Source organism: Astatotilapia calliptera, chromosome 1, assembly GCF_900246225.1.
Source record: "Astatotilapia calliptera chromosome 1, fAstCal1.2, whole genome shotgun sequence".
Taxonomy (NCBI): Eukaryota; Metazoa; Chordata; class Actinopteri; order Cichliformes; family Cichlidae; genus Astatotilapia; species Astatotilapia calliptera.
In genome coordinates, this window is record NC_039302.1 from 23,464,218 (window position 1) to 23,586,113 (window position 121,896).

At 38.7% G+C, this 121,896-nt stretch overlaps 5 protein-coding genes across 5 annotated transcripts in view; 3 read left to right on the forward strand and 2 right to left on the reverse strand.

Annotated features, from left to right (window-relative positions):
* Positions 1-12,909, reverse strand: part of LOC113023905 (CUB and sushi domain-containing protein 1) — a 435,654-nt gene extending 422,745 nt beyond the window's left edge. Inside the window, exon 1 of the mRNA XM_026170386.1 lies at positions 12,409-12,909. Within this exon, the coding sequence (XP_026026171.1) occupies positions 12,409-12,544 (136 nt within the window). The 5' untranslated portion in view covers positions 12,545-12,909. The remainder of the gene's footprint in view (positions 1-12,408) is intronic.
* A 46,472-nt stretch (positions 12,910-59,381) lies between these two features.
* Positions 59,382-82,724, forward strand: chs1 (chitin synthase 1). The gene is made up of 35 exons (XM_026168024.1): positions 59,382-59,458; positions 59,617-59,697; positions 65,714-65,849; positions 66,540-66,725; positions 67,182-67,383; positions 68,268-68,428; positions 68,557-68,632; positions 69,415-69,527; positions 70,063-70,243; positions 70,573-70,666; positions 70,913-71,009; positions 71,228-71,349; positions 71,849-71,944; positions 72,609-72,773; positions 72,869-73,016; positions 73,754-73,819; positions 73,910-74,085; positions 74,294-74,352; positions 74,662-74,862; positions 74,970-75,138; positions 75,332-75,447; positions 76,639-76,818; positions 76,913-77,017; positions 77,122-77,239; positions 77,739-77,820; positions 77,895-78,130; positions 78,399-78,499; positions 78,658-78,739; positions 78,910-79,063; positions 79,231-79,335; positions 79,647-79,757; positions 79,927-80,064; positions 80,202-80,281; positions 80,611-80,677; positions 82,208-82,724. Exons 2-35 carry the CDS (start codon positions 59,651-59,653, stop codon positions 82,283-82,285), a joined length of 4,248 nt encoding a protein of 1,415 aa, XP_026023809.1. The 5' UTR covers positions 59,382-59,458; positions 59,617-59,650; the 3' UTR covers positions 82,286-82,724.
* A 2,105-nt stretch (positions 82,725-84,829) lies between these two features.
* ddx21 (DEAD (Asp-Glu-Ala-Asp) box helicase 21) lies at positions 84,830-94,233 on the reverse strand. Its single transcript, XM_026170407.1, has 16 exons — positions 93,992-94,233; positions 92,355-92,591; positions 92,059-92,187; positions 91,884-91,959; positions 91,352-91,530; positions 91,143-91,260; positions 90,459-90,644; positions 90,001-90,146; positions 89,504-89,653; positions 89,236-89,397; positions 88,221-88,340; positions 87,847-87,920; positions 87,427-87,586; positions 87,018-87,152; positions 86,460-86,504; positions 84,830-86,318 (listed from the first exon to the last, which is right to left on the reverse strand). Exons 1-16 carry the CDS (start codon positions 94,199-94,201, stop codon positions 86,052-86,054), a joined length of 2,394 nt encoding a protein of 797 aa, XP_026026192.1. The 5' UTR covers positions 94,202-94,233; the 3' UTR covers positions 84,830-86,051.
* A 10,657-nt stretch (positions 94,234-104,890) lies between these two features.
* On the forward strand, positions 104,891-107,613 carry mpc1 (mitochondrial pyruvate carrier 1). Its single transcript, XM_026168156.1, has 5 exons — positions 104,891-105,097; positions 105,998-106,001; positions 106,518-106,614; positions 106,899-107,031; positions 107,376-107,613. The coding sequence occupies exons 1-5, from the start codon at positions 105,027-105,029 to the stop codon at positions 107,398-107,400; spliced, it is 330 nt and encodes a 109-aa protein (XP_026023941.1). The 5' UTR covers positions 104,891-105,026; the 3' UTR covers positions 107,401-107,613.
* Positions 107,614-109,269: 1,656 nt separating this feature from the next.
* Positions 109,270-118,501, forward strand: kifbp (kinesin family binding protein). Its single transcript, XM_026170419.1, has 13 exons — positions 109,270-109,830; positions 110,129-110,227; positions 110,381-110,460; positions 110,548-110,606; positions 110,745-110,869; positions 113,190-113,283; positions 113,543-113,655; positions 113,916-114,065; positions 114,343-114,417; positions 115,609-115,771; positions 115,879-116,053; positions 116,131-116,316; positions 116,476-118,501. The coding sequence occupies exons 1-13, from the start codon at positions 109,318-109,320 to the stop codon at positions 116,612-116,614; spliced, it is 1,971 nt and encodes a 656-aa protein (XP_026026204.1). The 5' UTR covers positions 109,270-109,317; the 3' UTR covers positions 116,615-118,501.
* The last annotated feature ends 3,395 nt before the right edge of the window (positions 118,502-121,896 follow it).

Sequence of the window (121,896 nt, forward strand, 5' to 3'; positions counted from 1 at the left end):
CCCTGACCTCAGAAACATCACTTCATTCCCCCTTTTTAAGTCCACCCTCAAAACCCACCTCTTCAAGATAGCCTACTCTAGATTACTTCTCCATGCCCTTAAACTTTCTTTTATTATTGTGTTTATTTCCTGCTTTTATGCCTGTCTTATTTGCTCTGTACAGTGTTCTTGGGTGTTTTGAAAGGCGCTTTTAAATAAAATGTATTATTATTATTAGTAGTAGTTAAGTAGTATTTGCAGTCCACAGTACAGTAGCTCCTGTGTCATTACTGAACTTATGTTGCTTAATGTTATTAATGGCTGGTTAAAGCAAGCTGGAACTGTGGAGCTTAAAAACCATTCATGTAAAAAGTAAACTTGAAATGTCTACGACTGAATTTATTTTAATTTCATGAACCAATTTAAAAAATAAGTTCAGTTATGACCCAAACACTTTCCAAATAATGTTCTTAATGTGAGATGTAACAAAGCACTAAAATTCCACAATCCACTAACTATCTAGCTCCTCTATTCCTTGTAGAGCTGATGCACCCTCTTCCAGTGATAACAAGTCCTTATGGCAATTATCCATCTGAATCAGTGTGTTCACTTCATTAAAATATTCCTTTTGTCTGATAGAAAACCCTTAATTAATCTTACTTAATAAACATCTGGACAACCACGCTTAAGCATAACACTGGTTACTTAGCTCGGGTGTTCCATTGCTAACTTAAACTAAATACTCTTCCTCAGCTGTGTAAAGACAGGAAACCACGTCACACATCCAAAACGATCAGATCTAATCACAACACCATCCATCCACCCATCTTTATGTATAAAGCACCTTAAAAGCTGACACAACGTTTATGCATTGGAACTATATGATAAAAATACAAAAGATATAAATAAAAAACACAATTTAAGAAAGTCAAATAATTAAAAGAACAAGTAAAAGAAAAAGTAACACACAAGTGAAACAGGCATCACAGCACTTTATTACAAAACTAAATTTAGGAAATGAACTCACACATTATTGGTCAAATGAGTCTTGAAACTGTTCATAGCATCAGCAAATGTCTCCTGCTACAATACTTTCACCTGCTTGATGACTCAACATTCAAGTGTGACGCAGCTCAAAGAAAGTATGGTATTACATCCTTTTATGCAGTAGCCTACTTTTCCCTTAAAGGCATCAACATTTACAGTATTCGTCTATATTTATCATGAACTGTACATTCAGGGATTCAGTGGTAATGGTTAACGATAAGCTAATGGTTAAGTTGAGGGCCCGGGGTCCCCACAAATACAGGAGTACACGGTGTGTGTGTGCATGTGTCTGTATGTGTGTAGCTGATATTGCTACAGTTGGAGTCTTGGAGCATTTTACAACCTTCCCTTTATTATTTCCTTATCACACTGCTTAAGGCCTTCCCTCCTCCTCCTATTTCCCCTCTCCTCATTCAACCATTTTCTCCTTAACCCCCTCCCTGCTTTCCTCACTCACTCTTTTCCTCCCACTCTTTTCCATTTTTCTGCACTTCCCCACTCCTCTCTTTGCCTTTCCTCTCCAGCTGACAGGGCAATAATACTCAGTTTACACTTTCGGATGTCAGCATAGCATGAAAACCTCAGAACATCAGTCGTAAGCCTTTTTAATCTTTTTCTTAACCTGAACTGAGAAATTGTTTCCAATGTTTCCACAGTGCTACCAGTTTAATTTGATTCAATTTTGTTTTATTTGATTCAACGACATTTTTGGTGGCTGCAATCCTGCAATTTCCTTCAAGGATGGCGCAAGGAAGCATTGGTAATAAAGCACTTTGTGGTGGTTAATTGAAACAAATAAAATCTAAATTTAACAAGCAACAATTAAACAGCCATTATGTGCTAAGAACTTGGTTTGGCCTTTGGACTCTGGAAACTTATTTCAACCCTTGTTTTCTGGTATTTAAGCACAGTTAAGAGGTCTTGCCTTTGCTCTCTCTCTCCACCGGCTTTCTCTTCTCTCCTGCTCTGCTGTTACAAAGATACCTTGTAAAAAGTCTTCAACAAATCAGCAATTGCGCCAGTCAGTCACATAGCCTGCCTGTAACACAACCAATCAACCAGCAAGTCAGTCAGTCAGTTTACAAGCAGTTCATCATTTAGTCAGTAAATCAAACAGTCAGTCAGTAAGCCTTCTGGCCTGTTTCTCACCTCCTCCCTCACTCTTCCTCACCCACCGTCCCTCCTGCAGGGCCGTACTGCGGCATCCCACTGTATCGTGGGACCTTTTCAACAGTACCCCCTGTGATGTTCGTTTCCAGAAGCTAACATCTATTAAAAAAAACCTCCAAGCTTCTCTCCTCTCCTTTCAGAACTAGTTTCCAACCTCCCTTCTTCTACCTCCTCCGTCCTGTTCTCTTCGTGTACCACGGGACCATTTTTTGCTGCGTCCTCATGAAGTAGGTTCAACACTGCTAGCGACCATTACCAATCATTAAAAATGGATAGAATAAGAACGATGCTACTGGAGCAACGATAGCCTGTGGCTAGTGCATTTATTCTCAAATGCGCACACACACACACACACGCTGAGTGGAAAATGTCTAAACACAAGTTCACACACAAAGACGCAGGTTATCGATGCAAGCACACACAGAATTATTCAAAACACCTTCTTATCTACAGCTCCATAGTTTACATTTGCACGCTGTACTATTCCTGCGCTCATCTGCGCACGCAAACTTCCAGACGTAAGTGCATAAACACAAATTCCTTCACATGGGCGCACTCATAGAAGCAAATATAAACACTCGTGCAAGCTAACGTACATGCATAAACAAATTCAGAACTAACACATTCACTTCAACTCACAATACTAAACTAATATGACACACAGCTTGTACTGCTCTCGCATGGTTGCACTCAGAAAAGCTGTATACACCAAATGATGTCTAAACACGGTGGCACATGCATTCTTTTAGCTTACACACGGACATTTACACACAAAAGGGCACTCAAGTAGAAAGTAATCCCCTCACTGATCCCCCTAACACACGCGGCTCTAACCCTAACTAAGCATTTTTCTCTTCAAGGCAAAGACAAACACTTTCGCACACGGACGCTTTATTCTTCAAAACATTTCATCCTCTGCACACTTTTTAAATTTTCACAGAGAATGATACTGCAACACTCAGCGACCCTGTTAATGTGACTGACAGTGGCATTAAAACACTGGACTTTTCAGTAGATGAGTGGGGTACAGATAATTTGAGGAAAAAACAAGGGACGACAGGGAGATGGGAGGTGGTTGTCAGGAAGAGAGGAACACAGAGACAGAGACACTAATAAACAATCTGAACCCTTTGCCAACCTGGAGAGTAATTATCACTGTGGCTCTATGTCGTTCCCCGTGTGGGCCGTGTGTGTGTGTGTGTGTACGTGTGCGTGTGTGTCTCACTGTCTCGCTCTCTCCCTAAAATCACATTAATGGATGAAAGTGGCTTCTGCTGCTGCTGACTCGTCGCTTTGAAATGGAAATGTAACTCATTGGCTCCATATGTAGAATGCACATCCACACACACTCATAAATACCCGACACACGCGCAACCACCCCACACACACGCACATACACACACACGGAGTGTAGGTACGCTCTCCCAGTGTCAAACATGCACACACTTTGCCCTTAAACCATGGAACTAAGTGAGAGAAAAAACTGAAATAACACTAATGTAACATTAACAGACACATTAGCCTGTTTAATGTTAGCCTGCTAGCCAGCTATTAGCCTACAGCTTATAGAAAATGTCATGCTAACAGAGAGGCAAAGCGGAAATAATAAAACAGCAAACGTGCCGCACTGACAGACCCATTAGCCTTTAAATTCATCGTGTGGCTTCACCAGCAGATTCGAAGCTGCAGGGTATACACGATTGACACTCATTCGATATGAGATAGTTATTCAAACTCGTGCCTTTGAGTAAATCACTGAATTCAGACCAGTTCTTACCAGCTCACCCTGCACTGTCATCAAAAAGTGATTCTCCCTACCTGGTTTAGTAATTACCATATTACTTTTATCTGGGTTATTTAAGTTTCATAGCTATGGGGAATCGTGCAGTGAGGAATAGTTTACACAGACCAGCTAAGGAACTAGATGAAAAAACCCTCAGCATCCCAGTTCAAGGAGTGCTGATGCTGTGCCGGAGGATCAGGGCTGCAGAAGGCACAAAAAAAGAACTTCTCAATCTCATTTGGTAACACGCACTTTAACACTTAGAGCACGTCTTTTGTGGGAATGCGTCACTCAACTAAAAACATTTCCTAAATTGCCCTTGCATTTGTGAAAAGAAGTTTGTTCATTTCTAGAAGAAGCATGAAGAATGAAGCAGCCAATGTGGCGGACTGCTATTTGAGCCGCCGCTACCAGCATGCATTGCACGGCCACTAATGGGACAAATGAACGGGAAGCAGTGGAAATTATGAACTTTACTGGAATTGGTTAAAAAATGTACCATAGCTGTTGATGTACTGAATAATCTGTCAAATTAAATTTGGATATTAGTTTTCATGGGTGTCTTGTAGTCACGCCGACAGATCTTTCATTATGAACTCCATTTGAGAGGTTCATTTCATGCTTATTTTTAGAGCTGGCTGGCTGAGTAATCCTGTGTTATGAAATAACCCTCAGCTCCCACCACAGCGAGGCGTCTGCACCACAAGGTGCAGGAAAACAGCAATAAACTGCTGTGCCAAACGTGGCTGCATTAAAAACTCCGCAGCAGCCGAATGCAAAGTTTAAGACATGATGCAAATTGAGGGTGTCATAGTTTGTTGCAGCTGATAGCTATATGATGTATCTGGGGTTTTAATGGCATGCAGCAGAACTTTATTTAGATTTATTTCATTTATTCAGGCAAAACACTATTAAAAAGATGAATTGAGTGGTCTCTGTTACTCAGCATTACCATTAACATGGTGGTTCTGAAGAAGAGCTTAAAAACTACACTAGACATGACATTTATCCTTGCATACAAATGGGTGGTAAAACACAACTGGGCGACCAATGCAACACCACTTTTATAGTACTCATAATTTTGAGGTCTGTCAAGCCATTCCATATGATATACACATGGGCTTTTATTTCCCTTTTTTCATGCTGTCCTCTCAGATTTTAAATGACAGATAGATGTGAGATTCTGCTGTGTGTGATGCAGTATTTACTGCTAGCATGAAATATTTGAGTCCAGTCATTAATATCAACAGATTTCAGAGCCCTGTGTGACCGTGCCTTTAGGTCAGTTTGGCGGATTTCCCTTCGCATCCAAGTTATAAATTCACGGCAGACATGGTTATGATGTCATTACTTAATGCTAGACATTACTAGCCGAGCAGCACAAGATGGAAAAGTCATTCCTGATTAATTGCGTCTGCTGGGGAATACATTTTCATTTTCTCTTTCACTTTGTCTCCCCCTGCATAGCATAGCACCGCCTCCTGTTCCTCTCTGTTCCAATCTCTCACACACTTGTTCTGCTCTCTGCTTTTTCCTTAACTTATCTCTCTCTCTCTCTGTCTTCATATGCATTCTCATTTCCACTCTTAGTCTTTCTCTCACTGCCCTCTCCCCCCTGTATTAGTGTACTGTATGTAGGCCATGGCTCTGTTAAAAGTTCTGTCATTTGAACACTATAAAGACAGATTACTTGCTCGTTTTGCTCAAACCAGGATGGATTGCTAAAAAGGAAAGACTTTTTCTTTCCAACATAACAAGGATAATGGCCCATATATATTTAACATCTATTGTGTATGTTAGCCAATAATTAACTGTTGTGACCCAGTAGCGCCTTCTATTGTTTTTCCCTTTATATGTTCTACACGCACATAAATATGCATATTTAAATTTCAGATTTCAGTATTTGTTACATCTCTCTGTATGCCTCACTCTCTCTCACACACACGCCACCTCGTTCCTCTCCACTGAAGTGTGTACTCAGTAGTTAACTGTATTGAAGCGTGTGTGTGTGTGTGTGTGTGTGTGTGTGTGTGTGTGTGTGTGTGTGTGTGTGTGTGTGTGTGCATTCTCTGGTCTCTCCGGACATCTAGAAGGACTCTTAAGTACCTGAAAATCATCAGCACTCAATGAGTTGTCTCACCCTGTCTGTTGCAGGTGCACCGACACGTAAAGGGTCTCTTCTGCAGTGTCTCAAGCTCAGATTATTTGAAATGTGTGTTAGTGTAACTGAGGGGAATCAATTACAAAACAAACACCAGAGAACACCTGAACACGTGTGTGTGTGTGTGTGTGTGTGTGTGTGTGTGTGTGTGTGTGTGTGTGTGTGTGTGTGTGTGTGTGTGTGTGTAGCTTTTTATTATTTATTACGCAAGCATAGTGGGATGTAATAATTGTTCCAGTACTTCTCTTGCAAATGAAGCAGTAAATTATAAAGATATGCATGCAAATGTACAATACAAACTCCTGTCACGAGCGAAAACAGTGCATCTCATGGAAATTGTTACATTTTTACATAAACAAACCTCTGATCATTTTTGGATAGTGTCTATGAATAAATTCAGTATGTGCAAAGCAGCAGCACGTAAAACTACCATTTTATTTTTATGTTATTACAAATTTCATTTATTTTCATAATTCAGTGACTGGAATCTTCAGCAGGACCAACTGCAACTACAAAGCAATGTGCAACAAACAAATTGCTTCACATGTGGGTGGAGCTTTAAAAATGTCTTAGGTGGTAGCAGGTGGAAGCTGACCTATTCAAACCTCTGACATCCAGGGTCTGGTGTTCTCTTGATGTGCTACTTTAAGGCCTTCAGAAAAGATGGTTCAACATCCAAGGGAAGAAATAAAATAATAAATCCTTTCATTGTGCAAGAAATCACAGGAAACCCCAGTGAGTGGAAAATAAAATTTGAAGTCTCTCGGAAGGGGATGCACAAATTTACCTGAAAGGTGGGTGTGTCAGGAAAAAGCACATGCTGCCCACACGCATCATTAAAGCAAAGCTATAGATTCCTGGCACAGGCAAAGACTAGTGCCCCCACTTATAATAAAGTTTCACATGCACAGAATGGGGCCTGATAGAGATATATGCACCATCCCATCCATAAAGATAAACTTAAAAGAACAATGTGCTCACTTGTGTGACTCATTATCACAAACATTTAGGAGAAAGGGAAATTTGATAATGCATATAGTGAGGTCATAAATTCAAGAGTGACTGTAAAAAATATTGAATCACTTTACCTATAATGATCTGTCAACTCATACATTTAATTTTACTGCAGATCACTTAATCCAAGTGATAAAGTGAATCCAAGCATATCTCACTTGGATTCACTTTATCACTAGCATTAAAACCAGCAGAGTTATTATTTGTGGGCAGCACGGTGGTGTGGTGGTTAGTCCTTCAAAAAACCAACAGTGCGTAACCTGGTGGGGATGACAGTTTGTACAGTTTGAATGCTGATCAGTTGGAAAGTGGACCAGAACAGGAAAGGGAGTAGGAAGGAGTTCACCAAGTACTGAGAGAAGTAAGGGGGAAAAAAATAAAAAAAATAGTATGAAAGGCACAGATTTTATATAGTATACTATACATGTTCAATTCAATCTTATTCATAGAGCACCAAACCACAGCAGACCTCAAATTGCTTTATATTGAAAATAAAGCCCATACAAGAATACAGGAAAAACAAAAAACAATCAAATTAACCCCTCTCAGCAAGCACTTGGTGATAGTGGGAAGGAAAAACTCCCTTTTGACAGGAAGAGACCTCAGGGAGGGGCAGCTCTCTGCCACAAACGGTTGGAATTTATGACCAATTATTCTCAGAAAATCATTACGTTCTATATGCTCATTATCACTCGTGGCAATAATATGAGCCACTGTCACTGTAACAGTTTAATTTTCAATAAATATCTCAGAGTGGGGAAACTATACGCTTGTTTTGGCAAGTTGTTAAGTGACCAGTTTGATAGATGCAAATATATAAGTACAGCAACAAGTCATCCATATTAACGGATAATGGATGCAGTAAATAAATGGAGGAATAGCATCTATCGACATTACTGAAATGCGCTGAACATTTATGGTTGTGAACTGTGATTAAAAAAGCCAACAGGTGTATGTACACATGGTTTTATAAATCTGATTAATGTATGACGCAGACCATTTTCAGTTTTTGTGTGCTTGTATACATCTGATATGGCTTCCACACAGGATTTTATAAATTAAGTCACTGGACCTTGAAATAATGTGTTCTGAACAGATGAATCAAAGGTGTTTGTTTAGCCACAGTAACAGAGCAAAGCTTTTCAGGAGAAGAAGTGATGGAAAACTGTAATGGAAATATTTGTCAGATTACAGTACATACAAGAAAACCCTCAAATATCTTTCAGCTTAAGAGTGGACACAAATCCAGAGAGCCGATGTCAGGAACTGGTGGACAAAGCAGCAAAAAGAAGTTATTTCGATTACAGAGGACAATAGCTTCTGAAGCCATGAGTGTACCTACTTTTCCACACAGACTAAATTACATCGATTCATATTTTTGCTAAATAAATAATTGAAAAAGCAATGTTTTTCTTGATGGGTTGTTTTATTACTTTTATTCAGACTGTTTCAAATCATTTCTTATCCAAGTATATCAAAAAGCCAAAATTTGGTAGGGTGGTGCTTAGTTTTTTATAATGAACAGCACAAGCACAGAGACACAAGCTCAGAGCATTTCAACTCTACTGGATTTCAATATATAACCTTTGATTTTGCATTCGTCCTAAAAGGGAAACCTACTTTCCAGGCAAAATAAGTAACAATTTATTTTAACTCACTGTATTTATCAATCATAGGCAGAAGACAAATGCTTATATTTAAACACTTTAAAATAGCTTTATATAAACAATTGAAAAATGTAACTTCTCAATTTCTCCTACACAGTCGTATTCCATTATGCCAACATTTCATTTATTAACACACTCCTTCCATTTACATGCATCATAAATGCATGTGATAAACATTACAAACATTAGTTTCACTTATTTAACTATTCCGCACATCTTTATGTCATACCCTTATGCCTCAGTAATGAGATAACAGGTGGTTGCATATGGAGAGAAATCATTAGCCAGGGCTGACACCTGAGCAAAATTTATTCACTGAAGATGATGTAGGCCATGAATGAAAGATTTAGGAACAGCTAAGTAAGTGGACCTTGCTTTAGAAACATTTACCACAAGCACGTCCGTGTCCCCAAGGTTAAAAAATAAAGAACTCCATGCTCAAGTCTTCTAAAATACTGTTAACATCATATTAAATGGCGTCTGACATATACACCCACTTCTTCTTTCACATTTTCTCATGCTTTCTGGATTTTCACTGCAAGAGGTTTCACACTTTTTCTATACATCTAATTCCCTCGGTTTGCTGTTTCTAAAGTGAATGTGGATTGTGCAGATAGCTCTATTTTAATTAGCTACCTTCTCACAGTATATGTGTGTGTGTGTGTGTGTGTGTGTGTGTGTGTGTGTGTGTGTGTGTGTGTGTGTGTGTGTGTGTGTGTGTGTGTGTGTGTGTGTCTCCATTTGTGCATTTCCCGTGTGGGATATTAGTATGCCAAGCAGGGGGACAGACAGCTAGTTCCAATATCTTGTTGTTTGGCATTGATTCAATGTCAGCTAATTGTCACCGTGCGCATATACTTTCATTTGTGTGTCTGAGTGTGGATGTGTCAGTACGTGCATTTGGGGCTAAATGTCCTGATAAACATTAAAAAGCTTCAAAAAACACAGACATTTAACCAGTTCTCACTTTGAAAGGGGAGCAGAAATAAGTCACTGGAATGTCCTATGTGTCGGAGTCTGCGTGTGTGTGTCGGCGTGTGTGTCGGTGTGTGTGTGTGCTCCTTTAAGAGTATAAGTGTGTGCGCGAGTGATTAAACAAGTGCTTCATAGTCCCAGTGGGAGTCTAAAATGAAGTTCTCAGACATGTTATTCTCAGTAGTGTGTGCGTGTGTGTGTGTGCGTGTTCGTGTGTGTTTGTGAGAGTGTGCCAAAAATGTCTTTTGTACAGTCCCCTGTAGAGTGTCGTTAACAATATATCAATTATATAAGCAGTAGCTGGGTTTTATGGGAATTATCATCACAGTTGGACATTTGGACGTTTCTTGGCTATAACAACCTGTTGATGAAAAGGCTGAGTTTATTTTTTATTTATCTTTATTCCTGCTTGAGCTTCTGATGAAGGAAACGTAACTTGGCGAGTGAATGTAATGTAATGACAGTGAATAATTGAACTGGACATTTCGCAAAAAAAGATGTGGCTTCCAATAAACACAATGTTGATACACAGTTAGAATAATATTTATTTTATTTAATCATTAACTGATGTTCTTCAAATGCAAATTTCGATGTTCAAATTTAATCTTACTGACAGACTAAACCTAATAATGATAATGTATTTATAGAATATTTCGGCCAGTTAAAAGTTGCTTTGATCTCGACTATATTTGTTAAAAAAATTGAGCCTGCTAGCAAAAACAACTACAACAATAATAATTGTGATAATAATCATAATAAATAGGAGTCGTGAATACAAGAATAAATTATGGGGCAATTATGAGTAGAACACCAAATATCACTGAATGACAGGGACTGAGATTCTAGGTAACATTTTCCTAAATTACTTTGAAAATATAATAATGAAACAAATCACAAGCATCATAAAAAGCTTGAGGACTATTTAAAGAAACATGTTCTTCACCTGGGCTTTTTTTTTCTTTCAGCTGCAGTCATATCTGACTTTTTATGATATTTTTACATGACATTTCCAGACAATCAATTATTAGTTGTGTTGGAATTTAAAGTGCGACATCACATTTAAAAGGGTGGCAACCATCTGGGGTTTGAGGTTTGACGAAATAAATTATTGCCACCCCTCCGTCTGTCTTTCCAGATGTCTGTATGCCCTTTAATTTTCTCATTGTATTTCTGTGTGATTAACTCTTCAGCAACCAAAAGGCTTCATTGAGTCTATCATGTAACGCTTTCTTTAAATTGAGTAACATAATCAAAGAGAGATGCAGAGATGTAGAGACTTCAAGGATGATAAACACGGCATCAAACGCACAGACACGCACAGATCAGGACGAAAGATAAATCACAGGTGATAATCATAAACAGCTTAAAAACACATCTATCATATTTATCAGCATACACAAATCGCACGCTGTCTTACATTTACTCAAATCGCTTTTTATTCTGGGTTGATGGCCTGTGTTTATGGCAGAATACAGATGGATAAACATACAACCACCAAAACACACACGCACACACCCTCAATATAATGCACAGTATTAAACATCCAGAGCAGATCAGAGTTAAGGGAAAACACAGCTTACACAAGAACAAAACAAGCTTACTTGCACACATATACATTTATCAAGAATTCTAGCACAGCTGGAGATCTACATCAGAGTGGGGAAGATCTGATGGGTCCATGCGTGAGAAGGGGAGTTTGGGAACAAAATACAGAGAGGACCAGCACCGAGGAAGAGAGGGAGGAGAAGCATACACAGAGAAGCTATTGATGACCTGAGTAACAGAGAAACGAATGTTAACACTTTTTTCTGTCTTCATCTATCTGTGGCACCAGGAAACTCTTGGCCACAGCCCCCCTCCCCCCAAATAAAAAGAGACATGCTGGGCTGCTGACATGAAGCATCAATCCCCTGTTATACCATCAGACTCCACGGCCTTTGAGAAAACTGCTCCTCTGTGTGAGTTCGACTCCACAAAATCACGTTCAACTATGAGCATGGGATTTCCCCTCTTCATGCCCTCCACATGAAAATCTCTCTCTGGTTATTCGTAGACTGTAAACTGAGTTGGTTGCTGAGCTGTGTCACCAAACAGGACTTTTAACTGCTTCAAATGCAAAATTTTAGTCACTTCATTTACTTAGAGGAGGTTATCTGGACAGCACAGAGGCCTGAAAACGAGCATGCCTACACTCCCCAGATGAAATATTGTGTCCAACTTGGCCGCTGCACGCTCTCTTCTCTCACGCGCACACGCACTCTCTTAACTCCCCGTGCTTGCATATAGGATATAGCTCTCACTCCCTCTTTTACAGTCTCTCTGTCCATCTTAGTATCTCAAACACGCACGCACAAAAAGGACGCATGCACGCAATGCCCGGAGCTGAGAGCGTGCGCGCACGCACGCACACGCGAAACTCTCCTGCACACACTCACACCAACGCTGTCTGCAGCAGCGAAACTGCATGCATTACCTTTCTGTCCCTCACTCTCGCCTGCGCGCGCACACGCAAAGTCCAACCTGCGAACACTGTGATCCCCCGGCACACGCGCGCGCATATGCATGCCTGCGCACGCAAACACGCAGGCGATTTGAAAACCTCCAAAACTCACCCTTGGACGAGGAGAAATCCCCCAAGAGAAGCCCCAGCAGGAGGAGAAGCGGGAGGTCGCGTCTCAGCCTTCCCGTTTTCTTCACGTTCAGCCTCCTCCACATCAGCAGCATCTCTGGCGTTCCTAAATCCGTCATTTTGCTATTAAATAAATCCAAGCTGGCTTAATTTTAAAGCCCTCTCCCCACCTTGCCGCTCTGCTTGACTGAAGGAAGCGGAGGGGGGTAAAAGAGGACGGCCGCCCCCCTCCTCCTTATTCTTTCGTTTTTATATATTAAAAAAAAATACCCGAAGATCAATCACGAATATCCCCCACACACATGTCCATGTTAACGTTTGGACAGGACAACCGGTGACGGGTTGATGGTCTGAGATCGGGCAACACGCCGCTGGTGTGAGCTGTCATAGCAGAGACCGGAGGACCGGAGGAGAGAGACAGAGAGATGAAGAGATTTAGGGAAAGAGAGGAGAGAGATGGTCGGTAGGTCCGCACAGCACAGCGAGCGAGCGACGACTGAGAAAGGGGGGAGAGAGAGGGGGAGAGCGAGAGAGAGCATGGGAGAGAGAGGCAGAGTAAGAGTACGACAGACGGGTTAGTTGAGGAAGTAAAAGAGAGACGGTAAAAGTGGGTGATTGTGGAGGAGGAGGGGAGGAAGGAAAGATGAAGAAAGAACGAGCCACTGGAAACGGAAGAAAGGAGGTAAGCAGGTGAAGAGAGGGATGAGGGGATGAGAGGAAAGGGGGAAGCAAGTAAAGAAAGAGGGAAAGTAATGGAAAAAGAAGGGGAAAGGTTTGAAGGAGAGAGGATAGACTGGCAGGAAAGAGGTGGCGGACAGAAATTTCAGGAAAATTGAAGTGTGGAAGAAAGCGTGAAAAGGGAAAAACGGAGGATAAAAACACAATGACGGAACAGAGCTGGAGCAAGAAATAAAGGAAGTCATAAGAGAAGGCGAGAAGGGAAAGGAATTAAAGGAAGGACAGAAAGAGAAGTGTGAATAAAATGATTGGAGAACTGTAGAGGTCTGGCGAGCAGAAGTCAGGAGAGAGGGGAAAACAGAGAAGAATTGGAGGATAAGAGTGACAGGGGGTGAAAGAGAAGGAGGCCAAAGAAAAGATGGTGTTGGGGGGTGGCTGCGTAGAGGAATTTAGAGAGGAGGGAGGCATAATAGATGCAGGAAGTGAGAAAGAGTGGGAGGAAAAAAAGACAAGACAAGTAAAGATGGATTTTAGCAAATGGAGGGAGAAGAAAGATCAGACAGAAAGACAGAGAAACGAAAAGACAAGTGAAGAGGAAAGGGAAAGGAAGGTGACACAGATTTTAAAAAAAGGACAGGTTGGGGAAGAGGAAACAAAGCAGGAAAGGTAAGTTAAAGAGCCAAGTGGGGTTAAATAGCCAATAAGACTTAAGTGAAGGAAGGGGATTGGAAATGTGGGCAGGCTGAGGAAAGACACAAGCAATATAAAGACAGAGTTGAAGTGACGGTTGCTGAAGGAAAGCTGACAGGAATGGGGGGAAAAAGAAGTTTTAAAAATGAGACGCTGATGTAGAGCTGTTAAAGAAAACTGAAAAACTAAAAACGACTGTTAGGGAGGAATAAAGGGGGAGAGTGGTGGCGCTAAAGAGAGGTAATGCTCTTGGCCGGCCTACCAAAGTCACACACACACATGAAAATACCTGCTGCATATTTTCAATCACATTTCCAGACTATGTGCTTCCAGACTATGAGAAGGTCACCCGATGTTAAACTCACAAAAAATAATTTCACTCTACTTCTTGTTAATCAGTCTCAGTGTCGCATTAAACACCACTCTGATCCTCTCATCTTTAAGAGTGAATGTGTGTATGGTGTGTGTACCCCAAATGGAGCCACGAGCCAGTTATTGATCCCCGGTCCCCGGTGGCATGTACAGAGGATCAGACTAACAAGATTACAACGCTCCAAACACGACGTGGCGACTTAGCCCGCTGAGCCACAGACACGACCAACACACGGGAACATTTGAAGGCAAATGCACGTCACTCCAAATTTGTCCCATTACAGTATTTCACAGCAGGTGTCACCCAATACTTTCACACTATGAAAAGAGAAGCTTGTGAGTGGGTTTCCCAAAGTAAATGCACTGAAAACTGACATAGCTTTAGTGACATCACTCAGTTTTCTTAGAGATTTTCTGGGATTCAGATGAATTGTGGCAGCTATGAAGCCAATCACCCACTAAGGCCTTAAGATGTTCTTAATGGCATCCTCTATAAGAAGGGTTCTGTTTTTTTTGTAAATATATTACATTATGTTTGTTTTTGTGGATTATTTCTTGTGATTATTGCTGTTGTTCACATTTGCCGGGGAAAAAAAGTTGTGCCAAATAAAATATGTGGATCCACCCACTGTGGTGAACCCTTGCAAATAAGGGAGCAGCCAAATAAGCTTTGATTTTATGCTGTCGGTTATCTTGAAACAGTCAGTAAGGGATAATTCACCCAAGTCAGGAACAGAGATCCATAAACAAATCTAGTAAGGAACATTTTATTGCTAATAAATGTGTATTAGCGATTAATCAGTAAGCAACTTGTGCATCTAGCAGCTAAATAATTTAAAAAACAACTGAATTCAAACTAATCCTCATTTTGCTGTAGGCCCCCAGAGCAACTCCCGTGGGTCCTTTGACCACATGCTACAGGGATTTGTCGGCTACGGCAGCTTGTTGTCTGCTTCTTCAGATATTTTTCTTAATGCATTTTGTCCTGTCTGACACAAACGCTGCATTCCTTCCTGTACAGACAGTGAACCACCTAAACACTGACATCACATCCTGTGTGTGCATATCTGCATGCCAGAATCATGTGCTTTCACACGGGTTTATACAGTACGTGCGTGCTCGGCTGTTGTGCTACATGCTTTAGTGAGTGTGTTTCAGTGAGTGGATGTGTGTGTGTGGGTTGAGCTATTTCACAGCATTACTGTGAGTCATCCATCAAGCTGGTAGCTCTCTGTGCATTGGGCTAGTTTAGTCATTTTATATATATTTATAAAAACATTTTTTACATCCACTAGTGGGAGGCTTCATAACAGCATACGCTCCTAAAAAGACTGTCATTTTCAACCTTGACAAGAGGGTCGTTTGACACAAACACACATCTTCTGCTGCACTTCAACCAACAGGCAGACACAGAGAGGCAAAAAGGCAGATCTGAAATACAGACAGACAGACAGAAAGACAGAGAGATACATAGAAAGACAAACACACAGATGAATAGATGGGCACTAAGGATACCATCAGCACCATGCACCATTCAGCACTATGGAGAGCTCCTGTTTATAGCTCAGTGTAGTCAGGCTGCCATCTGCTGCTGAAAATTAAACTGCAGGAGAAAATGACTAGAGAGCAGAGGGAAAGTGCAAGCCACTGAAGTTTAAGTGCAGATACGCAGCTGAATATGAACCTGTGCAGAATGAATCAGTCAGGTCTACGATGGCCATCACTTTCACTCCAACTGGGTTCAAATCTGAGATATTTCTAATCTCAGAGACACAGAAGTTACTGTTGGAACATGTTTTTCCATCAATGAAAGAAATCAAGGATCATAGAATCCCACATTTTACCGCTCTGAAGGATACCTCTCATTTTAAAAGCTTTAATGGGGCCAAGGCTGTAATTATGGTTACAGCAGTAATGCAGTTGGGCATGTGGTGCAGCCAAGAATAAACAGGATCAAGTTGGAGATTTGACTCGAGAGCTTTATGGCTGTAGGTTTAGAACAAAAAGCATAAACGCTTTCTCTACAAACACATTTGCACTAACAGCTAATTAAACCACTGAAGGTCTCGCGTTTATTTATTTTACTGTGAACTAACAAAAGAGGAGAAAAACAGGTCCCCTCATTTGTCCTATGAGGAGCTGCTAACCTGTGAGTCAGAGTAGAAATGAACTGCATTTCAAACTAATGTCTCGCTGATGTTATCTGCAAACACACACACAAAAGAAGAAAATATCACCTCTCACTGCAGATGTATTCATTGCTCCTTTATTTTTGACCTCATTATGCAAAAACTCAAAGAACATCTACATCTAAACTGCATTCTTCTTTAATGACTCTTTAAAAAAAAAAAAAGGATTGGTTGCTTTGATAATTGTGTTTGCAACTTTTCGTATGAGGTCTGCCAGTTTTTCCACCGTATTCATCTATTTTAAAATAGCACACATTATTGTTTTTCCTCTTACATTAGATGTTAAAAAAGGAGGTACATCTACTCAAGCTCAGACAGGGGTAAATATGCACTAACTTTACAAAGACAGGGCGGCTGCTCACTGTAGTAATGATAACATACATGGATAATTACAGCATGGAACATAAAGAGTAGGCACTAATCAAAGGCACAAGCATTGTTTTTACAATCACTTCCTTTAAAGTTCCCAGAGGCACAAAGCCTGTATTTCCACTGGAGACCTTTGTTTTCTGCTCTTCTCTTCTTCAGTGGCAAAGAAGCACTGTTGTGTCTCCAGCAGCTTTAGAGTTTAGCAGGGTTTTTGAGCTCAGACCACAGAGGGCCAGAAGTTGAAATATTTCAACTTTTGGTAAAACAGCACTCCACTTCAAATGGGTCTTCGAAAGTCTCTGAGCAACAGCAGGAGCCACAATCAGCACTTGCCCCAAAATCTGTTTAGAGCTGCTAGATGATTCACAGGATAACTGAGCATGAGTCAGTCAAATTTCATCACACAGTGTTTTCTTTCCTTTTGTGTTAAAAATGTCCCACGCATTAGATCAGTATTAACAGACAGACTCATAAAAGCATAAAGGTTTAACAATTAAATCTTTTTTCCCCAGTTAATAAATAGCGTGGTAAATTATATTCAAAATCAAGTGTTGCAACTGGACTAGTTTTCACTTTACATTCAGTCATACAGTCATCGCATCAGATCATCCTCTGCCAAAACAATAAAGAAATAAACTATTTACTTCAGACTTTAAAAAATCTTTTTATCCAACTAAATCTATCTTTTAAGAATGCTTTGAACATTTTTGACTATATTAGTAGAAGTACACCAAACATTCAATTTCATCAAGCAAAATAACCAAGGGAACAAAAAAAGCACTCTGAAGTACCCTTGATCAAACATTAGAAGACAGCGAGGGAGAGGTTTGGGGGGGCGTTCAGATCCTTCTGTAATCACCATCGAGCAGCTCAACAACAGAAAAGAAGTATCTGCTATTTATAGTCTTGTGTTCCAATTTTAACACTAGGTACATACTGTAGTTTACATTTGTATCCTAACAACAGTACCTCCGTCAGGTAGCAGGTACTAGTTATAATTCATGTCTCTGCACCATAAGGGATGGATGGATGGATGGAAACATTACTGACGCAGAGTGGGATCATCTGCTCTGAATTTCCTTCAAGAACACCCAGAAGAACAATTCCTGGGCTTTGCAAATATGAGGTTTGAGCAACAGGTGGATGAGGATGTAAGCTGTAGAGGGACATTTGGCCTCACTGACATACATAGCCAAGCATAGCCACACGCTGAGCACTATCAAATTATGATGTTGTGTCTAATCATTTATCTTCTCGTCTAATAGTTTAGTATTTAAGAGACCAGCCGGTATCCAAGGCAACATCTTATTGCTACACGGTCACAAGATGGCAGGGTTATTTCTTCTACCTAAAACCATGCTAGGTCAACGCTACCCATCTTAGTGGGAATCTAAAACTGAAGAGTTTGGCTTTTTGATCAAGTGCTGTTTTAAAAAGTCCTGAATTCAAATTGGTTTGATTTGCAACAATATAAAAATGAGAAATGGAAAAACTGGAGCAAAAAAAGAAACTGGAAACACTAAATGCTGACATTTTGGCATAAAGAATGAGTAGAAAGATAACCTTTTAAACAAATAACTGTTGACCTTAATTATGGGATGCTACCTGTCTTAGCACATAATGGCAGTTGTCATGGCATTTTCTTTTAGCCTGTAGACCAGAGACCTTTAAGTATGACTGAGGAGTTATTGTGTTTCCAAATCACAAATCACTGCATTTTAAATTGCGTTATTTTCACCTGATTTTGCTGTACAAGCGGGGCTGTGGGACCTATTTGCAATGGTTACCCAAATGTCAAAAGCACTACTGCAGCATGCCTATGTACCATTTTTAAAAGCCTTCTCCTATTATATTTAAATCACCCAGAGAAGCAGTAGGTACACACAGTGTGTCTTACTGAGGCAGGGTCAACAGAGGAGAACCTTAATTGACTCAACTTGAGTCCCCACAGGTTATGAAAACCAGCAAATTTTAATGAGCGCAGGTCCAAGGTGAGCCACTATATTTATTCAACTTGACGGCAAAAGTTTTAACGCAACTCATTCGTATGAGAAATATGGAACTACTTTGCAGTGCTCTGCCATACCCGAGTTGTCTTCAAGTATCTTCCCTATCAAATACAAGGCCCCATGTTCAGAGGATTGTGTGCTCTGTGCTGCTTATTCAGATCCGTCTGTATATGCCTCTGTGTGTGTGTGTCTGTGTGTGTGTGTGTGTGTGTGTGTGTGTGTGTGTGTGTGTGTGTGTGTGTGTGTGTGTGTGTGTGTGTGTGTGTGTGTGTGTGTGTGTGTGTAACTGTGAGCTAATAGAGAACACACCTGTTCTCCTAAGAGAACTAAAAGTCAAACACGAAGTCTTTTAGAGGGAATGACAGAAGAGGGGAGAGAATACAGAGCACAGGGAGGTGCCAAGACAGAAACATGAGCAGAGAAGAAAATCAAATGAATTTTAGACAAAGATTAAGTAGGATGTTACACTAGAACAAATGAAGGAACTCAGAGGTCAGGAAACACAGACAACTGTGATGAGGGATTTAAGAAGAAGATCAGGTGAAAGTGGAAAAGGGGTCAAATTAAAAAGGAAAGTGTTAGAGGACAGGAGCTCTGCGGAAAGAGATAGCTGAAGAGAAGTTGCTGGTGATTCCAGCATATTCTCAACAAATGGCTTCCTGACTAAAACTTCAGCTCCATGTCTCCACTACTGCATTTCCTTTTTCTTCCAGCGATAAAATGAGTCCTTGGTGACTTATCAACCTTGAAGACACCTGCTGATTTTAAATAAGATATAAAATCCTTAATTAGCTAAAGGAAAAAAAGTTACTGCACCAAGATCGAAGTCCTGCTCTGGCACTCCATGTCAAATTATTTATGCCCTACAGGTTTCGTCTTTATCCAGGTTATTATTAATTGTTGGCTTGAAGGCGGCAATAATTAAAGTCGTAGCTTTAAGTGACTGAAAATGATGGCTAGGCATGAAATCTAAATGTATCTAGGGCTGATAAATAGATCAAATTTATAACACCAATCAATATGCACAATCCCTGAAGTAAAACTTGCATTATTAAAGGGTAGATTCATGCAGCGTCGGCAAATGGAAAGAACAGAAAACTTTGTATTATTGCAGCATACAAGCATTCGAGCATTACTTGCAGAGACAACCATAATGCATACCTACTCGTAATTGTGCGTAAATGTGGACATCTTGCTGAGTTGGTTATTATAGCTCTCAGAACATGTTGAAACATCACACTCTGATTTAATAATGTGAATATGAAACATTTTGTCATCAAAGGTCAGAAGGAAGATGGATAATATTAATCATCCTGTGAGTCCAAAAGAAACATTTCAGTTCAGTTCATTTTTATTTCAAACATTTCAAACATGTGCCTTCACAATCATTACAAAATATCATTCCATTATTTGTTTGAAAAGGAGTAGGCAGAACATAACATAATGATGAATTATTGAGTAACATTGCAGGACAGACAGGACAGAGGAACGCTGGCAGGGAATAGGGAATTATCTTGATTCGGATGAGGCCGCTATCCCAAAATAGGTCAGAGGGAAAAGTCCACCAAGGTGCAGCACAGGGCATATTAAAAGGAAGTGGAGGAATTTGTGTTAATTTGTAACTATGAACCAAACAGCCAGTGCTTTCTTGATGCTGTCACTAAGAGAGCATCTTTGAACTGACTCCACTGATAATGAACAGGAGAATGACTTCATCGACACCGTGGCATGAAGCTGTTGAGGGGAAATCGCCACATTTTCAGTTTCTGAGCTATTTGCACCAACACTGGGGAGAAAATGGAAAATAGGTGTAGCAACGCAGTAGAAAGGAACTTGTGAATTAGGATTCAACTGAGTTACTGAGGAGCGGGGGGTTGTTAGGTGGAGAGGGAGTGTGGGTGGGGAGAGTAAACAGATTGGGAGGAGGTGGTGATGATAATGATGAAAGCTGTGTGGTGAGCGTGCGGGCTGGTGGGAGGGGGAGTGGTAGGAAAACAGGAAAGAGATGGGGAGGGGGTGGTAATGATGATGGTAAGGGACGATGAGATGTGGTTAAATAAGAAATGATTCGCAAGATTAGGAGGGAAGGAGAGGAAGCAAGGAGCTTATGTGATGATGAGATTGGCTTAAACAAGGAGGTGGAGAGTGGAGAAAGTAGTCAGCTGAAGAGAAGCCACTGGAGAAATGGAGGGAAGGAGTTCGAGGGTGTGGAGGGATGAGAGGAGGATAGACAAGGTGTATGAATACACACAATGTGCTATTGACCGAAGGCTTTCCTTGTTAATTGCACATTCCCTGTGATTGCACTGTGAAATATGGTGCTGAATGAGAATAACTTTCTCTTGCTCTTTTTTTCAGACAGAGAAAGAGAGAGGGTGAGAGCAACAGGCATGAGTGAGACATGAGGGAAAAGACAAGGAGACAGAATATAGGAGCAAAAACGTCTGCAGCAATTTTAATGGCAATCAATCTACTAGCTGCTGCAACTCTTTACTCAAGACTGCAAATGTGGTGGCACTAGAGGAAAAGTCAGGGGGGGACTGTCTATCATCGTGATATATATCATCTGGGCACTGTGGAATAACGGCACCAAATGTCATCCATGCAGAACATGTTTATTTCACAGGAAAAAACTAATTTTAAAGATCCCTCGGATGCTCAAGTGGACATCGGAAACGCCTGTGCAAAAATTTCACAGGAATCCAGCCAACAGTTATTACAATAATTCAATGAGGAGTAAAGTGGAGTTCTAATATACAAAAATACTTTTTTTCAAAAAGCAAATGAACCTTAAGAGCCAGTCCTGAATCTACATTCTTATCTCTCATTTACCTAGTTATTGCATATAAAAGAAAACACCAGCAAAACAGCATGTGCAAAGAGACTAATTGTTTACACAGGCAACAAAGATGCCTGGCAGTCTTAAACCTTTGCAAAACATTAAAAATTCATTTCTGAAACCCACAGAGAAAGGAAATCTGCAGATGTTTTCTGGATACAAGGCACTCACACTGTGCTGGGTTATATGAAATGGAGAAATCTATATTATGGTTTTGAAAAGATGAGTTGTATGAATCGTGTTACTTGGAATAACACCAAGTAGTTATGAAATTTGTTTTACCTATGTATCACATACATGGTTTAGACACCTACATATACCAACAATATAGAAGTCACACTTTGATCTTCCACATGTTTGATTTGGCTGGATCCCACAAACCTGACACAACCTGATACAAACCTCACCATTTATCCAGGCTTAGGACCGGAACTAGGTGTACACTGGACTGTGGCCCCCACATATTTACATGAGTACATCAGCAGGACCGCTCAGATTCAGAGGTTTGGAGACAGAGTTAAAGCGGCAACAGTGAAATAGTTTAGATGTAGTCTAGAAGAAGGATAGTACAAATATAGGACAGAGGATTCCGAAGCTTCAGATGCAGTGAAGAAGAATATGCATAAGAGGATGCTAGAGATAGGCTGAGACGGTACCAGATGAACTGCTGTGGCAACTCCTAGATGAAGTACACAAAAAAAGAAGAATTCATTCTTTGATCAGCCAGTTATGTATTGTGCAGGTCCTCTTTACGCTGCCAAAAAGGCTTAATTAACCTTCATTAATTGGAAGCAAAACCTTTAGTGTCTTTAGATGTTTACTAGGCATCAAAGTCTGCATGCTAGGACAAGGCCTTTGACTCTTTATGTTTTTTGATCCATTCTTGAATGACTTTTGTGGGTTTAGAAAAAAAAAAGTACAGGCTATCTGTCATTGTGGTGGATTAGAACGCTGAGGGTGGATCTACTTTGCCATGAAATAATTTACACGTGAGACTAAGTGTTTTCAGCATGATCATAACAAACTGTATAGCCTAACACTGACTGAGGGCTATACGGTTTCTTCTATCCAGTGAAACACAAAAGTGTTTCAAGTGTTACTGTTGACTTCCTATCAGCTTGAAACAGTCTAGACAAGCTCTTGTGACCTCTGGCATCTGCAAAGCATTTTAACCCTGAGCGGCGCCTCTCACTGGATATCGCCTCTTTTTCAGATCATTTTCTGCAAACTCTGTGCAGGAAAATCCCAGCAGATCCACAAGCCTATCTGATTCCAACAGCCCCGTTCAAAGTAACTTAAATCACCTTTCTTCCCCATTCTCACTTCATTCTACACTTCAGCAGGTCGTCTTGACCATGTCTACATGCCTAAATGCATGGAGTTGCTACTATGTGGTTGGCTGATTAGATATTTGCATTGATGAACAGTTGAACAGGTAGCAAAGCAGCCGGTAAGTGTGGCTGCAGCAGTCTTCCAGTGCAGAGGGAGTTCAAACTATGATATTTTTCACCTGCAGGTTCAGAAAGACCCACACTTAGACTTTTGATGACTTGGCTATTAAATTCTGGCTGAAATTATGCTATTATGAGAAAATATCTTCTCTAAATTAACCTCCCATGATAAATTTAATTGCAGTCAAGCAAACACTCAGCTTCAGTCCATTTACTTCATATTTGCCTGTTTAGGCACAGTGACAATGGTGTTTTACTGCCACTGCTCTAAGTGTGGAAAAAAATCATTCATCTGCTTCTTGTGCTGTGGCCATGAGAAGCGACTGTACGTTCTGTGCTTTTCTTCATTTTTCTTAGGTTGCCCTCATAAATGCAGACCTACTTGTTTAGATTGAGTTACTATTAAATACATGCCATTATTGCTTTTAAAACATGGCATTTAAAATGAGGGACAAAATAGCATTATGATCTCATTTTTATGACCCTGCTCGTCATAATGATGAACAACTAGAAAGTCTAGGGAACCCCTGGGTGGTGTGTGTCAAATTAACCTCCATATTAATGCTGGGAGTCAAGGTTTCCCATTGCAATATTAAAGAATGATCAATGGTTTTTCACTTCACCTGTTTTTTTATGTCGCTGCAGCTGTATTCTTCTCAAGAGACAGTGTAACCACCTGTCAGTGGTTTTAATGTTGTGACAGCTATGGGCACGTGGGCTTTATGAAAACTAAATCACTGCACAGCTGGAGAAATATGCTCTCAGGAGGAGTTCTGCACTAAATCTGCTCAAACCCGTACTGTCACATCAGATCAACACAAACTGAATAAAATAGATCAGTATTCAACATATCACACGAAATAAAAATAAAATAAAGTATTTCGGCGAACGTAGATTGTGAAAGGTGGGATGAGATGAGACAGAAAACAAATCTCGAAACAAAAACATCATTTTGTTCCCCTTTTATTAGCAGAGGAAATATTGCTGCACCTGTTTTATTGGTTGGTGACAAATGACATGTAATGCATCTGACTACATGCTTTATAAGGAGATATATATAAGTGAACACAGGTGTTTCACAGTAAATCCATACTATAATTACCCAAACAATCACTGGCTTTGTGAAACATCTGCCTCCAAAAGTATTCATCATTTATAAACACCAGGTGTTCTCCATTGCAGAAAGCAATTTACACAATTCATAATAACCCCAGTATGTTTTCACTGCCTTACCTACTGATTTCTTTATATTCCACCCTTATGTACCGCTATTGAATTAGAAAACTCTAACACCCTGCATATAATGTTGACTATGATATGATCTTTATGCAATGCAGATGCACACATCCTGAATTGATGTACAAAATAACATTTTTTCTAACAGCACAAAGGGCTTTAACATGTTGAAAGCAACAAACATCAGGTCCTTCTTCTTCTCCTTCCCTTTAAAGGTAAGTTAAGGGGAAAACTATTGCAAGGTGACCCAGCATTAACAGCCAGTGGAAAATATTTGACCCCTATTAAGAAGTATCTGACCAAACTCCAGATGCTCTTCTTTCTCTTCCCATTTTAATCAATCAGTCTGATCTTCCTCTCGCTAATATGCCTGCAAGAACACCGATACAGAGGCCATACAAAGTTCATACGGGTGTAGCCAATAGTGCACTTCTATGTTTGTAAACCCACTTCCTGACATGCCAATCACAACACAGACACACATGTCTCTGGGATCAATTTCAATTCTGCGCTTAGGCAACAAATGTGCAGACAGCCTTTCATCTCTTTAGCCTCGCTCACTCTTTTCCTACACTGCCCACTTCTCACTATTGATCTCTGTCACTCTCCTGTTGTCTTGGCTTCCGTCTCCCGTTCCATATATTTCCATTTTCCTCTTTTTTTCTGACCATGACTCATTTTTTCCTCTTCGTCACCTACTTATAAATATTTACTTAAGGACTCTTTCCATTTTACTTTTTTTCCCCTCTCACACATCTGTGTTTTCACTCTTTCTATTACCCACCCACACACAACCCCAGAACATGCACACATCTCATTAAATGAAGTTAATTTCCGATCCATGAAAAGCTATTGGCCCTCTGCAGAGGTTGCACACATTGTCAGATTGTATTGAACGGGGCACATCTGTATGCCTGTCTGACTGTCTCTTTGATCTGCCTGGCTGTCCTGCAGCATGTCGGCTTGCCTTCAATATGCGTTACATGTGAGGTTATGAGTGATGACAGAGGTGGAGTTTATTTACCTAAGTGTAGTAAACCCTGACTTCTTTTCTCTTTTGGCATATTTTTTAGGAGATAAGCTGTCACTGCTGGGATTTTTACGCTTTAGATCACCTGTTAGTCAGCAATGGTGGTTTACAGTGATGTCTTTTTACATGCATTTATGGCGATCATGTTTAAATTTCCATGGTGGCTCACTGAAGTGCTAACCTTCTTCTGCTTCTGCGGATGTCATAAATAAAAATCTTCAAACGAGACTCTAATGTTTAGGAGGAAAGAGGCTGTCAGTGCCTCTGAGCAACAGGGCTAGGCCTCCTTTAATGAACACAGACTTCACAAAAGAACGTCGGATTTAAAAAGAAAAACAGATATAACATGTGAATGTGAAATGAAATGTTAGCAGTAAAGACACATCAATTGTTTGAAGTTATTCTAAAAAATTAATAACAACTCTGCGTGCCCACGCTTTGTTTTTGGAAGATAAGCAAATACAGCCAAAATGTGTGTGTTTGTGTGAGTGTGCGCACAAGTGCGTGCGTGTGTGAATGAATGACAGAGTGAGACACACAGCAAGAGAGAAATAGTAATTATGGAAATCTTCTGCTGAACCTTTGAAAGACTTGTTGTTAAGACACTAAAATACAAAAACAAAATTGTGGTTTGTTTATGATGACACATTCAATGTAGATAACATCAATACAGAGGGCTGCTCGAGTAATTAAGAGTTTGAATATGCCCACTGTCTGCTAATGCTGCAATCCGAATGAGCCGAACATCAGTTAAATGCCTTTAAACAATTCAAAAGGAAGGCTTTACAACATGTGACTGCATTTGCATCATTAAATGGTCTTCACGTTTGGTGGCATTCACGTTTTCAAACTTCTACATGCTGTACAGAGCATGGTGTTACATACAGTCTCCATTCATCTTATATTGGTTGGCTGGTTTTCTTTTGCCTTTTTCTCTTTTTCCCTGTCTTTGTCAACATGACACAGAGGCCAGGGGACCAACCACCAGGGTTTTAATAGTTTTGCAATTTTCATTAGTTTTTATTTTTATTTAGTTTTGACTTCAGATTTTCAATTTTATATCAGTTTTAATTAGTTTTTACCAATTGTTTGCTAGCTTAGTTTAGTTTTTATTTTTTTGAAAATCCTTAGTTTCAGTTTAGTTTTGATTAGTTTCAGTTATAGTTTTAGTTGTGTTTGCAAAAATTAAGTGTAACAAAATCCCACTTTCATCATATCAGTCATGCTCTTCTGCTTATCCTTGGGTATGTTGCTATTCCAGCTACCATACCCTGCACCCTGGACAGGTTGCCTGTCTGTCGCAGGGCTAACATGCAGAGACAGACAACTCACATTCCCACCTATGGGTTCCTTAAATAAATAAATAAATACATAAATAAAGGCAGATGAACAACCATTGATACCAGGCAACTATAAAATGTATATCTTGGCCCCAAGAGACTATTAACTCTTGCAGCACCGGGTGTTCGTAATTTTGGTTCAAGTGAATTGATAAACTTTTTGAAGGCAACTGACTCACACAGTTATGTAGATGTCCCCGTCCTGTTGTCTCGGGATGCATCACGCTGCCTTGCCTGGGGTTAGCTTCTGTTTTCTGGGGATGAGGATTGAGTGTGCTCCCTTACCTTCCCAAGGTAAGCTAGGTTAGCCTTCTTGTGTGAGCTTTTCAAGTGCACTTTAAGGTTTGTGGGATTTTTTCCCTTTAGAAATGTCCTTCATAATTTGTCTCTTTCCACTACAAGACACTTGCTTTATCCAAAACACAGACATATTCAAAGTAATCCCAAATTGGACTCTGGCGCTTTCTCCCGACTTTTCCTGACATGATTCTGCGCGTGGACGGAGCAGCGACACAGACGACTCGACTAACGTACTGCCACCTGCTGGCATAATGAGACAGCTAGAAAAAAATCTGGAAACTAAACTTCATTTTCACCCTCGACTATTCTATGACACGCACACATCAATGAAAACTGAACACATTTTTGCTATAAATTCAGTTAATTTTAGTTAGTTTTGTGAACGCTCATTACAGTTTTAGTTAGTTTTCCTTTTTTTGTTTTTATTTTTATTTCCGTTAACGAAAATGTTTTTTCACTTCTAGTTTTCGTTATTTCGTTAGTTTTCGTTAACGATAATAACCTTGCCAACCACATCCCAACCTACCTGTCAGTCAGTCAAGATGGCATCTTCCATGCTTCCAATTAAAGCATTTACCAGAAGGATTTTGGTGCAGAACTGTTTAAAACTGTTTATAACTGATTTTTTCTAGTCAGCAACTATTGGTCAGCTCATTGGGGAATATTCAGTTTTCCTTAGGGATTAGTGGTTGCCAGGTGTTCAAAAGGCCTGACTGAGACCTTAATGCCCACTTTCTGCTAATGCTGCAATCCGAATGAGCCTAACATCCGTTAAAGGTGTTAGTGTTAATTATTTGGGTTTTTTGGGGGCAGGGGGCGTTTGTTCCTGTTTTATGGCCTTTATACACTAGATGTGTGAAAATTTAGTACATACAAAAACATTTTTCAGATGAACCTATTCTTAATGCAGCAGTTCACATTGAAAGCTGATTTTGGGACATTTATTTTTTGAGATCAAGCAAGATTTTTCCAACATTTTGCATCCAAGTAAACAGATCTGACCAATCAGATCAGAGCATTTGGCAACAATTGCACTTGTAGCTCAAAACACGCACCTGTACTAAATACACAATGATATGGAAATAGTAAAGTAATACTATTTTACTGAAAACGGAAACTGCTGCGGTTCAGGCCGCTCTCTTTAACTATTTCTCTGCCTCCTCAGATGTGGTCCCATCTCGGCCAACAACAGCCCAAACTGCCCCACTGTCATCCTGAAATATGTATGAAATTGATGCAGCAGCTTAAACTGCTGGATCAAACCATGAAATTCTCTTCTCTTGAGAATCGGAAGAAACCAGAATCTCAGTTTCTTCCTTTTCTTGTTTAGAAACATTAGCAGCTCATCATCACTTGATGTCAACCACCTTTTTTTTTTTGTAGTGTGTTTTTGGAGGAAAAGCTTTTGAATGTTGTAGAAAGGTCTTTGCTTTGAAGGTTTTTCTCATGCACCTTGTTCTGGCTTTGTCATTTGTCATTGTTTGGTAGTTTTTCCTTTGACTGTTTCCACCTTGTTGCTCGTTTCTACCTGTGTCTCGTTTCATCATCTGTGTGTGTATATGTAGTCACGTTTCTCTCTCTGTCCTTACCGGTTCATCTGTTTATGCTCAGAGTGTTCAGCTGTTTTTGCGTCAATCTTTGAATTTAGTGTTCTCTGCAACAACCATTGATCTTTGTTGATTTCAGCTTGCCTCTGCACCCCTCATTTAGGTCTTCTCTCCAGCATTATCCCTTCTCCAACGACACACACACAAACACTTTGGTTCCAAATAAAAGAAAATCTTTCTAAAAATAAAGGCCTTTAGTAACCAACACAATAAACAGGTTAGCCAGTGATCGGTTAAAATGGGTTCAGAAATCAATGTAAGTGGCACGTCTGGCACCATGTTTATTGCTTGCCTAATCCCATTTTAAAATAAAAAAGGTTAAAGGCTTTTCTTTGTCCTTAACATAATTTTACCCATGTAATAAGTATTCATTGATAGCCACACACAATTTGCAATGCTGAAAGTAGGAAAGCTAAATTATTATCAAGACCTGTGTTCAATGGCGTTTAATGGTAAAATGGAATAAAATGCTCTATAATACAGAATGAAATTCCTTAAGGACAATTGCCGTGTTGTTCGTATGATATTTAATGACACCATACTGTGCATCTATATCCAATAAGTAAAAAAAATAATAATAATACTGGGGTAAGTAAAAGAGAAGTGTCAGAAGAAAAATCTGATGTTTATGTGAAGCTAACAAAATTAGAATAACCTAATGAGGAAATAATATCTCCAAATCAAATCAAGGCAAATGATTAAGATTGCTTTGCGTGTTTTTATTGTTTAAGCAGTGTCACGCTGACACTTCATGACAAAATAGTAAGCCTAATCGTTTTACAGACTGATGATTACCTTGTTGTTTTGTTGTTATTGTCACAAAGATGAGAAGACCTGAGTTAGAATGGATCTGAAAAGTCTTCTAGCACATTAAAAAGTATAATCTAGCATGGGTCGATACGCCATCATTTAGATCAATAGGAGACTGAGATAACTAACCTCCTTTGGAGCCCTCCACAATCCTGTTCCTATCCGATCGTTTTCTGTTTATTAGAAAGCAATATGCAGTCTCATATTAAATGGATATGAAATGGGGAGGAAGCCACTGGCGTAATGATGCACAAGGTGATACAGAGTGGCTTTCGGAGGGAAGATAACGGGTATGCCTTCATAAAATAGAAAAGAGCAGGGCTCTAAAGCATTTCAGAAAGCGATGTAATGGCATTTTGACCTCTTTGTAAGTTAGCATTGAGCTGAATGTGGAAATATGTTGAAGCAAGGTCAGGGAGTGTGTGATGCTGGTGTGTTTTGAGTACAGGCAGCAAGATGGAAGCAACTGAAGCGAGCAGGTTTAACATTTGACATTCCCTCGCAGGGATGATAAAGCCTCCAAAACAATATCATTCTGCATTTTTCCAGCTGTTCATAAATGTATGCATGGATTTATTTATATTGCAATCAATAACAATCACTAAATCCCTGACAGTATTTCAAAACATTACTTGTGTGTGGATTTTTGGCTTATTATCAAACTCTTAGAAAGGGCCTGTAAGGTTCCCTGCTGGGTTGGGCTAATGGCCCGTGTGCATGAAATATGACAGCCTTCTAAATTAAAACATTTGTTCAAAGCAGGTCAGCCTCAGAGGTAGCTATGTGCCAAAAAGTGCCTTGTGAGTCTCCACTTTCATGGCCTAAAAAGTGTCATATCCACAAATAAGACCATTAAACACAATAAACTCACAATAACTAATATGTTTGTTTCGAGTGATTGAAAACACAGCTCTGCTTCATTAGTTTTTTTACTTCCCTCACGCTAAAGTCTAAATATACTATAAACATGATGAGGAAAAGGAGAAGATTAAGAACTCAATAAGACAGATCTAACAGATGTTTGTGCATGAAAAGTGAAAGAAATCAATCAATACGTTTATGGTTTTCTTTATTTATTCTTTTTACAGGAGAGCATTTGGACTTTTTTGCTTATGCTGTGACATACTTTGAATAAAGACATTCTCTGTTCTTATTATAAATTTTTAAAGTGCAAAAGCAATTTGTAACGTAACTGGATGATTTTCTGTTTGACTTTATCATTGTCTCACATCACTGTGCAGGAATTTTGGGCCACTCTTATTTACAACATTGAGGGCAGCCATGCGGGCAGTCATTTATGCAGATATTTTAAAGTCATCTCGCAACATTTCAACCGGGTTAAGGTCTGGACTTTGAACTGGACCACTGCAACACCTTCATTTCTTTTCCTTTCCATTCTGATTTGTCACTGTGTTCGGGGTCATTGTCCTGTTGTACGGCCCAATTTGGGCCAAAAAGTAGCTGCTGGATAGACAGTCTCAAATTTCACTATAGAGCATTTTAGTATACAGAAAAGTTTATGGTTGAGTCAAAGACTTTGAGGTGCACAGGTCCTGTGACTGTGAAACAGCCAAATGTTAATGTGCTATGTTTGAATTTTAGCAAACGTGGTGCGGTGCATTATGGCCAAGCATCTCCATTTTGGTCCAAAAATGAAGTTAGGCTCAAGTTAGGGTCTTACCTTGAGCCTACAGAGTCTAAGATGTGACTCTTGCTTTTATTTTTTGTTTATGCAGTTTCTTTCTACGTGGGGTTGAATTTGCTGGGAAATCCGCTCCAGCAAAAACTGTTAACTGTTTTGACTGTTTTAGTGAATAATCTTCCTTACTGTAGAACATTGGACTTCCATACAGCTACATAGCTCTTACACGACTGATCGGGAGCTTGAGATCATCATCGAGGTCTCTCCTGCTTAGCATTGTGTTAATACACACCTATCAAAACTTTTGCTTTTACAGAGGTGCTCACACTTCGTGATTGTCAATTCATGTAGATTTGATATGGCTGCTACTTACCCTCTTAATTCCTGTGGAAGCACTAAATGTGTACTTATGTTTTGATGCCTGCTCAATCATCCAGGTCAGGAAATCCCAAAAAGTTTATTCTGTTCATCTGGATATAGTGTGAATGGTACTCGCAGAGGTTGTTGATCAATAGTCATGACAATTTGCATATTCATGATCAAGAAACTGACCTCACAGCCTATTGCGGTGCTAGTTTCAGTCATTATGCAAATGTACTGTTTATAAGGTTGAAGAAACCTGCAGTGCGCTGAGACAGAAGAAGGCACTTGGATGAAATCGCCACATCCAGATGAACAGAATCAACTTTTGATGTGTACTTTTTTTTCACACAATACTTCTGCATTTTGCCTTCATTTTTATTTATTGTAATGACACATTGCAATATTTTATGTTTTGTTATTCAGCTGAGGTTGCCTTTACCTAGTGTTCAAATTTAAATTGACTATTTTCTATATTGCGCAAAAACACAACAGTTGCCTCAAGGAGCTTTAAGATAAGATAAGATAGAACTTTATTAATCCCTCGGGTGGGTTCCTCTGGGAAATTCGACTTCCAAAAAAAGCACAGCAACGACCAAAGTTACAGTTACAGAACTGATTGATATATATAGATATAGATATAGATCTAGATATATATCTATCTATCTATATATATCTATATATATATCTATATATATATCTATCTATATATATATATATCTATCTATATATATATATATATCTATCTATATCTATCTATATATATATATCTATCTATAGATATATAGATATATAGATATATCTATCTATAGATATATAGATATATAGATATATAGATATATATATATAGATATATATATATATATCTATATAGATATAGATATATAGATATATATATATATAGATATATATATATATAGATATATATATATAAAATATACAAAGGGGATAAATAGAATAAATAGGAATAAAAAATAAAAATACAAGTGAATTGCACATTTCAAGTATTGAGTCTATTGCACTGTTGACTATTTACAAAAAGTATTGCACAAGGTATTGTACAGTGAGGTGAAGAGGCACTACAGCTTAGTTGTTCCCCCCTCCTTTGTCCTCCTGTTTCCCCTCCCTCTCCCCTCCAGAGAGGAGTTAAACAGTGATGGCGTGTGGGACAAAGGAGTTTTTAAGTCTGTTAGTTCTTGTCTTGGGGAGAAGCAACCTGTCACTGAACAGACTCTTCTGGTTGTTAATGGCCGTGTGCAGAGGATGCCCAGCATTGTCCATAATGTCCAGCAGTTTCTTTAGTGTCCTTTTCTCTGCCACTGTCACCAGAGTGTCCAGCTTCATGCCGTCCACAGAGCTAGCCCTCCTGATCAGTTTCTCCAGCCTGGATGAGCCTTTATTTGGTATGGTAAAGGTCCTACAATGATAAATAAAACATAACATATATCAAGCCCTGGTAAGGATTTCTTTTTAATGTCCTGAAATATAAAACCTTCGGCTTGAAAGAGGGTGTACTTTCGTACAAATCTATATTATAAAATCATGACTCAAAATACGATGCAAAATTAACTCTTCCGTCTGAATTTTGAAAAATGTGGAGTTTGGTCCATTACAAATTCAATGACTAAAATGCATGCTGGCATGCTGATCAGAAACTTGAATTTCCAGCAAAATGAGTGTCGACCAATATAAGGGAATGTGCACACACTTTAAAAAGGAGAGGGTGGAGTGGGGACATCCATCCATTTTCTTCCATTTATCTAATTCAGGCACAGGGAGAACATGCAGCTCTATACTGGATTTCAAGCCTTTTAGTTGTGAGGCGTTGGTGCTGGTAAATGGACTCCAGACTCATTACTGTTTAATGTTAAAGGTGCCACATTTGTGTACAATTGCTGAGAAGTAATGGACATAATTTTAACCAAATCATAGTTGCTCTGAACAAACACTAGCAGTCATTTCATGAATAGAACATGAATCCTTTTTGTGAGTTATGTTTTTGGTATGGTGTTCACTGCTGTTATGTTTGACTCATATCAGGGTTTTCAGTGTAAAAATGTTGTTTTAATGATGATTTTATCTGACTTGTCAATTTTAAATAAATGAATCTTAAATTAAAATTTGTGCCTCAGAGTTTGTGGTCAATACCCACAGTTTTACACGTCTAACAAAGTTTAGTTGGCAGTATTAATAAAAGGTAATGTAGCATATCTTTACAGGATCTCCAATACCATTTAATCCTCAGCCAAATCCATGATGAACCGTTATCTCAAATGTCTGATTGGAGTTCATTTAACCGTACAAGCCAGACTGCCTCACGTCTCTGCACGCTCGCCTTTCATCTTCCGTTCTTTCTCTACATCCCCTAATCTCACATGTGCACATAATATTTCAAAACAAATAAGTAAAATAATACATATAATCTATGATAATAAGAAGCCTCCATTTGAATGCTGACTGAGGCTTGATTGCATGCTGAAGCTGCAAGTAACTTGGATGAAGTTCAAACAACAAAATCAAATGGCGTAAATTAAAATTCGCTGACACCTTCCCTCGCTCCCGCTCTTTATCCCTGCCTTCTAACTCTCCCTTGCACACACCAAGCATTCACAACACTAAAACCGGCTGTGTGATATAGTGTAGGTTCCCCTAATGCTGCCAAAATAAGCCTGAACTTTCAGGGCTTGAACATATGGGACGTCCTGTGGTGTTTGGCACCAGGAAGTTGACAGAAAGTCCTTTGGGTCCTGTTGGTTGCACAGTGGGGCCTCAGTAGATTGTTCTAGGACACTCTGTGGATGCTCAATCTGAATAGCATCTGTGGAGTTTAGAGGCTTTTTCTGGGTAATTCTTGCTATGTGGTCACACACAATATCACAATCAAACACCCAAAGAAAAAAAAGGGCCCGTAACGATTGGTATTCCTGATTAGAGATGGTGTAAGATGCTTTGTTGCACATGGGGAAGACTTTCTCTGTATATTAATTTTGATTTGGAGTAATACAAAGTTTAGTATCTGAGCCTATGCAAAGCAAAAACCAAAGCATTCACCTTGTGCAGTGACACATCACTCACAGCTCTCCTTCTCCACTTGGACGCACCGTAGAATTCCTGTTCATACGTCAAGACATATCTGCGACGTGCTGAATCTGTATGAAAAATGGCAACCTTTCAACTTGAATTTTATAGAAGAGGATGAAGCCACGGTCAAATATGGAGCCAGGATGGAGCAGCGAGTAACTGCTGCATGGGTGCACCAAAATAACAAACAAGAACTCCAGCTTGTTACAGTCAAGCTCATTGTTGTAATTTTTTTTAATGAAAAGTATCTTAAATGAAAGAGATAAACCAAGCACAACACTACACATGTCTGGTTCTTGTGGGTCTTTGAAATGTGCTCATTTTTTTATTTTAGAATTTCATTTTTTGGACTGAACTACAAAAACTTTACATGAATCACAGCTGAAAATATTTATCTTGTTTATCTTGATGCAACTGCTCAATTCAGAGGTCCCACCTCCTGAAACAACTCGTTTTAGCTCCCTCCTCCTTTCCTTTAAGCCAAATCTTTTTCTTTTCTTTTTTTTCTGGCTTCTGGACCCTCAGCCAGAGCTGTGCCTGAGATGGCCGTAATAAGGCTCTGTTGACACCTAACACAGCTGAGAGCAGAAAACCTGAATCTCTGATCTCACATTCAAGGCTCTTATCTCATATACCACTTACATTTACAGCATGATTGCGATTTTTACACCTCTCAGTTGTACGTGCACTTGTGCCTCTGGGTGCTGGATCTCCTCCAGTGTGTCAAAACGGCGATCCTTCATCTTGACTGTCATTTTTCGGAAGATAAGGTTACAGGGAGGGGTCCAGGTGTTGGGCAAAGATTATGTGGCCAAGAAACTCCGTGTGCTCTGAGGCAACACGAAACAGAAGCTGATGTTTGCTCCTTTTGCAAGTTTGATGTGATGTGGTGAAATCGCAGAACAACGTAAAAATAGCAGGCGTAATGGACAGGCCAGGAAGGGGATCTTGAATGTGAGATCAAATTTTAATCAAGTAAAACTTTGTTCTTGGACTTTAATAGAATAACTTTTAAACTTGTTATTTATCTCAAACTGAGCCTTGATGCCCATTTTAGCTCCCATCTTCCTTTAAGCCAAATTTCTTTTTATTCTGGCTTCTGCACTCACAGCCGGAGCCGTGTGTCTGAGGAGGCCATATTAAGGCTCTGTTGACATCAAACAGAGCCAAAAGCAGAAAATCTGAATTTAATTTTGGCTGATCTCATGTTCAAGGTCCTTATTGCTAAACTTTTTGATTTTGATTTTAATTAATTATTTTTAATTAAATTTATGTATCTCAGTCGGTGCTATAATAAATACTTAATCTATTTTAACCTACTTGACTACAGCTATCCGGCACTAATTAACCAACATCTAAATTGTAAATTCAAATTGGAAAATCATCCATAGAAAAACGCTAAAGCTGACACGTTAAACTGCTTTTTATATTTATTTATTCATTGTTCAACAGAAAAACAAATTTGAAAAAAAAAAAATTCAAAGAATCAAAGCGTCTTTTCTATCACAGAAGCTTGAAACACAGTAAAGGCATTTATGCTTTATCACCACACCCATATCTGATTAGAGCACTGAAGAAAAAAAAGTCAACATAAAGAAAAGATTTACAGAATTTGACATATTAATGAATGAATATAGCTAACAACTGCAAACACACTTTGATGTGTAAAATCAGTGATTCTTCTGCTTTAATTTTGAATATGCTTTCTCCATTTCATATCAGCATCCCATTACATTAACTATTATCTTCATAGTGAGTTTCTTTCCACTTTGGTACTGGAAAAAGGACACAGACAACGTAATTTCGGCGCTAACCGAGCAGTAAGTAATTTAACATTGAGGAAAGGCAGATCAGTAAGAGCAAAACAAGATTTAGAAGTTCAGTTTCAAAGATTTTTTTTCTCAGCATTGAAAGCAGCAGCTGACAAAATAACCTTGTCTCCAGACTCATTTAGTTGCCGTTATGGAAGTTATAATCATATCACATGATCTTCCTGAGCCAATGGAGTCTGAAAAAGAGCTTGTTCAGCACCGTGGGAATGTTTTAATGTGCAGAGTGTTGTTTGGCGTTCACTCAGTATTTTTGTCATTAATAAAATTCCACAAGAACCAGCCCGCAGGGGTAAAGTGGAATAGATTTAGTTCTGTATTACCTCCTCCTGGGCCCCCAGGAGGAGTGTAGCTCACCCACTGAGAGAGACAGAGGGCAGCTGAAGTTGCAGTGGAGAGAAGAGACAGGAAAGAAAAAGTCAGACAGAGAAAAATGGGGGTACAATGAGGACAGGAACAGGGAGGGAAAACGGAGAGGCAAAGAAGAGAGAGAGGCAGGAAGGTAAATTGACTTTGAGGAGGTTAAACTCTGAGTCTATGCCCAGAAGAGACTGATTATGATAAGGAGAAGAAAGGAGAGAGAGGAGACACATATTTCATTAAGGAATGGGTGGCGAGAGGCTTAGGGAGGGGTGAATGTTGCCTTTTCGATTTTGTTTTTTTGTTTTTTTTACCTGTGTTGTTAGACAAGCTAATTAGGTTAGCAGCTAATTAGCTTGTTTTGATTCACCAAGTCACCTTGACCCAAGCCGTGACCTATCCGCCACTAAATGAATAGACACTCACAGAGAGGCATACAAAGAAAAACACAATGATAAAACATACAGACATGCTCACGCACAAACATAGACACCCTAAGAAGAATACAGAAGCGCCTGTACTCACACACAAACAACCCACACACCAACCCATACACAGCTAAGCAGCTAGCAGACAGTTATATTGGATTTGTTTAGGGGGTCAGGCCCAATGAAATTAATCAAGTTCTCTTTCAAAAGAACAAGACTCTCCTGCATACCTCTCCGTGTATACCTCTCTCTTGCTCTTATAAAGTCTCTCTGACTTTTTTTGTGTACTCTGCTTTTGTAAGCTCTCTCAGTCACTCTCTCCTGTCCTCTCTCTCAAACAAACACAGGGAGTTGCATTACAGTAATAACAGCTTTATTACTCCCAAAATGTGATCAGATCTTGTGTTATCAATTCAGATTAGATATTACTGTAATTGGACGGCACTAAGCTTGAATTTAATTAGGAAATACAGTTAGCCAACTACAGCTCAATGATTTCATCAGTCATTATTAGTTTTTAGCTGCTTGTATCCGAGACTTGGGAGTCAGAAATTCGTGAAACCATCGTGCAGTATCGTTTGATTAGCAACAGCTTCATGTTCCTGCATGACTATGTTTGCAAACACACTGCCAATGCAGTAAAAGCATACTTGGAAAGTTTGAAATTATTGAAGCAGTGTGCTATTGGTCTTGAGAGAGATCCGAGCAAATGGCAGCCAATATTCAAAGAAGAGCTTTGAATGTCCTTCAAGAAGTGCCGTTCCTAAAGACTACTTAAAGAAATTACAGAAAAGCTTTCCCAACAAAGTTCAGGCTGCACTCAAGAATAAAGGTGGTCATACCAAATATTGACTTTTAAGAACATTAGAATTTTCCTTGTATCATTTCCTGGCAAAGTATGAGGAAATGAAGGGTGTCTCAAGACTATTGAGAGTATTAAATGTAAATTACTTCCATCGTGCTGTTGCAATTAGCTATCATCTCCAGAAGCTACCCTGATTACGTGGCGTTGATTTGATGTCCCCTTAACACAGCCTGGAAGTAAAGAGAGAGGTGAGTGGCCTTCGCGTTTGCACACAAACATTGTGGATAAAGCTTCTGGCTTTTAATGGGAGCCCAGCATGTTAGTCATAGTATCCTTAGCTTAGCCTTCACTTTTTTTCTGTTCTCTCTTGCTATTCAGCTTGGTCACCATGTGTGAGGTAGAAAAGTGCAGTTTGAAAAAAACTTGTAAAGTTTAACCAGTTGTTCCGCTAACACACTACCTTAGTTTTTAGATATTCACAGTTAACCATGTCAGTGGTCACCAGTTAATGGTCAGCTATGATTATTTTTATTATATACATATATTCTATCATTCTTTGTTAAATCAAGGTGTAGGCTTGTTTTTTGAGTGCATTGTGTGACACTACAAAAATAGGATTTCATCCATTATGATGCATTATTGCAGGTTAAACAGAGTTAAGTAAATAAAATATTAAAAAATTTCCAGAATCTTAAACATCTGCAGCAATCATATGAATCCATGTAAGACTGATGGGAAACATTTAACAGGTTTATATAAATTAGAAGACTAATAAAAATAAATGCGGTTTCGTTTTTTCGTCTCACAAACATACAAATGTACAGAATAAAAAATAGCTTCACAAAACCCTCTTTTGCAGTTTCCCATGTGTCTGGTATTTTTTTTCCCAGCATATCAGACGTGTGTATGTGTATGGCACGTTGACACAGGTAATGGTGCACGCTGTAAAATGAAGGCCAGCCTGATGAGTCACAGAAATATCCAGGATGAAGATGTCGGGTTGTCAATTACAGGGTTCAGTGTGTGTGTGTATGTGTGTGTCTATAGCAAATATGGCAAAACATATTTTGACAAATAAAAAAATTGGGTAGCAATTTGAAAGAAAATTGACAAAATACTAACAAAGTACTTTTTGTGTGGGGGTACCTTTCTTTTTGAAAGCTACAAGGTGAAAAGCAATGTGAGCGAGAAGCCATCAGAGGAAAAGCTACAGCTACAGGTGGAAGCGTTTTCGTCCTTGGTGCAGATTTTAGACTCCTTGGAGCCGAGGTATGCTTTGATAGAACCAACTCATATTTGTACTGTCTGACTGGAATTCAAAACTTTATAGCTTTTCCTAATTGCCACACTCAAAGGTCAAATGTAAAGCTGGCTATCGTAGAGAGAGTTGAGACGTGATATTTTTTAATTGTTGGGATAATGGGCCACATTTTCAGGCACTCGCTTCAGGACTTTCAGACATTGGGGGATTTGCATCTCAGCTCATTTCTTGCTAGAATGTAGACTGTCAAAGAAAGAGGACAGGTACACTAGAGCATGTGCCTGAAAGGAAGGTGCTTGCTGTCTCACAACCCAAAAAGCAGAGCTCCAGACTGTGCTATTTTTACTACTTTGTGGCAAAAGCAGCCACTATCACCTGCCTCCCCCCCAAAAAGAACCCCCTTTTATGTATGATTTATGTTTATTCATAAATACTTTAGGAAATGTGGATCCCACGAAAAAGACACTCTTCCACTTTACCAAACAGTCATTACTTCACTGCTTCATGGAGAGTGGATTGCTTTTAAAGAGGTGAGAGGAGATGGATCCATGCCAATTCCCACAGTAGCACACCCACTCACCAAGTTATTCCTCAAAATCCCACTTAGTTTCTCACTGCGAGGCAGGTGAACCACATGTCTCTGGCCTCAGAAATACCAGACATAGACACCATGCCCTGTGTGATCTCTACAGCTGACTGCATTTTGCACCTGTGCCCTTGCTTCCCAAAAATAAAACTGCACACAAGACCTTGAACAAACTTTCCCTCAAGTCATGTTTCATCCTTCTGTCATCTTTATCATCATCTGGGGTTTTTTTTTCATCGTTCGTCATGTCCTCGTCACATCATTTATCTCTATACTGACCGTTTATCTTGGAGATAGCAAGAATGAAAGACAGACAGACAAGGATAAAGTCCAGGGTTTCCTCCAGAAAAATTGTTTGGCCCAGCGCTCGACAGTACCCGGTCACCTACAGTCATGTAGAATTCCACTTACTGCAACTACTGAGTGTAAGAGAAGAGACAGCAAGAAAAGGTAACTTTTCTGAGCTCTCTAGATTTGCAGATACCTGGTATTTTTTGTATTTTGACATGATTTCAGGCCTTAGACTCTGCGCTTAGTTGCTCTCTCATATGGCAGAAGAAAAACAAGAACAGCCTGTGCAAAAGAGAAAGGTTATCAAGGCTGATAATAAATCTGGTTTTCTTCAAACAATTTGCAGGTCTTTGACTGCAAAGTCCAGCAGGTCTCTAAAGGCTGCTCCCCACAAGCTTAGAGTTCACCTGAGAAGGTCAAACTGAACAACATTATACTTCAAACATCTAAATTTGCTTTCCAGCTCTTCATCTTTTTTTTTTTATCAGCTATTATTGCCTGAAAAAAATGACCACAGGTATGAAATCTGTCATTATTTATCCTCCCTTACATATAGTGTACTGTGCTCAAGAACAGTAGCTGCAGTGGACATCTGGGCCTGTGCAGGGTGCACGGTTCCTCGTCTCTGCATCCACTAAAATCCCCCATTGTGTGGTTGCTGTGTCTGGCAGGAATGCCAGCCTTTGAATAGTGGACCTGTGCCCTATCCTATATATCATTCCTTGACAGCTCATTGCAATTTTCTGTGGGAATCATTATGACAGATGAGATCGTTTGCAAATGCAAGCGCCATATCAGGTGACTGGAAGTGGTCAGAAATGAATTATGTGGTACAAAGAGGTCCTGGAATAATTAAAGTTGCAACAGAGCACAAGCCTCTCCTGCATTCAGTCCTTTCACAAACATTTCATCATCTTACTGTATGTTCCTTAAGCAGTTTGAATTGTGGCTACTACAGTACACTAACAGGATATTTTGTGTATCACATCAGAACACACTTGTTTGTTTTGTTACAACAATCACTTAAGTTTCTCCTCCACAGACTAGCCAGGTTTGTTCAACAATATATACACAATCGCTTCAAACTTAGGCCAAGAAAAGATGTTGATTTGGGTGCACTCCACTGAAGTACAAGATAGAACAACGAGCATATGGTACGATGCTTCTGTTCCTGTATCAGCGCCTAATGAAAACACACAAACGTGGTTTTCTGAAGGCAGACGCTTGTAAACTGTGATTCAACTTTCAGCCTGCATGAACAAAAGAGGCCTTTCCATCTGATTTCACTCTTTCATTCTGTCACTCTTTCTGCCTTCCCTTCTTTTTTGCCCTCCTCTCTTAATTTGTTTTGCTACCCTATCTCCCTCTCACACATTCTCTCTTTGTCTCCCAAACACTTTTTCTACTAACACAACTCCATACTTTTCTCCCTCACTTGCTTTCAATTAGTCCTCTTGTCCGTTTCTTATCACCTGGCCTTAATTCCTCCTCCTCTGCCTTCATCCTTTCAATCCTAGGTTCCTTTTTAATTTTCCCCATTTGATTTTCCGTGTTTGCTGGCACAACTCCTCTCTCTCATCTCCATCCCTTTGCCTCATTATCTTTCTCTTCTCCTCATCTGTCAGTCTATCTCCCTCCCTTCCTTGTTCTGTTTTTCATTCCTCTCTGCGCCTGCCCACCCACCTGTCTCGATTTACTATTTGCACATCATTGCACTGTCATCCAACCATCCATTTCTTCATTCTTTCTTTTGTCAATTCTCTCTTGAGTAATTTTGGTGTTTAAACCCCACAAGGAATTGGGGGGAAAAAAAAACAAAAAACAAAAAAAAAACTTTTTTCTTTTTATTTCAAAAAAAATCGAATATTGTTTCCAGTCAGCACAGAGGATCAACTGCCATTAATGTCACTTCATGAAAAAAGGATTCAGGAACCTCTCTCTTTGGTTTTCCACGTGTCACAAAGAATCTTTAGATATTTGAAAGACTGAAAATATGCACATTACTGCTGGTGCGCAGTCCTCTTTACAATGTGCGAATTTGGTTAGCGTGTGACAGACTAGCTTGTCCACTGTCAACTTCCAAAGCATGTTTGGAGTGATTTTTGTCCTCAATGATCCTTCACAGCACAAGTAGACAAGAGAGCCAGTAAAAATGTAGATTTTTCTCTTATTTGCATATATTTTATTATACAAGAGTGATGAGAGACATTTAAAATATCCTGCTATGCTTGAGTATGTAAATTCAGGTGGACAGTCATTATTACAAGCATATTAAAAAGCTTCAATATAAAGTAGGACAACATTAGTGCACCAAAACACAACAGCCTTATAACAAATAATAACATGGATAAATTAGGTTTTATGAAGAAAGGGAAGCCGCACCAGTATCTGAGAGTACTCTTGTAGTTTATAGTGGTAGGTGGAGGTGAAAGCCTATTATATCACCAGAAAAAACAAAGCAACTACAAGTGATGTGCAAAGGCCAGTTATTTAACTAATTTTTCCATTTAGCTGCACATGACAGCAGAGACACTTAACCTGGCACGTTTCCTCCAAAGCCAGAAATGGATAAACACATATTGGAACGTTGAAGTTTTAGGGTTAAACAGTTAAGATTTCAATGATTCATTTTAACACTAAATAGTTACTTCAACTTCTCTGAGATGTAATTAAAGTCCACGCATATTTTAGTGCTTATTTGATTCTAGAGTCCTTCACACCTCCACCAGTCCACCATCATCATAACAAGATCTCAGGTTTGTGACTCTATGCATAGCTGTCTGGTTACAAAGAGAGAAGAATTATAGGAATACAACCAACTTAGAGGCTACACAGACTCAATTGCAGCCAGTCCTCCAAAAACCCGATAGCACAAGACTCCACAGCAGGATGTGCAAACTGAATGACTATTGGTTGATAAGCTAGCCTGAACAGGAAATGCCACCCAGCTACAAGGAAATGATTTTTCTATTAACAGAAACATGAACAAAAGTCACCCATGATGTCAGTTGTTGCACATATTTTTGACAGTGGCAGTAGACAACAATACCATGTGGACATTAAAGTCCCTTACCTAAACACTGTCACACACACACACACACACACACACACACACAGGCCTTCAGCCTATCTTTAACCAATCAAAATGAGCAACAGCATGTAGATATGACTTTTAAGGTGACAAAAATTGACCTTTTGCATTTGACTAATTAAAAAATGAAAATTGTACTCTAGAGACTGTAGAGTTTTATAACCCCCTATAAAGTATTGAAAAGAACTGAGTAAAAGTTCATTCAACATTGAAGCCACACAAAGAGCAGCTAGGATGAAGTTGCTACACTGGACTGAGCTCTGAGTAGCACAACAGGACCAGGTGTCACCCGATCCCCTCGTCCACCTCGGCGTCATGTCTGTCGGATCTCGAAGCAAGCAACCAAGAAATGCATCACTCAGTTCAAGAGCGAGGCTCAGACTAGAGGATGTTTTTTTTCCCAGAAAAGCCATCTCACGAGGGCATCTGGTCACAGTTGAGGTTTGCAGTTTAAGAGCGTGACCACTGAATTGCTGTTTCAACATCCAAATTATTACTTGTGTGCTCTGATAAATACAGTGGGTAAATTCAAAATATTAAATTTTCTCTTCTTTTTTTTATTGAAATGAGGTCATTTTAAATGATCTATTATGGATATCAAGTGAAATAAGACCTTTAATGATTATGAATTTTCTCATCTTCACTGCCCAGCAGCACAAACAAGTGATAAACTCACTAAAAGAGCACAAAAGTGGTGGTGCAGAACTGACTTCACATAGAGCTCAGTTGAGCTTGTTTTCATTGAAAACAGAGACACTACAGGATGTCTAGCATCTCTAAATGCCGCTGTATGGATGGACATGGCACCTACCACCTATCCGTTTTTTGTTTTGTTTTTTTTATACCTGCTCTTTTATATACGCATACAAGTGTCTGAGCGAGAATGCATCATACATCTGCCCCACTGTGACTTCTTGGCCATTTGAATATTGCAGTTATTTGATCGAGCTGTGGATTTCTCCCAAGTGGAATAATCTTGTGATCCGTTCATCTTCATGTCAACTTCAGACAGGCACAAATAATGTCTTGTGGTGGGAGCGGCACAGCAATTTTGAGATGTTGAGAGTGCTGCAGACTGCACTTACAGTAGCTCAAAGAATGCTACCAGGTTTTATAGGCTATACTTACTTCTTTGATCTGTCGATGTGATCTCTACCTTATACCACAGTGTCATTTAGCTCAAATAAATTCATGAGTAACAGTGAAAATAGCTGGGCAAAAAAAAAAAAAAAAAGGGGGGGGCATTGAAAGGTAGCAAGTAGATGACAACCAAGAATAATTTCTCACTAGGTTTTCATGAATTTGACTGTTTGCTCATAAAAATTAAAAGCCTGCACTGAATTAAGGATGTGGGAGGTAATGGGAAAGAACAGCTAAAATAATGGGCTTCCTACCACTTTAAATAAAGTAAGGAAAGTTTGTGGCAAGACAAAGAAAGACGGAGTGTGTGCCAGTGGGCAACGATCAGGCTGCGAGTGATAGATATAATATATGATGGCAGAACCAACTGCCCCACAGTTTAATAAAAGTGACATTTCTTTACACTGAAAATCAAGATATATTGACCTCCAAAAGTGGTGGTGCTGGCTCTCTGCAGTCCCATAATTCATTTGTAGCGGCGTGGTATTATTCTTTATGAACACTGGCGTTAAGTGATATTATAACCAAGCTAAGCTTCTCTTCCCACCTCTGCCCTTATTTTTCTATTGATCTGACACACAGATAATGCAGTGAAAATGTTTCATTTCATTTCATTTCACTCAGTAGGGGGCAGGGATAGCTCAGTAGGTAGAGTGGTGGCCCCACGATCGGAAGGCCGGGGAATTTCCCCATGGGGATCAATAAAGTACACTTTCTTTCTTAATACCTTTCTCTGTTGTTATCCGTTTGCGTCAAAAAAACGAGAGGATTAAAAACAAATTAAGAGAAAAGGCGGCTCGGGTAAAAACAAAAGAACAACAAACTCAGGATGTGACACGAATATCCTATTTGAGTAGATCACATCTACTATGATATCATTCATTCAAATGCTTCAAAAGGAATATACAACCCAATTTCCATGTATGACAGGAACAAAAACCTCATTCTGAACTCAAAGACAGAACAAGAAAGGCACTCAGAAAACAGAGGTGAGTGAGCAAGAGAACAAAGCAGAGCAAAGAAGCTGATGCCATCTGTCTTGTTGTTCTTCATTACAGCTGTTGCACATATGTACACACGCCCACACACAAACATCCTCTGAGTACACCACCACCTCCAGCATCTCTCGCTGCAGGACACCAGCAGTATTTTAATGTAATTCTGTCCCGAGATGAACAGAAAGTAGAATATGCCACTTTGGGACTTGATAGAATTGCAAATGGCAGTGAGAGCAGACAGAAACAGACCGGGGGTCACACTCAGAGTTTGTTCGTGGCTTGATCAGTAGAGTTCACCGACAGTACGCGCAGCGTCATATGACATTTGCGGGACCTTTGTTAGAAAATGTCATGTTCTGTGTTCATATTAGCTGAAGACACTGTTTTACAGTACCTTGGTGAAGAAAAGACAGCGCCATGTTAGTCAGAGAAAAAAGTGCATGGGCTATTTCACTTTTATCTTGTAAATAAAGCCTGCTTCAGCATTTCTCTCTCTATGAGCACCTATGAAACTAATGCTTCTCACTGAGCAGGCTGGACTACTGTAACAGTCTGGCCCCGATCAGCTACAATTAATTCTGAATTCTACTCCCAGGTGCTAACCTGGACCAGAAGGAGTGAATACATTACGCCTATTTAAAGGCCTTACATTGGAATAAGTATGAAACTTCAACACTTAGTCTTTCAGTTGTTCCAAAGTGGTGGATGACAAGATAACTGAAGCAGATTTTATGCTCTGAACCAGTGCTCCACTGCTTTATACCCTCAGTAAACATTTTCTGATGAGTTTAAGGTTTCAATCCTTGTTAAATACATAATGTTCCATTTGTAAATGATGGTCTTTGTTCCAATAAAAAGGAGGATAAAGCAGTGGGTGCACTACCATCTCACTGATAAGTTACCAGCCTAGAGCACAGTGTCAGTTTCTCAGTCAAAACCACATGTTTCTCATGACGGTTTCAAAATTTAAGATAGTGACAAAGACACTCAGCTAGAGGGTACAGAATGGGACTTTGCAAAGGAATGGTGAAACATACTGAAATATTTATAAGAACATTTAAGCACTCTGAAGAGGGTGAAATGCCACACTTACCTGCCAGAGTCACAAAATCATGATTCCTCATAGGTGAAGCTCATTAAAAGAAAGGTAAACTGATGTTAACTAACATACGGTTGGTGGGCACACGGGCAACCAATTAACCAAGGCTTGAAAGTTACTGAAGCTCTCTGTCCGGCAGCACTCAGGGACAACAGTGCCACCAACTCATTCAACAGGATGTACCAAAGAGGAGGAAGCTTGTTATATTAGGTTCGTGGGTATGGTCAAGTAAGGAGGTTCTGGAAGGCTCTATCACGGTGGGGTAGGCCAGTGTGTTTATGATACTGACCCAACATGCAGACACGGGAGAAATTAACTGGTGTTTAAACAAAAAGCGAGCCTTTATTGTGGCTGATACAAAAAACCCTGAAACTAGTGATGGGACGTTCTGTATCGAGGCTTCGGAGCGTGTGTCGAGTAATGGAGGGGGCGTTTCCGCGAAGCGCGTATCGAGGCTTGCTTCATTTATGGGAGGAGCTGAAAATGATGACGTCCGAAGCCTCGCTGCCCGGCTGTACCACGTGACTGGTTCATGAAGCGGTTCGAACTTTGCCGCAAATAATCATTTTCCATACTGCCAGCATAAATATACACAGTATACTGCCATCACTACAATATACATGTTTTACACACTCCTTTTGTTGTTGACATTTACAGGCTGTGTGCAAAATGCCACACTCTTCAAATTCATGCCAGCTAATTATTTTTACGTCCAGTAGGTGTCATGCTAGAGCAAATGAAGCTTCATGAAGCTTCGCGTTGGGGTGAACCAATTGGATGAAAAGCTCCAGTGCTTCATGGGGCTTCATCTGCCCATCACTACCTGAAACCCTGAAAAACAAGGTGAGGTGAAACAAAGGCGAAACTAAACTGAAACCTAAACTGGGAAAAACTAACTATGAAAACAACAACGAGAGACAAGAACATGAAACTGAACAGGAGACAAAGTAACTATGAAATAATCCAAACATGAACCTAAACATTGGGCCGCATAAACTCTGTGACTTAACATGAACACACACAGACGACCCAACAAAGAAAAGCAGGAGACAGAGGACTTAAATACACAAGAGGATAATGGGGGAAGTGGAAACACCTGGAGAGACACAGCTGACACAAATGCACATGAGGCCACAGGGGGAAGTTGAACAAAACACACTGAACATGTAAACACTAGACCCTTCAAAATAAAACAGGAAACATGGAGAGACGTAGACATGACACACAAGCTCCACAACGTGGACACAACTCTGGAAACATGACACATAACAATGGAGACCTAGATGAAACAAAAACTAGAATAAAACTCAACTAAATCCTAACTAATAATAACACAAGAACTTATGGTGGTATAAGATGTCCTTGAGAGGCCCTAACCTGCACAGCTTAGGCCTGGCTGATCACCTCCTGGCCATCTCTGCCAGCAGGAGGCGACACTGCAGCATATTTTCAACTACTGCCAAGGAGCTTGGAAGAGTAATGTTAGTAATGCTTGTAATTCTAACACCATGGCCAAGTTTTTACCGGCATTAGCAGATATCATCTGTTCGGATAAACCACAACAAACAGCAAAAATCGGCAAACCGTATCAGTTTGGTCCACAGAGGGGAGGAGTAGCACCCCCGACACAGTATACAGCGTGGGCTGCTGGCAACAGCAAGAGACTGGCAGCTCCTGGTTGACCTAGAGACACGTGAGGTTCCTGGACATTATTATAAACAGGGAATATGTCCGGGGATTAGACCAGAGGTGGCCGTGCATTCGCCTGTGTTGCACCCTACCTCTGGAATAGTCTCCCTCAAGCTATTTCCGCGTCTCAATTCAAGCTTTTAAATCTTGATTAAAAACGTATTTATTTAGCCTAGCCTTCCCGGCTTCCTAGAGCCCGCATTTGTAAGTGTACTCAAATGTATTTATTTATTTTGCTCTGAATTATGTTTATAATGATTTAACCTTCAGCCTTTTGGCTTGTACCTACTGTGCCTGGTGTATTATTGGTTAGTTATGTCTCCCACCTGTCAATATATTTGTATTTGTATCTGTTATTGCTCTTAATTGGTTCTGTGAAGCACTTTGGCATACCTCTGGTTTTTGAACGTGCTATAAATAAAATTGTATTGTATGTCACACTCAGGCCAGCAAGTCATACTGCTGGAGCTGACCATCCCTTGAAAAAAAGAAACAATTGGAGGAGGTGCAGGAAGGAAAAAAGCGCAAAAATATGTGGCACTGGTAGCTAATCGGGAGAGGCAGGAGTGGATGTGAGCCTGTGGAGGTGGGATGTAGAGGCTTTGCAGGTCAGTGTCTACACCCATACCTAAAGTTCTTGGCAATCTGCAAAGGAGTAAAGCCATCAAACTACAGAAAAGCTTTGGCTCAAGAGGAGTGATATGTTGTGATGTGTACCTGGAGACAAGTCAGGGCCTGATCACCCCCAGCTGTTTTGCCCAGGTGATGTTAATACATGAAACACCCAATGACTAGCAGGCGCACCATTTAGAATGCGTCCAGGTTGCACTATGTTATGGCCTTGTCCATAATCTGTTTTGGTGGCTGTTGTTGTCTGTGCCTTTAAGTCTTTGCAGGTCCCGGAGTGGATGAGCTGACGGCTGCTGATTGGTCCCCTGGCCATGTGATCTTCATTCAAATCCCTCACCAGCAGTTGTCCCGGGGCAGCCACTGACAGCAGCAGCAGACCTGACCCTGGCCTCCAAAACCTGAGACTTTTGTGCCTGTGACTTTTTGCGACTTTTTTGGAGTTTTGTATATAGTGTGTACATTAGTTTTCATTGTAAATAGCCTTGTAAATAGCACTGCAACAGAAGGGGTGAGCTGCCTTATTGTTTTTCCTTGCACTGTTTTCTCCTGTTTATTTCAGTTAGGGAGTTAGGTGTAGCGCTTGTCTTTTGTTTGATATTTGATTTCACATAGGGTTGTAGATAACACCTCCTGACTTAGCTTGTTTTGTTTGTTATTTTGGCCTTTGTTCACCCCGGAGCTTCATTTTTGCAGTGCAGAAAAATAAATCACGATTCACTAAGAAATTGGTTTCCCTTTGTGTATGGTTTTGGGGACCAGGGCGGGGCAATTCTTTCAAACTTGTGTTGCGTTCCTGTACCCCTAGACTGGGGCGTAACACACTACAAGGTGTAAGCTGGAACAGTAATCGCTGTACCATCATTGTGAGTTATTGTGCGATTTCCATCCCTGCGGTTGATGTCTTTAAACACAAACTTAATTGCTATGCTTTCAGACAGTCAATATAAGTTACCTCTAGAGCTACATCATATAAAATGATACAAAATTATTTATCCAAATTGCTTGACCCTTGATGACGTAGTAACTGCAGTGCTGCCTTTTTAAGCACCATAGACAATTAAACATTCGTATCATTTTGTATATGTAACAACGAGCCAGTTTAAAGTAAAGTTTGTGAAACTTCAAAGAGAGGAGAAGGATTTTTCTGCCGGCCTTCAATTACTTCAGAATCTCTTCTTCTAGAAAGACAGACAAAACCTAATAACACACACTCAACAATGTGATCTACAATAAGAAGCCATGAGGTAGGAAAAAAAGAAGTACAAAGTAATTCTCGGTGTTATACAGCATTGCAGGCTCCTGCAAATTGTTCTTTAAGGACAAGCAGAGTTTTCGCTTATTTCAATTATCTTATCCAAAAAAGAAATTTATCTTGCTTTTTTATATCCCAGAAGGTCTTTTGTTCAATGTGGGGAAAAAAATTCACTTTCCCTTTTAAACTAAATGTCCTAAACAGAAGTGAAATGAATCAAACCTAAGCTTTATTCCAGTATTTCTGTCCAAAAAAATCTGATATTCTGTTTGGTTTGTTCAGAGAGGAAAAATCTAAACTCTTCTGACCTACTTTTTTTTAATTTACCAGCACTAAGACTGCAAATAGTGCCAATAATTTTAGCACTTTGGTGGCAAAAAAGTCCAATAAATACAGAACGAACAGACTCAAATATGAATTTTAACTGAAATGAATGAGATTCCTTCTTAATTAAACTTGTTTCACTAAGTCTGCAAACTTGTTATTTTAAAAAGCAGTATTATTAGTACTGATAACATTTTGTGGTAGAGATCTAGTAGCTGTTGTAAACCTACACTGTTATCCATATATCTTTAAAAGCCACTTCAAATGAACATCAGTCTTTACTGACAAAGATATATATAGGTATACTGAACCTGAAAATAAACATCATTGCACAAGAAAAGCTAACTTAAAAAATTGTTATGAGCTACACACATCGTACAGAAGAGGTGCCCCAACTAGCTCAAGAAAGCATGCTTAATTAACCATTATATATTCTTTTGGCTTGGTCTAAAAACATCAACTTTACACTATCTATTGCTGAAGGTGACCTGGAGATCTTTGCACTCATTGATAATTTACTTGCAAGTCTGAGTAATGTAATGTCCCGGGCGAGTCTGGAGTCTATAATGATGAGCACATTAAATGTGAAGCAGTGTAGATGTAGGTCACCAACTTAAGAGTACATCTCACTCTAACAAGAAGGTAATGTCATTGACCTGCTCATCCAGAGCACATAAGGGTGCAGAGTCCTGATCAAGGCCACTTTGGCATGGAATCAGCAGTGAGGAATCGAACCACCATTGCCAGATGATCCACTGTACCACTGGACTTTGCTGACGGTATAATTTAATACTAAAAGATTAGGACAATGGCATTGTCAGCCTCACAAATCCAATTAATAATTCTCAATAAGTGAGCAGAGAGAAGTCAATCTCACTGTCAATATTTCCACCATATTAATTCATACAATTATGGTATTCGTCTTGTAATGAATGTACAAGAATGATATAATAGCCAGCAGAGTCAGTTTCCATGCATCTCAAATAAACAGCAGAATGGAAGCCGCAGTAATATTCAGTTTGACTGGTAGAACAGTAATAGAGTCAGTATATATGAGCCTTATGATAAACATCTACCTTATGGCCTCACTTATATATTCAGCATTCTCTCTGGACATTTACCAACACACACACAAATACAGATAGTTTTCCAAACTCCAACACATAGATATGGCCGAACTAACAATTTGGCATAAAATCTGTTTTAAAGGGTAAGAATTCAGTTTATTTTAATAGAAAGAGTTTTAATGTTGGGAATTTTATTTAGAAATTTCAGTAACTGCTTGGGTTAACATACCTTTAGGCTTGCCAGGTCACCATTGGGCCGCTTCTCTCCAGTGTCGTGCAAACAGTTCCCAACCACACCATCTTGCCATGTAGCTGGCAGCGGTAGTCATAGCGAGATCCGGGACTTCCAAAGCAAGCTGGTGGGCTTCTCCAACCAAAACTTGCAGCAGCAGGTGGTGAACTGGTTCACATGCTGTTACACATAGTTTATCAAGGCTGCAGGGGAGAAAAACAAAATCTGAGATGAGAATTGTGGCTCCGGTTGTGGAGTTTGATTAAAGAGCAGAATGAGATCTTTTGGACAGAAAAACTGCACCATCAGTAGAATAAATTCAACCCTAGGATTTTCTCTGGATACTAGTATTGGCAGTGACTGTGTAGAGGCGCATTTATAGCCTGATTCAGTCACTGTAGTTTGCAGTCATCAACCATAACTCTCATAACTCTCCAAGCTTTCTTTTAAAGCTTGGAGAGTTAGGTTTTTCTTTGGATGATGGCTGCTTTATCACAAATTTTGAGTCCAGTTCTTATATCTATCCATTCTTAGAGGGTTTTTAATCTATTATTGAGACACCTAACACTAGCATATGAATCACTGAAAAATAAAAATGACTCCTAACTCAAAGGATGAACCAGATTTGTCTTTACTAAAAAAAATATTCCCGTTTCTTCAGTTGAATCTATGAGAAATACCAAAGATAATACAGTTTGACAGGCATAATTTTTTTTCGACCAACAAGGACAAAAAAGTGGTACCCCTATAGATAGATAGATAGATAGATAGATAGATAGATAGATAGATAGATAGATAGATAGATAGATAGATAGATAGATAGATATTTCAAATATATTTCTGGTTAAATCATCATCAATAAGTACAGTATAAATGGTGATCCTCTCAAAACTGATGGAATTAAGAACACAGACAAGTACTGACAGATTTTGAACCACCATCCGGAAAGCAACTGATTGGCAGCAGCTTCATTTTTCAGCATGAATATGATCTCAAACTCACTGCCAAAGCAGTAAAAGCATACCTGGATAGAAGAACATGCAATGGCCTCTCCAGACCCTGGACCTCAACAATATTGAAGCAGTGTGGGATCATCCTGACAGACTGCTGAACGAAAGTTTACAAAAAACAGCTTTGGTTGGAAGCACTTGTTCTTGAAGACAAGTTAGAGATTGCAAAAAAGCTTTCCTAAGAGATTTCAGGCTGTGTTGAAGAATAAAATAAATTTGAACTGAACTGAGTTGTACAAACAAAATTTTCTGTTTTCTTGGGAAAATAAAGAAATGGAGGGTGGCTTAATACCTTTGCACACTATTTTATTTCTGTTAGTTGATTTTTATCATTGTTTTTCCTTAATCTAGTATAAGCAGTTCCAAAGAATATTAAAACAAATATGTCATACTGCAATACCAGTAGAGTAAACCACATATGTTACTCAGCTTTATTTAAATCAAATCGAAAAGTGACATCAACAATGGAATCAAAATAGCTAAATTCTTATCAAATCTCGTTCCTAACGGTGTCTCTTAAAAATAGCTTTTAATTTCCGTTAAATTGTTTTCTCAATTACATTTCAAAGGAAATGTTCTAATCTGGAAGGAGTATGACTTTCTCCCAGAGATACATCCTTCTTAGCTCCATATTTGAAGGAGGAAAAACTTGTTCCAAATCGCGTCTCCATTCGGGGTAACAGGCAGGGGGCGCTAAAGACTATCTCAGCTGTCACAAGAGACAAGAGTCACAACAGGTACAGGTCACTAACACAGAGAGCCAGACAGCCATTCATGCTCATATTCACACCTACGCCCAATTTAGAATCACTACCTAACGTAGATGTCTCTGGACTGTGGGAGGAAGTCAGACTATTCAGAGAGAACACACGCGGGAAAAATGCAAACTCAACAATCAAACCTCTTCTTATTCTGATGCTCTTAACCGCTGCCTCACTGAGCTGCCTGTGTTTATGACCATTTATTTTTAAAACTACAGGGCTTTAAAGTATAATGGTTCAAATTAAAATATACCCCCAACAGTTTTATTGGTTGTAGTAGCCCTGGCTCATGTATTTGTTTGTTAGGAGGGTGATAAGTTCTGTTTCATCAAGCTGTTGCCTGGAAAGGAGCAGCGGCAAAGGTAAATTCATTAAAAATGTATTTGTCAATGAACAAATGGACTCCTTGAGTCCTTGAGTCCATTTGTTCATGCTTTACTAAGAAAACCTGCATTTTTGCTGAATATGAATTAAATCCTTATACGAGATAGAGCTGCAAATTGATATCTTGCACAGTTTATATCGTGGCTTGTAGTAAACACTGTTTTGTCATTTTAGTTTTATGGGACTTCCTTTAAAGTTGGTCACAGGTAGAGCAGGGTGATATGGCCAAAAATATTTATCACGATATATATTTGAAAATTTGCGATAACGATATAACTGACGATATAATTGATGCGAGACAAAATACAACTCCACAACATTACTAGCGCAAAAAGACAACCTTCCATTTATTTTCACGTAAACAAGAAACTGGTTTTTATGTACACTAAAGCTTTATAAAAATTTATCAGTGCAAATGCAAATTCCTTGCTGAAAGTTTAACCCAAAGGCATTTCCAGTAGAAATGGGCTGACATATCCTGAGCATAACCATGTATAATATCCACTGAAGTTAAAAAGAGGTGCTTTGCAACATTAAACTGCAGTGTGCAGTACGCATTTTTCGGACCATAAGGTGCACGGGATTATAAGGCACATTAAGCGAAACAAAGCAGTCAGATAAATCAAACTTTATTAAACTCATTCTTCTTGCTTCCTCCACTTCTGTACCATTGATTCATTAATGTTGAATTCTCTGCAGCTGATCTATTCCCATGTTGTTGCAGTATATTAATGACTAACCTCGTATAGTGGATGGATTATCTCAGTTGTTCTCCTGACTGAAGTTTGGTCCGTTTACAGCATCCGGACATGCGATTGCATTTGTCTCTAACCATGAGGAACCTTCACGTTAACTTTTATAAGTGGAAAAGTGTTAGTGTTCGTCCTCCAGCTTCACTGTTATGTTATGCTAACATAGCTGTGTCGCTAGCGATCACGTAGCACATCATTATATACCAGCTAGCCCAACTTCAGTAACCCTACAAACGTCACCACTGTTTAGTTTCCTGTCTTCATTTATGTTGGAAGTGATAGCAGAGCTGCACGTTTGATTTTTTTCAGAAATCTCTCAGTCAGAACGTGCTATATCATGCTTAGGTAACTAGCGAAACTAGCGAGCTAACTTCCGCTAGCTTCCTGCTAACTTCTAACTCCGTTAAATGTAATAACTTTTGTTTTCATGGATGCCTGGAAGTTAAACTTCATAGTTACACCTGGTAAAGCAGCAATGCTGATCGTTTTATTAAAGATGAAATAATTTAGACAGTTTTCAACTCTCAGTGATGCTGCAGTGTTGTTTGACCTGAAGTCAAATATACGGAGTTTAGGACCCAGATTACTCCCAGATTTAAGAGCATCTTGGTCCGACAAATACGACAATAACAACGGCCGCTTGCATGTTCTGCAAAAAAATGTGCTTTGTTGTGTATCTGACGGACAAACACCAAACCAGTTCCACATCATGGAAGTTGCACCATTTTTACAAACCAATTCTGGTTCCTCAACAATCGGCCATGTGCGTATGAAAACAAAGGCACTGCGCATGCGCGTTTTACTCCCATTCTATCGCGATATTTCATTTTCCTATCGTTGCCTAACATTATACCGGTATTACCGTGAACGGTATAATATGGCCCAGCCCTAGTCACAGGAGAGAAAAATATTTGCTGTGTGTGTTGAATGGATTGGAGGGTGCTTTACCTTAACTGATCCTGACCTAAATGCTGTTGTTTTTTTTTTTCTTTAGCACAATCAGACCAAATCGCTGCCCTCAAGCCAGCAAAAAGCCCTTGCTGTTCATAACTTTCTTTCTGCTTGTATTTATTTTCCCTTAGTGTGCTGATCAGCAATACTTGCTTTCCCATTCATCCAGCTCAGTGGCAGTACAATCTTCTTTGGCTTTTGAACATATCTGCTGAAACAGTTGGAAGCTAAATGTTTTTCTCAAGTACACATTAAATGGTAGTTTCAAAGCAATAATTTTTGACTACTAGAGGGAAGAAAATACAACGAGGGCTGGGGATTCCTTTTATGAACTTTTTTATTCATGGAAAATGCATCAAATTACTGCCTGATAATATTTACTGGCTACATCAAACAGAAACAGAGCAACATGGACATCCCACAGGAGTCCGCTTTCTGTCTAACTTTCAAATATACTTCAAGTCTTTAAAAGCGTTTTAGCCCTAGTTTGGTCTACTGACTGCTGGGAGTGCTGAGAAAGCTATCTAAGTCCCCTGGGTTTGCAGGAGCTGTGACTTTTATCACAACACCCTCATTTACTGCAGCACCATTTCATTCTGGACAGATACTGCACAATGAGCAAGCTGGCTGGGAGTGGTTGTTCACATTCTTATATGGGAATCTAAATATAAACATCAGAATCAATAAGCTGAAAGCTAGAAGCTACAGCTGCAGAATGGACAGTGGCATCAGACACCTTTAACCTAAAGTGTCTAATTTATGAGCAATTAAGTAACTATCTTCTGGAAGAGGATGCTAAAGGGGTTAAATTCTAAATTTTGATTAATTAGCATGCTCAACTCTTGCACTTCTATAACCCCTGAGCCACTGATAAACACTCAGAGTTAACATAGCATGTCCATGTGTGTCTACAGCAGGTATTTATTCTCAACACACAGCCCATATGGCTACTAATTATAGTTTGGCACAAAAGAGTTCAGCGAGTCCACATTGGAGTCAGGCATGGATACCTTGCCACTGACCTTTCTGTAGATCTGAGAGGCATCAGCTGTGAATAGCACTAACAATACCCTCTGTGACATCACCTCTGTGATGTCGAGCACATTTTACAGATCATGGAGCAGGACTGTTGAGCTGAGATCACAGCTACTGAGAAAGGCTAAACTCATGCCTGATATAACTTCCTGTGGTCTTTTAGCCACGCCTGCTCCTTTTATGAACAATTAGAGATGTTTTATAAAGGTTTTTCATTGCTTCACCAAATTAAACCCATTAAATCTGCTCTCTCTCTCTCTCCCCTGCCTTGCACTGTGGTTGCTGTGTGTTGTTATTATTGTGGGACTGCTTTTCTCTCAAACTCCACCACCTGAAGGTGGGGGGAGATGCCACTGCCATGTTGACCATATGGCCGGCTTATTATGCACTGGCAAAGCATCTTAATGAGAGTCCACAAACTGACAGACACATTCTTTTGAGCTCACACTGCACGTACATATGGACAAAATGCACATGGACACACACAAATAGACGGACACATTAACATTCAAGTACATGGCTCCATAGCTGCACACATACAGGAAAAAAAAGCACACGAAGATGAAAGTGGCATGGAGAAACTATTGACCCACACAAACATTCATGGATAGAATCCATTTCTTTGCATACACACATGAAACTGAAAATCATTCAAGCATAAGCACAGGATAAACTCAAAGCCCTGTACTGACACCCAGTGGTAACAGTCAAACAGGGTTTCACATGAGCCCAGCAAGAAGAAAGAAGCTCCGTGTTGTTACGTGTTGCTAAAAATGGTGGACTTTAAACCATGTTCAGCCCAGAGATTAAAAACGTTTCCACTAATGTTGAACCCCAAACCATAAATCTGGATTTAGACCAAATTAGAAAATAATAACAGTGTAATTCAACATTCGAAAGTGTGATGCCTACTGAGCTTTAGGTGAAAACAACATAAGCATTATCAGTATTTTTGGCATTCACTGAGTCAATTACAAGTAAAGTAGTTTATTAATTATGAAATATTAGAGCAGCTCTCACAAAAATACTGGCAACATGTGAGTTAGGTGTATTTAAAAGCTAGATACAACCACAATCATGACATTACCCACTGTTTTGTTTATGGCGCCACTTTCTACAGTAGCAACTGTAGCATTTCCACACTAGCCTCTTGCTATTCCTTCCTTCTGCTCTCCTGTGCCTTCGGTGGTGAGAGCAGCACCTAATTCTTGAAGCACATATCTGTAATATTTTTTCCTTGCTTTGTGGTATATCTGACTATTTGCTGTTGAAGTTGAAACCGCTTTTTGAGTTTCATCGTGTTCTTTTATTCACTTTGTCCGTAGTTTGAGTTGGAATGTTCTGTACTGTTTTCACTGTGCACCTCAGGAAGAATAGTTCTCGCTGCAGTAACAGTCAACGGGGATTTAACCTTAAAATAATAAAAAATAGTAATAAACAGAAACACAGAGGCACCAACAGCTGCAGTTCCTCAAACAGCCACTTGTAGCTTGATCCACATCCAGCTCAGTTCGCAGATGCTCTCATTTTAAACGCAGGATACTGATAAGTAAATTGATAAGTAAATTTATATAGCTGATTCCTATTTCATAATTCCCATAGGGTAGTGACTTTTTTTAGATAACTCAGCTCTTTGGATTTTGAAGTTTTAGCCATCACTCACCTCAATAAACGTATAGTCACTTAACTGGACACCTACACCTATTTCTGCTATTGGTGCCTTTTTGAGGCATTTTTATTGTGAGACAAAAAAGCATGCCCTGACTGATGATACGGCCTGCTTTGACAGACAACCAGTCCAAAAAGTCTGTATTTGTTGAGTGAAATTCTGATATTTTCTTTTTATTTTCATGCAGTTACATAGGACCCATTAGCAGGTTCTAATTATGAAAATTTCACACACAAAGCAAAGTGATTACATTTCAAATCATCAAAATAATAGGTTTCAACATAGTTGTAGACATCTTTCATATACAGCCTTGGTGGTAGCAACATATGACTTTACTTTTTTTTTTACTGGCAGATTTTCTGTCAGGTCATTTAAAAAATAGTAGATTGGCAACGATGGGATGAACCAACATAAATTATGGACATGATCTCTGCTTTCAGTAAAAGGATTGACAGCAGACCAAATATTCAGGTTTACCTCTAATAAGTACACAAAACTCATTCCAAAAATACCATAGCCGACATCTTGGAGTCATATCCCAGTGATGACATTTAGCTGTACTGAGAGGAATTACTTGTTCATCTCATGTAGATGAGACCCTCTAACATATTAGTAGTGCCCCTCTGTGAAGCATTGTTATCGCCCAGGGTTAACTTTAGTCATTATCAGTGTAACAGTTACTTAATGCACAAAGGGTGTGTACACAAACAGTGATCCAAAAGCAGCTGTACGAGAAGTATAAACAGGCTAGAGTCCACATTTGTGCGTACCACTTGAACCTTGTACCACTTTACCGCCCCTCATAAAGAAGTGGATAGATAACCAGAAATTTCTGATCAGTGACAAGCTTTGAGCCCTTTCCATCACCCGAACAAGCAGGAACAAATTTCTAGTTTGTTTAGCTTACTCATGATGAGTGATTACAGCAACCTTTGGTCGTGGTTAAATATCGTCTCCTGCGAAATCCACACAAACTTCCTGGTTTCCATAGCTTTCATAAACTATGATCATCAGAGCACATACATGCGGGGGTTGTGCCTTACTGTCTATATGGGTGTCACTTTCATAAACTGTGATAAGGCACAAAATAAATCAGATGTACAAAGGACAAACTCCCTGACAGACCAACGGAGCGAGGCAGCTGGGTCAGGCCAATTATTAGCATAGGCATTTCTAAATTGAATTTTACACCTGTGTGGAGTCTTGATTTGGCATTTCACATCATTTTATTGATGTTTTACTTCATTTTAAAACAGTAGCTGGTGTTTGATTTTGTATTTTATTTTTTATTTTGGGTTGACACTGAAGGCAGACTTTTTCAAGAGCTTCAGCAGGGTGGATAGTTGGACACTTAAGAAAAGATTTAATCATAGGGCAGTTATCAAGGTAAAGAATCTCTATGTTTTACATTTAAATATGTGTCGATTAAGTCAATGCCAATATTGTTTAAAGATTTTTTTTTGTCTATGTCCTGAACATGGTTTAATTTAAAATGCGTGCTATAAAGCCAGTTTTTTAAACTATCTTTAAACGATCTATTTTAGGTTCCTGGTTGATGCAGTGGAGTAAACAAGAAGAATGGAGGATCTGAGAGAAAGAGGAAAGAAACGAGAAGGAAGGCACAGGTAAAAAATCTTCAAGAGTGTGTGTTGCATCATAAAGGTTATGTGGTTTCATTTCTGCTTTAACTAATGGCACAGATGTGAAACTGAGCATAATATGTGACATGAGAGGAATTTAAATATGGAAATCACATTTATATGAGTGACAGGCCACGAGTCCACCAACCATGCTTTGATCTTAATTAACCTGCTTGATCAAATACATACAATGGAGGAAGAAAGCGGTCTTGCAGACACTTTCTTTCTAGGCAGTAGAAATCCATCTTCTCCTCTGGGTCTTTTATGCTTTGTGACCCATGCGGTGTTTAATAAAACTGGCTGTGTGCTGTGGAAGCATGATAACTTGCGGTGGGAGGAAAAAAAGAAGGAAAATATGAATAAAAAAAAGAAACAATTTCACCTGATTAAATCAAAAGTAACATCTGTATTGATAGGGTGACATAAAAACAAGAACACAAATATTTTAGAAACATTTCAAAAACGTGTTTAAAATGAAAGATTGTATTGTTATTTATTAAGCCATAAAAACGAAATTCATGTTGAATTACCAAATAGCTCGCTGGACTTCTCTGAGAAGTCGGAAATTAATTCAGTATAACATTCAACCACTAAAACTAATTTTCTATTCAGGAATGGAAGGAAATGACTGTAATTTGGCCTTTTAATCAAAAAAATAATAATGTGCTTTAAAAATATCATTTTGATTGCAGAGCTTGAAGATAGTGGTGAATTAACCTTTACAGAAACATTAAAAATGTGTTTAGTAATTAGCAGTACTGTTAATTTAGGATATCTGTGGCATCTGTGGTCTAATAAATTTCTTTAGCGCTGTATCTTTGCATTTTCTCCTTCCCTTATTATCGAAATTTCGGAATCGTGTGTAACGTAAGCTTTTTGGTTTTAGTCTATGTTCACTGTAAAAACATTGCCTCTGATTTATTTCTACCACAGGAACTTACTGAAGTCAGACAGTTAGTGAATTAGTTTCCTAAATCAGGGTCAGCACATGTTATTCTTTAACTGACCAAGCTGCAGCAGGAACGTGTTTCATGTCATCACGGCGGCTTTAAAGTTGTTTCCTATTTGCTGCGCTGAGAATGAGACAGAAATACATTCAACACCACATGCCACTTTGAACCAGGCAGCTATTCAATTTCCTGTCCCTGGATACGCTATCCAGTTTTATTAACCTCTTCATCATTGTTAGGAGGTTAATTGTTGGTGAGATATGTGTTGGTAATGGATATTACATATATATATATTATTTTTCACCATAAAGTATTGTGTTACCAGGTTTCCATTTGATATAATTCACAGCCAAGAAAACAGTTAATTTGTTCTGTGCACTGCTGTGCTTCGCTTTATTGCTGTAGCTGATATCATCTCCACTGTTACTGCCTGCTGTTAGGGCCTCCATTTCAAATGTTAAATACACGCTGAAGTTGTAATTAAATTCTCCATGTAGGTATATCTGACACAAAAATTATGACACTGTCTCTGAGTTTAGCTTTTTTACACCACCCTTGTTGTGATTATGAAGTTATAAAGAAAAATAAAACAATATTTTATCAGCAACTTTTGATTTGAAAGCTTCCACTAACTTCCACTAAACTAAACTAAAGCTAGGAGTGGTGTCTATAAAGTTTTTAAATATTAACTACTTTTATATAAATCATTCCAGTTAATTGTTTCCCAATTTATTAAATGTTACGCAACTTTAGAGAGTAATATAACTTGACTAGAAGGTCACAGCAAAGTGAGCCAGTGCACCAGTTTCCAAACTCCTAACATATGGCAGCCAAACTGTGTGACAGTTTTAATTTTTAATGGGGAAAAAAACCTTACTGAAATAAAAGATTTTTGAGCTTTAATGGGCCATGTAATCGAGTGCACTCTTAAATAGGGGTACGCCTTATGACATTATGATGTGATGGAGCCAAGTTGAATCTGGGTGATTACAGTCTGCAGATAATCATACAGTGTGATAAGTAAATATTGTAATCTGAAGTTTGTTGTCATAGTGAGTCATTCTTGTAAAAACTTTTTGAGTCTGGGGAACTGAAGTCCTTTCCTGATTTTGCTGGTCTTTTCAGCACAAATTGCTCTTCATATAAATCTACCTCACTGACTGGATTACCAAGGCTTCGAGCTGCGTCTTTCCACTGTTACCATCTTGGTGTTTTTGGGGGTGTTTTTGTTTTTGACTAATAACCTGTGATCGACAAAGCTTTGGATAATGCTTCTTTTTTTATAGGGTTAGGGATAATTTACAAAAAGAACTTGAATCAAGTTCCTCCATAAACTCATAAGGAAATGATTTACTGACGTCACAGAGCAAAGGAGCTGAGAGCTATTTTTTTAAATACCTCTCCAGAAAGCAGGAAATCTTTTTCGAATAGTTTTCACCATAGGGGGCCGCGGTGGCGTATCCTAGTGAGCTTTGGGTAGAAACATCTGAAAAGTTAAATTTCTTCCATCAATATCGTGTCTAATGAAGACTCACTAGTTTCATAAATACACAAAAAAATAAGTAGCTTGTCTGCTCGTCACTTGCCATTGGGGGAAAAGCTAAAGACAGCAGACTTTTGTTTTCTCACTGCTTTTAAAAAGTTAGATTATCCAGTATATCGATATCAGATTTTTTTACTTCCTAAAAACTGCCACTGTCATTTATCCTAAAAATCCAATAGTTATCAAGCGTCACATAATAATAATAATAATAATAATAATAATAACAGCTATAGTGTAATATCATTAGTCCTTATATAACAACCTTCTGCCAGCAATCCATTTTGTACTACACCTTGACTTAACAGTATTTCAGTTGCTATGGCAAAGCCAGAGATCACAGTGTAGCATAATCTCAAGGTAAAAAACCCACACCCTGATAATTATTCTGCACTCTGTATTAATCATCGGGGTGGCAGAGATGGTGACGTTTAATGTGCCAGGAAACAGATATCGAGTGTAATTATGGCCAAAGGGTTGCTTGAGAATCTCTTAGCTTAGATGCCTGTTTGCGTGCCAGTCACATTCTAATCTGGAAGCACCAAAACCATACACTGTGCCTTTCATGCTAAAAGCTTTTGCTATATTTCACACTGACAAGTGACAATCACTGACAAAAATAAACACAGACCCCCCAAAAATGGGTAAAAAGAGAGAGAGATGCAGCGCACTGTTGAAAGAATACTGTTCAATAAAAACTGTACTCTGACCTTTGCGATGAACTGAGGGCTTTGGCAGATTTGTAGATAACAGAGGATTCTTCATTTTGTGCTGTAACCAACACCCAACAGACCATGATCACAATCAGCAATAGTTTGAGGTATAAAATGTAAAACTCTTCACTTAATTCCTTGTTACAGGCTCATCCATTGACTATGCACCCATGGTTTATCACATATTCATTTAAAAACGTCCCTGCAGTCAATTTGCACCTAATAAATGTAGTCATGACCATACAAATGTTAAAGTATCATGATAAGAAACAGTGCTGTGAAAACCTCGCCCCCCTTCCTGTTTTTCAGGAATCAGGAAGATAATTAAATACAATACAATACAACTTTATTTGTATGGCACATTTAAAAGACCAGCGGTACACCAAAGTGCTTTACAATAAAAACAGGAAAATTAAGACATTAAATAAAAGACTATTAACAAAGTACCACATATGTCATCAGGTTAAGGGCACTAATTATACGGCAATAGAAGGGAATATAAGAACAAAGTACTAAGAACAGATATAGCTAAAAGATAAAGTACATAAATAAGAAATTGAACCAAATATAAAATAGGGACACTAACTAGATGGAAAAGCTATGTTGAATAAATGAGTTTTTAAACGGGATTTAAAAGATAAAACGGAGTCTGACGCACAGAAAGCGATAGGAAGGTTGTGCCACAGATTCGGTGCAACCAGGGCAAAAGCACGGTCACCCCTAGATTTAAGCCTAGAGCTAGGCTGAGCCAGGAGTAATTGGGCTGAAGACCTGAGGGCGAGCCCAGGGACATATAGACTAAGAAGATCAACAAGATAACGAGGGGCTAAATTATTTATAATTTTAAAGTTGAGCAACAATATTAGTTAAAGTAATTAACTGTGATTAACCACATTTTTGGGAAACCTGAGTTCAGTTTGATTAGCCCTGCCAGGCAGCCTTGATTACTGACAGACCTGTGGAATCAAGAAGTCACATAAACAGAACCTGTGTGACAAAGTCTCTGACATCTATCGGTCTGGCAAGGGTTACAAAGCCATGGATTCCCATGAACCACAATAACAGTTATTATTCACAAAAGGAGAAAATTTGGAACAAGAGTGGCAGGCCCACCAAAATTACTTCAAGAGCACATGGACAACTCATGAATCCAGTACAACATTTAAAACAACAAACAGGCTCAGGGAGGGGCGGCCATCTGCTGCGACCGGATAGGGTGACAGAAGGAAAACAGGATAAAAGACATGCTGTGAAAGAGAGACGGGGATTAATAACAAGTATGATTCAATGCAGAGAGGTCTATTAACACATGTTGAGTGAGAAAGGTGACTGAAAAGGAAAAACTTATCATGGGAATCCCCCAGCAGCCTACACTTATTGCAGCAAAACTAAGGGAGGATTCAGGGTCACCTGATCCAGCCCTAATGGGTGAATCCTGCTCTCTACCAGAACTTTCTGACGTAGAGTGTCTGGCCCTCAGTTTATGCCATGAAGCTCAAGTTCACTTGGGTTATGCAACAGGGCAAAGATCAGAAACCACACCACCAAGTCCATCACTGAGTAGCCCAAAGAAGGTCTTGGTGTGCCCTAGTCAAAGTATGAACCTAAATCCTACTTAGATTTTTTGGCATGAATTTAAAAAGGCCATTAGTGTTTAGCAACGAGAAAGACTCAGTGCCAGTTGTTGCAAATGCTTGATTGCAGCACTTGCTGCCAACTGTTGTGTAACCAGTTGTTAGGTTTAGTGGACAATTACTTTTCTCAGATAGGGCTAAGTTGGTTTGGAGAACTTTTTCCCTTAATAAATGAAATGATAACTAGGGCTGTTTGATATACCGATATATATCGGATGACGATATAAAAACATCTATTTTAACCTATCGTTTGTTTCGTGGTGTCGTAAAATAAACTGTTTACAGCAATATTTTTTCATCGTTCTGATGGCCACTGTAGTGGCTATATTAATTTCCATGAGTTCTCGCTTTCTCTTATATTTAATATAACCACACTACTGACTATCAAGCGCCTGTTTTTACGTGTTGTCGATAGCAACAACGACAATAAAACCATCGCGTAGCTCCGCTGTCCACTTATTTGTTTTCTACATAAACCTTTCACAATAAAGCTCAAGATCCTGTTGAGACTTTTCAAAATAAACTGAATCACGTGAAAGATTATGCAGAGACTCAAACTTTGAAAGAAAATGGTGGCCATTACAACTTATGTCTAAAAATGTATAGTTTCATGCATTGGTTAAAACACTCGAATCCAGGTAAAGGACGGAAAAAGTGGAAAAAGTTCACGCAAGTCGAATTGCCCAAGATTCACAGAATTTGCAGAAAATATTACATTTTTGTGATTTATATCGTTGTCAGGACGATAAATGTCTTATATCGGGATATGAGATTTTTGTCATACCACACAACCCTAATGATAATTGATAAATAAACGAAATCATCGTTTAAAAACAGCATTTTTTATTTACTAGGGTTGTCTTTGTCTATGTTTTTTTTTTTTATGACGATCTGAAACTTTTGAGGATAAAGAAAATATGCACACACAAAAGACAAAAAAAATCAGGAAGGGCACTGCGCTGTAGTTCAATATCAGTAAACTGAGACAGCTCAGTGTTTTCTCTTTCACATAGATGAAACTAAAAGATATTTCTACTCTATTATTAATTCTCTGTCATCCTTCAACTGACTTTAATAGATTATTAGGTAACCATGGTTTTAGTACATTATTAAACAGTCGTTCTAGTTTTCTGTTTTTATAGTCAACCAATATCTATTTTCCAGGGATACATGGGATCCATTCCAGCTGAACCCCGCAGGAGCTGAGAAGGAACAAAAGAGAAGATGTTTCCAGCTGGCTCAACATCTAGTGGCTGTTTTGGTGGGGTTAGCTGTCTTGACCACTGCTGTTGTTGCAAAGGTAGGACCATTTGTGAGTTTATCTTTTTCTCTCTGTGAAGTTATTCATCTGGTTACCACTGAGGCTGAAGTCCAAGCTCTGGCTAAAAAATGCTGACTTTGGACACAGCAAAATTGCCTCCAACTCCTCAGATTCTAGTATTTTCTTTCATAGACAGACACTTAAAAATCTGCATCTATGGCTTTGTTGTTGTTTTAGTGTTTTTGGTTTTTTTCTTGAAAGTGCTTTGGATTATTTTGATTCATTTGATCACCACTGAACAGTAGTATTGCTTTCTTAAACTCTGAGTCTGTACTGTGTTCCATATATGGAAAATAAGACCACTGTGTACTGTATTAGAGTCTGACTGATATATTATATTAGAAATTTCCCAATTCATGTTGCATAGTTTATCCATCAGAGCGCACTCTGCAAATCAATTTATGTTTTGTATGTCTAAAAAACTCTTTCAGGCATTTCAGCAAAGAACGCATCGTGTGAAAAGTACAAATCATGTGACAACAAGCTTATCTGTCTCTGCCTGCCTGATCATAAAGTAACACGAAGAAGATTCATGCTATTTATGAGAGGACAGAGTTTACAGTACTGAATGCCTTTGTACCCAGCACTCTCTTTACTGGGATTCCCCATCTAGTTCCTATTCCTGGAAATAGAATTTTCTTAACACACAATGATCATATATCCTTTCAGGGCTCCCTGCTGGTGTTGTCAACATTGTCCAGTCCAATGTCCCGGCGCACCCCAAAGGAAAAACAGTTCTACATGCTGATGATGATGTTCTGCCTAGTCTTCCCCAACGTCCTGGTCTTTTTGAAATCGCTGTGGCGATGTTCCTTCAAGAGCTTTGTACCACCCAAAATGAAGATCATGGCATTTGTATGTTTTTCTACATATTTTTAGTTTATGTACCTATAACTAGACAGCAGAAAAATGTAAAATTACAAATCGTTACAGACAAACTTAGTAATAATGGTTTTTTTGTTAATCTTTGGCACAAAGTAGGTCCCATTGGGCGCAGTTAATTAATCATGAGTTTATCTTCTAATAGTATTTTCAACAAAATGCTATAAAGAGAATTTTGTCTTATTCTTATTTATGTTGTTCTTGTTTGTGTATTTATTGCCATTTCTGTAAGAATTATACAGACGATAACAGAAAGGTTTATTTAGGTCAAAAGACAGAAAAGAAAAAAAAGTAAAATGTACATTTGATGGTAATGATACAAATTAATGGTGAATATAAAGTATTTTTAATGGCTTCTATTTCCACGTCCAAAACCAATAGAAACACTGCATAAGTGAGGACATCTTTCTGGTTTTGTGTCTTTTCCAGATTTGCCTCATTGAGGTCCTGGTCTCTCTCGGTACTTCAGTCCTCGTGCTGGTGGTTATGCCTCAGTTTGACGTCCTGACTAATCTCTTCATCAGTGGAGGAGTCTGCATTGTGTCTGCAATTATGCAGATAATATTCAGACTACAGCGAGATAACTGGAAAATTGTGTTCCCAATCTGCTCCCTCATACTCACCTCTATTGGTAACTCCTTTTAAATTAGCTTCTATGTGCAAGCTTGTTTCCCTGGCTTTCTTTTTAGCTTTGTCCCCTGAACATTCATAGATTTGGTGTGGTGAAAACACAAAAAACCGAGAGCCGCTCTACAAAAATTAAATATAATATAATCCTTAATTACATTTTATGATAATTAGCTCACAGCAGGTATAGTAGGAGGTTTAACAGTCATGTTGGCAAACCTTACCTGCTCACAAATTAGGGGTAGGGAGTGAATGAAGCAGAAAGCAGTAGAGTCGACAGTTATTTTCTTAGTTCTGTACGTCACTCGTTTCTCCCAATTGTTTGGACACTTCTCAATCAAGGTTTGTGTTTTCAGGCTTTGACTGAACTGATCTGCTACTAATTGTCTGTCAGCTCTTTTAAACTATCATTCCATTGTTGTCTTGTTTATCCAATTCTGACACAGTAATTCTGTCACCCTCATTACAACAACTGCCTCATATAAATGATGTAAAACGTCTTAACTGCCAAAACAACAACTCTGTCAAGTTTTGATGCTTAAGATTCAAATCTAGCACCAAGCTTGCAAGCTCCAAGTTCCATGATTGATTTAAAAAAAATATGGTGTATAAAAAATGTATAAATATTGGCAAACTTATATTAAACTTTGCCAAAGTTTCAAGTATTCGGAAAAAAGAGAGAGAAGGTACCTCAGAATGAGATAAATAGGGATTATTTTGTAATGCAGAGTCCAAGAATAATATTATGGAGCTGAAAATGTGAGTGATAGGTGTGTTTTTAGGACATTTGGATAGACAGTGGATACAGCGTATTCCATATACACTGTATCTACTGATATAAGAGAAAGTTTAGATATGCATTTATTAACTGACTAACTTGACCAACAGGTTACTGCATGCTGGGAATTGACTACTATGTCCGTGTAACGTCATATGTGGACAGACAGGATTCTGACTGCTATATCTACGTGGCACTTGGAATTTTCTCTTCCCTCCTTGTCTCGTTGTGCTGGTGGGAAAATTCACTACAAGCAACCAACCGCATGCAGGTACGCTGTTTTTCTATAGTGGAGCTTCAGCTAGCTTGCATTCTTCCAAGTCTGTATGTTTATGATAAGGAAACTTTTTTTTTTTTTACACGATCACTGAGGATCTTTTTTCCTCTCTTATCCCACAGGATACGTTGTCACAACTGGATGGTTTCAGAGATTTTGTGTTTGTCATCAGCAGCATTCTGAGGATATTAGTGATAGGTAATTATTTGCCATCAATGTCTGTATTGACGCAATGAATGGAGAGGAGAAAAAAAAACATGCTGGCAAAATTACACCCACTCTGCACTGGACGCGTGATGAAAAAATCTAATTTCCCACATTCGCACTGGAGAACAAACAGATTTCTGTGATGTCAGGGGTGCAGATGGATTGCAGAGGATGTTCTCCAGCTGTGATGAATTCTTCAGTTGTTGTTTTCAGTATTAGTAAATCTAGGTTTTCTATTCTGCACAATAAACCACTATTAATATGTTCTCTTTTATTTTTATTTATTTAAAATCCAATGTATTTCTTAACTTGTAAAATTATTATTGCAAATGTTCTGATACATGGGCTGATTTTTATAAAGTGTTTTTTCTACTGTAACTAAGCACTGCAAGCTAATGACCCAGTTACACCCAAATCAGGGGTCAGGGTTCAGTATCTTGCCTACTGATAGTTAAACGCAAGCTTCCGATTGGTAGATGACCCAATCTACAGAACAGTGCAGATTTATGTTATCTGTACCGTATCTCTGTACACGTTGCAGATTAAATTGTTTCTTCTATCACTGCAGGAATTTAAAACGTTACCACTCTTATTATTTACAGTATTTTTTTTTAATCAATGTATTTCTATACCATAACAATATTTACTTGACCACAAACAAAGAACAGTGATAAAAAATAGTTTCATTATGAACTAAATGATTTGAGTGAAAGAGGGGTGCATTTTTAAATGTGGCAAGCATGTAAAATTAAAATTGTTTTTGTCTGTTCTAGGGGCCGTATACCTGATCTACCACAAGCTAATTGCGAAAACCATCATATGGGACAATTTTATCCTGCGTGACGGAGAACTCCTGAAAACAGGACTAGTGTTGTTTTTCTTACAAGTAAGTAGAAGGAAGAGAGCATGCAACATGTATTAAAATTACTGTAGGAAGACTAGATGCCATAAATGTAGAATCTGATTTATCACTGCATGTAGCAGACAAAACTGTGTCTGATGGTGATTTAGCAAAAAGCACTTTTTCCCCATTATTGCATTTGATCATTTTCTTTTTATGGCTCTCAGCAGGTTTAGTCTAGATTAATTACTTAATAAGACAAAACTTACTTAAACCAATCAAATCTCATTCACACAGACTCTTTAGCAGCCGCAGGTTTAATCAGTCAGGGGTCTCTGTATCCACTACTTACTTGCCCGAGGCATGATAATGATCACATGTTCCAATTATGATCTGAGTTTTGAAGTGTAAAGCACTTTTTTGCACTTCTTTCTTACTTTTCCACAAAGAATTGGTTCAGAAACATATTTTAATGGTGGTAGGATGGTCTAACGTGTAAATTAAGTACATTACAATCTTAATTTTGTCCTTATGACTGTAAATTAGGCTTAATAAATATTGCCCTCATCTTCTGTCTCAGGCCTTCTGCTCAGCAGCCTGCCACTGGTTTGGAGTTGTGGCCTGTAAGATTCATTCTGTCAGGATGAGTTTTGCCCTTCCTCTATGTTGCACTGGACCTGCAATGCTACTGCTGGGAATAGTGCTGTTTTTTACACTGGGATGGAAACTGGATAATGGGACAAAAGCAGAAAGCATCATAGGTGAGTTTTTCCTTTTTCTTTATTCTTTTTTTTAGGTCAAGACAAATTGAACTACCTTCATAAAAAATTCACTTGCAATAAGTTTTGCATTCAGTTTTTAATTGTTTAATGAGTCGCTTCAGCACAGGGGAGTTTCCAGGAATTTTAACGTTGTTTCCACTTAAGTAGCTCAATATTTTCATCATGAAAATACACTTTGAAAAAATACACCATGACTCCTCTGATGCACTGTATCATTTATATGTATAAATTGTTATAATTATAAATAAATTAGTTATTTAAACTACATGTAATAAAGCTAAAAAAAAAAAATGTTTGTTTTATTGCAGAATTTTGTGACAAGTTGCTCTATCTGAACTCCAAAAACACGTCTGCGGTCTTACTCGAGCTTACTAGGAGCATGTGTCGGACTTCACTAAACAGGTGTGTTTGTATGCTGAGAAATGTGTTAATGAAACGTAGCATGTGAGTTTTTCAAGTCACTAATTCTTCTTACACTTCAAGCAGCCTGGTCATTTATAATTTTTTTTTAATGCGAATAAAATGGAAGTATTTATTGTCCAACCTCATCTGCCATGTCCTATAGCAATATATTAAGTACAGATATCTTCTGTATTTCTTATCTTTGCACACTTCACTCAAAATATTTATTTACCATTTGATTGACAGCCACTACTTTCAATGGCCTTTTGCCATGCTGGCACTGGAGGGAGTGTGCATGTGGTCAGGCCTCGTCACATGTACCTACTACGTATGGAAGATCAAGGTATCAGAAAAAAACACAGCGCATATGCACACACTTTCACTCAATTGGCTGTGAGAAGATGTATGCTTTAAATGAATTCAGTCATTTCTTTATTTGGAAGTTTTATTTTAACTCCCAGAAAAGCCACACCACAACATATTAAAGCATATTGTTTTTGAGATCTGATTTTTTTTAAAATGACATACACTTAAATAGCTTTGTGGTTCACCTTCCATTAGGTCCAGCGTATAGAAAGAACATCTCAGCTCTTTGTTCGTCGATTGTATGAATCTGCTTTCATTGACCTGTCTCTGCTACTCAACACCAAGATGAAGGTTCCAAAAGCCAAAACCCAAGAAAGGTCAGTGTGATCTGAGAATAGCTTCCCTGTTGAACATTATTTCAGTGTGGCCATAAATTAACCTAAAAAAAAAAAAAAAATCAATCATAATGGGTGATAACTTTTCAAATGCAGTAGAGGCACAGACATTTCTTCAACAGGAAAGGCAGTATGCAATTATGCAGTGAATAATTTATTTGAAGTATAGGTAGAAAAAAATGCATTTGAAGTTGAGTTCATGCAAACTGTGTCGCTAGCAGAGCACGTCTCAGTGTAAAGACATACACACAGACATGACCCAAAAACAATTGATGTTCATCTACGACCTCAACAAAATTGGAAACTCGCTTATTTGCATCCCCAAATTCACTGCAGCTGCACATGTGGCACATTTTATGAAGCCATTTCCACAATGGGTGTATAACATTAATGAGCCTCCATAGCAGATGCTTCTAAGATGTGCGTGTTCACAGCATGAAATGTTTAAAAATTCTGCTACAACTTCTCCTCTCCTTAACAGCCATGATGAAATGCAGAAGTGTGTGATCTATCTGTGCGCCACCATGTGGCATGAGACCTACGACGAGATGCTGAAGATTCTCACCTCCATGTTCAGGTTAGAGCCAGTACCTCTGAAAACATCAGGGGCCAGACAAATAAATAAGTGTAGGCACAAAAACATGCATGTGCATACCCCAGTCACTATGATGAGAACTTCTTATCACATTTCTTATCATTATATATTTTATCTGCACATACAGACATAAAGTAGATCAGGCTGCATACAAATCCACAGTGACTGAGATTTAACAACAAGCATGCTTAAGCATGTTAAATAACGAGTTTGAGTTTAAAGCATCTAGCCCCAGGTGTACGAGTATCACATACACAGCGTGGGTTTAATTTCTCTTTTACATATCATTAAAGAGCAATATAACAGCGTATTAAAATATGGGTTTGATTTACCTCCACCTGTTTAATTTCGCACCAGGCAGGTGTCAGTACACAGGTGAAATTTTTAACCAGAGAGGCATTTAGAGCCTCTCAGTCTGATGTAAAGTGGTTCTTAAAAATGTAAATAAAAGGTCAAATTCATTAGCTTATGACCTAATATATTCAAAGGCCTAAAATGCCAAGTGTTTGGGCTGCTTAACATTTAAAAAATGCATTTTCCTGTCATTCTTGTTATTTCCTGCTGTGCACTGACTGTTCACACTTAAAAATAAGACCTAAATGAAAAGGCTTTTGCTGTGTTATACAGTCATCTGTTATTGTTTCAGGCTGGACCGTTATCGAGGGGATCCAAAGGAAGATCACAAGGACTGTTTTGACTTTGAGTGTCACATTTTAATGGACGATGCCTTCATGACTGACGATGACACAAACAAGAGGCTGGTTAATAGTTATGTTAATGACTTGATCCATGTTGTCATTGAAGTTTACAGGTGAGATAACCCCACAGTTAAATATATGTGTGTACATCTGCATGTCTCTCTTTATCCATCTTTCAAACTGATCACCTACACATCCCTCCGTTCAGGGTCTTCACCAACAAAGAGCCTGACGATGTGTCGATCATTGAGACTCCCTACGGTGGCAGGTTGATGTTTGTTCTGCCAGAAGGGAACATGCTCTATGTTCACCTAAAAGACAAACTACTCATCAGGAACAAAAAAAGATGGTCCCAGGTACAGATTAGCTGTGAAAGTTTCTATCTCTATATCCCTATTTATGTGTATGTGATTGTGAAATACACTAAAAACCAAGTTCTCTCACTCAAACATGCAGACTTGTTTTCTTTTTTCATGTATTGGAATTGTATGAGCTTGAATGGACCCATCATGTGTATGGTCTGATTCTACTATTCTATAACCTCACACAGTGGGACGGGTTCTTCAACACTCATTATTATTACTCAAATGTGTCAAAAATATATGTTTTACTCAAAAAACTATTTACTATTGAATATGGGATAGAAAAGCAGCAACTCCAAAACTAGATATTTTTATTTATATATATATATATATTATATATATATATATCTTAGGCATGAAAATAAATGGCTGAAATCATTTCAGTGCTGTTCAGTATTTCAAAATAAGAAACTGTGTTGCTCTATTGTGCTGCATGCCATTATTAATAATGATTTGGACTGTAGTAAATATACTGAGATACTGGAAGTGCTGTTAATTAAATGTGTGTTCAACTCTAATTGTAAATGTATGAAAATGCTTAGTTAAAATTTAAAACATGCTTGCTAGTATTGCTGGTATAATCATTCTGTATTTTCTACCTGTGTGATAAAAGTTTAATTAATTTGACAAATCACCTCTGTCAAGTCATCTAGACTATTAAACAGTGAGTCTCCAAAAGGCTGTTCTTGGATTTTAACATTCAATACTGCTGCTTTTTTCTTTTTTCTTAGATAATGTACATGTATTACCTGCTTGGCTGGAAAGGCTACATTGTGAAGAACCCTTCAAAGATCCCAGTAAGACTTTTCAGCTGTTCGAGTCAACTTATTTTGGCATTGTGTATAATTTCTTATCATTTTTCAATGACCTATCTTTTTTTTTTTTAGCAATTGAATAACTTTTCCAGAGCCAGTTTGGTCTCTCTGGATAGTGAGACTTTCGTGTTGCCTCAGTATGACAACGACAACAAACGCAAGTTCATCTCAGACGACAACACGTATATTCTTGCTCTTGACGGAGACACTGACTTCCACCCTAAAGCTGTGATTCTGCTTGTAGACAGGTGAGCAGCAGAACAGTCAACTTCTTAAAATCTGTCATGGCTCAGTATTTACATCATTTTCCTCCATAAATCACTGATGCTATTGTAGACAACAAATACCACAAATACTCATTTTATGAGCTATTTAGTCATCCAGTTAGAAAGTGTCGATTTTAGTTATTGTTGCTTGTCAAACATGTCAATTTATAAAACATATTTGTGTTCACAGGTTGAGGATGTATGACAATGTAGGTGCAGCATGTGGTAGAATCCATCCTACTGGCATGGGTGAGTGGGCATTTCATATGTATTGCCACTGATGTATCATTAAATGTATTTCATTTAAAAAATAAACATTTAAAGAAAGCCTTTTGATAAACTGGAAATCGTGTATATTTCATAGGTCCACTCTAGTTCTTGACATTCCCTACATCAGCATTTAGTGGGATTTTTGCTTCTGCAGTGTTCTTTTAAGCTCTGTATATATGATGGACTAACTTAGAAACAACGTACTACATGTACTTTTTTCCAAATGCCTATTATTCTTCAACCTCCTTTGCTTCATCTCTCCTCTCATCTGCCTCTCTGCCATCCCAGGTCCCATGGTGTGGTACCAGAAATTTGAGTATGCAGTAGGTCACTGGCTCCAGAAGACAGCAGAGCATGTGTTTGGTTCTGTGCTGTGCAGTCCGGGATGCTTCAGTCTGTTCAGAGGGTCGGCCCTGATGGATGACCATGTTTTAAAAAGATACTCAACAACTGCACAAAGAGCTCAAGAATATGTGCAGTATGATCAAGGTTGGTAAACGCAACCAAAAGGATCAGTAGACTTTTTTACCTCGTCTAGTTTGTACTCTTAGTGTTTTGACATTTAAACTCTTGGTGTCTCGTGTGTGCTCTTCTAGGGGAGGATCGATGGCTGTGTACTTTGCTATTGCAACAAGGCTGGCGAGTCGAGTATAATGCTGCTTCAGATGCATACACCAACTCACCACAGGAATTTGAAGAGTTTTACAACCAGAGGAGACGATGGGGACCTTCAACATTGGCTAATACACTGGACCTTCTCCACAGGCTAGTGTTACATGTTATTAATAATAGCAGGGTTTCATTCTATAGCCATCCTGCTTTTTACTTAAAACATTTAAAAAAAAAAAGAGAAAATTTTTCATTCTTAGTTTGATGGTTTCCTGGTTATGTTTGTAGGCTATAAATCCTACAAACACTTCTACTGCCATACTAACTCTTTTGTGGTTGTGAATCTTAGTGGTCCAGAGACAGTGAAGAGAAACGAGTCCATCTCAGGGATTTACGTCTTCTACCAGATGTTCACTGTTGGATCTTCTATCCTGGGACCTGCCTCTGTGACTCTCATGATAGCAAGTAGGTTTAAGTCTAGTTAATGACTCTAACACATTTATCACCATTATTCATGCCATTAAGTTGCAGTTTATCTCTTATCCTTTCAGCTTTCAAACACTTTTTTAGGTTTTGAAATATATAAAAAGTTCCGTTAGGGAAGTAAATCCTACAGATTCTCTCAGAAACCCGTGACTGTCTTTAAATTATGCTACTCTGCAACAAGGAAACAGAACTAAAGTAATTGAGCAAACACAACTACAATAGATATGGTATAGTGGTTTCATTTTAAGACCGCTCCCATAAAGTAAGCTGTATAATAACTTGTTTAAAGATTTGACTGAACCAAATTCAGATGCCTTACTTGTTCCTTATGGTGTCAATAAACTTAGTTTTATCACCGGCAAATGGAAACGCACAAGACTTGTTAAAATCCTTCTGATCCAGTTCACTGCATGTCACACATTAACATCGTTACTGTATGGTATAATCTTTGTTGCATGTCATTTTATGCAAATTCTTTATACCGCACTTACCAGAACTGGCGTTTACAAAGTTCCTTATTAGGGTTCACATTGTGTAGTATGGTAGACCACACTGATTTCATTGTTTCAATCCACTGTTTAGCACGTGAAATATTATTCTTCTATCATTTGTTTAAACTTGTCTGGGAAATGTTGCCTTAATTAATTTATGTATTTATTTATTCTGAATTATGGCTTGGTGGCCTGTTTGAGGTCCTAATGACCTCTGACCATTGCCTACCAAATTCAAGTCTGGGCAGATGTTTGTGCTATATTTTTTTAATAGAAAATTGCCACATTTGTACTATTCCAAATGCGAATACCTGTATGCATCCACAAAAACAGTAAAAAGGACAAGAAAAAAAAGGATGAAACATTAATTATGTAAAGTGAGTTTAAAAATTTGAATTCTCGTGGTTTGTAAAGATGTATCCTGGAAGCAAAACCTGGAACAAATATTTCTAATCTGAACTTTAATGCAGTCATTAATGCAGGTAACTACAGTGTGAACCACCAGTTTTCATTAAACACTTGGCTTAACTGAAGGCAGACTTAGTAATAACTTGTAATGGTAACTACAGGGAAATTCACTTTGCCAAGCCCATCTGCATTAATAATTTTTGTGCATTAATAACTTTACATCAGTCATTTATTTCTCCTTCTCTCCTCCCCCTCCATCTTTTCCTTCCAGGTGCTTTCCAGTTTGTCTTCAGACTCACTGGTACACTCTCCATCGTCGTCGCGTGCGTTCCCCCCGTGTTCTACATCCTCATTTGCTTTTTAACCAAGTCGAATACCCAAATAACCATTGCCGGCATCATGAGTGTTCTGTATGCATTCCTCATGACTGCGTCCTTCTTTTCCATCATTGGTGGGTAGAATCGTTTTTTGACTGTATGTTGTTGCAGTCTCATATCTTTCAAATAAATGTCCATTAAATGTGCAAATGCCTTTTTCTCTTTTAGGTGACATGGTGATTCAGCAAACCTTCTTGACCCCCACTGGATTGTTTTTGATTTCAATGGCAATCATGTACTTGATAACAGCTTTACTCCACCCTGAGGAGTTTTGTATGTTCATTATTATTGTTCTAAGCATTATTTCACATTTTTTGTGTGATGTTGCTTCATGTCATGTGACATTTTTTGGCTTTGTTTCCTTTTCTTTCTTGCAGTCTTGATTATCTATGGTCTGATGTATTTCATCTGCATCCCCAGTGGATATCTCCTTTTGACCATCTACTCGCTGGTTAACATGAACAATGTGTCCTGGGGCACAAGGGAAACCAACAAGTAATGCATTATTTTAGACCACTGTTCGTTTAATTAATTATCATGAAATAGCAATAATATTATAGGGATCAAAATAAGAATGGAAAATTATAACAAATTCAAATCTCAAACAGAAATGTTGCATTTCCCCAAAACGCAACATTACTGTGTAAAGTTCATAAGATCTGAAGAGTCGGTGGAGGAGCTGCTGTGCTTAAAGCCAGAGCTCTGGACCTAAAATGACCATATCAAGAATATCGCCTGTCTTTGACATCATAAGGATCGAAGAGTAGAAAAAAGCCTCAGCCTTTAGAGAAGTCTTAGCCTGAAAGTGTGTATATATAGTCGTGCAGAACTTTTAGCTGACCAAATCCATTAGTTCATCCACTTCCTGTTCCATATTTGACACTCATCCATGAAACAAAAACAAATAAGACAGCAGGGAATTGATTTTTTTTTTAATCTTGTCATATCAATCACTCTTTGTGACCATACATCCTCATATCTGTCTGTCCATTAGGGGAGGTGTAGAGCAGAAGAAACTACACAATCTTCTCTGTGACAAAACCTGTAGATGCTGCTGCTGGGACATGAAGATACAGGTATGGTTACAGTTCCCGACATACCTGACAGCAGGTGATGGATGAATGGATTAATGAACTCTGTTGCTTTACAGATAACCCAGGAAACAGAGCGTCTGATATTTCAGCAGCTCGCGGGTCAGATTATACAGCACATCCCAGCCAATCCAATCACCCAAAACGAAACACCTCTACACCCAGCCTTAATGCTGGAGCCTCACACCAAACAACACGCCAAGAAAGAAGAAGCCAAGGAAGAGATTGCAAGACCTCTAGTTGATGATTTGAGGAAGAAGGCAGCAAAGAGCAGTGACCTGGGTTCCAGTAGCAGGTAGCGTTCTGTTGTTGTTGTCGTGGTTGTTTCTCCTCCTTTATTTGGTCAGTCATTTCTAATGTTGTTCGCTCACAGGCTGATCTGGCCCTATATAAATCAAATTGAATTTAATTAATTATTTTACCAGAAATCCAATATACTACTGGCCTTGAAAATAACACAGTTCCATTCAAGTCTCATACTGAACACAGCTGTTTATAAGGACAAAATGAGATGTGCGCTGGAATTAAGAAGCTCACAATAAGTGCATGTGTGCTGTGTGCAGTGACGATGGTGCTGAAAACAGGAGCATGAGTTCATCTGATGAAGAAGACAGTGATCATGATGATGACTATATGATTCGTGAGGCAGAGATTCCCGCCGCTGGTGAGAAGCACTCTAAATGCATTTAGGTCCTGAGTGCACCACACTGTAATTTCCAGCTATACATGTAGCTGTGGATCATTATATACTATACATTATGTAGCATATAAAACAGAGTAATGATGCTATCTGTGTGTGTGTGTGTTTTCATGTGTATGCAGACTGGGTGCACCCAGTGAAGGAAGAATTTCTGAAAAAGCTGACATACTTCAACATGAAGAGAAATCTACAAGAACAAATACGGTAAATAATAAACATCATCCAAGTATTTGCATGTTTTTGTTGTTCACTTGCAGGCATTTTTACAAGAATAATTAACATTTACACTAAAACTACGTTTGTGTAAGATGCTGTACAATTACCCCGATGGCAAAGCTGCAGTTGTGTAGTTAAACTGCTTTTGTTCTCCTCAGATATGCACTCCGTAACAAAGATTACGATGAAGTGTGCGAAGACTTGGTGCTGATGTTAACAGACACACTCAATGTAGAGCTCAATTCAGTGGGGCCTGAAGACGTTCTCTCAGACTATCAGCTGGAGGAGTTACAACTTGCGCTAAACAGACAGGTGATGACAACTTTGGTGTAAATAAAATAATGACATGTTGCTTTTAAAACAAAATGAAATTAATTTGAGAGGAAACCTGATTTCCAGAGTTTCTATTCTTCTGAAAACTTCTGAAAACTGCTGCTGCAGAAAATACATAACTGACCTGACTTCTCTCTGTGTCTCAGGCACGGCAAACCCTTAAGACCAATCGAATGGAGAAGTTGGAAAAGAGAGTAAAGCTAGCCATTGAGAAAACACTCGCTGCCCCACAAGTGCAAAAGCTAGAAGAGGTAAGATGTTTATTCAGCTGTCGGGTTTGTGAGATAGAGGTAGATACAAAAAGTTGTATTTAAAATGAGTATTTAAACACAGTATTACTACTTCACAATGCACGGTAGATGTAAATGTTTCTAAATTTTGCCGTTCGTTTTCAGTAATTAAGGTATAGTGAACAAAGCAACCGCCCTGAAATGTTATTCATTAGCAGATTTCTGATCTTCTAAGGAAAATAAAATTTATATTTGCTAAATGGAGTTAGTCAGTTAAAAAAGTGATCAATTAAATTTTTTTTATTGAACTGTGTGCATTTTTGTGTGTTTAGAATGAGAACGACTTCTGGAACAAGCTAATCGAGCGCTACCTGAAACCAATCACTCACTCTAAAGAACATCAGGAGGACGTCAACAGAGAACTAAAGTCACTGAGAAACAAGGTCAGCACTCTGATGATGACAATGATAACAAATGAATGATCCCAAATCATTATGAAAAAATACTCTGATGCGTCAGGTTGCAGGTTGGGAGTGAAACCTTTAAAAACAATTATCCACTTGAAATGTGGCAAAACGAAATCAAATATTAAATTCTCTTACCTCTCCACAGGCCGTCTTCCTGTATTTCATCATAAACGTGCTCTGGGTGGTAGCTACCTTCTTCTTGCAGGCCATTGGAAATGATGTCATCAGCATCAGGATCCCAAAGTATTATCCCAATGGAACTAAAAGTGATGAATTCCTCAAGGTTGGGACCCACAACAGACACTCCTAAATGCATGTGCTGCAGTTAAAGAAGGATTGTGATTCTTTTTAAATAATTGTTTGAACTCCTGTAACATCTGATGTAATTAGTAATCCATTCTATTGCTCTTTTTCTGACAGGTGGAGCCTCTCACTTTGATGTTTCTGTTGTCTTTTGCTATTCTTCTCATTGTGCAGTTTCTGGCCATGTTATATCACAGGTAATAACATCATTTCACATTTAACTTTTATTTTTTTCCTCACAGGTTGTACTTTTTGACTAATTTAGTGACCTTGAAAATGAAGCAGGACAATCCAGCAGGCTTGATTGAGAAGCAGAGAAATTTAATCAAAGTTATTAATCTGGCACTGAATAACCCCACCCCCCACCCCCCCCCCACCCCGCAATCATGAGCAGGGAGTCTTTGAGTTCTGTCTTTATGGAGAGTTATAATGGCTTTGTCCTTGTCACTGTTATCCATCGATTTCTTCATTTTCATTTTCCCACATTTTCCCCTCATGTTTCATCCTTGTGCCTTTTTGTTTTCAGAGTCTACACCCTGATCCATGTGGTGTCCTATCGCAGCTCAGAGAAAAACTACAAAGAGAAAGACGAAGTAAGTAATTACACTCAAAAGCATACAAATAATCATGAGGCTTGATTATGTTCGGCCACTACGTCACATGGGCCCCACACATACCGGCAGTAAAGCAAGAAAATCAAACTGCAGCCAACTTAACATGATTAAAACAACAAAATAAATGAAAGAATAACTGCACAAATCCAAACTTCACAAACGCTAAAAACATAATAGCAGCTACATCAGGCTGTCAGACATGACAACAAACATTAAAATGTCTTCCTTTCTTTTTTTAAATACAAACTAAAGTATTCAAATTAAGCCTGGAGCTTCACATAGTGCAGACCAACACAGCTGACGTTTAAACAGGTTTCACATACAGTACGGTTTAATCACAATATAGCAATTAAGTATTTGTTTTAATCGTTCTGTACATTTCAGTCGATTTACGATGAAATGAAATGTTTTCATCTTGCTAGGAACAGTTCAAAACTTACCAGGGCCACAATAATTAATTAATACTTGAATGAAAATAACTAACTAGTTTCCATATGATTTTCAACAAATAGATACATTTAAAAATAACATAACAACATAAAAATTGAGAGCTTTTGGGTTTTACTGCAGAGAAAAGAAGCTATTAAACCATGATGAATTCTTTATAGACTGCAAAATATTTAAAATAGTTATTAATTATTAATAAAATGATTCGCATTTATAGAAGCATATGGCATTCGTAGACACACAAACGTGTTGTCTTATGACTTTGTTTCTTAATTAAGTGACAAAAAATGTATTTATGTAAACCAGATTCATAAATTATTAAAAAAGGTGAAAGTGGGTAATAATCAGTACTATACGAGAGAAACTGGATGTAACTGTAATGCACGTTTTTAATAATGCACCATTGTGAAAAATGTTATTAATACTTGTAGAACAAACATATATGAAAGAAGTATAAACTAAACTAAATAATGTAAACTTGTAAGCAATGTGTAATTTGTGTAATATTCACAACTATTACTGAATTTTTTTTAATACTAAAGAAATCTTAAAAATCTGATGATCGTACATGATGCTGAGTTCTGACGAGTGCCCATTTCTGTTAAATTGTCTTTTTGGCATAAAGCTTTCCTTACAACCGTTACCTCTTAATAGCCAATTTGGGACGCAAAACTTTTCTAAACCAGTAAACATGAGGGGGCATTTGCAGCGCGCAGTGTGGATCATTAAAAGCATTTACTGGAGACGGAATTGAAACGTCTGGGGAGAATAACATCAGCAGATGTGGTTGAAGCAATCAGACCTTTAACTTAAGTAAAAGTAGCAATACAAGAAAGTATTAGTCCTATCAGCTACTGACACAGTCACGTTCAAGGCTAACAGTTATGCCACAGACGACGAATTTAGCGCATCAAACCATTCCAAGATTCCACCAGTGTGGTCTCAATGAAACCTGTTAACTGTCCATAACACTAATCCAGACACGGGATCTTCTCAAAGCTTAAAACATAGAGACTCCTGTATTTTGGAAAATGCTGATTGACCTTTTTCCCTGTCATCCAGGACGACACTGGTGATGACCACTTCATTATGGAGAACCCCGCACACAATGAAATTTTCCTGACAACTGAAGACCTGTAGTCAGAAACAAGAAGATGTAGCTGCAGAGACGCAACAACAAGCCGAAAGTGGCATCATTAGCAAGCTTTTTCCCACCTCAGGGCTGTTTCCTCCACTGTGGTTCATTTTCCTCAGGTTTCACTGTGCATTAAACACGGTACATTCTGGTCATGATCATAGCACACACTGTCACACAGTCCTTGTAGACATCCCATGTCTTTAGCTTTCCATCACAGGAAATAATTTACTTTTTATCTATTATGTAGCAGCTGTTTTGCCTCCCGGTATAATCCAGCAGGGGAGGCCAAATGGCACAGGGGAAATCAGTCAGAACAGATCCAATAAACTTTGTTTGTCATTGCACAATGAATTATTAACATGTGAGAATGGGACCTAACAGAATAATATCAAAGGATGGAGTGATTTTAAAGATCGGCTGTTTAATTTTAATATAACTGCTTGTAAGATTGCTGTTTTTGCTATCAGAACTATAGTTGAATCCATCAGGTTTACTGATTTTGCATCTCACTATAAAACAGATTTTTTTAAAAAGCTCTTTGAATAAGATGGATTTTAAGTTTACTGAAAAATCTGTGTAAATCCTGTTATTGTTCTTCTTCAACTATTGCATCCAAATCAATAAAACTACAATACTGGGCTAGATGTAGAGAGGAGTATAATATTTTCACCTGTCTGGGTATTTATGAAAAGTGTATATCTAAATCCTTGGTCAATATTAAAATATTGACAGGTACTTGAATGTGCAGGAAACAGTGCCAGTAATGCAATATTTGCACATAGACTGTTGTTAAGAAATTCTTTTAGTTTATTTTATATTGTGGTGTAATTAAACTGTGTTGCCCTTCCAATATTGTGTCAGTATATTGTGATTATGTTTGCCAAGTACAGCGATGCGCTAGACAAAGTGGACAAAATTGGTACAAGTAAATTAAAAAAATATTGTGGGCAATAATATGCTTGTATTGAAAAAAATTAAATAACGATCAAACAAAATGTCAAGCTGTCTGTCAACGATATAACCTTACAACTTCTGATCTAACGATCCAATACAGTAAAATGAATATTTATGTACTGTGACTCAACTTTGTTATTTTATAGCAATGTTTGGCTCATTTAAATAATTAAACGTACATCATGCAGATTTCAGATTGTCTGTTTTTTGGTGTAATGCAGAGTTATAGTGTTGCTCTGGTTGTGTGCTGGGTAAAGGAACCGAATCAGTGGACTAACCCTGCAACGTTTAGTTCTGTGTACTTGTTTCTTCTCAGTGTGGTGTGAAAGTCTCACTGCACATAAAACACAGCAGAAACAAAACTGTTAATAATCCACCCGTGCACTTAGTATTATATTTATTTACCACATGCTTCATTAGGCCGACCTTGCTAGCACTGGGCTGGACCTCTCGGCATAGATTCAACAAGTTGCTGGAAATGTTCCTCAAAGATTATGGTCCACATAGCTGCACATCCATGATGTAAATGCACCTTTTTATAGATTCAAAGGTGCTCTATTGGATTGAGATCTGATGACTGGGGGCCATATTGAGATTATTTGAGCTTTGCGTGGTGCATTTTCCTGCTGCCGTGGTCACAAAGGAACAGAGGTAGGTTGCAGCATTTAAATGTTGCTCACTTGGCGGTCCAACGCATGCCAAAAAAAACATCACCTAGACAAGTGGTTCTTAACCTTGTTGGAGGTACCGAACCCCACCAGCTTCATATGCGCATTCACTGAACCCCTCTTTAGTGAAAAATAAAATGTGATTTTTTTACTGGTGCACAAAATGAGCCATGCATGTCATGGCGAAGGCTCTGCCGAACCCCTGAGACCGACTCACCGAACCCCTAGGGTTCGATCGAACCCAGGTTAAGAACCACTGACCTAGACCATTACACCACCACCCATAGCCTGAACTGTTTATACAAACTAAGATGGATCCATGTTTTCAAACCGTTTACGCTAAATGATGCATCAGAAATCAAGACTCATCAGTCTTTCAAGCTTTTGTTGCCCAGTTTTGGTTATTCTGTGCGAATTCTGGCCATTGTGATAGGAGTGGCTATCGGGGTGGTTATTACAGTCACTGCTGCCTTCCTATCAACTCTGGGCAGTTTGGGACCATTTCTCTCTGACCTAGCATCAACAAGGCATTTTCAATTGTAGAACTCACTGGATATTTTACTCTTTTTCAGACCATTCTCTGCAAATCAGAGATGATTGTGTGGAAAAGACACCAGTAGATTAGCAGTTTCTGAAATACTCAAACCAGCTTGTTTAGCATCAAAAACCACACCACATTCAAACTTATTTGAATCTCCATTCTCATGCCCAGTTTAAACTTCAACGGGTCATCTTGAAAATTTCTACGTGCCTAAATGCACTGAGATGCCTTCTTACCACTAGTTAATTAGATACTTTACTATTGAAGTGCTCAGTGAGTGTAGTTTATTGCCAGTCTGATTCTGACAGAAGACGAATGCCTTAAACTATTTCATAAGCATGTTACGTACTTATTTTACCCCTTTGGAAGGAATAAACACAACATGACTTGACCTTTTTAATGAAGAAGTCATTTCATTCAAATGAATGGAAGCAGTAGACAAAAGTTATTAAATAGAGGCGATTGCAAAGCAATCATCCAACATATTTTTGGGGAGAGAGGTTTCAGCTGAGGGTAAGGCAGCAATCTGACACTGAGCACATTTGTAAAGGTCAACACCATCGCTGTTCTCTGCGGGTGCAGAGTAGAACCATCTCAAACGTGACAGTGCAACATACTGAACAGGTTTGATAGCACACTCGTACATCAAATGTGACGTGAACAAGATTGTGCATCTTCCATTTTGGACAAAAGCCTTAAGTGTGACTGCTGCCAATGTTCCCCAAACACCCATAAAAATGAACACTTTACCTAAAACCCAATAGATGACATTTTCCAACTTTAGGTCATGTTATTGAATATTGCCAACATTTCAATATAGGTTATATAACCAGTAATTACATTTGGTGCTTGTTTATTTAGTTGCAATGTCATTCCAAAAGTTTCAGCTAAAGTGCCACCTTAAAGAAATGCACATCAGGCATCGCAAAAATGGCTGCCAGTCTTAGTTTTGTATATATGGTACGGTACACAGATTTTCATTTTAAACCATTTTTAGATAACTATCTGTAAATTAAAGTAACATCTCACCCCCCCCCCCCAAAAAAAATCTCCTCTGTCCTGCAGAGTTATGTATCCATCTGGAATATTTTGGTGGGATTTGCCCAACTCTGGAGATGTGTGGTGTAAAGATGTCCGTCTTTTCTTGAATATAACGGGACTAAAAGACACGTGTGCTGTCCTAAATGGGTTTTTAAAAAAATCTGAACAAAAAACAAAAAACAAAACACTACCTACATTAAACAGCAGCCCAGATTAAATGAAATTTAGTCACATTATATTAAAGAGAAGGCAAACATTTCTGCTACACATGCCTCCAAACCTGTGCAGATGAGCCAAAAAAATAAAAAATCTAGATGGATGACATGCACAACAGACCAGAGGAAATAAATATCGAGCTTTACGGTAAACTGCACCTTTAGTATTACTCTTCCGATAGCACATTTTGTTAAAATTATGTCTCAAACTCTGTAATTCAATTAATTCTATATGAAATTACACAATTAAACTTGTTTAATGATGGAGAATGTTGACCAGCCAGCCAATAAGAACCACTGCCAGCCCAGCTGAGTGACAGTCTGTCCTATCAGTCCACACATTAGTACTTTAGTAATCAAACGCTTGGTTGAATGTGCGTTTGTGTCCCCCTCTGTTGTTGCCGTAGCCGCCGCCGCTGCCGCCATTCCGGAACCCGTTGCCACGGCCACCGTTTCCACCGAAACTCCTTCCCCTGCCGCCTCTGAACCCTCCTCTGTCACCACGGTTACCACTGCCAAAGCCTCTGTCACCACGGTTACTGAACTGCTTCTCCTCCAGCTCTGGCAGCTCTGTGGCCACAGTGAGCTGCCAACGGCGACCGTCCTGCCATGTTTCCTAATGGAAGAACAAGTTTGGAGACAAAGGATTTCAAACAGGACTGCCAGTCTGTTGAAATATATATTTTCACTTTTTTTCACATTTACAAGAAGTCAACTACATATGTTGAACAGATGTTGGGGTTATTGTTGTTCCCACCTGAATCTCCTTGACTTTATCAGCTGGGACGTCAAAACAAACTCCCTGTTAGAAAAACAATAAGCATGAGATGGCGAGTTTTTCAATGTCTGTGTCAAACAGACATGGTCACATATGTTCACTCATACTAACAGATGTCTCTCTGTTTACATGCTGTGGATAATTAGCTTTGTGCTTATTGTGCGACCAGAGAGACTCAATTCCCATACAACAGGACAATACATTATAAAAAAAAAAAAAAAAAAAAGACATTTTACTCACTACTTCTCTTAATTTGCATTTTCATTTACCAGTGAGTTTCCAATTCACACTTCCATTTGCTATCATTCATGTGGCACGCTGGGGTGTGGTTTTTTCACTATTTTGCAAGAATGTACAATTTATAAGAAAGTAGAACAGTCGCTGAGCCCAGTCCTTTGTAACTGTACACACGCAGACATCCATCAACATACAACCTCTCCCCCTCTCACACAGATACCCATTATTTTACAAAGGTCTAGCATCTATGTATACACTAGCCACAGCTCACATATCTACATATTGAGTGTGTATACATACTGTTCTGCCTTTGAGGAAGGTCATTCTGTGAATGTGGTTCTCAATCTCCTCTCCTAGCTGCTCTTTGATGGTTCTCCAGGCGTAACCCAGATTATGCATCTCCTGGGAACACACCAACTGCATTGTGCTGAAACCCTGCAAAAAAACAAAAACAAAACAGAAACAACACATTAGGCAGAATTACAGTTATACATCACCTAAAGGCACAGCGCATTTCTAACTAGATGGAGGACAAGCACTATACTTAGTGGGTGGGCAGGGGCAACATGTTAGGCCTGCATGAGAACGCCCACGGGCTTTAAAACAAAGGGCAGACACAAATCTATCGTCTAGGAAAGCTGTATGCGAGGGTGAACGGTGCCTAGTACGACATAATAGCGAGTTCTGTACGCATGCATAAATAACTTACAGCATCAGAGTTGAGCAGTGACCTCTGCTCTAGACTTGTGGCTCCAGAAATGTGGGCCAGGGCAGCAGCCAGTGCATCAACTGCTCCTCTCTCCTCAATCAGCTTCTCAGCTGATGCTCTGAAGTACCCGATAGCCGCGACTGGAACAGAATCCAGAAACCTGGACACAGTATAGGAAAAGTCAACAATCAAACTCTCGCAGTCAGGAAAGATTTTTCACATTCAGCAGTGTCATGATTAAGGCAGAGGCTTCGTGGGACCACCAAGCTGCCAGTACTAAAGCATCGCCCTTGATTATTAATAACACCTTGTGGCTGACTGAATACAAGCTTTCAAATAGTAAACAATTAAAACTATTTCATACTCCTGTAACAAAATATAATTGCTTGCCCTTGGCTCTCACTCCCCTTAATTACCTACCTGACAGCATCCTTGCTTGATGACTTAATAATATCGTTGGCAGTGGGAACGCCAACTCGCCTGAATGTGATGCCCTGAAATAAGAGCAAATAAAAAATGGTTAGTTTAACAGTCACATAGGAAGGCCTCATTGTCACAGATTGTGTAAAAAGCGCCTTTATTTAGCCGGTGCCTCTTAAACACCCTCCTCCTCTACCTTTCTGTTCTTTTCCCTTTGGATCTTATCCATTTCCTTCTCACACGTAAAGAGAAAAGACTGAGTAGGACTGATTGTGTTCTTTTTTCTGATTTTTTTACAGCTTCTTTTTTTAAAAAACAAAAAGGTAAGCCCGTCACTCCTGTTTGCCCAAGTGAGCATTTCAAAAGATACCTACTGCTTTGTTTTCTACGTAGCGCAACTGGTCCTCTTCTTTTCTTTGATAGAAGCAGATGCAGACTCCAGTCCTGCCTGCACGCCCTGTACGTCCTGAACGATGGATGTATGACTCCACATCCTGAGAATAAACACAAAAAAAAACTTCAGACAAAGTAAAGATTTGAGGCTTCATCATTTTACAACATTTCTCCCTTGAAGGCATGGAATATGTCAGGTCTGTTTGTTTGTTTGTTAGCAGTGTAGCATCTGCTGTTTCCAAGATATCCTGTTCAGATTTTATGTGATGTTAGGTACCAATAACAGCTGGAGCAGAATTTATTTTAGTGAAAATCTGGTCAAAGTCATACCAAATGTGAAAAATCTACAAAACTGTTATTTTTATTGAGTCGTCAAATTATATAAACTATATACAAATAGAAATGGGTTTGGAGGACACGAGTACCTAGATCAACCTTGACAAAAATTAATTTGAATTAGTTATTAAAGTTTCACAAAAAAAGGGAAAAAAAAGAAAAAGAAAAAAAATCACACTACATATCTCTGTGTGTGTATAGCAATCATATATATCTTAAACAGCTTATAGGACCCAAAGCTTTTTTCCAATTCTACTCCACGTGTACAGATCCATAATAAAGAATATGAACAACGGAGAAGAACAAAATACACCACTTTAGTATGGAATGCTTCAAGGTCATAGGTCAAAGGTCAGACATCAGCGTGTCGTTATAAAAATCAGGCTGACTTCGGCAAGTTGTAATAAAACATTATAAAAACACACCAAAGTGTTAGCAGCACCTTTGCCGTTCTGGGGCAGATGCGCTCTCCCAGTGATCTTGTTGTGTATAATCGTGTGAAAGTGTGCAGGTAACATCCATGCACCGCAACTTAATCACTCATTTTCATCCATCATCTTCACAAGTATAAAATCAACACTCTTACAATATTTAAACAAATAAATAAATATAAAAGGCATAATTAAGGAATTCTTATAGATAACTGGAAACTCTTCTCACCTTGGGTGGAGAACACTGGACCACCAGGTCAACTTCAGGGATATCTAATCCACGGGCTGCAACATTAGTGGCAACCAGAACCTCAAAGGCGCCGTTCCTAAATCCCTTCAGCGTCATCTCTCTCTGCTTCTGGGGGATATCACCATGAAGAGACTGGGTGCTCTTAAAAAAAAAAAAAAAAAGAAAAGAAAATTACTGAGGATTTTACCAATTTAATGTGCAACACATCAGTCTGTTAAATGTGCACCATGCAAGTATGTGCATCTACCTGTTTGATGGATGCATTCATGGAAAGCTCATTGGCCTCTTTCTTTGTCTCACAGAAGACAATGGTTCTCCCATGGCTGCCACTGTACACCTGAATCACGTCGCCTATCACTGCCGCACGCTGTGACCAGTGACATGTTATGGCTAGATGCTACAGTAGAAAAAGAAACAGAGACAAATGATTCACCAGGGCGGGGGAAAGCGGGGCGTGAGAGGAGAGAGATTTTCATTAATCCAACTGGCAGGCTAAAAACTTGTACTTTATTACAACTTCACTGAAGTGGATGATGATAAATACAGCAATTTTTACTGCAAATGAACTTGCTGGGTTTTCCTGGTGGAGATGTATGCGAGCTCATTTTACAGTCCGTTACTTTAACTGGCCCTGCATGCAAGCATCTCTAAGCAATGTAAACCAAAGACCCAAGACTGCTGTAACGCTTGTTAAATTGCACCAGTCTCAGCCTCTACGTCTCCCTCCCACACAAACACACTTACTTCCACAGTTGTCGCAGCTTTCTGAGTTTTCTTGCCAATCAGGTCAATATGTTTGCAGTTGGGTCTCATGTATTTCTTTGCCACTTCATACACCCAAGGTGGGCAGGTAGCCGAAAACAAGAGAGTCTGTGGGTTGGTGTCGGCGTCTAAACAGGAGAGATGTGCACGACATTAAAATTTACATATATAACCAAACTAAAACAATTACTACTTCAGTAAACAGTCGTGTAAAAAGGAAAGGACTCTATGCAGTCCTGTGAGAAACTAAGTACACCCTTGCACCCTAGCAGATAAGAGGCTAAATAGCAGCAAGGTGCTGCTAATCACATTCACACTGGATTAACTGATCATCAGGAAGTGTGAGCACCTCTACAAAGGCAGACACAAACTAAAACACTATCAGCTCATTTTGGCCTATATACATATTTCAACATACAAACCCAGAGATTGAACTTTACCTTTCTTATACGATGAACCCAAAATCTCTTCGACCTGTTCTGCAAAGCCCATGTCCAACATTTGGTCCACTTCATCCAAAACAACATGTTTGACTTTGGTGAGGTTGAGTTTATTGTTCTGGATGTGGTCCTTGATGCGACCGGGGGTTCCAACTAATATATCAATACCATTACGGATAGCATCAACTGGAAGGAAAAGGTTAATAAAAAGAGTTTTATTTCATAACAATATATAAAGCAAGCTGAAAACAGCAAACAGAAACTGCATTTAAAAATATTCTGACATCTACTTAAGAATCTATTTCTAGAAAAAACAGCAGTGAAGGAATGGTCTCAGTTACCCTGATTATCATCGACATTTTACAGTCACTGAAACTGAAGTCATGATTGAAGCAATCCCAGTTATTAAGTTAATTTGCAAATCCCATGAATCATACACTACAAAAAAAAAAAAAGCCCATGCGCTGTTCCAGTATACAGTCCTGCCACCTTGTGTCTGCCCTGAATTACTGCAGTCAAAAGGTTAAAAGTAGTGCATTTGAGGCATTCAAGCAAAAAAGGTGGATAGAACCACAATTTTTGCTAAATTAAAATGTGTAATACATGTATAACATCCCTCTTTTCTAACTGGAACATCCAAAACTATTTGACTTAAAGAAAACTGTGTTGTTGTATGTGACATACTCTGTGGGTTGTAGGAGCTGCCTCCATAGAAACAGGCGATAGATACGCGCTTAGCGATGTCTTTGAAGTCTTTAGCAACCTGGATAGCCAACTCTCTGGTTGGAGTCAACACCAGAACCTATAGTTAAAAAAAAATAAATAAATACTCAGTCACACAGAATCACAGCGTCCATAAATATTCACTACCTCTGCTGTGTATGGGCGTGTACCTTGGGAGGACGGCCTCTGGCCATGTCCACTGAATCCTTCTGGAGCTTCTCCACCAAAGGGATAGCAAAGGAGAAAGTCTTTCCTGTTCCTGTTCGGGCTTGGGCAATTACGTCCTCTCCATCATAGACATGATTAAATGTCTTTACCTGAATGTCAAACAGATAAGAGACTCCTCGGGCTAAAAAGGGACAGTAATAGTGTGGAACACAGAGAAAGAAAGAGAATCAATGGTAATTAGTTATTAGTTAATTATTTAGCAAACCTCGAAGCACTTCAACAACTCCTATGCCCATGTTAGATTAGCCCTAGAAAGCTTGCAGAAGTCTATAAATATTCAAATAAATTCTGTAATTCTTCATTACATAAAAAGCTGAAGTCAGACTTAACAACATGACTACCCAAAACTATGACGCACCAAGCATGTCAAGAACTGTGCATGTGCCAGTGACCTTCTAATTCTGAGGCACTGTATAAAAATAAATAGAATTAAAAATAAATTAATGAAAATAGGGTAGAAAGTTCTGACATTACCTTTCAGTTTGTCAATAGTGACTTTAGAGATCCTAAAGTTGGAGAATGCACCTTCCTTCTGCTCTGGTGTCTCTTCCTAAACAAGAAAACAAAGTCAGTTTTGTTTTTAAAACCTGTAACTGAAGCCAGAAGATGTGCTGGGAAAAGCAAAAGACATTCTCTCTGCAGATCTTACCGTTTCTTTTTCGCTGTCACTGGCCGAATCTTCGCTCGACTGGGATGGTGTCTGAACCGGGGTGTTTGGGGTGGAATGTCCATTGGTTGCTGCCTCTGCAGTTGCCTTCTTTTGCTTCTTCTTGATTTTCTAATCCCATGAAAAGAAGTGGATCAAATATTACAAATATTACAGAGAGATCACTTTATAGGCAAAATTATTATATTCCCCTAATATAAACAGGATGTATTAATATGCCCATAAACTGTCCATTAGTTCCAAAATTAGACCTTTGGCTAAGGACAATCAACACTGACCTCTGTGTCTGTCTGTTCTTCAGTGCTCTTCTTAGTCTTCTTCTTTGATGTTTCAACACCATTGCTGTTGCCATTCATATTCATATCAGTGGCCTCATCGAGGTCTTCGTTCACTTGGTCTGCTGCAAGCTTGTCTTTTTTCTTTTTCTTTTTGGGTGCAGGAGGCTCGCAATCTGGATCCTCCTGCTCTTCCAGCTGCTGCTGCTTCTTCAGCTTCTTGCCCTCTTTGGTCTTGTTCTATTTTTTTTATTTTTTTTTTATTTCATTTTAAGACACAAAACAGTAAGAAATTCAGGAACCCCAAGGACTCTGTAGCTACTCAAAGTTTAAAAGTGTTCAGTTCAGTTCCTCCACACATTGTTGGCTAATGTTGTGCTTTTTGTCCTACTATCAGCAAAAACGTCATTTAGATATTGCAGTGGTTAATGTGCATCTGCTGTATCACACAACCTTTCTGCTGGCAAAATATTCAAAGACTACAGTTATTTGGGTGGTTTTTGGCATTAAAGTGGTCTGAAGCTACTTCCAGCTGCTCTCTTATTCAGTAGGGTCCACCTCAGTGGGCAGCTCTGCATGTCTGGCTGATTTTTACGCTGGATGCTCTTCCTGACAACACCAAAATAACTAGTGTCTCCTCCCTGCATCATAACAGGAATATTTTGCTTAATGTAAACCACTGGACTATGAAGCCACTTATAAAAATGAGTGACGTTGAAAACACATTAAACAAAAGACAAAACACTTCTATATGGATATCTGCGTGGTGACTGACCCCAAATATTGACATTTTATTGAATAAATTAATGACTTAATAAAATAAAAAAAGGAATACTACTTTAATAACCAGACATGAGCCCGCTGCTAATAAGACGGCTCCTCTCCTGCACTGCCACCCGCAGATAACATTAGCCGAACAAACTTATAATAAATCATTTCGACCAAAGAACCAGCCAAACTGTGTTTCCCAGTTTAAACGGTTGATTTATTAATCCTGACCTGAGGTTGACAATACGAACACTAATCAGCCATCCACCTTGTAAGTCTGACAAAACTTAATTCTAGGCGGCCATACAAACTTTAGCGAATTTAGTGTATTTAGCATACCAAAGTGATATTCGGCAGCACCTATAGTTATAAGTAAAGTGTTGTTTACTGTTTTACGTAGTATTTGTTTGGGGGTTTTTTTAGAACGTCTGGCTATAAAGTAAACAAAACTTAGTTCGTGTTTACAGCGCGGATGTATACTCCAATGTAAACAGTTTCGTCAGACCACACGATCAACTCTCAGACGCATGGGCATGCCACGTGATCTTCTCTTAGCTTAGTTAAATGGCTAACACTCGCATTGTGTGCTAACATTAACTTAGCTCACCATCGGACCACGTTGCTGCTCTTCCGCTTCATTACAAAATTTAAGTTTTAAACAGCACGGGACATGAGCGCAAAAATACGTCACTGCTAAGTTCGCTACACACTGTTATCTTATCTCTCTCAGTTTTCCTAACAGTTAAGTAGAGTTAGCTGTCTGGTTAGCTAGTTAGCATGTTCAGCCACATGCTGCCAAAACATGGAGGAGCCGAGCCGCGAGTAAAACCATTTTTCTTTCTTTCCAGGTCGAGACGACCTGCTTTGCTCACCTTTAGGGTTTTAGTTTCCACGACAGTGTCTACTTCTTCGTCCATTGCTTGATCCTCAGTTTCAAAAATGATCTTTGATGGCATTACTCTTCCCTGTTGGAAACCCTCAGCGTAGACACAGGTAAAACCCACGGGCACGCGGACGGAAAGGAACGCGCAGGGCGGCGCAACGACGCGTGTTCGCGATCCGGGTACAGAAATAGACCTCATAGACACTATATCCAGTCTCCGGATAAGCAAAAGACAAGAAAGAATATTAGTAACAATTTTCTTACGAACGTGAAATAATTACAGCAAAATCACAACGAATTATAACAATGAAAACAAAATCAAATGTTAGGTAAAAAATATTTTCGGATCTCAAGAGGGAAAACAAATCTTAGAATCAAGTAACTGAAATGGTGAAAAAAGTAGCCAAACAGCCCTAACAGTATTTAATTGAATTTAATCACAACCACATCAACATACTTCATATAGAGTCTGTAGTAGTTTCACATTGTACACTGTCTATTAAGCCTATCAGTATTTTTATTCGTCTTTAGGCATGAAAAGATGAATAAAAATACTGATTGAGGTTGTCATAATTCATGCATGATGGGGTTAAATAACAATAATTGCAATGAAACACGTCATACATCTATAGTAATATTAAATAACCAGTGGGTGGCAGGGTATGGAGTTACACATCGGTGTCCAATGTAGTGGTTTATGTCCAAGTATACCATCAACACTGACACAAATGCAAGAAAACATCCTTTGAATAGCTGTCCACTGTAGTGACCACTATGCGTGAAAGGGTTAATGGCTGATAACAAGTAAACAGGTTAAAGGACTTGTCACATAATGATCCAATGCAGCTCATTTTGTTTTACTACAACATTCATGTATGTTCTGTAAAGCCAATCCCTCGTTTTGTCGCCTCTACAAACAATATTTATTATAAAATTGGGTTTGGAAAGTGAAGTCTTATTTTTTGCAAATGCTGAATTTATTTAACAGCAAGCAGGAGGTGACAGCCCTGGTTGCAAAAGCCAAGACGGTTTTTATAAAGTAATAAAGTAATAACTTCTACCTTCGGCTATAACTTCAGTTTAACTATAGTTAAAGTCTTCTTAAGTGGAGCATGTGCAAGTTATGATCCTGTTTAGGGTAAAACAGACAATAAAACAGGGTTTTTTAGGACATGACAACTTTGTCATTGAGAGATTGCTACTCCTGGGCAAAGAAAATAATGAAAATGAAAATAATTATAAATTGAAGGAAAGATGTGAAGGAGAATTAATAATTAGGCTCCTTAGGAAAAGAAAACTGTGGCGCTCAAAAATGCACACTACCCGCACATATGGGCCTGCTGTGTTCAAAGACCAGTTTTGTGAAGAGGAACTACAAAAATCAAATCCTCAAGATCATTATTCAGCTCCACTGTTTTGAAGAGCTAAATAAATATGGATATCTCAGTGGAAAATAAAACTTCTTTGCTGAGGTTGACATAAAAAAAAGACAAAAACTTGGTTGTTACAACAGTGAAGCAAGTATAAGTCATTTTTTGTCTTCAACTTTCAGTTTATTTAAATATAGCCATCTTTTTGATCAGTATTATGGTACAGACTGTTTCACACAGAGTAATCACCTTATTCCAAGCAGATTTTAAGATGCTAGTATACTGTTCACAGATTGCATGTTTGTCTAACAAATGTTTACATTTTCAAAAGATATATTTTAACATTTTATACAGCTTTTTTTTATCCCTACTGGGAGAATATCCTGTGTCCTGGTATGCAGGGTTAACCCACTGTGTGTTCTTGCACTGGAAGGAGAAACCGGAGTAATCATGTGGAGATTATATAAACAGAAGGACCTTCCGTGGTTCTGAAGCAGAAAAAGCAGCAGTAATTTACACTTTGATTTGCATTGCTTGCCAGTCATTTGTCACTTTGCTTTGTATGAACAATTACAATAGAGAGAAGAGGCCATTTTTGAAGATTAATTGTGACCTCTTACAAGTGTGATGAATAAAATAGTGAAAGACAAGCACTTATTTGTCAATTCTTTATCAGAGAAATTTTCACTACACCAGTATCGTGTTGCCAGAAACTACAGGATCCAGTCAAGAGTCCACTGGCAGAGATACCCAGTTTTACAGAGGCAGTTTTTAATGTTCTAGAAAATCAGATGCAGAAGGCCTTTATATATCCTCTCTTGGTCTCACAGTGCGCTCAGTTAAATATTTAAATTGACTTCTGGACCATCAGTTTTAAGAGATGCACTCTGAAAAAAAGAATAAAACTGCAGTAGTTTTCTTCTCTGTGCATTTTATTCCTATGGCTTTGTCCGTCTTATTTCATGCAGCTTCTTTATGACAATACCAACAAACTGAGGTCCCACTTAACTTAGTTTAGTCTATGTTAACCTGTGCTTTTAAAGGTGAGAAGAGGTGCAGTTCGATCTGACAGTACCCTAAAAAATAACCACAGACTTGACATGTTTCCTAGCAGAGCTAGAGCCAACAGTTTGATCGGGTTTGGTTTTCTTCTCATTTTGGGGGAGTTAAGTATTTCCAACTGTGCTGCTCTATTTCACTACAACTCATTATTAAGGGAATGAGCATAAACAAACAAAAACCCATATAATTTATGTCTCTTGAGCCCAATAATGCCAAAAGTAGGGCTTCAGTGGACTGCAGCACTTGCAAGAAAATATTGTTCTCTTTGGTAACTCCTTAAACGCAAGACAAGTGCTCCTAAAGAAGAATTTAATGAACACAAACATGTAAAAAATAAAGATCATCATGTTATCATATCTATAGCACACTTAAACACCGTGTGTCTTCATAGGACCCTTTATATCTACCCAGGGAATACCATGTCATTCTTCAGGTAAGTGAAGTGAGAATTGTGCAGCACAGAGCTATAATTTAATAAAACAAACACCCAGCAGGCAATGTAATATTTTAAAATGAAGCTGCACACTGAAATGTATTCATTACTGCTGTCACTGCCGAATCATCCCATGAATTTGATCAATTCTTAGAAACTGTTTAACAATTTGCTGTTATATATTTTATCAGTGACATCTTGTCATATATTAAAAAATACTGTTTCCTTTTTGAGCTTTTGCAGCTCATATAATGATAACCCCAAGCCAGATGTGAAGCAGCTCAGCAAGAAAAAAGATAAAAAGCATCGCTCAGACAATTGCAAATGGAAGATTGGAGACCTCATAATGCAAAGTAGATGAGAATCCAGAGTGTTAATAGCTGGTTGACGTACACTTGACATCCATTGTGTTGCTGTAAAGAAAATCTACATAAAGTGCTCTACCATTGTTAAATCAGGCAGTAAAATGTCTCATAAATGTATAATATGGCAAAAAAACAAAAACTGGTGCACCTCTGCTGCTGGTTTACCTTATTACAGGTTTGCACTCCACACAGTAACTACGCTCTCATGCATCTGCACACGCTGGATTCAGCTTTGCCAGTTAAATGCCCTGCTACCACACTACCCCTGCATGTGTACATGGCTGGAACTTAATCTTTGCTGGGAAGGGCTTTAAACTCCCAAATCCCTGCACAGGAATTGACAGCTGCAGTGACTGATAAAAACTTCAATCCATACGTGATAAACAGACAGCACAGTTTTAAAGCCATGATAATTTTAGAAACAGAGAACGTCTTTTGACACAGCAGCCTCACAAGATAATAATGGAAATGTTTCCCCTAATGCAGTTACAGTTGTGTTTTTTCCTTGTATTTATCTATTCCTGTTGTTTAGAGATTGCTCTGTGGGAATCCTGCATCTGAGGTATATGCTGGAACTCCTCCAGTGGATATGGCCAAGATACTCCTGCCTTTTGAATACACAGTGGCAGACTTTTAAGGTTTTCAAGAGTTTAGCCAATTTTTTATTTCCAGGGTGCCATATAACTTTTTAATGAAATCTTGTATAAGCCTCTGACCAAATGAAACACTTCATTGGAACAATAAATTGAAATTAAATAATTGTTTTTCTTTGCCACCATGGCGTTAGGCTTATATATTATTAAAAAAACAAAAGTGTTGGTTTAGATTTTCTACTTGATTTGGCCGAGTGAAGGGTAGTCATTTAGCTACAATTTTGTTCTGTATACACTGAACAGCCACTGTATAGGTACATCTTGGCTTGGATTGTGGCATCTGTATGTCACTATTGTGTTAATGTGGACCAACAAGACCCGAGGACTGTTACCAGCACCTTGTTGAATCTATGCATGAACACTTAAGACAGTTCTGAAGGCAAAAGGAGATCCAACCCCAAACTAGCAAGTTGTAACTAATAAAGTAGCCACTGAAGGTATTATTGTAAATGTTGCTAGAAGATGCATAATTCATTTGTTTGTTTAGGAATTTTTTTTATTTTTATTTTTTGTAATCACTTTAGTTTCAACTTGGTAAAGGCGAGATCTCTGTTGTCTATCTTCCCAGTGCAAACTGCTTGCACAATATAGTACTTAGCACGATGAAATGTGCCACCATCAGTACTGACAAGCAGTTTAGCCGCACGCAGCAAGAAAAGCAATAATTTTTCTAGTTTTCTAGTTACAGCACCTGATGCTTTAAACTCTTTCTTGCCCAGTTTCGTCACAATGTACACAGATTGTACAAAAGAGGGGGAAAAAATAAGCAGGTTTAATGAACAGGTGTGTAATCACTCTCTGAGATATATAAAAAACTTTACATTATGTAAATGTTTAAATATTAGTTATTGGACATTCTATACAGGCTTTTCTGTGATTTATGTAATTTCACACTGTGTTTGACATGTTTTCAGATCCATAATGAGGCAGATTATGTTTTATGATGGACAGTCTCTTCCATAACTGTTTTGAAGCTGAGTCACTCAGTCGGCTGTCTGCTGTTCTTCATCGTGGCCACTACAAGGTTTGAATTTCTTTTCCTGCATCATATGTACCTCAGGTTTATGGAAGTTGTCATTTATGTTGTTTTGTTCATGGTTTCACCTTTTATACTATGAATGATTTACCGTATCATTGTTTACCCCGATGTTCTAAAGATAATCCAAGGCTATGCTTTAATGTATAGCAAAGGCCTTTAAACATTTTTATGCTTCAGTGATAGTCATGGAAAGAAACAATATGCTTTTGGGCAGTCTGTCTGTCCAACCACTGACCATAAGAATAACCACATACTTATTATGAAAAAACTTTACACGAGCGTCCAGTAACAATGCATCATGAAGTGATGACATTTCATATCCAATGTCTTGAGTCTGACACAGTTATAAACCACAATATGTCTGGTAAACTCAACTTAACCCAGACCTTCCCAAAGTGTGGGGCCCGCCCCCTAGGGGGGGGGGGGGGGATGAAAAGGGGGGGGGGGGCCTAAACGCTTGGACATTGCTAGCACGGGCAAAGCAGGACATGAAGCATTGCTGAATATGTTTCCAAACCAACTTCATTCTAAGCCAAAGACTAGAAAGTATGGTGAAGAATATCTTCCCTTTGGTTTCACCTGCACAAGTGCTGAGGTAGGTCTCCCCTGCTTAATTGGTTTTCCCTTTTGTCGGGAGCAGCGCTGGGCTCTTCAAATCAGGGACAAACAGTATCCCACATTCTTGATTTTTAGTTCACAAACACTTGTTGTGACGACTAACTACTCCTGACATTTTGGAGATTCTAGCTCTTTATACAGTAAAGTTACAGCAGGATACAAATAATATCAGGCTGATCCTGCCACAATTTGTCCCCCGGTTCAAATCACAACAAACAGTATCCCACAGTTGTTTATGTTTTTAAACCCATTTTGCACAGAGCAGCATTTTTTGAAAAATGCATTGATAGCAATGTTGTATATTATTACACATGAAAAAAAAAACCAACTACAGTAAAATAATCACATCGTGACGCCTCTGCCTTTCTAAATGGAGGGACAGTAACTGCATGTATATGTAAGCGTGTAAAACCTGAAGATAGTCAGATTAACAGTATTTTGTCTCTGCCATTCTGCAATTAATCTCATGTAAACAATAACGTGTGCACAGCATGACGTGAAAAAAGGCACATACCTTTGACATTGCGAGGAACTCTGTATTCCTCGTCCACACGTAAACGAAAAAAAGGAGTTTTAAAAAAATCTCAGTTTTCGGTGATTCGAAACGCCGTTTACATGTGGACAAAACAGCTGCGTTTTCGAAAATACCCGTGTAGGTGTGGACATAGCCTAAAAGAGTTAGTAGTTTATTTTATTACTACCTATAATTTATTGCAGATTACTTGCATTTGCTTAATTGTTTACTAAATGTTTGAGGTGTGAAAGAAACCGCAATGGAGCAAAATATGGGTGTGTGTGTGGTTGGAGGATGTGTTTGTGCGTGCGCGCGTGCACACGTCGGAAGGGGGGGGGGGGGGGGGCGAACATTTTTAGCAAAAATTTTGGGAACCACTGACTTAACCTGAGGCATACTTCATACTTCCCAGTTCAAGGTCTACTAGTGATGAGATTTCCGGATCTTTTTAGAGAACCGGCTCTTTCGGTTCGGCTCACTAAAAAGAGCCGGCTCTTTCGGCTCCGAACCGGCTCTTCAGGTTGTTTTGTTGCTTTAATTAATTTATTATTAACAATAATATAAAATTATGCACAAAAGGAATTACTAATGTTAAAAAAAGTGGTTTTATTTATATATATTAATATATAAATATATGCAGTGGCCCCTAGAGAGAAAACATGTATAAACTCTAAAAAGCACATACAAACTCCAAAACACATTTCTAGCATGAACTGAACTTCCAAACAGAGCTACCTAGATCACTTAAATTACACAATTGAAAGCATGAAAGCATATGTGTATTGTTTGTGTATTTATACACAAGCATTCATATATAGTCAAAAAATAATAATAAAAAAAAAGTTCATTTACCTGTTATTACCACACACCAAATCCGGTCGTTGGTACTTGCTGGCTTGTGTAGCCACTAGGTAACAAAAACTCAACACTGCCCTTAGCATCCTGGAGCACTTCTGTTGTCTTTTGTACGTGTTTTGAGTTTTTATGTGCTTCTGAGTTTTTACGTGTTTTGGAGTTTGTACGTGTTTTTACGTGTTTTGGAGTTTTTACTTGTTTTGGAGTTTGTACGTGCTTCAGGGTTTGTACGTGATTTGAAGTTTGTGTGTGCTTTGTCTGTAGGGGCCACCGTAAATATACTTTTATTTATTCACTCCACATAAAATGTAATAAATAAATCATATAATACAAAAATCAACTATTCACATTTCAACTTTTAACTATTTAAATTTTCAGCTTTTTCCTTTTATAAATTTAAAGTGAAAACAACACAAAACACTGCAAACCATAACACAATTAAATATAAATTATAATGTGAAAACAAAAAGAACATGCATATTCTCTGTCATATGAACCTGCATGACTAACTTTCTGAATCCTTTATCATCTGCAACTGAAAATAGTTGTGGATGATTACTATACCTTTCTAATGTGACGTTGTTGTCCCTGGCTCTCTTTCTCTCTCTCTCACTCCTGCTCTGTTCCTGTGCTACTGAGTGTAACTACCGCCTCTCCCCCCTCTTCCCAGCGTAAAGCACAAGGCTCCCATGCTGAGTGAAGCGGAAAAAAAGTGCGAGAGAGAGGGTGAGAGAAAGGGGGGAAAAAAAACCCCAAAAAACAAAAAAAAAACCCCACGGCTCTAAGAGCCATTTCATTCGCGACTGACCCATCACTAAGGTCTACATCTCTCCTGGTGAAGGAAACTGTTATTGCATTGCAGCTGTCTGGAGGTGAATACTTGAGGGCATGTACATTCTTCTCAAGTACCAAAACCCATTTTTTATTTGAATTAGACCTTTAAAGGACAAAAAGATTTGCCTTCAAAACACTGCCTGTTTTTTAAAAAATAAAAATAAACATAGTTCCTATTACATTTACAGCAATAATTTATCTGTTGCTTCCTCTTGTAATTTCTCAGAAACTGTGAAAAAACTGTTCAAACTGTTACAGAGGAGGACAAGAATCAGTGTGGTAGATAGAGTCACCTTAACATGTACAATGTCAATATTAATACTAATTTATGTGTGAAAAGAGAATCTACCTTGGAATTTCTTAACTCTCTTGACTTACACCATATCTCCACTCATACTTAAGCAGGTATAGTGAGTGCATTTTGTTTCCTCTTTTATACAAAAAGTAAACCAAGGTGCTGTCTCCAGAGGGCCTTCGATCAGACATTAAAGTCATTGGGATCTTCCAGTTGGTCAAGAGCTATGCTGAGGTGTAACTCAACCATGGACCATGATGTCAAAAATATTCAAGAACTGAAGCCAGGTGGCACCTCTTAACAGTGGGTAAATGGTTTAACAAAAGTGACTTCAAATTTAATTCAAACATTCTGAAATCAGAATTCATTACCGAGTTAAATTTTTTTTTTTTATCAATTTTTTTTATTATTATTTATGGGGGGATTTCTTCATGGTACAAGTACACAGAATCTGATTTTTCATGGCAAACTCTCTAACCTTTACTTTCTTGCTTTAAGATCATGATGTTCACATACTGCCCCCTGGTGTTGTTTGAGTGCACCAACCTAATCATGAATCTAGACAACAGATAGTGTCCCCTGACTCATCACAGCAGGAAAAGCACGAGTCAGTCTCTCAGTAAGCCACGACAATGATCCGGCATGTACAACAGCAGGACCCCCCCCCCCCACAGTGGGAAGCTGGCATTACTAACATACCATGAGTCAAATTGTTTTAATTCTATACACTGTGCACATCAAATAATGAGTTCATTGACCAAACTGGAGCTTATGTTTGATGTGTGATTGACAATGCCATTTCTGCTTTGTTTATGTACAAAGGTGCCCCTGAAAATGAATGGTAAATGGCCTGCATTTGTATAGCTCTTTTCTAGTCCCTAAGGACCCCAAAGCGCTTCACACTACATTCAGTCATTCACCCATTCACACACACATTCACACACTGGCGATGGCAAGCCACATTGTAGCTACAGCTGCCCTGGGGCGCACTGACAGAGGCGAGGCTGCCGGACACTGGCGCCACCGGGCCCTCTGACCACCACCAGTAGGCAAACACGGGGTTAGTATCTTGCCCAAGGATATTTGGCATGCAGGCAGGAGGCAGCCTGGGATCAAACCACCGACCTTCTGATTAGTGGCTGACCTGCTCTGCCACCTGAGCTACAGCCACCCCGGATAACAAATTAATTATGATTACATTAAAAACAGGAAAAGGAAAAGTATCAGAGTATGTGTGCAGCATGTGCAATATTAGCATGTGTGCTTTTTACATTAATGTACGTGTAACAAAAATACTGCAAAAGATTAGTTTATGTCTGGATTCAGACTCATAAATCTTGACAGATAGAGCAGATTTGAGGTTTTAATGAGAGAAAAATATTTTAATGTGAATTGTGATTTTTTTTTATGATCGTAAATTCAAGTAAAGATAAAAACTGTTATTTAAATTCAAATGGAAATCAGCGGATGTGTTTCCGTTAGGATATTTTAAAAACAACACCTGTGCATTTTTGTCATCCTGGACCAATTTTAACACACCAGCACTATGTGCTATGAAGGTTTTCAAAACACTGCCTGATTACGGCTGCTGCTGCTCATTTTTCTGTGCTCAAAACTAAATTGCTAAAACTAAACTAGAGATGAAAACCGGGTTTGGTGGACAAGTGCAACATCTTGTTCCATATGTATTCGGTTTAATCTCAAGAAAATGCACTTAATTAATAAAAGAAAAATTATATAATTCAAGATCATAACACAACCATATGTCTACAGCAGACATATAATACACATTTAGGCTTGTCCCAAACTTTGGCTGCATTCACAATGAAGGAGGTGACCAATTTTTTTTACATATTTGACTGGGGTGTATGGGGTAAATACAAGCATGAATATTGCAATTTTTTTTCTTTTTTAAATTCTGATTAGCGTTACTTTCATATGCATCTAAATCAGATACAGGTTAGATCTTCTACAACGTGACTCCAGTGTGAACTTCTACATCATTCAAAATAATCCAATCCCTCTTGAGGAGGTGTGTGTCTGAACTGAGAGCGTTGGTTCTAGAGTCCCGTGGAGATACTGACAGATGTAGTTTCAAAATCAGTTAAAGGTGAGCCTTAGCCATTTCGGAAGAATTCTGTTTGTGAATTCTGCCTTACACATTATACTACTTCTGGTTACTTTACATTCACCCAAATCTCCACAGAGAAGAGGAAGCTGTCTTATCATGAAACTCCTAACTAAGAAGATGTCGTTATTTTTCTTTTTTTTATTAGAAACAGCTGGCTTCTACTGCATATCACCTTGAAACAGTACTAAATAAAAATGTAAACGCTAAACTCAGTTACCTCCATGTTTACCTCATAAACTGATGTCGCCAAAAACGTGCCCCCCCCCCCCCCCCCCCGGAGGTTATACTTATTTTTTGTAACTGAAAAAGTTGAAGCATCTAAAGTATATCTGTCTCTGATATCCTCTCTGACTTACACATGTTTACACCAACATCTTTGCTAACTATATTTTGGTAGTCTAAAGTTCTAGAGGTCAGATGCCGTCTTCCAGCAATTCCTAAAGCGTCAGCCAACCTTTACACGGGACTGAAGAAAGGCACATTCACCACTTTTTTAGTTACTTCGCCTTACCTGGAGTAATAGTTCTGACCTGATCTTATAAATTTTATTTATTTATTTATTTATTTATTTATTTATTTATTTATTTATTTATTTATTTATTTATTTATTTATTTGCCATAGTGGGCGTTGGTTTTAACAGGAGTGCCGGTCTCCAGTGATTGGTTGTTATGCTGGGCAGCACCCAGCCGTTTGAGGTCGAGCCACGTATTTACGTCAGCGTCGTAAAACGTAATGTTATTGGTTGGAAATTTGACCGTCCTCTGAGCAGATCTCCCAGTCGCCCTTCAGCCGACAGAAAGAAACATAAAGATCGCTCTTCTCGCCCAAGACAGACACCAGCCTAACGTGAAACCATGGCAGGGACGATTGCACGGAAAGCTATTGAACACTTGAAGAGCAAGGAGTTCAGGGACTACTTGATGAGGTCTGTGTCAGAAGCCGGAACATTTCTCTGTTAGCACGGCAGCTAAGCTAGTCATGCAGAGTTAGCTAACGTTCACCTGCCCTAACTAAAGTTATAACAAAATTTTAATGAACATTTTAAACAGTTTGTTTTTCTTTTGATATCTCTCTTCATGCATAGATTTCTACTTCGTTTTAAGTTGGTTTGTTTTCAAGAGCGACCATGTCTCCCGTATTTTCTCCACATTATCAGCTTGATTGTTAACTTATAAGGAAGCCACTAAAACAAACAGGTAACCTAGAAAGTGGGCCGAACCCTGACGGTGAAACAACGTTAGCTTCTTAAGATGGTGGTGAACGGCTTTAAAAGTCTGAATCTGCGTCAAAAGCTGGCGGAGAAATCTGCTCCTGCTACTTGTCAAGATATTGGTAAATGTGTAAGTGTGTTTACATGCCACATATTAGCCACAGGTCTGAAATTTGGAGTAAAGGCCAAATTTTTGCATCTTTGGTCAGCATTGTTTGCGTTTGTCACAAATATACACAGTTGTTATCACTGTTATCTGAAGAGCTTTGCCTGTTTTAACACTTTAAAACCATCGATGGGCAAGCGTTATGACGTCTGGTGTATACTTGTGCAATATCTGTTCTTTTAAATCAAAACTACTGTGTGTTGGCAGTCTGCACAAACGAGTTTTACTGCTTACTTTTGTTAAGGACTTGCAGCTGCCACCGAATTATGCGGGTGTTAAAATGCTACCTCGCTCATTATATCCTTACTAAGAAATGCAAAATTATATTGACATTTGCTACCTACTTGAAGTTGTAATGATGTGTGAAAGACATCGTGTCTTTGTGACTTATCTTTATTTGTTTTCTTTTTTTATGTGGAACTGAAAAAAATAAAACAAACGCCAAACAGCACAGTAAGTTACCATCTTTTCTGTTAGTATATCCTTTTCTGTGACAGGCTGTAGTTTTAACTGTACCTTACTATTTATTGATCTTGTATGTCATTTACAGTGTTAACTTAAAAAATATGACACTGAGTTTTTAGATCCTTATCTTACGGTTATGTCTGGCTTTAAGTGCACAAGCTTGACTGATTCACATATAGTTAAAACAATGAGTCTGTGCTACCTTGTGCAGCAGAAGGTGTTTTTTTTTTTTTTGGTTTTTTTTTTTTGCATTTTCTGTCCATTTGTTAAATTAAAATGAATTTTACGCTTGAAGGAGTTAAAGCCCACTTTAGAAAAAGTGGTTGAAGAAAAAAAAATTATGCTAGTTTTGATTATTTCTCCTGCTTGTGGTGTTCGAAAAGTCTTGTTTAATAGATTAAGGCTTATTTTTTCTTTTCCCTTTTTCTACTTTTATCCTTTTGATGTCATTTATTAGTAACTGTATCTTCTCTACATTGACATGACTGTTGTGACTTTTTGCAGCATTTCTGGGGTCCTGTAGCAAACTGGGGTCTTCCTATCGCTGCCATCACAGATATGAAGAAGAGCCCTGAAATTATCAGTGGTAGAATGACCTTTGGTAAGATGGTCACAGATACATCCAGTATACATGCAATATTCTAATAATTTTCTAGTTAGTATTGATATATTTTGTGAGTGGTTCTTTTATCTCAAGGCTACTAAGAAGGCTTTGAGAGAAGCCGTGATGTCTGCACTGGTCTTTTGATTTGTTTTAAGATTTTCTTTGATCTCCATGCTTTCCTGTTAAGATGCCGAAGAGTCTTATATAAAGACTTAACGTTAGAGCTGTAGTAGGTATATAAGAAAATATGGTTCTATTAAATGTATGGTTTCTCTCCTCAGCTCTGTGCTGTTATTCGCTGCTGTTCATGAGGTTTGCCTACAAAGTGCAACCCCGCAACTGGCTACTGTTCGCTTGCCATTTGACCAATGAGTCAGCCCAACTGATCCAGGGTAGCCGTCTCATCAAATACAAGTAAGAAACTTTTCTGTTCTGGGGTTGGTTTCTTTTAAAGTACATTCTAATTTTCAATCACCCGTTCATAGAAGATCATAACTCTGCAAGATATGAGGACTGTGTTTTTGGCAAAGTCTGTGCACATGATGTCACATATCAGGACTCTGATTCAAGAGCCCTGGTTCAAATTCTGACTGAGGGTACAGCTTTTGTTTACTTTGGCTATTTTCCCACTGTGACCTTTAACCCAGATCAGTATTTCATCATTTAACTGCAGTGCTTTAGATTTTAGCAAACAAAAAACCCCAACAACATTAGATATGGTAATAGAAACATTAATGCCTTACGTTTCTGTATTTCAGCATGGAGAAGAAGACGGGCTCTTAGTCCCTGATGCAGATGGACTCCAGAGTGGCACTGTGCTGCTTCAACACTCACCTAAACCTTGAAATCTTGTCTCTGAACTTATCTAATTAGTAAACTGCTGCACTTCCGTTCTTTTTAGTAAAAAAACAAACTTGACGTTATCATGATTTGTACCTTAAGTTTCAGCCACTTTATTAAAAACAGGGATTAAAAACTGATGCTTTGCTCTATAAATTAAGGTCTATTGGTGTGAATAATTGTTATAATTTTTATTTTTTACTTTTTTGGCAACATTCAATATGACGCACCAAAATATAATGTGGAAGAATGTACACAAGGCTAAGCAGCCTGACAGTAAGATGTCTTGCACCCAAGATCTACTTGCTTTGGCACACTTTTAAACAAAACAAACGATTATTTGTCTAATATTGGCAAACTTGAGGTCACGCTTTTGAAATGTGTGGGGTTTTTTTTTTTTTTTTTTTTTTTTTTTTTTTTTTTTTGTTAAATTCAGAACACACGGGGGTTAAGCTGTTTGTCTTTTGAGTTGGAAGTTATTCTGTAAATTGTATATATGAGTATATCTGTGGGAAACTTGTCAAACTAGCTTCCCACAAGTGTCAAAATACATTCAAACAAATGTTTAAAACAAAATCAATAGTTACATCTTTTCATGTGGTGAAACTGTCCACGTTATAAAGCAGTATATTCATGGTACAAACTCAGACTGGCTAGGTTATCATCTGGCATGACCAGACAAGAGGAGCTGCTGCTTCTGCCGGTGCTTTTCAAACATGCACTGTGTGTTTTTATGTGTCATTCCCATTAATTTATTGTCACTGAATAATTCACGTTATTTTCCCTGATTAATATTTGGATTCTATAAGTTTGTTAAAATAAACTGACTACGACAAAATTGATTTATTTTCTGAGTTTTGTTTGTTTTACTTTGACTTTGAACTTTTTGTTTGTCTCAGTCATGTCCTCTGTCACTCTTGGTGATCCAGTGACATTTAATTGCATCAGGTATTTCTGCTATGGAAAAGTCAAGAAGTCACCTCTCTGTATTTACACTCAGCATTGCCACTGTTGAATAAACAGAAGACACTTTTTTTTTCCCCCCCGCAAAGATAGAAAGTACAAATCAGAATAACTACGTGAATTCTTTATGACTTTTTGTTCACATGTACACCCAAGGCTTTCAGTGAAAACAGTTGATATATATACTATATTAAGCAATAACATTTTGTCCATATTTAATGCTGAACAAATAGCTTGTTTGCACTATAATAACCAGTGGTTGAAGAGGCACTCTGATCTTTTAGTTCCATTTTTATTGGTACCAAATTAAAACATACCCCTCAAGGCAATTTATATTATATGATAAAGACTACAATAATGCGGAGAAAATCTCAGCAATCAAATGAACCATTATGAGCAAGCACTTGTTGACAATGGGAAGGAAACATTTCCTTTTAACATTAAGAAACCGCCTGCATAAATAGGTGAAAGCAGTCCTACATCAGGAACGGATCTAGACTGGTGGCATGTGCCACCCTAAAATGATCCCTTGCCATCCTAGTTTTGCATATGACAGTGCTGTTTATTAAAATAAGACAGCATTAACACTTTGAGCCTGTTTATTGTTTATTGATCTTTTGTATGTATTATGCTTGATGTGTGTTATTCTTGTTGGCCATAAACAGGAGTGCAAAGTTGTGTTTCACCTCATGTGAATGTGCTAATGTGACAGCAAAATCCATGTTTCTTTTAAAATGATTAAAGTGAAGTGACCTTTTGATTTGACCATAACTGTAATTAAAATCTAAAGCTGCAATAGAACTCCGAAATGTAGGCAAGCAATGCTTTTAATGGAGTAAAACAGGAATAACTCCAAGGAAGGAAACTCACATGGCCAGAGAGAGCAACCTCCGGTAGATGGCAGCAACGCAACAAGAAGCACGCAGCTGCGCCAGAACGCCGAAGAGGACCAACATGGCGTCCTTCAACAGCAACGAATGGAGAGCTATCTGCGACAAATTCACGAACGCCCAAAATCTCACAGAAATAGAGTCACGAAACGACCCAGAAAATGACCCCTTCCGCTCTAAATACAAAGCCAGGGAGCTTCTCAGAGAAATATACTGCTCGCTGAAGAATTTTGAAGCGGGCGAAGGTGAAGAGGAGGGCGGCGGAGAGAGCGGCGACCAACGGCCGACAGAGCAGCCGGTGGACGGGCAGAGAGAGGACCTGTTCGGCCAGGGCTTCAGCGGTGATTCACCAGCCGGGTTGCGGGCCGCAAAACTCGGAGCTGTGGAATACTACCTGGGCGTCAACCATGTGGACACGGAGGAGCTTCCAGCCGGGCAGGAGCACCTAATGAACTGCATGAAGCTGCTGGAGAGATGCAGAGTGTCGTCCCTGAATGTGTCCCTGTTTATCCACGTTAGGGTAACGTTGATCGTTTCTTTCTTACAATAATACAAAGCTGCTATTTAAAACGCATAAATAAATAAAAATGACACTACATACAGAAGTTATGGTATGATCACTGATAAGAATATGTATTAACCCTGTGATATGTGATTATAATGCTATGGATGATTTTTGAAAACACTCCATCAGAGTGTTTGTGAAGCGTTATAAATAAAGCACTGCTACATTTTTTTAAGAGTCACACCGCTATAGTAGGAGCATCAGACGATGCATGATCATTTGATGCTCATGTCTTGTCTCCTTGTGTTTTCAGAACCAGCTGGGTATCCTCTGGGCAGGCCGGGATGAGACAGAGACTGCACAGGGCTTCCTCGAAACTGCAGAATCCATCTATCAACGTTACATGAAGGAGGCAAGGCTGATTTCCTGAATAAAAGTTTATTTTTGAAAAAATGAGGACTGAATGAAATATTAGTTTTCAGGAAGGTAATGCTGCCCCCACAGTATGGCTGCTGCAATCACAATAGGTAAATCCTCTTCATCATTTAATTCCTTCTTTTTTCAGGATGGTAGTCCTCCCACTGACATGACAGAGTACTTTGCTGCTGAGGAGAGCCTGCTGACTCACCAGGAAAGGATTAAGAGGTAACTTCCACAGCAGATTTCCAGGTTATTGCTATTTCCTTGCTTTTATTTAGTCTTTTTGTCTCTCTCTGCTTTCCTTGTGTATAGGTTTGAGTTGGCCTACACCCATACCATGTACTACCTTGCTCAAGTTTATAAAAACCTGGGTGAGTATGAGATTGTTTAAGGATAATACACGCACACAAAAAATTACACTGATGAAACAACAAGAAAATGCATCTGACCCTTAATTTGCTATGTAAATTACTTGTAATAACTATAGTAACTATAGTTTTGTCCCTCAGGTCAAACTGAGCGTGCCGCTACCTACTGCCACACAACCCTGCAGAGACAGCTACAGTTAAATCAGTTTACTCCAATGGAGTGGGCGCTAAATGCTGCTACACTATCCCAGTATTACATCACTAAGGTAAGCATATAGCCAGTTTAAAGTCGTTTATAGACATTTGATCTGCAACCTAAGATATTCTGCATGTTATATAAAATGCTTTTTCTTTTAAAAGTGCTGCATGCAGTATTCACAACCACTAGATGTCACATAAGAGTTACTTAGAATGTCACAGATGATGGCAACAAGAGTAAAAAGGGAGGTTTAACAAGATGGTAGTGAGACCTGCTGTGTTTGGAGCTGATGGCAGTGCTGAGTGGAAGATGCTCAGATTTTCATCAGCAGTATGGACATGATTAGAAATTAATATAATATAGGTTTGAGTTAGAGAGGCAAGATTGAGATGCTTTGGACACGTGCAGGACATCTTAATTTATTGATTTATAAATGGTGTAGATGAAAATCAAATTTTTTAGCATCCTGGTTTGGACGCCGCCATCTTGTTTATAAAGTGCAGGGTGGGAAGTCACACTTGTCTCTTAAGAGTTCTGTGGAAGGCTAACAGGAACTCACATACTATAGTGTACACACACAGCCAGACCAGAAGCTTGTAGTAAGAAGAAAGATTGTGTCTTATCCAACTAATTTCAGCACTAACCCTGAGTTTTCTGCACTACAAAGGTGTTTCACTTCTTACCGGAGTAACTTGTCATGGTAGCTTATACTGTAACGTCGTCTGGAGCAGGCTAAGTTCCACATTAGAGATCAACAGCTCTAAAATCACCGTCTACTGATCAGTCAGTTCTCCAGAACATAGCGTCACCATTCCTAAAATTCCTTGGATCTCTGCAGGCAGAGTAGGTTTGGTCTAAAGTTTTTCATCACCATCTAAAGTCATTGTGTTTCTGATTCAGTAATAAATATAGATTCTTACATGCAGATTTACTGTATGTATTATTTTCTTTTGACAGGGAACAGTTTTAAAACTGTTGCATTGTTGTGTAAGCATTACTGTCTGATCCTAAAGCAGCACCCCTACACTGCCCTTGGTGACATCATATCAAGTCTATGTTTCATTTCTGTTTTTATATTTAGTCTTTTTTCTCAAACCCTTAAACAGTATTGAGTCTGCAGCTGAGAGAATAATGTCCAGTTTAAGCCATCCCTTACTAGGACCACTGAAAGTTCAAACTGAGTCTCACAGAAATATGCATATGTTAATTTATTGATTTAGAAAATGTATAAATGTTGTTATACTTGATTCTAATCTGCTGCTAAGTCTCTTTTACACGGACTGAATTGCAGAGTACCTATTTGATCTTCCGAAAAAACTAAGCACATCGGCTTAATTAGGCTATAGGTCAGTAAACTTTAAGTTTCCGAGCTATAATGTGCAGCTGTCACCTAAGAAATAAACAGCACTATGAAGCCACTCGGCAACTAAAAAACAAAATGATTATTTTACTGCTCTGTGCGCTAACGATTAACTGTTAACAAATTGCTGCAACATTCATCTTTTGTTGTTTTTGCAAAAGTGTTGGATTTTACTGGCACAGTTTTTAGATTTTATTTGTTCTTTATAGCTTCTTAATCACCATTTGATAACATCTCCGGAGTAAGCAGCAGTCATAGGGACTTTTGTGGAACAAAAGTCATGTGACCTGTGAAATGTCCCTTTTAGATTAGTTCGCTGGTTAGAAAACCAAATGCAGGAGACACTGCATTCATTTTGTGGGTTGATAACTAGCCTCGTTTTTTAGCTCTTATCCTTATCGCCTGGCCAAGTAAATTCAGATAACAGAAAAATACCCTGAATATGTTGAAATACTTCGTTATACAGGGCCCAGTTAGCCAAAAATATTGACTTGATAAGCTATCCTCTTATCTATTCTCCACTCTTTACACAGCATGGTAAAATTAAGCAGCATTAGTGGCTCGCTGGTTCATATTGCGTCCACACAGCGAGCAAGTCTCCGTGTGGTGTTTCCATTATCTCCTGGTGCTTTTTCAAGGAGCTCCGATTTCTCCTGCAGACATAAAACACACCAGGTTAATGCTGCCTACCTCCACCCCGGACACCAAACGACATTCCTCATTTCAACAGCTTCACTTTCTATTTGAATAAAGATGAGTCAGTCTTCATATTTTGTAGTTATTTGCTACTATAGAAATATCCAAGATTAAGCCTTAAAAGGAATAAATCTTGAAAGGTTTATTCTGTTCAAAGAGAATAAACCTTTACCTTGCTTTTTTTTAAAAAAAAATGTATTTTCTTATGGTTCAGATGTACGGAAGCATATTTTTAATGTCTGGTTTAATTGCCATGCCTGTCACAGTAGTTTGTTTTAGATGAAGTGATGAGAAATGAGTGTGTAGTTGTCTGTGCTTTTGTGTTTTCTAGGGCCGCTACATGGAAGGCAGACACTGCCTCTCAGCAGCTACTGTTATTTCTGATTTGGCAGGCGAGGTTCCTTCTGAGGCTGCAGCACAAGAGAGTAATTATCTATACCAACTTAATTTGAAATACTTATTAATGCTCATTTACTTTTGTACCCATCATCAGCTACACTGAGTCAAACAGGAGAAAATGCAACTGTGTCCCGAAGCGGACAACTTAAAATTCTTGTCCTCGGCACGGTCCGTGCGAACCCCTCATGCCATCCTTACATCCTTCAGACATATTTGCTCTTGGTTCTCTATCTCGTGGCATATCTCAACATCTTTTTCATCTTTTTCTCTTCTGGTCTGACCCAGATGAGGCAGAGAGTGAACGCAGGGAACATCTTAGACAGAAGAGAGCAGAGATCGCAAGATGTTGGATAAAATACTGTTTGAACCTCCTGCAGGATGCCAAGAAGCAGCTAGAGGTACTGCATAGATGTGTGTGGCTTTATTGTGTTTGTTGTGACACTAACCACAAAAACTTTATCAGCAGAATGTCATGTCTCAGTTAAAACATTTTTTAAGCACTGTCACGTCAAGTTGACCGTTCTTGGTCTTAGAGTATTTTGTCATGTGGAACATCTGTTTTTCTGTGTGTTTATCTCTTTCTGCATCTTTAATCTTCACTGGTGTTTTGTTTTTATCTTAAAATGCAGTCTGTTTGCATGTGTTTGTGCATATTCAGGACAACATCGGTGAGCTGGATACCGATCGTCAGGAGGAACTGAAGAGAGCTAGACGACGTGAGGAGGAAGAAGAAGAAAAGGGCAGGAAGAGTGCTCTGCTGTTTGGCTCTGAAGACACCTTTGACTCTATTGCTAGCATTGAAGAGAAGGTCTGAATCTTGTGCCAGATAATTCTTCTGCTGATACTAAAACTGTAAATATTGTAGGTATTATTGTTAAGAAGAATAATGCTACTGGTTCTGCATGATGCTGCAGGCCTTGTAGACAGTGTGTTTACAGAGTCTCACTCATTTTTTTTTTTTTTTTTACTGAGGGGAGAGTTAAAAAATCTGACTATTAAGGAAGAATGAAGCATAGCCTTTTGTAAATTAATAATCGAGCTAATGCAGAAGGAGCAATCAAATTAATTAGCTTTCTTATTTGCAGGTGATGTGTTTGTTCCCCTTGGACTTCACTGAGGCCAGATCTGTATTCTTGGTAGGACAGAATCATGTCACACAGGTATGTGTATACACACACACACACACACACACACACACACACACACACACACACACCCAACAAGGTTGCACAATAATTCACTATAATCCCATACAAGATGTACAGATAATCATATAACTCTGTTACATAAGAAAATGCAGCGTACAAACGCACACATTTGTTTGTTTTTGGCAAGCATTTATAAGCCCAAACAGCACTGCAAGATACTACTGTATATGTCAAGGGTGTTAAACATAAGGCACAGGGGTCAGAATTGACCCTCTAAATACAGCCCAGTGGACGGCTTTGGAAAATCTGAAGAATGGCATAGCGGTGTTTTCATAAATTTTACAGCTTTCTGTGGTAAAGACCATTAATACCAAACCAAAGTAACTAAGTAATAAATAAACAATGAAATGATAAAAAGTACCTGTTTTTTCACTGTTTATGATTGAAGTATATATGTGTGTGTGTGTGTATGTATATATATATATATATATATATATATATATATATATATATAGGACAAACACAAACCATTCACTCATCACAGGCAGACGAACACACACATTTTTCTGTCATTTTACATGCCTATCACTTACAGTTTAGTCATAAAAAGTCATGTTAACAGATTTCTTGGATTTGCTGCAGCGATCTTTCTTCATCATGTAGAAAACCTGAAACTTTCTGTTGAAACTCTTGGATTCAATGGGGCTGTACACTGACAGAAAGGGTAGTTTCACTTGTTTCACTTAAAACCAAAGTAGGCTGGATGTGGCCCACTGTCTAAGATGAGTTTGACACCCTTACTGTATCCAATGTAATATTTCACGTTACAGTTGATCTGTCATTTTATTTCTTGCTGATGTAAAAATTAAGTGCACATCTTAAAGACTAAAAATCCTGAGTTAGATTTGATCCCAGTTTCGTGTTTACCCTTGCTCAAATATTTTCTGCTGTTCATGTGTGAGAAAGAAACACCAACCACTGAACCCACAACGTGTATTTAAAGCCGTACTTTTTGGTGGTCCTGAAATGTGTACGTGGGTGTTGTGACCCAGTGGTTAATGTGTGAGGTTGGCTTTAAGGTTGCTTTTATATTATAGAAAAAGCAATAGTTCCCCACCCAAACTCACTCATAAAGAGAAGCGTGAGGAAGGGAATTTTTTCTTTTCTTTTTTTGACTGTATCTCTATTGTTTCACTCTGAAAGGCCAAGGACTACTTTCAGATGGATGGCTATGTGACAGACCACATAGAGATTTTGCAGGATCACAGTGCTCTGTTCCGATCCCTGGCCTTCTTTGAAGAGGATCTGGAGCGGCGCTGCAAGATGCACAAACGAAGGGTGGACATGCTGGAGCCGATCTGCAACGGTACTTCTTTAAAGACACTGTCATGTCTTTTCTAATGAAGTTTAGTTGAGGAAGAACAGAGGCAAATGACCAGTTAGCTGACTTAACTTGTCTTTCCTTCTCTGTAGACTTGAACGCACAGTACTACCTAATGATCCGCAGACAGTTGATGTTCGAATTGGCTGAGACCTACAATGAAATGATGGACCTAAAACTTGCATTGGCCAACCGACAAGCAGACACACAGTCTCTAGATAACCACACCATTAAGAAATTTAACCATCTCTGCTCTGCCTCTGCCAAGTAAGTACTTTTTTATTTGTTCTCTGTGGGTCTGTTTTACTCATGTTTGAGTAATTTCTGTATCTTCTTCTCTTCAGGTACTTCCAGATGTTCTTAGACTCTCTGTGTTCTCCAGAAGGAAAATTTCCAGAGCGCCTGGAGGAGGAAGTTCTCAGACCAGCTCTGGTCGCACGCTTCAGAGTGGCTCGACTACACAGCCGATTCATCAGCACCTCACCTACTGTTCAACTGGACAACCTAAACAAATCTCTGGAAAACTACAAGTACGAATATTCACCCAGCACTTTGGCAGTTAGATATAAAAATAGTTGGCAGGACTTTAAGATTGCACAAAACATAGAATAGAAAAAGACTTATTTAGATCAACTGCATCCTGCTAGTTGCCATGATGTTTGATTTTCCATCTTCCACCTGTTGTGCAGGTATGTGGTGCAGTATTGTGAGGCCAACCCTGAGGCAGGAGCCACTGTGGAGACAGAGCTGGAGCTGAGTAAGGAGATGGCCGGCCTCCTTCCTCTCAAAATCAACCGTCTCAAAGCAAGGATGGCCTCAAACAACTGAAAGAATACACTCTTTACGTCACTTGCTTACTAATCCGGTTAAAGTCATCATTTTTAGGCGCTCATCGGACACTCCCATCTAAAAACTGAATGGAAACTGACTGACTTCTGTGTTTATATTAGCTTCTTTTTGTGCAGTGGGCATGCTGCTTTCACTGTTGAATACATACCCGGCTGTAAATGCCTGCTCGCCGCTGTGAAGTAGCCTTTGTGGTTAATTTACCTTTAAGTCTCATTACAAAGAAAATGCATCCTGTTAAACATTCATAAGAAAACACAAGTGTCTCTTTTGTATTGCTAAGAAGTCAAAACTGGTTGGGTATGTTATGAAAAAAACAACATCTTTGGATCAAATGGGCGACAATCTGATCTCATTTTTCACTCTAGCAGTGGAAGAGAGTACAACAAACCAAACAGCCACAGCCTTTGTAAGTTTAAAAGTAAAATATCAGATGCTGCTATTGCGAAAACAGCGTTTTGTTTTTTTATTTTGTTAAATTGTAATTTGTTTTAAATTCTTACTATCCCAGCACCCTCTGGCCTCTGACCCTAGTCTGATTAATACACGCTTTCTAATGTTAATCATATTGGTTTTAATTTATTGTGGCTTTATTTTCTATAAAGCACTCGGTGCACTACAAGTGTCTGATGGTGAAATAAGTGTGATGGCGTACTGCGACCAGCCTGAGGTAACGTTAAGAGAGTTCATCTATTTTGTGCTACTGACTGACAAGATGACCATTAATGAGTGGACCTGATCACACTGGTGTTAGCTTAGTAGACATTATAATTTGTATAACGTGAGGTTCATTTTTTTCAGACCGTTTTTTCTTCCTGTCTGAGGAACCTTATCATCCAGTTTTTATGCACAACATATAGCGATTAGCGATATAAAACTAATGAGCTAATTCACACTTGTACCACATTAGCAACATGTTTTTGTTTTTTTGAGTTTTTGGGGGAGTTTTGGTTTGCTTTCTTTTTTCTTTTTCACTTGCAGTGACAACCTAAGTGTTAAACCGACTTTTTTCTGGTATGCCTTCATATAACACAAGGTGTGGCTCTGAGTAACAAACTAAAATTATCTCAATTTTGGGTGCCGATGACTTTAAGGACTATACTATTAAGCCAGCTTATTCGATTGCTTAATGCAGAGAAATGTCTAAAGCTGTGTCTGTTAAAATGTCTTGACTTCACTGTGACTATGTGATCGCCTATAAAAAAGTGCATGTGCGCTTCTTTTTGTCGAGTTCATACTTCTTCTTCTTTGTTCTTCCGCCTGTCATTTGCACTCCGGTCAATTTATACCTCAGTGTTACTAATTTACCTCAAGAGGTTTTACATTCTATACATGTTACAGGGCTACATATTTACCACTATGTGCAGCTAAACTAAAGTGTGTTAGGCGACACAGCTTCATTCCTAGAAGCTATTTACAGTAAACATGATGGATTTGGGGTTAACTGAAGTTGGCTGAATCCTTAGAATGTGTTGCAACAGAGGTCAGATGTGTGGGCCGTCAAACCACTGATTGCCAACCAGATATGCAGTTATGTATCTTCCCTAGCAGTGAAGCAACATGGCAGTCACAGAACTGAGGACTAACTTTTTTGTTTAAACCGTTAATCTGAGTTTAACTAAGTCATCAAATATCTTGTCCTTACTCGACATAGTTTCAGACAAATGGAAAGAAACACAATGAATAGGTTCCCTCACAGAGTGATGTATCACAAATCCATGTCGTAATGTTTCCAAAGAACCAACATCTATTTACCACATTTATTTTGGGAAATAACAAACATCGTTACATCCTTTAACCTCTGCGTCAGCTCCACATACCTGCAAACCTACTTCCACAAGCATGCAAATAAAAAATACTTTGCCATAAGAGAGTATTTGTGTTTTTATCACATTATGTAAAAGCATACCACGGCCCAATTTCTGCTTTCATGCTCTCCATTTAATACTTGTCAAAACATGCACTGGAAAACCTGCTCGGCATCACACAATTACCACTAATAGACTGTGAGCAAGAACCTGTTCAAGAGCGCTTAGCGGAAAATGCTGCACACTTACGGAGAAATATTCAGGCTCATAGAAATTCCAGGTTCTTGTTTACATTCATGTGAGAAGAAAGTTTTTACAAGATTTTTTTCAGAGGAATCAAGAGGGTCAGGAGTAGCCAGGTGCTGCTAATCAAATGTAGACAAGAGTGACCAACTCTAAAAAGCAGACATTTTATAATTCTAGACATTAAAATGAAAAAAAAAAAACACGGAGCAGGTATGACTCCGTCTTGATGCATGCTCAGTCATCCAGGTAAGTAAATAATCCAAGTCATCCACTCATCCAAGTGACTTCTTCAGTCTCAACCGACTGCAGGTTTCCCCAACCTTATAAACAGTACATATACAAATAACTGAAACTAGCCCACTGAATGAACAATGGACTGTGAGGTCCATTGTTCATGAGCCCACGGTTCATTCAGTTGGCTAGTTTCAGTTATTTGTAAATGTACTGTTTATAAGGTTGGGGAAACCTGCAGTCGGTTGAGACTGAAGAAGTCACTTGGATGAGTGACGAAACATTTTCCCCACTGAAAACGCTACGTCCAGATGAACAGAATCAACCTTTTGGGAGCACGTATTACTTGTTTGGAAGCCTCTTCTCTCTAAGCAGAATATGACTTTGGTGTGCAATGTTGACTCTAAACAAAGCTAAGGACTTGTGGAAAATTGTCCTGTAGACAGGTGAGACCAAAGTGCAGATGTTTGTTTGGCTATAATACACAGTTAATGCAAAATTTGGTGAGAACCAAACGGCACACATAGCAAAGGTCAAACACGATGCAGGGCAGATGATTTGAGCTTGTATTGCAGCCACGGGACCCCGTCGATTCTGAACTCCTCTGTGTACCAAAGTATTCAGTTAAAGCCTGGCTGAAACTGCAACAGCGCGAAGATCACAGCAGCAAATGTGAAGCAGAGTAGCTGAAAAAGAAAAGAATCAAAATGTTGCAAAGTCCAGACCTCAGACTGATTGAAATCCTGTGGCAGGACCTTAAGAGTGCTGTACATAAACAAATGCCCACAAACCTCAATGATCTGAAGCAACAATGCAGGCTAAAACTTCTCCACAGCAATGTGAGAGGCTGATTAAGTCAGATAGAAAATAGTTACTTGAAATTATTGTTGCTGCAGGTGGTTTTATAAGCTACTGAATCACGGGGTGTATTTAGTTTCCACAGGACTGCAAAGAGTGCTGTGGAAACATTTTTTTCACATGACTATATATTTGTAGGATTGCCAAGCATTCGAATATAACTTAAGACACCTAAAGAGGTCTGAAAGATTTTTCACTTTTTATGAAGTGGAAAGAATTTCTGTGAAAATAATTGTAGCTAATGGTTAAACATTTATACAATTAAAACAAATGTGATGCACAAAAATTAAGTAAGTTTAATGTATTTGTAATTCAAATGTATCATCCCAGTGAGTGCCTTAAACCTCTATTTTTTTTTAACATTTGATTCATTCTGATGTTTTTCTCTGGTTCTATTAGTGCGATTGAGCTTAAGACTGGCGACACTGCAAAAAGAAAGCAAACAAAAGCCAATGAGTGTGTTTTGATATGTGTGTGAACTTGCAAAATTGACGAGGACCTTTTTTGTTTTCTTTCTTTTAAACTGTTAAGTTTCAGTTTGCATTCACAGACCTGACGTACGCACGCTCCTAGGATCAGACAAAGCAGGAGGAGGGGAAGGCAATATGGCGCTGCAGATTCTTGTCTTTGACTGTCTACGACACAGAGATGGTTCACGAATCCAGAAGCAGAAGCATTTCTATAAAGAAAATGGGTTAATTGGTTCTTATGGTTATCAGTGACTACGCAAACCCCGACTTGGACTGGTAAAATGATCCTGGTCGATTTGCGCATATGTTAATGGATGTGTTTGCATTTGCTGTCTGTCTGTGTTTGAGAGTGTAAAAATAAGACAGTCTGTGTTGCCATAAACTCTTGTCACCCAGACAATAGACTCGAATCCCACACAGTGCAATAGTGGTGGGGATAGAAACCAAGCTGACTGTAAAATATGACTGTTTATAGATATAGTTCATACTGGCTAGTGCAGGGGAACACATGCACTGCAACAAATGTTAGTGAATGTATAGACAGTGCTTTGTTTCAAATAACTCGAATATTTAGTATTGCAGAGAAGAGCAGGATTGTGTAAGCGGCTATATGAGCCTCATAAATAAGTTCATGTATGCCTGTGCGTATGTGTGTGTTTGAGGCAAGGCTGGGCGGGCTAGTGTGTCATTTCCTGAAGAAAATGATAGCAACTGATGTTACCACTTCCTACTGATGTGTCAGCTGAAACAGGCAGAAAAAGAAGAGAGAGAAGGAAAGAGTAAACTGCTGTAAAGCTGACGACTGTATACACTAAACTGAACTGAATTAAAATGATTGATCCCTTGTTTTTTGACACAACAAAGCCAAAGAAAGGAATGCAGTCTTTGTGCCACTGTGCCACTTCTGCCTTTGTCTAAGAACTTAACAAATATTTGAGTAAGACTGCTGACAGTAACATGAACGGAAGCACCCACACAGATGCTCATTGGGTCACTGGGTTAGGCTGTTCCACAAAACGTCCATCCAGACGTCACAAATTCAACCCGGTGTGATGTTCCATATAACCCACATGAGGAAATCAAATCTTTAAGTCAGCATAGTCAAGGAAGATGAAGAAATACCCCCTTTTTTTTTGTTAATGGCGGAAATCCAGTCTCTTCATTATTTTCTTTTCTCAGATACAACTGAGGACGGTTTGTACTTTACAAGAAAACGTGTATGGGATTAGAACACCATCTGATGCAGTAAGGCGGGGTAACATGCTGATGTTGTGACACTAATGATACCACAATCATGTTATCAGTTTGTTTCATCAGGAATAATTTGAAGCTACAATAAACTTCCACGAAACCATCAATAATTTCCCCAGAATTCAAGCAAAGCATGAAAAAAAACACAGAATTTGCTTTTACATTTAGGTTAAGTACTCAAAACGTGCAGTACATGTAGAGTATAGTATGACTTAAATAAAGCTTACATTTCTTCTTCGTGTTACGGTGTTTGAATATTGCCTTTTAACTAAAACTGATATTTAATGATTTGTTTCCAGTTTTAAATGATTAAATAACTTTAAATGTTAACAATCCCTGGTTTCACATTTAGAGTAGCCACAACTAAACTCTTCTCAGCTCTCACTACTTCTATTTTCTG

What these genes read in the sequence shown, in the direction of transcription:
- chs1 (XM_026168024.1), top strand. Translation starts at nt 59,651, where the DNA reads ATGGAGGATCTGAGAGAAAGAGGAAAGAAACGAGAAGGAAGGCACAG. An exon ending in TAGTGTTGTTTTTCTTACAA is followed by an intron (nt 69,528 to 70,062) that starts GTAAGTAGAAGG and finishes CTTCTGTCTCAG; the next exon opens with GCCTTCTGCTCAGCAGCCTG. An exon ending in ACACTGGACCTTCTCCACAG is followed by an intron (nt 75,139 to 75,331) that starts GCTAGTGTTACA and finishes TGTGAATCTTAG; the next exon opens with TGGTCCAGAGACAGTGAAGA.
- ddx21 (XM_026170407.1), bottom strand. Translation starts at nt 94,201, where the DNA reads ATGAGGTCTATTTCTGTACCCGGATCGCGAACACGCGTCGTTGCGCCG. An exon ending in TGGAAACTAAAACCCTAAAG is followed by an intron (nt 92,592 to 93,991) that starts GTGAGCAAAGCA and finishes TAAAAAAAATAG; the next exon opens with AACAAGACCAAAGAGGGCAA. An exon ending in ATAAAGTCAAGGAGATTCAG is followed by an intron (nt 86,319 to 86,459) that starts GTGGGAACAACA and finishes TTCTTCCATTAG; the next exon opens with GAAACATGGCAGGACGGTCG.
- mpc1 (XM_026168156.1), top strand. Translation starts at nt 105,027, where the DNA reads ATGGCAGGGACGATTGCACGGAAAGCTATTGAACACTTGAAGAGCAAG. An exon ending in CAGTGGTAGAATGACCTTTG is followed by an intron (nt 106,615 to 106,898) that starts GTAAGATGGTCA and finishes TTCTCTCCTCAG; the next exon opens with CTCTGTGCTGTTATTCGCTG. An exon ending in AGCCGTCTCATCAAATACAA is followed by an intron (nt 107,032 to 107,375) that starts GTAAGAAACTTT and finishes TCTGTATTTCAG; the next exon opens with CATGGAGAAGAAGACGGGCT.
- kifbp (XM_026170419.1), top strand. Translation starts at nt 109,318, where the DNA reads ATGGCAGCAACGCAACAAGAAGCACGCAGCTGCGCCAGAACGCCGAAG. An exon ending in ATGCCAAGAAGCAGCTAGAG is followed by an intron (nt 113,656 to 113,915) that starts GTACTGCATAGA and finishes GTGCATATTCAG; the next exon opens with GACAACATCGGTGAGCTGGA. An exon ending in AAATCTCTGGAAAACTACAA is followed by an intron (nt 116,317 to 116,475) that starts GTACGAATATTC and finishes CCTGTTGTGCAG; the next exon opens with GTATGTGGTGCAGTATTGTG.